The following is a 144,179-nucleotide window of genomic DNA, read 5'->3' as shown; positions in this document are numbered from 1 at the left end:
AGAGGAGCCATGTAGCAAAGTGACAAAAACACTGGAAGTTATTGTACTTTGTGTCCTACTACATAGTTGTCTTCTGATATGTTTTTCAGATCCTGAACAGCAAGCAAAAATGCCCAGTGTGTGTGCATCACCTGTGTAAAGCTGCAAGAATCAATATTAGCTTTTGTTTATTGTGGCCCCTCCTTCTCACAGAGGTCTTTACACATTCATTTCCTGCTCTTTCATACATGGGTGGGAGGAGGGATTACAATTTCAGAGCAACATGGTGATGGCAGTGGTAACAGAATCCACTTGCATTAGTACAAGTCTGGAATCCCATAGCACGTCTATTTGAAAAGTGAATCCCGGTGAAGTGATCCCCTGAGTTCTGTCCTGTGGGCTGGACAATTCTAACCTTTATCTTCAAGAGCTACAATATCAGGGCTTCTGAGATATTCAAAGCCCTAAAGCTCTTGCCAACCCAGCAGATGTGAGGAAGAAATGACATTCTCTTGATATCTTCTTCCTTTCAACTGCTTTTTTTCTGACTGAAATCAATAGCAAGGAACTTGCCTTACACTTGCTCTAGGGCCAGCATAGATTACAGGATGATTTTGCTATGGGTCTAGTGACAGGAGACAGAGGCAACTGGAAGCCTCAATTAACTTTGGAGCAATTTTACAAGTTGTGTGTGGGGGGGTCTGCAGGAAGGGGGCTTGTGAAGTGATCTAGGTGGGTACCCCTCCTGATATTTTCTGTTGAGGTGCTCACCTTGCTCAGTCCTTCCTTTTGTTGTACAGATGCTGCCAAGGATTGTGCAGCCTGCTTTCAGATGCTGCTTGTGTTTAATATGCTCCTGCTTCTATATTTATAAACTAAGAAATATTATGAAGCTTCAGTTGGTCTGAAGTGCTCTGTCACTACAAAATAATAGACAGAAAATCTTGAATTACTAAGTTCAAGTGTAGCATCTGTTCTCATTGGTTTAATAGGATAAAGGTTGTTGTGTTGTTGTTTCTATAAAATAATACTGTAATATAAAGCAGGAAGAAACTTCACCAGGCAGAAATCACCCTCGGCGGTAACATTTGTAGATGCATCCACACGGTTGATATTAAATGTGATAGTGAATGCAATTACTCAATTAGCCCAATTGCCCAATTAGCCTACATATTTTTTTGGTACATAACAGATGATGGAAACTCTGAACGGCTTGAAATAGTTGGGAGTGAATATATAAATTCTTTATTATAAACGAAGTGGTTGGAGTTGCATCAGAGGTACAATCCTGTGAATAATAGCAACAGACGAATAGATTGACGTTCTTCTCTAAAACCAGATTTGTAATTGCCTTTAGGTACATACAGATACCAAAGTCCAAATAAAACACACCTTGTCGAGATAAAATGCACCCACAGGAATTTTTCCAGGGCTGGAGGGCAAACCCTGTAGTGGTACATTAGCATAATTCAAATGCATACCTGGAACCTCTGCAACATATTGCATCTGCCTGTGTACATTAAAATAATAAATAAATGTAGGATTTGGGATGGACCATCTTAGCAGAGCAAGCAGCATTAAACAACACCAAAGGTAATTTGTATATTCAACTCCTGAAAATTAGAATGGTTAATTGTAATTCCTCTTTAGGGAAGAAATGAGCTCCACACTTCTTATTCTGGGCAGATGAAACAGCCAGTGTTTATTGGAGAAATACATTTAAATAGGGAAGATAATGGGAATCTAAAGTCTAGCCAACAGATGGTAGAAACGATGGCTGCTCCCTCATTTCTCAGGAGCAAAGACAAGGTGTTTCTTCTGCCTTCTTCTATAGAGAATCAAGAGACAGATGTAAGAATGAAAGGAAATTATTTCAGCAATCGTCAGAACAGTGGTTTAGATAGGAAGATCAGCACAGGAGGTAAAGGACAGTGTGGTAGACCTGAGGAGGTCCTTCTGTTTATCTGCCCATCCTCATGCATCTTCTTCAGTGTAAAGTGAGCTAAGCCCAGTCACTTCCAACAGGTGATACTCTCCTCCCCCCCAAAAAAAACACGTTTGCCTTAAGCTGGTGTTTTTGTTTCAAGAGACAGTTCCTCCTGCTTTCATTTCTCACTGTTGCTATTATAGGGAGAAACGTGAGCATATTAATGGGATCCACACATCAGTTCCATATTTAGACTAGACCTGATGTTCTAAAACAAAGGAGAAGGGGGAGAGAAAGCAACCCAACTGGACCAGCATTCCTGCCTGTAGAGCAGTGGTCCCCAACCTTGGGCATCCAGATGTTATTGGACTACAGTTCCCAGAAGCCTTCACCACCACCTCTGCAGGCCAGGATTTCTGGGAGATGAAATCCAAGAACACCTGGAGGCCCAAGGTTGGAGACCAATGCTGTAGAGGAGTCTTCATCATCTGCTGGCTCACAGGCAGATATGTGAGAGACAGTGTTGCTGCTGTTGTCGGCTGCTAGCTCCCCCTGTGGGAGTTTGGCTCCAGCTTCCTACTATCCCACAGGACTGGGTCTGTGCATCTGGCACTCCCTCATCAACATCTGGCTCTAAGGGAGAAGGGGCCTACATAAGCAGAGCCTTTTCGGCAAAGGAGCGGCATTGGTGGGGTGTTGGTTGGTTGGTTGGTTTGGAGACAGAGAAATAAGGGTGAGGTCCATTCTTCTTGCTTAGAGGGATTCCTTTTTATTTGCCTGTTGCTGGCTGTTTGAGGTGGGAGGGACGTATCTTTCAAATAGGGAGGCCAATGAAGAGGAGCAGGGAGCTGCCATTGGCATTACTCTGGGTAAAGGGAGATACAGGGAGAGAAGACAAGAGAATCATTGTAGGAGAGGGGGAAGGAATCCTACTAACTTCCAAATTGTCTCCCAGTTCAGACAGCCTGGATAGCCATGGCAATAGTCCCCCTGGGTTAAAAATGCTGCTGCTGAATGCCAGGTCAGTAAAAGGGAAAACATCAGCCATCCAGGACCTGATCCTAGGTGGACATGCTGACCTGGCCTGTATTACAGAGACCTGGCTGGATGATGCCGGGGGAATTAGTCTCTCCCAGTTTTGCCCACCTGGATTCTCTGTGCAGCAACAGCAGCAGGCCAGACCAGGGGGGCAGGGAGGTGGAGTGGCAGGAATCTATCATGATTCCATCCCCCTCACCAGGTGCATTGTCCCACATTTTTCTGGGTTCGAGTGTGTATACTTAAAGGTGGGTGCCTGGGACAGGACAGGGATTCTGCTGCTGTGCCCTCCACCCTGCTGCTCAACAGTCTCCCTTCCTGAGCTGACTGAGTTTGTATTGGAGGTGATGTTGGAGTCCTCTAGGCTGATAGTACTGGGGGACCTCTTGCTGAGACCAACTTATTAGGAGCGGCTCAGGACTTCATGTCCTCTATGACAACCATGGGTCTGTCCCAAGTGGTTTCTGGCTGCACACATATAGCAGGGCACACCGTATTTCATTCTGGGAAGGATGATGAAGGATCTGAGTGTGGAGGAGCTCTCTGTAGCTCTGTTGTCATGGGCAGATCATTATCTGATAAGGTTTAGACTTATTGGAACTCTTAATCTCTGCAGGGGCGGAAGACCTATTAGAATGGTCCGCCCCACGGATCCAAGTGGTTTCTGGCGGCTCTTGAGGAGTTCCCTGTTGCCTTGGAAGGCGATTCTGTCGAAGCTCTGGCTGATCTCTGGAATGAGGAAATGGCCAGGGCATCCCCTTCCAAGAAGGAGAACCAGGCAAGCCCCATGGCTCACCAGGGAGCTGGCAGTGATGAAATGAGTAGGACAGAGACTAGAGAGAGAGTGGTGGAAAACTTAGAGTAAATCCAATCAAACACAGGCTAGGTTCCACTTGAATGCCTATTCTGTGGCAGTGGCTGCAGCAAAGGAAATGTTCTTTGCTGCTGCCATTGCATCCGAACAAAATTATCCAGTGGAGTTATTTCTAGTGGCGTACATGCCCCACCAAAAGAACAAAATATTGACCACTCCACAACCCATTGTGAGGAATTTGCACGAAACTTTGCAGATAAAGTCGATCGGATCTGCTCTGACTTGGATGCTGTAATTGATACAGATTCAGTGGATGTAACTTTGGCCCCTGTTTGTCCTCTTTTAATAAATACTTTTCAGTTGGTGCAGCCTGATGAGGAGGACAGGATTTTTGGAGAGGTAAATGCCACCACATGTGCGCTGGACCCTTGCCCTTCTTGGCTCATAAAAGCAGCCAGAGGAGGAATGGCCGATTGGGTACAGGGAGTGGTAAATGCCTCCTTGCAGCAGGGTAGGATCCCTGCTTACTTAAAGGAAGCAATAATGAGACTACTATTGAAGAAACCCTCCCTGGATCACAATGTACTGACAACTACCGCCCAGTCTCAAACATCCCTTTCCTGGGCAAGGTACTGGAGTGTGTGGTGGCTTCTCAGCTCCAGGGATTCCTGGAGGAAGGAGATTATCTAGACCCATTTTAACCTGGTTTCAGGCCTGGCTATGGGACAAAGACAGCTTTGGTTGCCTTGGTGGATGACCTATGCCAGGAAGTGGACAGGGGGAGTGTGTCCTTGTTGATTCTGCTGGACCTTTCAACAGCGTTCGATACCACCAGCCATGATATCCTCCTGGGCCATCTCTCTGGGATGGGACTTGAAGGCACTGTTTTAAGGGCTCTAGTCCTTCCTGGAGGGGAGAACTCAGATGGTGGTGCTGGGTGACTCCTGTTCAACGACGTGGCCATTGGCCTGTGGCATTTCTCAGGGTTCTGCTTTGTCACCCATGCTTTTTAATGCCTACATGAAACTGCAGGGAGAGGTTGTTCGGAGTTTTTGGGTTCGGTGTCACCACTATGTAGATGACACCCAACTCTATCTCTCCTTTCCACCTAATTCCAGGGAAGTTGTCTTGACTCTAAACCAGTGTTTGGCATCAGTAATGGGCCGGATGAGGGCAAACAAACTGAAACTTAATCCAGAAAATACAGAGGTGCTCCTGGTTAGTTGGAAGGCAGATGAGGGAATAGGGATACTACCTGTGCTGGATGGGGTTACATTCCCCCTGAGAATTCAGGTCCACAGTTTGGGCGTACTCCTGGATTCATCCCTAAGCTTGGATGCCCAGGTTTCAGCAGTGGCCAGGAGTGCATTTGCACAGCTAAAGCTGGTGTGCCAGCTGCGCCTGTTCCTTGAGATGTCAGATCTGCCTATAGTGACGCATGCCTTAGTTACATCCTGTTTAGATTACTGTAAGATGCCCTATGTGGGGCTGCCTTTGAAGATGGTTCGGAAACTTCATCTGGTTCAAAACTCTGCAGCCAGACGAGTGACTGGGGTCAGCTACAGGAGCATATAATGCACCTGTTACAAGAACTGCTCTGGCTACCAGTCCGTTTCCAGACTCAATTCAAAGTGCTGGTCATTACCTATAAAGCCCTATACAACGTATCTCCTTATTTGTGCCTTCTTGGCAATTAAGAGCAACAGAGGAGGCCCTCCTCTCGGTCCCATTGCCAGCACAAGCACAGCTGATGGGGACACGGGAGAGGGCCTTCTCGGTGGCAGCTCCCAGGCTATGGAACGCTCTCCCTCGGGAGATCAGGATGGCCCTTTCCCTTTTATCCTTCCGAAAAAAGCTAAAGACCCATCTCTTCAGGCAGGCTTTTAACAATTACAGCTGAATCCCTGAACCTCATTTCAGCAAATAATTTTAATCTTTTCCATGTTTCCATGTTTTAATCTTTTAATTTGATTTTAAATCATATATTGTTTAATTTGTCTTTTAATATTCAACTTACTGTGTTTTAATTGTGTGAATTTTAATGCTGTGAGCCATCTTGGGTCCCTTTGTTGGAAGAATGTGACATACAAACAACAACAACAACAACAACAGCAGCAGCAGCAGCAGTAGTAGTAGTAGTAGTAGTAGCAGCAGCAGCAGCAGCAGCAGCAATAGTAGTAGCAGTAGGTGGCGGCAGTATTTGACAATACTTGTCAAATAAGGTAGAGCAGGCTTGGTGAGCGACAGAAGCTGTACAGACCCAAGTCCTGAGATTAAGTGGTGTTGCTTCTTGGTGGATTTGCCTCTGTTATCTTCTGTCTTAAGTATTTACTTATCAGGTGTTTTTGGTTTACACTCAGTCTTTCCACCAAAATAGGTGTGCAAGGTATTAAATACAAGCCAAAATTAAATACAAGCCAAAAAGTATTATATTAGAATCAAATATGTCACAGCACTCCAACAGCAGATCAGCCACTCATGTCAGAGACCTGTCAGAATAGGAGGCATCTTAGCCTCCCTCAGGATAACATTCTAGAATCTTGGATCAGTCACCAAGAAGGCTCTTTTCCACATCCCATCAGGTGTATTTCCAAAAGTTGCTGAAATCAGGTTGCCACATCTCAAGCTTTGGCCCCAAGGCTCAGGTTTTCAATCTCATTCAGACCTTGGCCCTAAAAAATCTAAGAGAAGGGGATGCTCCTAACCTAGCAACCCTAGGTGGGCTTGAGAGAATGGACTTCCCTTTGATATCTTACAGCCACGCCTGTCTGGCAGAGCGAGGTCTTTTAGATAGCCTAAAGTATGTAGAGCTTTATAGAAAATAACCAGCACTTTGAGAGCAGAAACAGATCTATGAAAATCAAATCTTCAAGTAATTTGTTAATGGAACAAATATTTTCTAGAGGCCTAGGCTGTTGCATTATGTATATATAGAATCATAAATGTTGTTGTTTTGTGCATCAAGTTGCTTCTGACTTACTGTGACCCTATGAATGAGTGACCTCCAAAGTGTCTTGCACTCAGCAGCACTGTCCAGCTCTTGCAAACGCAAGGCAATGTCTCTCTATATTGAGTCAATCTATTGCATATTTGGCCTTATTTTCCTGTTGCCTTCAGCTTAAACCAGAATTATTGTCTTTTCCAACAACCCTTGTCTTCTCATCATTATTTATATCATGTACTGGAAAATAATTTTTTTGTATCCAAAGAACTACGGTAGCACTTTCACATGTCGGAATCTCAAACTCTTCTTAGTACTTCCTCAGATAGTGAAGTTACATAGTGTGATCATTTTATGAATAAAAAGTTTACAAAATAGATTGCAGAGGTCAGAGCATTACACCAAGTGCTCCAGAAACAGTGAAATATAAAAGTGAACACATACCTTTCCTTTAAAATGCTTAAAGAGCATTTTTAATGCAAATAATATTTTACAACTTTGCTCTCTCTTTCATTCTTTCAACAATACGATGAGCAAGACGTTTCAACACAAATATTTTGATGCAGAAATCCAAAGGTACCCACGTTGGTCATAAGAAAAATGCCAACATCCACATCAAAGTATTTTGATAAAGTCAACCAGGATGGGGAAAATAAATCTAGAGCAATAAAACACCTTTGCAGCTGAATTCTGATTGTAACTTGAGCATCATGAGACCTGTGAAAAAGTAACATTTCTAGATGAGAACTGTCAGAATTCCCTACTGATCTCCCATAAAGGATAAAGGATTATGGGAGCTCTAAAATTTTTTAGTTTTTCCAAGCTGTTTATTCAAATGCTTTGTGTATTGAAACCAAGAGTGAGTATTGTGGCACCTTTTGACCCCATGTGAAATCACTGGTTCTCTTCTTTGGTTAAACAGGTTACGTACTTGAAACTTCCTCAGGTAATCAAAGGAATAGATTGAAACTTGAACTCTCCCTCTCAAGGTATCAAAAGTGGAAGAACCTGAACGCCGCTTGCAAGTTAGGTAAACATGAACTGCTTATGAAGACTTCACCCCCCCATATGCAGATATATAATATATATTCAGAAAGATTCTGAATTGCTTAACGTGTGTACTAGGTATCCCAGCCTTAAAATAACTGAAATGGATGAGTAGGCTTCTTATACTATTTGTTTTGAAGATATTTTTGTTTTATACAAGGCAATGCATAGAAGCTAAGCCTTTAATTGCCTTGTTGGCTGAAATAACATTGCATGAACTGATACCTTTAATTTTCCTCAGCAAATTTACTTATGAAGTGTGTCAAAGGAACCGATACTTAATATTATACACCTCACCTGGGTGGGAAAAAGGCATGCAATTTTATCTCTGATAGCTGAGATAGCATATATACTATGCAAATATTGTCTACCTGACAGAAACTATGAAAATAAAGATAAACACAGCATCAATGAAACTAGTGCTTTCAAAAGACTGTAAAAAAGAAATATGAAATACAAGTCTTTCAAAAAATTAAAAACAAGCAAATTGAAGCAGTTGAAAGCTGCATGAAGCAAACTACATATTCATTTAAAGATTTTTTTAAATGAAAGTTAAGTTGCATGACTTGAGTGTACTGATTACACATCACTCCAGCTGCCAGACAACCTCATTTCACTCATCTTTACACTGCTGTTAAATGGCATAAAAACAGCAATCTCCCAACACCGTCTTTTGAAACAACTCTGGACTGGAGCCATTAAAAAGCTAATGAAAATACCTGGGCCAGTTTGTAAACTGAATGGAGGGACAACTTATCCCCCAACTTCAGGATCTAATCCTAAATTATCAATCAAAAATACCTTATATGTATTTCTCAGTGTCACCCTCATTCTTCAGAGGTCTCTTTCCCCTGCCCCATGTGTACTTGAGAAGTACCCCACTTATTGGCTTTCAAAATGGCAGCCACTAGATTATTTTTAAGATTACAAGAACCTCATTTTTAAAAGAAAACAATTGACTCTAACAACCATCGCACAATGCCATGGTCATGGTGCACCGATCATCATTGTTTCCACAGCATAGGAAGGATTAAATAATCCTCCACCAATTTAATTTCTTTTCTTTTCTTGATTGGTTTCCATTCAATATCACACCACACTTGTTTCATCAACATGTCCTCCACCTCCACTTCGCTGCAAATGAAACAATGTTATCAAGAACACCATCAATTTATTGTTCACCCTCATCTGTGAATATTTGAATATGGGTTTGAATCATTCATTGCCTCAATGAAAATATGTATTATGAATCGAAGCCATCTACTGTACCTTTTCTTACATAGTTTTAAAAAATAACTTTTTAAAATGAGATTTTTCTGTTTGGTATGGTTTGTGTGGCAGCCTCTAAGACACTGTAAAGAGATACTCTTTTTCCACAAAGAGAAATGATCATTTAGGGCTTTACTCTTATGCTGCTTTCTCTTGGCAAAATCAAGAGATATAAACGGTGGACAACCTTAATTTTGAATGAGAAGCATTCACATGCACTGCAGGCTAGCACAGTTATGCAACGAGTGACCCAAATTAAATGACTGGCATGTTATGCCCTCCCACATGATTGTCTCCTCTGGTTATACCTGTCGATTCTTCTCTAGAGAGACTCAATTGAGGTAAAGGGAGGGAAGGAAGAAGACAATTAATTTAAGGCAGAGCCAGCCCTACCATTGGGGAGAGTGAAGGGGCTACCTCTGGAAGCAGATTTGGGGCACTATGAAAAAGAAACAGATTGTTAACTATTTTTGTAGCCTCACTACCAGATATTGTGAAGTTTGTTTGTGGGATTTTCCTCTTTCCTGAGGGTGAAAAAAATTATCTGGCTATGCACCTTGATTTGATTATGATGAGATATATTTGCCTGTTCTGCCTCAGGCAGCAAAACCTTGGGTTTGGTACATGCCGGTTTAAAAACGGTGGTATTTCCTCCTCCCCAGTAAATCCTGAATCTTCATATAAAACAATTCTCTAAGTTCTAAGGAAGCACTTTGAAAACACTTTTGTTCAGAGGGGGCACACTGACATTACTTTTTAGATTATTCTGTTTTATTGAACTTGTCAAGGAATGTTTTCAGTGGTAAACAGAAGTGCAGCAGTGACCTCTGTTGATAACACAAAGTAATGAATTTCAGAACTAGCAGAATGTTCTTGGAGGATTTTTCAAGACAACAAAATAGCAGTAAGGACATTGATCTACGACTGTCAGTGAGCTTCCTTTTGCCTGGAATTGTGCTTGGCTCCCCAATTTTACTTGAAAAGCCTATAAAGCCCTGAATGATTTGGGACCTCAATACATGGCAGAACATCTACTCCCATCTAGAACTTCCTATCCCACTTGATCTTCACGGATGAGTCAACTGGAGGCACTGACACCAAGGGAGGCCCGAAGGGAACAAACAAGGAACTGGTCCTTTTCAGCGGTCGCACCCCATCTTTGGAATGACCTACCACTGGAAATCTGCCTGGTTCCTTCCTTAATGCCTTTTAAAAATTTTTTTTGCTCCAGCAGGTGTACCAGAATCAACCAGCTTAAGACCCTGTGAAAGTATCAGCCTTTTGCATTTATTGTCACCTCTTTGGTCCATTTTAAAACTGCATTTAATTTTTAATGGTTCATATGCTTTAAGTTAGTTTAATTTAAGTTAGTATAACCTGGAACATTCTTTTATCCTGTGTTTAAGTTTTATCGTGTTGTGAACCACCCAGAGTGACCACTGCTCAGATGGGTGGTATATAAAAAAAGATTAAATAAAAGAAAATAAATAAATAAATAATACAGATATGGTCTATACTAGGGATGCACATTACCTCCCCTGATCCCAAACTGGTGCCTTATCTACTTTGTGCCCTTTTGGAGACATTTGATCTGACCCTTGTTTGGGTCCATGACAGTTTTATTATAATTTAACATTTTGAGTTCTCAGTGAAAAAAAGCCAGTTTTTATAAACAGGAAAAAGTGAATGGTAAGGCTGGTTCATAGAATAATTTTTTGCAGGCAGAATAAAAGGCTTCTGGTCAGGGGAGAGGTAATTTGTAGAGCTGGGCACGTAGCTTATTTTTAATTTTTATTTTTCTCTTCATTTTTCCAGATGCCAGGAGAAAGTCCCAATATTACCAATGAGCAGAGTAGAAAGGCATCCACACTATGAGGGATTTTAAATGGGCAACGGACATGGTTCTCTTCAATTCCTTCTTTAACGGGCAATGCAGGGAACTTGCTCCTCCTACATTTTCCATCCTTTCTCTTTCACCCTGCCTGTCGTTCAGTCTGAAATTAGAGGCACCGAAGCCACAATATCCAGTGACATTTCAGCAGGAAAGGCAGGGAAAGTTAATTTCTAAAATAAAGAGCTTAGTCTCCTCCATTGCTACCATCTCAGTATTCTTTGAAGTTCTGTTTCCTCCCTCCACTTCTAGTGATGCCTGAATGCCAGATTTACACAAAGCATGGTATGTGTGTGCTGCTTTGCCTCATTAATGCCTCTGGGCTCTTTGCTACACCCCATGGTCACTGCAGGAATACACAAATTTCCCTGATTCACTTTGCATGTACATAGATTCCAAAGAGAAGATGTGCACCAGATTTGGAATTTATTCAGAAAATGAAATAGAGTAGAGATATTTCTACTCTATTTCTACTCTATTTCTACTCTATGGTGGCGCTGTGGGCTAAACCGCAGAAGCCTGTGCTGCAGGGTCAGAAGACCAAGCAGTCGTATGATTGAATCCACGCGACGGAGTGAGCGCCCGTTGTTTGTCCCAGCTCCCGCCAACCTAGCGGTTCGAAAGCATGCAAATACGAGTAGATAAATAGGTACCATCTCGGTGGGAAGGTAAACAGCGTTCCGTGTCTAAGTCGCACTGGCCATGTGACCACGGAAAGATTGTCTTCGGACAAACGCTGGCTCTATGGCTTGAAGAGCGGGATGAGCGCCGCCCTCTAGAGTCAGACACGACTGGACAAAAATTGTCAAGGGGAACCTTTACCTTTACCTTATTTCTGTTTCAGAACTGATCCAAATCAAATAAAGGATGCCTGAAGTGGCATGTGAATTAAACCATCTTACTTGGAAAATAAGAGTTCAACAGCACCAAGAAATTTAAAGCAAAAGTAGATTGACAGCTCAAGGGCCAATGAAAAGCCCAAGTCTCCTGGAAATAAATCCCCCTGTTCCCATCATCAGTGGCCATTTCACATCTTGGAAGGGCAAGGGAAGGATGGTACTTTGCTAGAGATATTTGTTAGTACCATTTTCATTTTCAGATTAATTTTTTAAAAAGTATTTTCTTTCCCTTGTGTGCAGTGCTGATTAAGAAACTGCCCACAGCTGGGCAGGAGGGAAAGTATTCAATTTGCTGATATCCCAAAGCAACTTCACGATACTAGAAATTCAAACTGGAAACAGCCTTGGTAGGTTTGACAACAGCAAGGTTTGATTAGAGGTCCTTTCCCAGCTGGAAATGGACCAAACCAGAGCGTTCCAACCTGCACCAAAAAAAAGTAGAAGCCGCTCACAGGGGCTGAGAAAAAGGTGTGGGTTAGGGGCACGGTGACCATCTCTGACCTGGCTGATCACCCTTTAAACCTCCCTTTACTTTCACTGAGCTTGCCTTACGCCTAAATCATAAAAGCTGAAGAGGTTTTTTAAATTGAAGGATAAAATTAGATCTTTAGTGAATTATCACAAGATTTAAACTGCACATAATGAAGTTTGAGGTTACATAAATTACAAGTGTCAACTTTCCCAAGCCAGAATCACCTCTCCGTTACAAAGTAAGTTATGTTATATAGTACAGGGGTGTACAGGGTTTCCCAAACCCCAGTTCACGGCCCAATAGAGGTCCGTGGCCCTGGCAGGACCAGGCTGTGGAGCAAGATCTACCGCGCCCCCCGCACACACTCTGCCCACCACCATGCATGCACGTGAATGCGCCCTGCCCCCATGAGCATGCCCCGCCTACTGGCAAGCATGCCCCTGTCACCCACGCATGCGTGCAAGCCCCCCGCTCCCAGCAAGCGCATGCCCCCCCCAGACCCCAACCCCAATCAGTCTGCGGTTGGGAAAATGTTGGAGGCCACTTTAGTCCACTCTGAAACCCAGCCTCCTTTTCTCTTGATACAATTTAACCCCCTTTTTGTTAACTCTCTGTCAACTCTCAAAAGAACTCCCCCTAAAACCTCCAGCTGTTGTGTTTATGTCTCCTGTTGGCTCCTGGAGATTGGTCCACCTTCTGACTTCTTTCAGCCAATCATGTTCTTTCTGTCACTACTGAGTAAAATGGGTGAGTGTTCTGTCACAGGCACTCCGGGGCTAAATTGGTCCACTCTAGTGATTGCATTGTGTGATCACTGGGGCGGGGGGGGGGAAGTGAACTAATTTGCTTCCACAACACACCAAACAGCAGGAAAAATGCCTGTCTGAAGGAGCTCTTATTTTTCATATGGCAGACTTACACACAGAGACCGTGCCTTTATTCCTTTGTTAAGTGTCAATGGGTTTTAAAAAAAATCATTGTATTTTCCTGAAGCTTTAGCTTGATCTGCAGGTTGTTACATTCTTCCTATTTATTTCCTTTCCAGCTTCTGAGGAATAAGGTCTGCATAATTTTGCAGATCAAGAAAAAAAAGACAAATACAAATGCATTATTGCCTACTTTTATTGTCTTTTAAAATATTAATTTTAATGACAATAAAACCCACATTTGAGTAGGCACTGATCCCCCCCCCCAAATCTCTGCTTTTCTTTTTGGGGAGTCTGGACAAAGGCATTAGCCTTGTGAAGGGTGTGTTCATCCATTTTATTTTCAGTCCTTTTATTTCATATTTCAATAGTTTTAGCAACGCCTGCCAAGACTTTGGATTAACAATTAGCCTGAAGAAAACACAAGGGTGTGGGCTCACCTCCCTCTTTTACCATCTCCACACAAGAATTGGAGGTTGTTCATGACTTTGTGTACCTTGGCTCAACCATCTCTGACACTCTCTCCCTAGATGTTGAGCTGGATAAACGCATTGGCCGAGCAGCTACCATGTTGTCTAGACTCACAAAGAGAGTATGTCTTAATAAGAAGCTGACGGCATATACCAAGATCCAGGTCTATAGAGCCTGTGTCCTGAGTACACTCCTGTACTGCAGTGAGTCCTGGACCCTTTGTGCACCGCAGGAGAGGAAGCTGAACACGTTCCATATGCGTTGTCTCCAACACATTTTTGGTATCACCTGGAAGGACAATGTTCCAAATAGAGTAGTCCTAGAACGAGCTGGAATTTTTAACATGTGTACATTACTGAAACAATGACGTCTACATTGGCTCGGGCATGTCATGAGAATGGCTGACGATTGGATTCCAAAAGATCTCCTGTATGGAGAATTAGTGCAGGGAAAGCACCCCAGAGGGAGACCACAGCTGTGATACAAGGATATCTACGAGTGGGATCTGAAGGCCTTAGGAATGGACCTCAACAGTGGGAAACTTTGACATCTGAATGTTCAGCCTGGAGGCAGGCAGTGCATCATGGCCTCTCCCAATTTGAAGAGACACTTATTCAGCAGGCCGAGGCAAAAGGCAGACCCAAACACAGCAAAATCAGGGAGCTGGACAGGGGACAGATTGTATTTGTCTTTAGTGTGGAAGGGATTGTCACTCTCAAATTGGCCTTCTCAGACACACTAGACGCTGTTCCAAGTCCTCTATTCAGAGCACATTACCATAATCTCTCAAGACTGAAGCATGCCTAATCTAAATCTATTTTATAAAAGGGCTTTTTTAAATATACAGAAGACGTGTATGAGCTTGAAAACTCTCTGCTGCAGCTTGTACTATGCATAAATAACAATTATGAACTGTCCAATCAATTCCAACTTATGGTGACCCATCTAGGGTTTTCCAGGTATCAAATACTCAGAAATTGTGTCCCAGTACCTTCTTGAGGTGATATTCTGGGACTGTGCAGCTTTCCCAAGGCTGCACAATTAACAGGACATGAACCTCATCAGCTGTATGTATGTTGGTGATCATAGTGGACCCTTCTCCTGGGAGATACAGTATGAATTTGAACGCTTGGCCCTTGCTTCATAGCCATGTGCTCCAACCCATTGTGTTATACCAATGAACAGCCAATGAACAACGTCATGTAACAAATATAGGCTACCCAAAACCTATAGTGATCTTCATCCTTCAAAAAGAGGGTGGAAATACATAATATCTAGACCATTGCAACAGTATTCTTCTTCAGAAGTAAACTCCACCAAATTTCTTTCTTTCTTTCTTTCTTTCTTTCTTTCTTTCTTTCTTTCTTTCTTTCTTTCTTTCTTTCTTTCTTTCTTTCTTTGGCTTCTATACCACCCATCTGATGGAAGGCCACTTTGGGTGGTTCACAACATTGAAAATGGCAATAACAATAGTAAAGTCAGCAACATAGCTAAACATTAAAATAAAAACAAAACTGACAGTACATTAAGTACAATATAAAATAATTATAAAATTGACAGCAATTAAAACAAGTTAGTGGTTAATAAGTTCAGTCTCCTCAGATGAAGTATTTCCAAAAGCCTGCTGAAACAGCAGAGTTTTAAAGAATTTCTTAGAAATTGCCCAGGGAGGCAGCCAGGTGGAACGTAATTCATTCTGAAGCTGAGGAGCCACTGCTGAGAAGGCACAGTTCTTTTTTTGCTCCCCTTTCAGGCCTCCCTCTGGGTTAGTGTCCTCAGTCATCCTGGCCTGAGATGTAAGAGTAGGATGGGCATGTCCTGGCTGGAAATAAGCTGTGAAGGAGCAGAGTGTGCAAGTGAGCCATTTGTAATAATAGAGGCCATAGAAGGAGGAGAAGAGGAGAAAAATGGGCTAGAACAAAAGGATGAAGGGGTGACAATTAAGAGAGAGGCGGGAGAAATAGAATCGAAGGAAAAGGCGGGAAAGATGGAAGTTTGTTTAGCAGAGGAGGTGAAAGGGGAAAAGTGGGCGGAGCAAGAAGTGACAGTTTGGGAGGAAGATATAAATGAGGAAGGGGTACGCTGGTTCAGTTCAGTGGTAGCAGATTACGAGAGAAAGAGGGCTGAAGCACGAAGGAAGGAGATCGAGAGGATAAGGACTCAAGGACTGATAAGCGACTTCCCTAACCTAAAGGTGGGAGGATTGCTGCTGGAGCCTACTCCAGGGGAGATGAGACCGATGTGATACATGACAAAGGAATGGACTGTGATAGTAGCGCCGCATAAGCTTGAGTTGCAGAGAGAAGCAGAGATAGCTCACAACTGGTTTTATGACAAGCCAGACGAAAGAGGGTGGATCAGACACGCATGTTGTGGGACGATCTCTGCCCTACGAAGTACTCCTCCCCCAAGACTGGACTATAAGGAATAGCATGCAGGGCTTCCCCGTTGAGTCTGTGGGACTGTGGCAAGAGTTTCAGTTCTTGCGGCTGTTGCCAGAGTTAAGTGTTTTCGGCCCCATAAGTAATGTGCTAGAGGAGATAAGTGTCAATAAAGACGAAGGTTTAAAAGTTATAAAAACGGCTCCATTGTTATTTCCTGCCAAAGGTGAAGGGTTGCCCAAAGAAATAGAAGAACCCAATCAAATAAGCATTCTGCCAGGTACTGAAATCTCAAACCGTTCAGGACTTTATAGCTTAAGACCAGCAACTTGAAACTGAAACAAAAATGTATTATCAACCAGCAGCCTGAATTGGAGATACATGTTATTTTTAACTCCCTTCACTACATGGGAGTGGCCATAATGTTCTGGATCTGTTGAAGTTTCTATATCTATCTCATGGGCAGCCCCATGTAAAGAGCATTACAGTAGTCTATTCTTGAGACTACTAGCACAGGTACAAACATGGTGAGGGGCCTGGTGTTAAGGAAGGGACACAACTGACTTTGCAATTCATTGCAATCTATATCCAAGTAAACACACACTGGGTTGCCAGAGCCAAAACTGACTATTTTGGCAGCTGGGGCAAGCAGCACAAAATGTGCCCCTAAATCAGCTTCCTGACAGGAAGTAAGTAACTTAACACCTTGCCTGATCTGGTTACAGTAACCCTCTGTTTAGATGATACCTCTTTTCTAAAGTCCTGGCCAGAAAATAGACCTGCCCTCTTCTGCCTGAATGGGGCTTGGTATTCCAACAATCTTTCCTCTGGCCCAGTGACTTGGTCTATTGGTCATGCAGCCTACTGAAAATTCAAAGTCTGTCCTGGAAGCCTGGTCTACTGCCATCTTTTCTTGGTGCAAATGAGGTGCAACCTCTAAATTTGTCACACTAGGGTGAGGCCTTGGTTGTCTCACCCCAGTTACAGCCCTCAAGGTTTCAGACTTCCAAGCTAGACATGTGTTATATTCTACATTTGAAAAGGGCTTATGCTGGATTTTAAAAGTTTTTTTTCCTTTTGTAAAAAGATGCAAATCAAGACACTGTGTTTGTGAAATAATTGAATAGGTGAGGTTAGAGAACTGTCTAAAAACATCTAGATCAAAACGATAATGGTGACACATCAAATTCTAATCCTTAACTATGCTTGGGGTTCATCTAATAGATACACCATTAAATTGAACAGAAACAACGAAGACTAACTCTGCATATGTACGGAGATCTGTCTACTGAACAAGCAGACACTGTTTTCCTCTTAAGCATACAGTACATGCTTCTGCATGAGGTATCAGTGTTTGTTCTAGTGAGGAACTTCACATTTAAGGTGGCTCACCAATTTTTTTGGTGTCACGTATGTGTTCACTGCTTTGACAGGGATTAAACATGCAGAGACACAGACACAGACACAGACACAGACACAGACACAGACACAGACACAGACACACACACACACACACACACACACACATCTAAAAGGAATGTCAGCGTATGGACCATTCCTTTCTTCTTTACCTTCACTTTTCATATGCTATACTGCCTGAAATCATTTTCTTTCTGACAAGTAACTAGTGGAGAAACTGGGGTAGGAAGGAATGATGTTGTGGTGGTGGATGCATGCAAAAAATGATAATTTCTGCACTTCTCCATGAAACTGTAGGATGAAGGACCCTGAGAAATGTACCAATTAAAACAATCCAAATCCCAAGGATATATAGCCAATAAAAACTATATATGGATAAAAAACACCACCATCCCCTCTTGAATACACCAGCTCTCACCTGATTTTGGAAAGGAAGGAGGTTTGGGCCCGATGAGAACTGTATTTGGATGGGAGACAACCAAGTAAGGCTACCGGGGAATTCTCATGTAGGACTGTGAAAAAATCCTTGGAATGCTCCTGCCACTCAGACTTAATAATAGTAACCTACACCTATTCATCTATTTCATATTTATTTTGTTCAGATGTCAACAAACACACACATACCCTATTTTTTATGTAGAAAAGCATATGTAGATAATTTCCCCTAAAGAGGAATAACTTAAAGATTTCTCAAAATCTCCACTTTTGTGCCTCAGGCTTGAGCTGCACTATGACACACTGAAATGAACATAGCCTGCCAGCCATGTTAGGGCTCAGTGGAAAAAATGACAAGCCTCATGTTTTTTTTACTGCTTCCCTGGGAGAGCAAAAAAACAGGATGGGGCAACTTGTCACATACCAGCCAGGCCAAAGAACACGATGGCTTGGAGGCTATATTTATTGAGATGGCTCGCAAATTGTGGAGACTGCTTCTGTTTATGTCACCATTAAGTGTGAAGTAAAATAAATATCACCCCGGTCAGGCCATTGCTTCTTCTGTGATTTATGAAAGAAATGTCCTAAATTTGCTCACAAAGCCTACTTTAGCCTTAGAAATCACCTGCTAGCTAAAAGCTGCTACTGAAGAAGACATACCTGAGATGTTACGTGCATGGATAGGGGTTCTCTGTTTAAGCAATTTGGAATTAGTGAAAGTTTCTACTTCAGATGCTCAGTACACATCACTTAAGAATTGCAGCACTGAGTGATATATAATGTCCAGCTATTTCAGGACTTTATCTCACTCAGCCTAGGAAAGATACAGACAGGGCTAGATGGAGAGAGTCATTCCTAAGGTTTACCCTGCTTTTTCCTAAGGTTTACCCCTCAGTTATATTTGAGAGGGGTAAGCACCAAGTGAAGCATGTAAAGAAGATGTAGAAAGCCCTAGTAACACCTGAAGGAAAATCGTGCTTCCTTTATCAAAGTACTGAGCAGTTTCTCTGGGGCACCAGCAAGCTGATAGTAGGAGGAGGTTAAATGCCAGGGAGGGTGTCAGCCATCTGGGTTGGGGACAGATAAGAGAGGCATAAGGAATTGTACAGACCCATGTACAGTGGTGCCTCGCTTAATGGGCACCCCGTTTAACGATGAAATCGCATACCGACGAACTTTTTGCGATCGCATTGCAATGTTTTAAATGGGGAAAGTCGCTTTGCGATGATCGGTACCCTGTTTCGCTTACCAATCATCGCAAAGCGATGATTTTTTAACAGCTGATTGGCAGTTCCAAAATAGCCGCTGGGTTAAAAAAATGGCTGCCCGCTGTTTTCTGGGATGGATTCCTCGCTTACCGGGCAGCGAAAATGGAGGATTTTCGCTTAAAGGTGGGTCTGCAGCCCATAGGAATGCATTGAAGGGGTTTCAATGCATTCCTATGGGCTTTTTAATATTGCATAGCGACAAAATCGCTTTGCAGCGATTTTCGCTGCACCAATTATCGTCGCTATGCGAGGCACCACTGTATTCTGTTTCAAAGATTATACACATATATTGGTGTATAGTTGCTCTCTAATCCTCAGCCATTGCAGACACTTAGAGGAACTGTCTTCTAGAAAATTCTGGGGAAAACTCATATTCCTAGTGGTTGTCATATGAAAAGAAGGTAGAAAATGTTAAAAAAAAAAGCAAGATCCCTGAACAAAGATCCCTGTACCTTGAGATTCAGTGTGTTATGTTGCTGGTAAGAACAGCTCCCCCAATTTAGAGGCTCAGCTAAGTATATTCATTGGGTCTTCCCATGCAGGGCATAGACTAGTTAGCTTTATTGTTTTTGTATGTGGTGGTGTTTATTTTACCTGTTTGTTTTCCTTACTTAATAGTTCCTATTTTTAAAAATTGGATTTATTGCACTTAATTGGCTTATTGATATAAAAGCATATTTCTTCTTTTGTAATTCAACTTTTTCTTTTTCCAGCTCGTAAATAAAATTTAAATCCACCACATGGTGTGTTTTCTAGTATGTGGCCGGGGAAAGGCTTGGTTGTGAAATCGGTATCTAAGAGCTCAGATTGGCTATGCTAAAAATTATTGTAATTTTGCAGTTTGGTTTTGATGTATCTTGCAGGGCTATTATTAGCTCCGAGAGGGAAAGAGTAGCTGGAATTGTGGGTCCCTGGTGGAGGGGCTACAACTGCTAGCTGGCTCTGGCTTCTGGGATGTTGCTGGATTTGACCAAGTCCCAAGGGGCATTCGGAAGTGCTCGTGCGAGTGCTTGCTCAGAAGTTTTCGTGGTGGCAGGCCACTGTGCAGTGCCTGTGGTCATCGCAAACAGATACTGGACATTTTAAGCTAACACATGTCTTGGCCATGGGCAAATGAAACTGATGGTAGGGTTAAGGATAATGCTAGCACAGCCAAAAACAAGTAATTTGGGTTTTCTACCCAGATTTGATTCTAGTTATAACAATATTTAAGCAAAGCAATATTATTTTCAAGCCCCTAATTATACAGCAGCGTCTTTCCTTCCTTTTTGAAAAAATTTTCACGATCTTTAATGTTGTACATAGCTAGCTGGCAATGCTTAGGCATCGCTGTGGCATCACCTTTAAAATAGCTATCAAGAGGAGCGTAACTCATTGCAAAACTTCAGAGGCCACAGAAAAAAAAATCAATAATGGAAGAAATGTTGCTTGAAACAAAGTAATTGGTTTAAAAGTACATCTTGGACTGGCTATATCTGATTGCACCATCTTATATGGTTACGTCAAAGGCAGTGAAGTAAACTTTAGTCGGGTTCATGCCACAGTGGGTGACATTGTTCAAGGATTGACCTGGAAGACGGAAGTGTTCCAGGTGACTGTGCTGTTGTGAGCCCTTTGTTTTTAGGATCAAATGTACAGCTGATTACTGTACATTTTAGGTAGTAGCTTCCTACAGAGTGTGAGGCATAAACAATTACCTAGTTGTTCAGGATTTGTTGAGGTGGGGAAAGGTTCTGAATGTGAACTGGAAAGCTCAGTCTGCTTTTTAAAATGTTCAGCAACCCTCTTTACTCTCTTGGTTCAGTGTTACAAGTAGAATATAATGGAACTTGTGAAATCAGTCTTGAAGCGTTTTGTAGGATAATAATTGGTGGAGAGGAAACGGCATGACAGTGCACAGGAAGACAATATTTCAGGATTGAAATGATCAATTATTCCTCACATCATTTTTAAGAAATGAGAATATGTTCATTTGGTTTGCTAGATTGAAGATCACCTCTCTTAGGAGGTGCATCTGAGTGGAAAACATATCAAGAGGAGCGGTCATACAAAAGTAACAATCCTGTTCACCACACACTCTTTCCTAATGACTGTATTCATCATAAAGGACAATTATGTAAGAACGCAAAAGGGGATATTTTTGTATATCAGGAAGCATAATTAATCCTCCAACCACAATAATTCCATATTTCCGTAGTTTTGCCAGAGAACAATACTGTACTTATCTGTATGCTATGAATGTTGTATTATTCCATTTAGACCATTTGTGTGAATAAGTGAGACCAGTTTAGCTATTCATAACAGTGCTAAGAGCCAAATATCTTTCAAGTAATTATATCCTTGAATTTTGATGCCAATAACCAATTAAAAGCTTTTGCTCTAAAATGTGAATTTGAAACTACATCGAGTTCTTGTAAGAGATGTTATCTAATATCATATTGTGCGAGCATTCATTTGCTGTGACTAAAGTGACTCAGTCTTTTGCCATTCATTTGCCTTCAAATGGTGGTGGTCCAGAAGGATATAATCATTATCCTTCCCTTCCTTCCTTTATGACTGCTTACACCATTACTCTAATCAGATATGCTCATGGCTTAAAAAAAAATCACTGCAGACATTTTGCTTCTGCTCTGCAAAGATGGCCACCAAGGAAAGTGTAGCTGTCAGTGGCTGCCAGTCATAGTAGCTACTCAATTCTTCCAAAAACCTCTAGTTAATGAATGTGAGATATTGTGCTTCTGTATCCACGATTCAAAATGCCAGGAAATGGCTTGATATTGCTGCACAATATCATGCCTGCACCGCCAGCAGGACAAAGGATGGCAAGCTTTACATAGCAAAGGACAGCCTGAATATTGACAACACAAATGGCAGCAGTCAATACGGTCTGCAAGACACCATGTTCTGCTTACTACAGTTCATGAAGTGACACCAAGCAAGGGGAAACCTTGGGAAGCTGATGCAGAATTACCCAGTGCTAGAGGATCCTACAGCATGAGCACAAGATCTATACTATGGTTGCTGTGAGTGGACAGAAGCAAGAATGGGGTCATACTCCCTCTGTGCCAAAATATTTTGAAGGACTGCTTTTCTACATAACAAATAGGATATGTGTGTGTTTGTTGACATCTGAACAAAATAAATATGAAATAGATGAATAGGTATTGGTTCCTATTATTAAGTCTGAGTGGCAGGAGAAATGTGTGTGTGTGTGTGTGTGTGTGTGTGTGTGTGTGTGTGTGTGTGTGTGTGTGTGTGTACACACACACACACACACACATTTCTCCACTGACCATCCATCCATCCATCCATCCATCCATCCATCCATCCATCCATCCATCCATCCATCCATTTATTTAAATTTTTACCTAGCCCATTTAGTGGCCAGGCCACTACACTGGATGTTTCACAATCAGGACATTACAAAACATAAAGTTCAGTAACAATATAAATTAAAACATTAAATAAAACTCTCCCAAAACTTAACTATATAAAGAAATTCTAAACTAAAATGAAAGATGGTGGCAAAACCATAACAAACAGTCCATAAACCATGGGTCATCAAAACAGTTACAGACACCAACATTAAGCAGGTATAGGACTGTTTCTTTAAGAGAAAAGTGAACACAAATTACCTTCATTGCTCCCCTCTGTCTCTTCCTACTTCTGATATCAGGCTGGTGAGGACCAAATAGGGTTGCTTAAGGTCCGTATGCCATTTGAATGGGAGGATCACACCAAATGGCATTCTGGAACTCCTACATATCTTATTTAGCCCAATCCAGCCCACTCCAAAAAGAGTGCATAGACAAACGCCATGGGATGGATGATGTTGAAGGCTCTGCTTGCTCAGGGGCATACACTGATAAGCCACAACATTAAAAAAAACCCTGCCTAATATTGTTTAGGTGCCCCTCGTGTTGCCAAGACAGCTCTGATGCATTGGGGCATGGACTCTACAAGACCTCTGAATATGTCCTGTGGTATCTGAAACCAAGTTATTAATAGTAGATCCTTTAAGTCCTGCAAGCTGCGAGGTGGAACTTGCATGGATCGGATTTGGTTCCAGAACATCCCGTAGATGCTCAATCAGATTAAATTTGGAGAATTGGGAAGTGAAGGCAATGCCTTGAACTCTTTGTCATGTTCCTCAAACCATTCCTGAACAATTTTTTGCAGTGTGGCAGGGTGCCTTATCCTGCTGAAACATGTCATTGCCATCAGGGAATGCCATTACCATGAAGGTGGTCTGCAACAGTCTTTAGGTAGGTGGTATGTGTCAGAGTGACATCCACATGAATATCAGGACTCAAGGTTTCCCAGCATAATATAGCCCAGAGCATAACATTGCCTCTGCTGGCCTGCTGGCCTCCCATCGTGCATCCTGCTGCCATCTCTTCCCCAGGTAAATGATGCACACACACATAGCCACCCACTTGATGGGTTTTAATGTTGTATCTATCAATTTTTTATTATTATTTTATTTTATTTTATTTATTTTATTTATATCCCACCTATCTAGTCAACTCAGGACTACTCTAGACTACTCTAGTCAAGATAATGTATCTATCACAGGGCTGGCCCTGATCTTGAAGCAGGGGGCATTGACTGCTTCATTCTTTTCTGCTGATTTTAATAAGCAAATTTCTCTAAGATGATTCTGTCCCAACAGCAGAAAAGATTCCAGTACCATGCCAATATCTTTCCCCTGGCAAAGACAGCTTGGGAGGACAATCTGAGACACAAAACTGGGGGAACAGGAACGATTATGTTTTCTTCTCTCCCCTTCAGTATCAGAGAAGACTGAAGCCTAGTCCTGATATAACTTCTGTGTTAAAAAGTTAAAGGTTCCCTTTGACATTTTTTAGTCCAGTCCTGTCTGACTCTAGGGGGCCGTGCTCATCTCGTTTTTCAAGCCGTAGAGCCAGCGCTTGTCCAAAGAGAGTTTTCCGTTGTCACATGGCCAGCGTGACTAGGGAACACCGTTTTACCTTCCCACCAAGATGGTACCTATTTATCTACTCGCATTTACGTGCTTTCGAACTGCTAGGTTGGTGAGGAGCTGGGACAAAATGACGGGAGCTCACTCCGTTGCGTGGATTCGATCTTACGACTGCTGGTCTTCTGACCCTGCAGCACAGGCTTCTGTGGTTTAAACATATAAACACACAAATAGGGGAAAGATGCACCCCCTGCATGTCCACTGTTCTGAATTTTTTTTAAAAAAAAGATGTTTAGAAATCAAGCGGCACTTTTAGAATATAAGTTATTATGCACCATAAAGTCACTTCCAGATGGTGGTGATCCCTGAATGGCTTTTGAGGTATGTCAAAGAGGTGTGTTAAGGAGTGGTTTACCATTTTCCCCTTCCTTCCAGGACATTCCATAGTTCAGCTGGGGATTTGAACTCAGCTCTCCAGGATCCTGGCTGAACACTCTATCCATGATGCCACACTGGCTCGCTATTTGACATAAGCTTAATTTTAATGCATTATTTCCACACTGTATCATAATATGACTTGATTTACCTAAATTTTCTAAAGGGACACTTCATAAAACTGCAGAAAAAGTATTGCATTTTATGCTATGTTGCTATGATATCGGACTTCAGTCGGTGTTGCAACATGGCATACAATATGACATTAAGAAAAGAATTTTGCTATTCAATTTTTAAATAGCTTTTGTTTAAATATTAAGCAGTGATGTAGTGTTGTTAGAATGCTAAAAGGCCATTAAACATTGCTCAAGTCCGTTCATTGTCTCTAATTTTGGATCTATATTGACAAATGATCTGTAAAGTCATTTTATAATATTACAGTAGTCCAAATGGGAAGCATCCAACAAATCCATTAATGCCACATGCTTTTGTCCTATTGGGAAATTGTGATGATTTTCCAATTATTCCTATAGCTAGGGTGGTGACTTGTCAGCATTTCCAGGAAGTAATCTCTTAGGTGAAATAGTCTGTTGCTTGGGATATTGATGTTACAGTCTTCATATCCACATATACAGTATATCAATTTCACCAGGTATCTCTGTGCGTCTCCACATGTCCTATGCTTTTCTCAGTGTATGAACAGATGTCGATTGACAGAGCCAAAATCCAGTATAATAGATTTATTAATTTAATACTGTATGTATCTTATCTTCCTCCTAAAACTGGGACTCAGTTTGGAATAGAGTTGCATTAAAGCACAAAAGTTAGTTAGGGCAGATTTTTTTTTTAAATGGGATGACTTTTCATTTGATTAGAGTCACAGGACTCCATATCCATGAAATGAAGGACTCAAGAGAGGCAACAAGACTTTGGAGATTGTGATGCAACCATCAAATTACACTGGTAAGAGAAGTATTAAGAGGGGAAAGATACGTGCAAATGTCAGGGATTCCTTTTGCTTCTGTAGCTTCTTCAACAATCTTCTTTCCACTGGGTTGGGCTACAAAGCAAAGCGAACAAATGAACCCCTGAAGAATTGTGGCACCATAAAGATTAGCAGTTTCATCCTAGTGGTTGCTTCCACAGATTGCAATTCACTGGTGCAGATACATCTGAGGAAGTGGGCTGTAATCCATAAAAGGTCACACCCAAATAAATGTGGTGCCATCACGCCTTAATTTTTTAACTTGTTTTTTTTGTGTAGACTGAAGCAGACTAACATCGCCATCTCCAGTTAAAAATGGGAGTGTCTGGTGTTTCTAGTCATTGCAAGAACGCTTTTTCTGTTTAAGATATTTTTTCTCCTGATAAGAAAAAGGCTCCGTGAATTTGTATCCTTCACACTGACAGGAAATGACTTATTCTTTACACTATACCCTTCACGATGTGAAATTTCTCAAATATGATATTATGTATATGTTCTAATAGTCAATGCCTTGGAGGATGAACTTTCCATTGTTGCCTACTAAAGATTGCATAACACCTAGCTGTGCCTTTTTATTTATCTTTGCAATGACTATTTGCCTGAGAGTGTCACAGTTTTTGTGTAGGTACTGGTCTGTGTGGGTGGGTTTTCTGTAGACCTTGTGTCCCAGTGACATACGCAAAACTGACCTCCTGTTGGGACACAAGGTCTACAGAAAACCCACCCACACAGATCAGTACCTACACAAAAACTCCAACCACCAAGCATGAGGAAACTCAATTTCTTAGCACCGAATTCAACCATCTGAATTGGGCCCTTCAGGTGAATGTCTATTCCAAGAATGAAATCAAAAGAGCCATTAAACCAAGAAAACAACACCAAACTGAAGAGGAAAAATAGCCATCCAGAAATAAAGTATTTCTACCATACATCAAAGGGGCCACATACTGCATGGGGAAACTTGAAAAAACACAACCTACAAACAGTATTCAGGCCCACCACAAAAATACTGTACAACAAATGTTACGGTGAGCAAAGGACAAAAGGGACCCCCTCATCACTGCAGGAGTATACCGGATACTTTGCAGTTGTGGACAGGTATATACTGGAACCACAAAACACAGCATTCACACCAGAATCAAAGAACATGAGAGACACTGCAGACTAAAACAATTGGAAAAAACAGCAGTAGCTGAACATGCCCTAGAACAAGCTGGACATGAAATTCTATTTCAAAATACTGAAGTAATGGACAACACCAGCAATCATTATGTTAGACTGCACAGGGAAGTCATTGAAATCCACAAACACCAGCAGAGCTTCAACAAAAAAGAAGAAAGTTTAAAACCTAACAAAGCCTGGTTCCCAACAGTGAAAAATACAGCCTGCAAAAGGTCAACGAACTCTACCCAGCCACAAGGACCAGGGATCACTGCACACAAACGACCAGCTAACGACACCCATCAATCACAGTGACAGATAATTTCTCCCCCTTATCACAACAATACCACCCACAACAAAACCATGCTGATCACCATAATCACCCAATTCCTGAAAAGGACTATCCAAGTATCTTACAAACTATCCAACAAACTGCAACAGAGCACAGAGTTCTGACTCCTGTCCTCTGAAGATGCCGGGCACAGAGACTGGCAAAATGTTAAGAAAAAAAATCTTAAGAACATGGCCAAACAGCCCGGAAAACCCATAACAACCATAGGATCCCGGACACGAAAGCCTTCGAGAATACAATCCAGGATTTATTTGCTTCTTATGAAACAAGTTAGTTCTAAGAAAGATGAGCATGCCTTTGAAAAAGAGTTAAATGTATTTCATTCATGATTGAGTAATTACAAGAACTCTCCAAACACCAGGGATTTGAGGGAAACCGTATCCAGAGAAAAGGATTCCTACCTAACACATGGGAGATTGAACCCCAAGTGCAATCTTTTTTAAGAGAATGTGGCACTCTCAGGCATACAGCACAGTTGATGCAGAGATAAATAAAAGGGCATTGCTATGTGTCGTGCAATTTTAGTTATTCCCAGTGGTGGTGTAGTGGATAGAGGCTAGCACTCTGAAGAGCAAGGTTTGAATTCCCACTTGGCCATGCAAACTCACTGGGGCAGTGGAACTGATAAAACCACTCCTTAAATACCTTGAAAGCCCTATTAGGGCTGTATGTAGGTTCAGAACACACACACACACACAAACCCCCTCCCCACACACAGAATACACACACACCACTTTTTTCAATACAAGTTAAGCACAACCACAACCAACCAATTCTGAACAATAAATTGTTTCCTCGGTCTAGAGGGTAGAAGGAGAAGGGGCATGACCTAACAATCATTACACACTTTAGGTTTCATTGATTGCAGTGGAAATAGATTATATGCATGCTGAACTTTGAAATAAACAGAAGTTAAATGTGCTGAAATCTGGATGGATTTAACTGGGTCTGCTTTTAGAATGTTTGTAGTATTCATTAACTCTTCCAGCAAGAGCACATATATATATATAGTGCAGTATGATTATTGCCTGGATATTCCAGATGGCATGGTGGGAAGAGCTGAGATAGATTGATATGGGCTTGCTTAGGGCTGCTCATAGTGGAGACAAAAATATGCATTAGAGATTTCCTGGTTTGTGCCTCAGTCTCTTTCTAGTTATGCTATGCTGACTAAAACAAATAGTAAGCTAAATAAATACTGTTGTTATTCAATATGCATTCAGTTTCAGTGTTGTGGAAGATATTGAAATGATGTGGACCTTGCCCAGAACAGTTGCAATCTACATTGACTATTCGAGGCCTCTGCCGGAGTTGTATGAGGTCAAGAGCTAATGAAGTGTGTGGATTGGAACTTCTGAATGATTATGGATGTGAGGCTATGATGAGACTAGGACTGATCAAGAGAGGATCTGTAAAAGAGGAACAGAGTTGAGGCCTCCAAATGAACAAGGGAGGGGTGCCTAGGCTCCAGTAAATAAGGGGCTAGGCATTGGGACTGGACTATGACAAAATAATAGGACATGAGTCTGAGAGGAATGGCAGCTGGAAGAAGGGGTGAACTATAAAGAGAAATGAAGGAGATGTGGGCAGAGGCTTAGAGGAGGATTGATACCTTTGAAACCTTTGCATTCAAGTAATGAAACAATTGTACTTTAGGAGCTGCAATAATGCCTTGTGATGGTCTTTAACTATAATTTTATTTATTTATTTATTTATTTGATTTGATTTGTATCCCGCCCATCTGGTCTGTTCGACCACTCTGGGCGGCTTCCAATAAACGTATATACAATAAAAACCACAGAGATTTTACAAACAATCCATAACACATACAATAATAAAACAGATAATAAAGAAAGAAAGAATAAAAGAAAAATTAAGTATTGACAGGAGGGAAGGCCTGAATGTACATCCATGTTTTTAGTTGACTCTTAAAGGTGCCCAGTGTAGGGGCCACACGAATCGCCGGAGGAAGGTTATTCCAGAGGTGAGGAGCCACTGCCGAGAAGGCCCGATTTTGTGCCCCTTCCTTCTGGGCCTCCCTCGGCGTTAGGCTCCTCAGCCTCACTTCCTGACTCGTGTGGGTGATCCGGGTAGATCTTGGTGGGAGCAGGCGTTCCACCAAGTATCGAGGTCCTAAACCATTTAGGGTTTTATAGGTAAGCATTAACATTTTGAAGTCAATGTGGAAACTGATGGGCAGCCAGTGCAGCATGGCCAGAGTAGGAGAAATATGTTGGTTTTTTCTCACTCCAGTAAGGAGTCTGGCCTCTGCATTCTGCACTACCTGAAGTTTCGACGTCAGCTTCAAAGGCAGCCCCACATAGAGTGCGTTACAGTGATCTAATCTTGAGATTACGAGCGCATGTACTAAGATAGTGAGCGCCCCCATGTCGAGGTAGGATCGCAGCCAGGCAATCTGCCAAAGGTGGAAAAAGGCAGTGCGGACTACCTGCGTTTCCATGGTGAGCGTCGGGTCCAGGTGTACCCCCAGGCTGCGAACCCCATTTTTCACGGCCAGGGCCACCCCCCCGAAACATGAGAGAGTCTCCCAAGCCACCATCCACAGGCCACCCACCCTCAGAACTTCCGTCTTGTCCGGAAGTTCTATGAAATAATGAAGAGTCTTGTGGCCCCTTGAAAATTAACATATTTTATTTGGCTTCGGCATATGCATTTGTGAACTGCAGCCCAATTCATCAGCTTCCTGTACTTTGCTAGAAAGCACTAGGAGAACTCTGTTCTGCTATGAAATCAGGTGCGCTAACCTAAATCTCTTGCTTTCCTTGGGATGAGTGAGCACAGCTGTTATTATTCAGCAGTGGAGGAAACATTAATATGGGGAAAATGGGGTTTGAATATGATCAGCACACTTCCCAGTTATTTTAAGTCTTCCATGTGTTCAAAGACAGATTCTGTCTTGTCTGATAACCCTTGAAGGATGACCAAAGACACTTTGCTGCTTGAGGGGAAAAACCAAGGTGGTGTTCCTTTCCCATTACATGCATGTATCCCCTCACATCAGATAATCTTCTACCATAGTTGAAGGAAGCAGACTACCTTAGGAGGAAAAGATTGGGATACCACTTCAGCAACAGGGCTTCTGGCTCTGCAACCCTGCTTCTTATGGACATTCCTTACCTTCCTGCAACTTCTTTTCTCAAGTGCTTTCCACCCCAAAGAGTTCATTTCTGATATTGTGCTTCAGAAAAAAAAATTTGGTGGCACAGATTTTGGTGAGGTGGGCGGGCTAGTCTGTCTGCTCCCTTTCATTCTAGAATATGGGATCTTTGCCCTCTTTTATATGTAGCTGAGGTTTACACATATCCCTGCCACTATCAGGTCTGGTTTTTAAGAGATGAAGCATGTGCAGGGTAAAGAGCAGAGAGCAAGGTTTTACACATGGACAAGGATGGTCCTACCATTAGGCAGAGTGAAGAAGCTAACCCGGAGAGCTGATCTTATGTGCCATGAATGAACCGCTAGTGATTAATGCTTTCATTTATTATTATATTGGGTTTTTTTTTCTACTACCCGAAAGGGAGCATGTATCAGAAACTTACTGTTTTGAACTACAATTATAGAATATCTCAGAGAGCATGGACATTGAGAGATTCTGAGAACTGTAGTCTCCAACATGTTGTTCTCAAAAGTAACTTTTCCTATGTCTCAAAGGAGAGAGGTATTTGTCAGATTTGGATTTGGTGGCTCAACTGATACCAAAATACCTTGATCAGCCTCGATTCTTTTGTATATTATCTTGGTGGGGTGATAGTGGTGGATTCACTTCTCAACTGTGCAGCAAAATTTTGGGGGGCAGCCCTATACAAAGGCATTCTTCTTTTGGAATAGTTTGCTAAACTAATGCTTTCTTTCCTGCTCCTAGTGAAAGCATTTGTATTTCAGCAAGAGTCCTATGCATGAGGCAAACTGAGAGAGAGGATATTTTAATTAATTAATTAATTAATTAGAATGGCTATTTATAAAGTTTACTACAGGTGTGTGTGTGTGTGTGTGTGTGTTTTAAAAAAGCTGCTGGGTGGGGGCATTTGGGTGCTCAAGATCTTTCTCTTCAGGCAGGCTTTCCCTTAGAGAGACTGGCAGTTTGAGCCGAGTTTATAAACGGATTGTTGTGCCTTTTTGCTTTTAAATGTGTTTTTAGTACTGATTGTACTTACCATTTTTAATATAACATTTGTTTAATTCTTTGCTTAATATTTGTATACTTACTGTTTTTAGCTTAAATTTTTTTTAATGATGAAAGCCACCTTGGTTCCTATTTAAGGAGAAACGTGGGGTAAAATATTTAAAATAAATAGATAGAGTGCGTTTGTTAGGGCCCCCCTTCCCCCAGCATTTAAAAAGGAATCACTTCCATAGACAAATAGGACAGAGGCAAGGGTTCCTATAAAATGCAGTGTGGATTGTAGCATCATTACCGTAGCTTATCTTGGTATGTAATTCTTGCAGTGCATTCTACATTGTACATCAAGGTCTTGAATCCAAGCATTTAATATATGGGAATATTCCCATTCATCTGATCTGTTTAAAAAACAACAGTATTATGGTTTCAGATACACAACTTTAAGTTCTGATTTCCATGTGAAATGTATTGGGTCCCTTTGGGCCAGTCACTCTCTCCGAATCTGACCTACCTCACAGGATTGTTGTGATGACAAAAGTAGGGAAGAGGAAAGCCAGGTGCACCACCTAGAGGAAGAATATAGACTCAGCTACCGAACAAACAAATGAATGAATGCTGATCAAGCATGTGCTTGATTCAATTTGCCAGTTCTAAATAACAAACAAAAAAGGTACCCTGTGTGGTGTAGTGGATACAATGACAGACTAGGACTCTGGAGTTTGAATCCCCACTCAGCCATGGAAACTCACTAAGTGTGTGTGTGTGTGTGTGTGTGTAACTGGTAAAACCACTCCTTAAATACCTCACTTACCTTGAAAGCTGCTATGATTTGTATAACACTTTTGAGTATTCAAAGCACTTTATGTCTTATAGTTCTGGAGGACAGGTCAGTCATTAGAGGGAGGAGTTCTATGACATTTCATATTTTGTCTGCAGCCTATGTTTGAATTTATAGGTGGGTTTGGCCATGTTTATGAGTAATCTGGTGAGAAAGGCCAGATTACTCATAGATACTGTATGTTTAAAGTTGCTTGTGGGTTCAAGTATTGGTTGCAAAGAACATCTGAAATGTCATAGAACTCCTCCCCTTAGGCATTATTATTATGCTGACTTTGTGGATATGGGACTGAGTAGTGGTTTAATACCTCTCCTCAGTTAATTCACTACATTTAACATGAGGGGTTTCCTTATTTGCATCTCGGTCTTCAGGACAACACAGCAGCATTATATTATTTGTCTCAACCTGTGATTTGACTGTAAATTTTCTCTAAGCAATGAGGTTTATTTCTCCATGTGGAGTTTAGGATCACATTTCAAACACGCAAAGTTAACTAGGTACTTGATGGATATCATGCAGCCTTCTAGAAATAAATGTTCTATATCAGATTTTCTACCACCTAAAAATAAATTCAGAATGCATAAACTGCTTAATATATAAAGACATAATTCCATAAAGAGATTAGCCATGTTAACTCTGAAAACACTTTCTGTTCCTCCTATGGGGCATTGATATTTGTTCCTACAATGCTTCTTACTCATGGGAGAAAATCCAGGCCACAGGAAGCTCGAACTTCTAATTCCAGTGTCTAATTCTGCACCAGCCAAAAACGATGGGCATCTAGTCATCGCTATTATTGGAAGCAGAATTCTATTTATTCACAGAACCCCAGAGCTGGCAGAGCACAAGGCAAGAACACTACATGACAGTGACTAAGTCAAATACTGTAAATGCAAAGCTCCCAAGAGAGGTTTTTTGTTGTTGTTTTGAAAGGATTTATAGTGGACCATACAAAATGTCTAAAATACGATGCTGTGCTGTCTAGAAGGAACTGACGAAGTGGGGAACCATGTAAAGTGCAGAGGTTTTTGTTTTTGTTTTTGTTTTTGAAAAAACGGAGCCAAGATCCTTGGGTGAAAGATAGAACCAGCCCTCTCGAGACCTTCACAGTAATCTGAAATATGTGTTTGTGTGTGCATTTATTTATTTATTTGTTTCACACCTGGGTCACACTAAGTTGGGAAACACTGTCCTGAAAGCTCCCCTTCCACTCAAAACCCCGCAGAAGACTTCTCTGTGCGGCGCCTGTAGAGAGCCTTTCCTGCCCTGGTGGGTTTCCCGGCCGCTTCCCTTGGCCCGGCCGAGGCGCGAGCGGCGATTGGGAAGCCGGCGCTTCCGACCGGTGGACGCGCTGGCGGCCGAGCGGGAGGCGCGCGTGTGTCTCATTGCGCTCCTGCCATGTGGGTGACCTTCCGTGAACTAGAGGCGGGCCCTTGTGGCACCTGTCCCGGCCGAGGGAGGGAAGGCGCGGGGCTGTCGCCGCCCGCCGGCCCGCCTCGCTCCCTCGCTTGGGAGATAACCTCTCTGTTCAGGCTGAGGAGAGCCGTCGAGGAGGCGAGAGCAGCCGGAGGTGCCCAGCCCGCGCGCCGCGCCCTGGGACTGTCCCGTGCGTGCAAGAGAGCCAGAAGCAGAGCGGGTGACAAAAGGAGCGGGAAAGGCACCTCCGGGCTAGCGGTGGCCGAGAGGGGAGCCGGTCAGCAGTGGACCAGGCGGACGACCCCCGCCCCCCCCGTCAGGGGAAAGAGGCGCGAAGCCGGCGCTTCAGCTGCCCTCCTTCCTTCTAGCCGCCGCTGACGTCTGTCTCCCCCTGCAGGCGGCGAGAGCAAGAGACCCCCCCCCCCCCGCCCGGCTCCCGCCGTCATGCCGGAGGAGAGCCGGGCAGACGTCCGCGCCCCTTCCTTCGCCAGCTGACTTTGGAGCAAAAAAAGTGACAGCTCCGCCGGGGCCCGATGGGCCCTCCTCGGCGTCCTCCGCCACGGCTCCCCGGGCTCGGCCCTTGGCCGCTGCTCCTCGCCTGGCTCCTGCAGCCTGGCCTCGCCTCCGCCCTCTCGGAGAACGTGCTGCCCGAGCCGGCCGCGATGATGGGCACCAGCCCCGGCCCCCGAGCGGTGACCCTCCCGACGCCCAACGGGACCCCTTTCGAGGAGACCCGCCTTCACGTTTTCACCTTGGATTACCCTCACGTGCAGATCCCGTTCGAGATCACCCTCTGGATCCTGCTGGCCTCTTTAGCCAAGATCGGTAAGTGGCGGATTGAAAAAAAGAAACGAAAGAGTTTTGACTTGAGTGACAAAAGGGGTGAGGCGAGGAAGTGGGACAGGTGGCTGCTTTTTCACAGGTGGGAGGGGAGGCAGTCTGCACATGGAGCTTTCTCACTTTACCACGCAGAAGTACTTTACTTAAAAAAAACAGCTTTGACATTCCCAAGTGATACATTTTTTTGTGCCCTCTCAAAGTAAGAGTGACGTTTGGCGAGTGAAATTTAGGGACAGTCAGTTTACTGCAACGCTTTTTCCATCTGGGAGGAAAATTCCACCTAAATCCAACCTGGGGTGGATGTTGAACCCCCCACAAAGCTGTTTGCAGCCAGCATTTGAACTCATGTTAAGAAACAAACCACGAAGTTTTAGGGTTCTCTCTAACACACACACACACACACACACACACACACACACACACACACAAATATCCATAAAATCGTGGTTGGCAGCCTGAGGAAGATGGATTACCATAGAAAGCTAGCTGTTTGTCTGATTTATTTTTAGCGGTCTAACAAATTTTTCACCTGCTCTTGCATTTATATTAAGGACCCCATGGCCTTTTTCTAATCCTTTCCAAGAAGTCAGTGGAAAAAACAATTTTGGAAACCCTACTCCCCTGATAAATATTTCTGTCTACAATTTGTTTTGCATAAAGTAATTGGGGCGGGTTCCTCCTATCACAAAGGAAAGCATCTAAGTAGTACTGCATCATTTGCTTTTGTGACCAGAGAAATGTCTGGCGATAATGATCAGGCGTTGGAGGATTCCTGCATAATAATAACTTTCTGGTTTGTAATCTGATGCCTTTGCTTCTTGCTCATAGGCTTTATCTTTATTTCTTTAGAAACAGAAGGATTGTCAAAAGAAGAGTTTGGTTCCTGGTCATTAGAGAATGCTTTATCACAGTTAGCTGAACTGAAAAAAAAAATCTGATAGGAAAAGAAATCTACATTTCTATATGCCCCATATTGCACATTTAGCAGAAATATTTAGGATCTTGTTTTTAAAAAAACATTATTATCTAGTTTTATTGCATACCTTTAGGCTGACCAGTTCTAGTGTAACTGTTCTGCTGTAACATCAGATAATGCAATGTATTTTCCCTTTGAAATGAATGAAACATAAAACTGCATAGCTTGCTTGCATCTCAAACACCTGTTGCCCTGAAAACCCCATACTTGGAAATTATCACTGAGTCCATGGTATAATCTGACGTATGCAATATTTGGTTCCCATTAACTGCTGGGTGTGCACGCATGACAGAGAGCATGAATGTACCTGGATGAGCCTTTTCTGGGTTGCCCATCACAAGCTGTGAAAAGGGTACTGAAGATAGTGCCTCCTCTCTCAGTTTTACAATTCTGTTGCCAAAATAGTTTCTATTTTATGACCCATTAGATCTGCTCCTTTATTATATGGCAACTGCTAGAACTGGTTTGTTGACATGGTTCAATATAACTGCCTGCAATCTCTTATTTTTTATCTTCCTTTGAGGCATGGCTGTAGAGACAGCCTTTTTGAACATCCGAACATCAATATTTGCTGCAAATCACCTTTTAGGACAGGCAAAGGGAAGTATTTTTCCTACTAATCAATAACATACAGAATTTGCTTTCACAAGATGTGATGGCCATTAATAACAGCAGGTTTTAAACTGGATTAATAATAATACTTTGGGTAAGTGGCGCAGTCCCAGAGCAACCCCAGAAGAAGGAAATGGTAAACCATTTCTGAGTATTCTCTACTTAGAAAACCCTAGAAAGGGTCACCAAAATTGCATGGGATTAGACAAATCTATAAAAATAAAGGTGCAACCCTACACACTCTTACCTAGGAGCAAATGTCATTGATTGCAATAGATTTTATATCTATATAAGCATGTCAATGATTGCAATGTGTATTTGTCATTGCTACTGTAAGGCTGTAAGAATTTAGGATTGCCTCCTTCTAGTCATGATGGCTTCCACCCTTCTGATCGAAAGCATTGTGCTGGGGACCATCACTGGTGGAGGGTTCCTGGGCTATACCCTGCTTGTGTTATGGGCTTCCCATAGGTATCTGTTTAGCTGTGGTGAGAAATAGGATGCTGCACTAGAAGGGATTTTGGCCTCACACAACAGAGTATCTAACAAGGAAATGCCAAGAGGATTTGATACTGAAATTTCTTGATCAATTTCCAGTGATTTAAAGCTATACTACTACTGCTGCTGCTGCTGCTGCTGCTGCTGCTAATTATTATAATTATAATTATAATTATAATTATAATTATAATTATAATTATTATAATTATTATTATTATTATTATTATTATTATTATTATTATTATTATTATTATTATTATTATTATTATTATTATTATTATTATTATTATTATTATTATTGCATTCTATACCAGAGCAGTGGGATGTGGTGGCGCTGCGGGTTAAACCACAGAAGCCTCTGTGCTGCAAGGTCAGAAGACCAGCAGTCATAAGATCGAATCCATGCAATGGAGTGAGCTCCCATCGCTTGTCCCAGCTCCTGCCAACCTAGCAGTTCGAAAGCATGTAAATGCGAGTAGATAAATAGGTGCCACCATGGTGGAAAGGTAACGGCATTCCATGTCTAGTTGTGCTGGCCACGTGACCTCAGAAACTGTCTACAGACAAACAATGGCTCTATGGCTTGGAAAAGGGAATGAGCACCACGCCCTAGAGTCAGACATGGCTAGACTAAATGTCAAGGGGAACCTTTACCTTTACCTATACCAGAGCACATTCCAGTAGTCAAAAACAGTTACAATACAACCATTATACATTAGTGTTTATTTCAGTGTTTAACATTTTCTTGATTAAATATTCTAAATAACAGTAGAAATTTTTCTACCCACTAACCGACCAGTACAAAAAGATATTAGGTTACTAGATTTCTCTCTTCATCAGAAAATTTGAAACAAAATTTGAAATTATGGCTTGGAAAACCTTGTCCTTACAATGTAGCTTTTAAATCTGGATCAATTTTGATCACTGTTACTCGGAAATGTGACTGAAATCCTGTTGCCTAGCACAGTAAATTACAACTAGAGTTGTGGAAATTACAGAAGAGTTGATTCATCAAATCTGCACTAATCTAATGGGCCTACTCTTGTTGTGACTCACTACACTAAGCTACAGGATTGCAACCAATATGTTCTAATTAGAGATGGAGGTATTCGTATAGGAATACTCCCATCTCTAGTTCTAATATACTATCTGTTCTTCATTTTATAGCTTACAGTGATGAGTGGTATGTCACAATGTTATACAGCATACAATGCATATACAGAATATGGATATATAGAATAGTTTCCTATAGGCAAATGGGCCCAACACAGGTGTATTTTATCCCCTTATGTGTTCACTCTGCACACAGAACATATCACATGGAAAGCCAAACTAGATTCGGATGAAGGTGAAGTGAAAGTGGATGCCAAAAATAAAAAATAAAAAATCAGTTATTTAAGATATGTAGATGACACCGACTTACTGGCAGAAAACAGCAATAACTTGAAATGACTTTTAGTGAAAGTGAAAGAAGAAAGTGCCAAAACAGGCACGTTGAACATTAAGAAGTAAAAAATAATGACTATAGAAGTACATAACGTTGTACAGCATTGACAATGAAGAAATTGAAATTATTAAGAGATTTTGTATACTTTGGTTGAATCATCAATCCAAACGGAGACTGCCGCTAAGAAATCAGAAACATACTGAGACTAGGAAGGGCACTGGAAAAGATAATCAAGAATAAAGCTATGTCACTGGAGACAGAGAGCAAGATCATCCACATTTCTGTATTTCCAATCCCCTTGTATAGGTGTGAAATCTGGACAGTTAAGAAAACTGACAGGGAAAAAAATGATACATTTGAAATGTGGTGCTGGAGAACAGCTTTGTGAATACCCCGGACTTCCAGAAAGAAAACCGAGTAGGTGCTACAGCAAATCAAGCCTGAACTATAGAGGCAAAGATGTTGAAGCTGAGGCTGTCCTACTTTGGGCACATCATGAGAAGGCAGGATTCTCTGGAAAAGACAATAATGTTGGGAAACACTAAAGGCAGCAGGAAAAGAGGAAGACCAAGCATGAGATGGATTGGCTTCCTAAAGGAAGCCATGTGCTTGAGTTTGCAAGAGCTGAGCAGAGCTGTTGAGGACAGGACATTTTGGAGATTGCTCATTCATGGGGTTGCCATGAGTCCAAAGTGAATTGACGGCAAATAACAACATACAATGAGTGGTACCATTATAGCATGCCACTCATTGCCTTAAGTGGCATGATTATGTATTCTAGTGATGAGTGGTATGCTATAATGGTACACTATACCAAGATAGCCTACCACTCATCACTATAAGCTATAAAAGTTCAAAAGAAGAACAATAAAAAAGGTCACACAGGACAATGATGCTTGTCTGCTTTCCATTATACCACATGGAAAGCATCTTTATGATTTTTATTCCCAGGGATCTAGAGAAGACAGCCATAAAATTATGGAGTTTGAGAGACATCACTCAGGCCAGTAAAAAAGAGTATGGATGAGTCATTTTATGATACATCCGAGAACACTGGAATTTATGCTTCTATTAGCTTGAACATAAGGATATTTTAGTATCTGGTACTCATTTTATAAATAATATGGGTAAAACTATTTGGGAGTGATGGTTGTTGTAGGTTTTTCGGGCTGTTTGGCTAAGTTCTTAAGGTTTTTCTTCCTAATGTTTCACCAGTCTCTGTGGCCGGCATCTTTAGAGGACAGGAGTCAGAACTCTGTCTGTGCTCTGTAGCTGGACATGAAATTCTATTTCAAAATACTGACGTAATGGACAACACCAGCAATCATTATGTTAGACTGCACAGGGAAGCCATTGAAATCCACAAGCACCAGCAGAGCTTAAACAAAAAAGAAGAAAGTTTAAAACTCAAGAAAAGCCTGGTTCCCAGCACTAAAAAATACAGCGTGCAAAAGGTCAACAAACTCTACCCAGCCACAAGGACCAGTGATCATTACACAAAAAAGACCAGCTAACGACCCCCATCCATCACAGTGACAGATCATCTCTCCCCCTTATCATAACAATACACCGACAACAAAAACACACTGATCACCATAATCACCCAATCTCCTGAAAAGGACTATCTAACTATCCAACAAACTATCCAACAAACTGCAACAGAGCACAGAGTTCTGACTCTTGTCCTCTGAAGATGCCGGCCACAGAGACTGGAGAAATATTAGGAAGAAAAACCTTAAGAACATAGCCAAAGAGCCTGGAAACCCCACAACAACCATCAGACACCAGCTGTGAAAGCCTTCCAGAATATATTTGGGAATGGTCCACTTTTTTATTTTTTGCTTTTGCATTAGGCTGAGTTTTCCCTTCATAAGGGTGTGTTAAACATTCATACAAGCTCAGTATGGGATACATTTGAACTTCTTGAAATGAGACCTTAACATCTGAGATGAAACATTTCAGGTCAGTGAAAGAAGAGAGATCCATTAAAAACCAAAAGAAAAACAAATGGTAGATTTAGGCAGCACACCAACACTACAGGAACTTTGCCATTGGGCGGTATACTGGCTAATAAATATTAGCTGCCTAATAAAGTGTCATTAGAACTATGGAGTAAGGTTGTGCTCCTTTCGATACTTACTTGGGAATAAAGTCCATTCAAAATTACAGGTTTTACTTCCAGATAAGCATGTCTAAGCATTTTTTATTGACCTTGGTTTTTCAGAGTTCAGAACATGATTCATGTCTTTGACTTAGCCTTCCTGGTTTTATTAGGACATGAACAATAATATTGATTGAGTGTTTCTGTATCTTTATTATTACTTTCATACAATTTTCAAATAATTTGGATTACAGTGGTGCCCCGCATAACAAGTGATTCGTTTAACGATGAATCCGCATGGCGATGTTTTTTGCGATCGCAAAAGAGATTGTATTGTGATGTTTCTAATGGTAAAATATCACTTTGTGATGATCGGTAAGCGTTTCACTTACCGTTTTCCGCATAGCGATGTTTTTTTAACAGCTGATCGGCGGTTCAAAAATGGCCACCAGGTAAAGAAAATGGCCACCCGCTGTGTTTTTGCGCCCTTTCCTCGCTTACTGGGCAGCGAAAATGGCGGCCGCATGGAGGATTTCCGCATAGGAACGCATTAAACGTGTTTTAATGCGTTCTTATGGACTTTTTTGCCCCGCATAGCGACGAATCCACATAGCGACGATTTTTTCGGAATGGATTATCATTGCTATGTGGGGCACCACTGTACAACAATTGCAAGTTTGTGTCATACGAACCATTGTCTTCTAATATCAAGTCCCTTGCTTCATGACCATGAAGGGATTAATACAGTGGTGATGGCTTTGTGGTTTCTGTATCCCTTTTCTTTTCCTGAAAACTATATGAGAAATAAAAATAGAAATGTGCATTTTGCACAGAGCAAGCAAAATCATACTGCGTTACTACTGACTGACTTGAATGAAGTAAAACTGAATACATCTCAGGGTGAGTTATGATACTTCCCACCTGAAAAAGATGGATAGTTCCCCTCTTTTCCCAGCAGATGGTGATTTTTCAATAAAAAACCCTGCAGTTAGGCTGCCATCCTCAGCTACATCCTTCATTAAAATAAGAATATGCCAGAATTCAGCATGACTCACACCTTTAGGTTAGGGGTGCACAACCTCCAAATGTCTGAGAGCTGCCCATAACCACCCTAGGGCCTTGAAGGGCCACCTCTTCTTCTGTATCCTACCCACATTTAAAAAATTAAAAATAAAAATGGGCCCTTTTGCTTACTGAAGAAGCCTCCTCACATCACCCAGTGCCCAAAATTTTGGGGTATGGAGGCAGGACATGGATAGCAGGCCTCCTCAAACATGGCAGAATTGCCTCCCATGCTTGCAGAGGGCGTGAGGATTTATCAACTCATTAAAAATGTCATGTTGCAGTGGTTTGGGCTGGGGTCCCATACTTGGGCCCCCAGGGTTGTGTGTGGCTCACAGATCATACTTTCCCCATCTCTCCTTTAGATTTTCCTTTGGTGTCCAGTCCAACAGGGTTATTCTGTTAATAGAACTGGCCCGGAAAAACAGGAAGAACTGATCTGCTCCCCCCCATACCCCCCAGTAGTTTCTGTGAGTCCTTAAATTTGCTCAAAGTGGCTGGTAGCCATCAAGAGCAGGTTTTTGGATGACTTAGAGGGCTGCAGGGGAAGATGAATAAAACCCTCTTGTGCTTCAATGTCCTTTGGGTGGCAGTTGTTTTGATAACCAGTTTGCCTTCTTTTATTGACCTCTTGCCCTGTTTTCATCTTTACTTAGGCACCTCATAATGTCAACCCCTCAATAAACTTTTTTTTTGGTTGTGTCAGGTTATCTTGCCTTGCCTTGCCTTGAGGAGACACTTCTCAATTGACGTTTAAAGCCTCCGAAGATTCCTTGCTTCCACACCAGATCAAGACAATAAGAACCATTTTGCCTCATCAGAGGTTCCGCAATTTGTGCAAATAGTCTCCACATGTCTTTCTCTTTGAAAAGCAGATTGTACACACAGAGGCAAAGCACAAGCATGGCCCAACTATTAAGAGAAACAAAACAAAATGGAGACAGATGGACCCCTCCAATATGTTAGAAGTTCAGGCAACAAAGCATCAGCCAGTACAGATTGTTAAAACATTATTTGTGTTATTTGCACAATTAGTTTTATTGGGTGCAAAAACAATTGCTTTTGTCTCTTCCTTTGTCAAGAAGCTTGGGGTGGCGGTGGCGGTGGCAATGAGGATAATAATTTTGCAGTTTCTGGTCTTCACATGTGAGGATAAGAGAAGCAAGGATTTACATCCCTGCTAAGCAGAAGTCTCTAATTCAGTGATATTCTGCTCTGTCTGTAGCAGGTTATCTATAGGTCACCCCAGTGGCTGCAGCACCATGGAAAGCTCCAAGTGTGTAACTTGAAGAGAAGCCTTATAATAAGTCCATCCTTGCATTGTACTTCTTCCAGTGTCTGAAAAACACAAAATCCTAAAGGGGCAAACCATGGCCCAAAGACCATCACTCTCTTTCTTCTGTCGCCTTGTGCCTGGCATGCTCCTTGCACAGTTGTGCAGGCCTGGTAGAGTGGCAAGCATTTAACTTCTCAGGTGAATCCTGCCCAGTAAAGGTTTCTGGGCTCAGATTTTTTCAGAGATACAAATTCATCAGCAGGAACTCTGACCAGTTTCTCAGCTTAGTGGTCTTGGTGTCAGCTAGCTCATCCTCCTTTGATTCTGACCCAGAGCCAGGAACCTTGCACAGCTGTCACCCAGACTCTCCCATATCAACAGGGTGCTTAAAATATAAGTTCAAATAGCAAGCAGGCTTCTGTGAACTGCAGCCTTACTAGGCCAGCCAAAAAGGCAGAAAAAAGTGAACAAGCTTTCAAGATGCTTGATTTCCTCATAAGGCAAATATGTAACAGAAGCAGACATGGTGGGGCGAAGGAAAGGAGAGAGAAGTTTGACCTTATGTCCTTGTTGTCTTCAGAGGTAACGGAGGGGGAAGGCTATGCAGGAAATCAAATGGGGGGCACATGGTATTAGAATTCACTCAGTAGCCTAATGGAGAGTCACAAAATGAGAAGAGCTTTGCCCTCCATCTTAGCTCTGAGTTCACTGTGAGGATGTCTGTCTCTGTGAGAGATCACAGTCTCTTTTCCTTTATAGTTGCAGGTGGAGAGGTATTCTCACAAATGCTTGCTTTCTGCATCCATTTCACACTGATCTAACAGACTTCCCAGTCCTTCAGAGCATCTTGGGAGGGGAAGCATAAAAGAGTGACAGGAAGAAAGGGGAAATCTATGGTATTATATATATATTATCTCGTTGTGTTTTAACCTATGTAAGCCACCCCGAGTAGACATTGTCTAGATGGGCGGGGTAAAAATCGAATAAATAAATAAAAAAAAATGTATATCACTTCTTGTTTTTCCACTGAAGGATACATGTTGTATGAGCAGAACTCTCCACAAGGGGATGTTTCTGGTAATTAGACAAAACTCTGGATGCCAAGTATAACATCTTGGCCAAGACTTTATATATATATATATATAAAACCCACAGGTATTGGTTAACTTTTTTCCCCCTGAAAATGAAAGTCTTTGCCTGATAAGAGAAGGGCAGCTTCCAAGGGCAGCACATTTCGAAGCCTGGGAAAGTCACTGAGAAGGTCCTCTCTTGTGTCCTCACCAAATGAGGATGGGAAGGTGGTGAGACACAGAGAAGCCAGCCTCCCAACAGAAGTTCTTGAAGGCTGAGGAGACTGGTATGGAATGATACAGTCCTTCATCCAAGCCTGGATCCAAGCTGGATAGGATTTTATAGGTCATAACTAACACTTTGAATTGGCCCTAGAAGCAGGTGGCAGCCAGTGAAGCTACTGTCACAGTGGGGTTACGTGATCTCTGTAACCAGCACCAGTCTGGTTGCAGTATTCTGAACCAGCTGATGTTTCTGAACACTCTTCAAAGCAGCCACACATGGAGCATATTGTCGTAATCCAAACAAGATGTAACTAAGAGATGTGCTTGTGTCATCATGGCCAGTTCAGACATCTCAAGGAATGCGCGCAGCTGGTGCGTCACCTTTAACTGTGCAAATGCGCTCCTGACCACCACAGAGAGCTGTACATCCAAACTCAGGGTTGAATCCAGGAGCACACCAAGCTGCAAAACTGTATCCAATACAGTCTGACCCCTCTTCTCTGATTTGCCTTTTGCAAAACTACCACAAAATTAATTAAAACTTGGATTTTTCAGTACAGTTTTGATCCAGCTGCTTCTCTAAGTTTATGTGTTATAATATGACAGAGAAATAGAAACCATACTAGACCAACCAAAAGCAAACAATGGAGCCTGAAAGCTTTGCAGATCACTGACCTCTTCATCAGGCAAGACGCTAACAAAAGTAAGCATGACGGGGAAAGAAAAAAAATCAGGAGAAGGCTCAATCATTATTCCTTGTAGTCTGCATGTTACACCGAAATGTCAAGGAGGAGGTAGGCTATGCAGAAAATCAAATGGGGTACATCTGGTCGAGGGCACATTTGGTGAGCAAATGCCAAACTGGTTATTACTTCTAAAACCCTAAGGAGATTGGGAGTATGACATTCAGTAGTCCATTGTGTTCTGTATGATCCTGCCCATCCAATGAGGTGAGCTAAGCAGGCTGTGCTGCATGTTCCATCCCTTTTGGAGGAATGGCTGCTGGGGTCATGAACTGGGCCTTGTTTATCATGGTACTCTAATCTGTGGAACTCCTTGTCTTAGGAAATCGGATCGATCTCATCCCTTATGCAGAGATGAAAAATATGTGGTCCTCCTTAGATTGCTGAACTTTAGCTCTCATCATCCATCAGTGGCTATAATGGAAGGAAAATGCGTAGCCATCCAGATGTCAGACTGCATCTCCCATTAGCTGTCATCATGGTTAAGCTGGCTAGGAGTGGTGTGAGTGGCAGACAGACAACACCTGGAGGGCCACAGGTTCCCTACCTCTGCCACATGGTCTTCTGCTACCAGACTGTAATAGTTATATTTTTTTAAACAAGGTTTATAGTTTGTCTGGCTTCTAAGTTCTGTTGGTAAGTGGTGTGTGTGTGTGTGTGTGTGTGTGTGTGTGTGTGTGAGAGAGAGAGAGAGAGAGAGAGAGATCGAGAGAGAGATCTGTTTTTCCCTCTTTGCTAACTAAACACTTTGATTTACTGTAGGATTGTTTATGATTTGTAGTGTTTTGTCTGTTGACCACCCCTTCAAGGTAAAAAAAGTGTGAGAATAAAAATAAATACTGTACATTTGTTTCCCCCTTTTTTGAACAAGCTAATGACTACCTTGTCTCTCTTTCTGCCTCCCCTTCTCTCTCTCCCTCTCTCCCCCCCCCCCTTTCTCTCTCTGTTCTTTATCAATTTTGAAGGTTTCCATCTGTATCACAAACTGCCACACATTGTTCCCGAGAGCTGCCTTCTCATTCTGGTTGGATTGATTCTAGGTGGCATTATCTTTGGAGTACAAGAAAAATCTCCACCGGTGATGAAGAGTGATGTTTTTTTCTTGTACCTTCTTCCCCCGATAGTTCTGGATGCCGGCTATTTTATGCCAACCCGCCTGTTCTTCGAGAATTTCGGTACAATTTTCTGGTATGCAGTGGTGGGCACTCTCTGGAATTCGTTTGGCATCGGCCTTTCACTCTTCGCCATATGCCAGATTGAAGTGTTTGGCCTGAGTGATATCACTCTACTGCAGAGCCTACTCTTTGGCAGCTTGATTTCAGCCGTGGATCCAGTGGCAGTGCTGGCTGTTTTTGAAAACATTCACGTCAATGAGCAGCTGTACATCTTAGTTTTTGGGGAATCACTCTTGAATGATGCTGTAACAGTGGTAAGTTTCCTTGAAAACAACTCTTTGTGATGTTGAACTCTTCATACTTCTCACCTTTCTTTCAGCAAGAAAACTGAGTAAAAGTACAAAGCAGAAATGCTATCATGCCTGAGAACAACCCTCCCATTTGGTTACAGTTGAAATGGCTGTAATGTATGCTAATAGTTTCATTATTGGATTATTTTTAGTGGTTTACACATTTGTTTGTTTAAAAAATAATCCTTTTCTCCAGGGAGCAGAACTGTCAGAGTGCAAGAGAGGGGTCTTTAGCCCTCGCTAATTAATATGATAAGCACAAAAGGTCTGTAGATCAAATAGATATTAAAACAGACATTTCAATTAGCAGTGTCTTGATGAGGATCTCTATCCACTTACAGGTACACTGAGATTTTCAGTTTATTTCATGCAACGCTCCTTGCAGTCCCTAGGTAGGATCAAAGTTTAATCATTAACTGGGTTGGCTTTAAAAGACCAGAGACTATACTTACCAATTCCCTGATTATGCATTTCCATGTCTGTAAATTGTGATCCCAGAGAGTTCTTTGACTTTGACCTTCTGTTAGTTTCCTCTTGGAAAACTGTTGTTGCATTAATGACTTCCTGTTACAATAGCTTTAATCGGCATTGTAATAAATAATGTGATACTCCAGCTGAGAGGCCCAGAAATCTTTTTATAATCCATTACATCCACCATGCATATCTATCCGCTAATCAATTTTAGCAGAATTTAAGGCATTTTAAAAAACTACAGTTTCCCCAAAAAGACCTAACCTGAAAATAAGCCCTAGTGTGATTTTTCAGGATCCTTGTAATATAAGCCCTACCCCCAAAATAAGCCCCAGTTAAGTGAAACTCCGCCCTCCACCATCATGCAGCAACCAGAAGAAAATGACATGACTGTATTTGAATAAATCTAGATTGTTGTACGTGAAAAAACATCCCCTGAAAATAAGCCCTAATGCATTTTTGGAGCAAAAATTAATATAAGACCCTATCTTATTTTTGAGGAAACATGGTACATTCTTTTAACTTTCATGCAGGCCTCTGTGGTGCTTCTCTCAAATAATGGCAAATACAAAACAAACAAGTTAGGATCTTTTTCTGAGCAAACCCCTCTAAGCCCACGACTTGGCAACATCTTTTAAAGAGGGTTCAGCAAAGGTTTTCTTTGGATGCTGTAGGATAGTGATTAAAAATGGACATTCTGGGAAGGAAGCTACTAACAATGGTTCCTATCCTTGGGTCCCCAAATGTTCTTGAACTAAAACTCCCAGAAGCCTTCACCACTAGTTCTGCTGGCCAGGATTTTTAGGACTTGCAGTCCAAGAACATCCGGAGATCCAAGGTTGGGAACCACTGCACCAGCAACTCTGATTATAGTACACATTAAAAGCATATGTGAATGAAATGAGGAGCTGGCAACCCCATCTCATTTTGCTACATTCGACTGCCATGTGTTTGATATGTACAAATAAGGCTCTATACATGTGTACTCATGCAAGAGATTAAAATTGTTCCACATCAGGATATACGCATTTGGCTACAGAGAATATATTGTGGTGATTCATTGGGTGCAAACAGAAAGTTCAAAGATAATTTAAGTCAGAAAAGTTTTTAACATCCCGTCCCGCACAAACCGCCCCCAAACCAAATAATAAAAAAGAGAAGACCAAACCAAACCAAACCAGCTATTGCAATAGTTCCTGCACTAGTAAAGAACCAATTGTAACGGCTGTCTGAGTTAGATATGGTTCACAAGACTGAATATCAACTAAATTTGACAGTAGGGTTTTTTCCTAGCATGTTTATCATATGTAAATTGCACCTGACTCCTCTAATCTCAAATGGCAAGGGTTAATATTTGTTTTAAAATTCATTACTGATAAAAAGAAAAGAGAAGAAAAAGACCAACACTGTTATGAATGGGTGGAGTATTCTGATATGAATGTCCATTGCAAATGACTTGACAAAGGTGTATTACTTCATGACATTAACAGGGAGGGCTCATGGACTAAGGATGGGATGTGTGTGTACCTCATTCCAAATTTCAAGAGGCTTCCAGCAAAGTAGAGAAGATGATGCTTATTAAGATACATAGTACATATCCATGTGCCATGTCAAGTTAGACATAATGTAGTCATCTGTCATTGTATCCCTGCATGCAGATGTCATATCTTCAGAGCTATGGGTACTTGTAAGAGGTCCACTATTGCCTATTAATCCAGGACTCATTATTGCCTCCATCTACTTCAGTGCAAAGATGACACACACACCCAGAATATGGAAAAGTTGTTTTTTCTGCTGGTGCATGTGGACTTTTTTAGACTGCAATTCCCAGAAGCCCTCATTTCAGCATGGCCTCCATCACCTCTTCTTCCTCCAATGGATATCTGTTAACACGGCTATTTTAAAAATATTTTTTATGTTTAATAAGAAGTTGTCTGGCCTTTATCATGTTTCAATATTTTATTTTATTGAAGGAATTTGCCATGATCTTGGCAATGTTTTGTGTTGCAGATTATTTTTCAAAAGCTTTTCAGCCTGTCATTTAAATGAATATAACATTTTGCTTCAATATAATCAACATCCTTTTGTGACCTACATTATTTCAGGCCAAAATATCTAAGTTCATAAGAAATACTTAGAAAGTAGCTGTCTTCATGATAACACGAGTCTTTCCGAAATAGAATTTCACTTAAAATCCTGAATTTCATTCACCAGATTGTGTATCTGATCTAAAAATATGCTGTCAGCTTTTACCCGTCAAGCTCTGGAGATTTGTAAAATATTTATAAGATGCATTATTATCATGCTAAGAACATAAGATGGGCTTATGCTAGATCTGACCATAGATCCATCTAATCCAGCATTCTATTTCCTGCAGCCACCAGATGCTTCCGGAATGTTCAGCATCAGAACATAAGGGCAGTTTGTCTTCCATACTGTTTCCCCTGGTGCTTAGAAGCAAACTACCTATTTATCTATCAGCATTTATTTAAAGTACTTATATATTGTTTTTGTGCTCACCATGACCATCAAAACCCGTGAACAATAAAATCCTGTAAAATTATGAGAACATAAAAACAATGAGAATGGCAAAACATAATTTTTTAAATGTCTAAAAGCCAAAAGCTTGCCAGTGTATAAAATTCAGTAGGGGCAGTGCTTGACTTCTTCTGGGAAGGAGAGTCACGGTTCGCACAATAGTTCAGGACTCCCTAGCATAGCGATGAGACTCAGTACCCAGACTTTAGATGACTTCCCTCAGTGGCTTCATGCAATTGTCGAAAACCATACAGAAGAAGAATGAATTCTGAGAAACCTCCTAATCTTATGGCTATAAGGGTAAACGGTAATACTGTAATTTCCTCACAACCACTTTCCAGTAGCGTTCACCCAGGAAGAATCAGAATCACAAGCTCCATGTTAGGCAAACGGTCCAGAAGAATACAATGACTGACGGTATCAAAAGCTTTGGGGAGATTAGGTTAGAATCAGCAGGGACATATTCCCCTGGTCCACCTCTTAGTATAAAAGATCCACAGAGGAGATCAAATTATATCTGCCCTCAGATTTGGGGGAAACTGTTCTTGAAAATTTTCAAGAAGAGCCCCCTATCCCCTATTCCATCCTAATTAGAAAAAAAGTGATTTAACTTTGCACTCTAAAGCACAGTATGACACCAGGCTCAGATCACTGTTGTCTGTGGTGCAAGACCCAACATCCAAATGCTTCTTTTCAGTGCTAGTAGCAGATGGTGCTTACAGCAAGATTATTTAGCAGTTGTTATGTGCTGCTGAACAACTTCTGATTTATAGGGACCCTATGATATAGTGACCTCCCAAAGGTCCTGTGATAACAGCCTTGCTCAGGTTTTGCAAATGGAAAGTTATTGCCTTCTTTATTGAGTCACTCTCTTTCATGTTAGGATTTCCTCTGTTCCTACTGCCTTCCGCCTTTTCTAGCATTTTCCTAACAAGGCGTGTCTTTTCATAGTTTGTCGACAGTTATCTCTCCAGTTTAGTCATTTTCACTTTTAGAGAAAGTTCAGATATAATTTGATATAACATCCATTATTTTTTAATGAGAGGTGCACACAAATTTCCTCTTATAATCTAATCTAAAGTGAGGCTGTCCAAGAAAAATGTGACTCCTTCATCCTGCTGGAAAAAAAACCTCAGCTAATGCTTAGATTTAATGGCTGACATTTGATAGGAAGAAGATATGCCACTGGAATGGAACAAGGAAGTGAGCAAGCTGCTTTTATGTGAGACAGGAATGCACTGTCGAGAATCCAGTTTCCGTCTCATGTGCAGAGATTTACCAGCCCATGTTAAACTGTTTCAAGGTTTTATGCCTACTCTTCCAGTTAAGCCTACTCCCCTCAAATTAAATCTATTTAATGAATTAGTTCTATTGCTGCAAACCTCCTTCCTTCCTTCCTTCCTTCCTTCCTTCCTTCCTTCCTTCCTTCCTTCCTTCCTTCCTTCCTTCCTTCCTTCCTTCCTTCCTTTTTTGCAGAATCCCAGATACCTCCTCCCTCCTGTTTCATGTCTGTTTTATACCGCATGGGGAACCCTAATGGACCTGGGCCAACGGCCAAGGCATTAAGCAGGAGTCCACCCATTCAGGAAGGACTAAAGCCACAGTAAGGCAGTGTCTCCATGTCCCATTTCAGAGAGGTGACCTAGAAAGTTCCTATGGTTGGTAGTACTGAAAGACACTGAGAGGTCCAGCAGGGCCAACAGGGACATACTGCCCCTTGAGCAGTCCCTGGTGTAGATCATCCACAAATATTACCAACGTCATCTAAATTCCATAACCAGGAGTAAAGCCAGAATGAAATTGAACTATATGAGTTGTCTCATCTGTGAAGTCACAGCATACTGTAAAACCTAACCCAAAAACAGAATATTGAAAACTGACCTGTAGTTATTCAGTATAGGGTGTACAAAAAAGTTCTTTACAGGAGATTATTGAGTGATCCATATTCTCCTCTTGTGGACTAGAACATAACAGGCCTTTGGCCGCTCAATACAACTCTGCTGGATGACTATATACACATGCAATTGTGGCAGAAAAGAAAGACCTTTTCACTACTACCACTGCCGCAGAGTAGGCCTTCCAATGGGCTCTATCCTGTGTTCAGTCAACCTGCTTCATGTTCCCCACCATGATCTTTCTAGCTTCTGTCCCACTCATTTCACCATGGCATGCTGCCTTGTCACAAAGGGGATTAGTTTGGCTCCACTGTCTATGAGGAGATGTTTAGGAGCAATTGTGTTCACTATCCTCCTCACTATGCCATTCAGAGGTTAACCACGACTTTAGCAAGGTTGCCTGGCAAGACAATGGGAATCTACACAAGGGCTGCAAGGAACCTATTCAGATTCATCCTTCTAGGGTGAACTGTCTTAATTAGTCCCCCACCCTTATGAATGCTCAAAGTTCCAGTCTAAACCCCACATGGTAGTGATCTGTCTATTCCCATGAAACTTACAGAATGCTCCTCCATACCCATATCACCCCTGTTTTGTCCAACCCCAAAACATCGGCCAAGAGTGTGCCCTTACATGAGTGGGATCAGATATTGCTTGGGACAGGATCATGGAGGGCATGAAGTCCTGAGTCACTCCAGACAAAGTAGAAGTTGAAGTCCTCCAATGTGACAAGCCTCTAGCATCACTCTTGTGATCAATCTGGCTAGCTCAGGAAGGGAGAATGTTGTGCAGCAGAGCGGTGGTACACCAGCAGGTTCTGTTTTCAGTCCGGGGCCTCCAGTTTCAGGTGTCAACACTCAAATCTGAGATGGGGGATCTGGTTAAGGGCTGGGGTGGAATCTCAACATGTCACTGTACTTTGCTTCTCCGCCACCCAGATATGGCCTACTGCTGCATCATAAAATTTTACCTTAATTAATAATCTCTTATTTCAGCTTAGTTGCTTGTTTAGCTAACTTGATAATTAATAGACAATTTCCACTAGGGCATATAATAGCAGTGCAAGAGGTCTACATGTAAGAACCAAAGACTACAATAACCTAACAAGTTACCAGCTACTAGACCAGAGGCATTTCTTATGTGAATTAAGGGGTCATTGGGGACAGGTGAACTTGCAAAAGATTAAACCCAGCTTTCAGTAAGGTGAATCACTGTTTCTCTCTTTCTCCTCCCTTGGCATTTATGTAGTGCTTCAGGGCATTCACAATTTACATACTTTGTATATTCTGTTGATCTGGGAATGCAGAGTTGGAAACAAGGCAGTCTAGTCTTTGCCACTGATCAAGGGCAACATCATGGCAAGAGAGATAACAGCCTAGAACTATGCTCAACAAAAGAAGGAGAATCTGCAGGGAGATTGCTTCCCTGCTGTCTGCCAGAGAGACCACCAATCTCCAGCTGTATGTAACCCTGGAAAACAGAGAGCAAATAGTATACACATTGTGGCCTCATCCATAGACCGAGGCCATAAGGGTTTGTGAATATTTTGTGTTGGACAGCCTCCATGTTTGTTGTAAGTAGCTTGGGGATCCTTTCCTTGAAAAGTGGGATATAAATCTTTGAAATGAGTACATAATTTAGGAAACTTTACAGCAACTCTATAAATAATGACATATCTTTAAGGTTGAGGGGGGGATTTAGCACTGAGACTAAAAGGGAGAGAGTAGTTCCCCTCTTGAATTTGTGACTGAGATTTCAGTCTACAACTTCTTGTTTCTAGGTGAACATGCAGGCCTCTACAGATTTATTCAGAAGGAGTTCACTGAGTTTGAATGGGTCATTCATTCACTCATTCATTCATTCATTCATTCATTCATTCACTTATTCATTCACTTATTCACTTATTTATTTATTCACTTATTTATTTATTTATTTATTTATTTATTTATTTATTTATTTATTTATTTATTTATTTATTTATTTATTTATTTATTTATTTATTTATTTCCCCCCTTTCTTCTTAAAAAGGACCCAAGGTGGTTTACAGCAATCAAAAGACAGTATTTAAGTTAGTAACAATGGATATACAATAAACCCTAAAAGGATCAATTAATATAGTTCCAAATAAACAGAAGCAACACCAAAACACATTCAATGCAGTAAGGTACAGCAATCCATTTAAAAAAAGAAAGAAACCCCACTTGGTAGCCATTCACTCAGGGAAAGCTTGCCTGAAGAGAAAGACCTTTGCCTGCTTGTGGAGGGATAGTAAAGGACATTCTCCCAGGTAAATGTTTTCGAGGTGCAGGCCTTAGTGATTTTTTAAGCTGATCCTTCAACAGAGGGGAATTTGGTACAGTATTTGAGAGAATGAGGAGTATATGTAAAGGTGGAGACATGAAACTGTAGGGAACAGATTTTAGGAATTATCTTAATAAATCAAACTGTGGTGGAGAATTCAGCAGTGTGAAAAGAAGCATTATCATATGTTTAAATAATCAGTTGTGAGCCAAAGCTTAAGGTATACAGAATGTAATTCACTGCCTGATCGCCTGTGGATGTGGATAATGGAATAGAACAAAGAAATTAGTGCATGGTGGATATAATTTCTAGACAATTATTGCTTACAGTTTCATTTGCTCAAAAGGGTCAAGAAATCAGCTAATGAACATCAAAAATGAGCTAACAAAAAGAAAGAGGTATTTTTTAATAAACAAATAAACTTGAGATATTGTGCAGCACATGTATATATCGAGGATGGATTTCATAGGTTTCCTACGCTTATAGGAGAGCACAGACTAGTTTTACTCAGAACATAATACTTCCTGAGTAGTAAATTCTCATATTTTCTGTTAGTGAAATACTATGATACTGTTGCAATTAAGTACATTTATTCCAGTGGAAAAGAATTAAAAGATATTTGTTAAGAAAGAAGCCAAATGCAAGATAAGAGTACTTAACTGTTGCTGGGATATGTGTTTTCTGTGTTTTGAAAACAATTGGCCAGAATCTTGTTGCTGATTCATATTTGCGTAAGTGAAATCACATAACTCACTATGGCAAATTACCACTAAATTACAAGGCAGTGTTTGTATTACTGGGCAGGCGCCTGTTGCATAATTAAGCATACATATTGTAGCATGACTGATGCCTCGTTGTTGTTGTTTAGTCATTAAGTCGTGTCCGACTCTTCATGACACCATGGACCAGAGCACGGCAGGCCCTCCTGTCTTACACTGCCTCCTGGAGTTGGGTCAAATTCATGTTGGTCGCTTCAATGACACTGTCCAACCATCTCGTCCTCTGTCGTCCCCTTCTCCTCTTGCCTTCACATTTTCCCAACATCAGGGTCATTTTCAGGGAGTCTTCTCTTCTCATGAGATGGCGAAAGTATTGGAGCCTCAGCTTCAGGATCTGTCCTTCCAGTGAGCACTCAGGGTTGATTTCCTTCAGAATGGATAGGTTTGTTCTCCTTGCAGTCCAGGGAGCTCTCAAGAGTCTCCTCCAGCACCAAAATGCTAAAGCATAAATTCTTCGGCAGCCAGCCTTCTTTATGGTCCAGCTCTCACTTCCATACATCGCTACAGGAAAAACCATAGCTTTGACACCGCTGACCTTTGTTGGCAAGGTGAGGTCTCTGCTTTTTAAGATGCTGTGTAAGTTTGTCATTGCTTTCCTCCCAAGAAGCAGGTATGTTTTAATTTCGTGGCTGCTGTCACCATCTGCAGTGATCATGGAGACCAAGAAAGTAAAATATGTCACTGCCTCCATTTCTTCCCCTTTTATTTGTCAGGAGGTAATGGGACCAGTGGCCATGATCTTAGTTTTTTTGATGTTGAGCTTCAGACCATGTTTTGCACACTCCTCTTTAATCCTCATTAAGAGGTTCTTTAATTCCTCCTCACTTTCTGCCATCAGAGTGCTATCATCTGCATATCTGAGGTTGTTGATATTTCTTCCGGCAATCTTAATTCTGGTTTGGGATTCATCCAGTCCTGCCTTTTGCATGATGTATTCTGCATATAAGTTAAATAAGCAGGGAGACAATATACAGCCTTGTCATACTCCTTTCCCAATTTTGAACTAATGAGTTGTTCCATATCCAGTTCTAACTGTTGCTTCCTGTCCCACATACAGATTTCTCAGGAGATAGATAAGGTGGTCAGGCACTCCCATTTCTTTAAGAACTTACCATAGTTTGTTGTGGTCCACACAGTCAAAGTCTTTTGCGTAGTCAATGAAGCAGAAGTAGATATTTTTCTGGAACTCTCTGGCTTTCTCCATAATCCAGCGCATGTTAGCAATTTGGTCTCTAGTTCCTCTTCCCCTTCGGAATCCAGCTTGTACTTCTGGGAGTTCTCGGTCCACATACTGCTGAAGCCTACCTTGGAGGATTTTGAGCATAACCTTGCTAGCGTGTGAAATGAGTGCAATTGTACGGTAGTTGGAGCATTCTTTGACACTGCCCTTCTTTGGGATTGGGATGTAGACTGATCTTTTCCAATCCTCCGGCCACTGCTGAGTTTTCCAAACTTGCTGACATATTGAGTGTAGCACCTTAACAGCGTCATCTTTCAAGATTTTAAATAGTTCAACTGGAATGCCATCACCTCCACTGGCCTTGTTGTTAGCCAGGCTTTCTAAGGCCCACTTGACCTCACACTCCTGTGAGACTCAAGGTCTGACTCAAGGTCAGCAACCACGCTATCTGGGTTGTCCTCTTTAGGTAGCAGTAATTAGTTCCACCGAGTTATGTGGTTTAACTTACGAATGCATAAATCACTGACTGGATTCTCGACTACTCTATAATTTCTTTCTAATTTATTCTGTTGTGTGCAATTATATATATATTAATATTATATAATTTATATTTCTAGGAAAAGTTACACTGTGATGATCTGAAGAGGATTCTAAAAATTTAACCTTTTCCCTTTACAGGTTCTCTACAACTTGTTCAAATCTTTTTGCCAGATGCATACAATTGAGGCCATTGATGTATTTGCTGGAATTGCTAATTTTTTTGTAGTTGGCACTGGTGGCGTTTTGATTGGAATCGTTCTGGGATTTGTAGCAGCTTTTACTACTCGTTATACCCATAAAATCCGAGTGATTGAGCCACTGTTTGTCTTCTTATACAGCTACCTGGCATACATAACAGCCGAAATGTTTCACCTCTCAGGCATTATGGCGTAAGTATCCATAAAGACCACACTGTGCTAAGAATACTAGGAATGAATTTGGAATGTGGACCTCTGCTTTTATTTCAAGCTGACCAGGATTTATCTGTGAGAAATGAATAAGCATAGATGCCAGTATTCAGTTCAGGTACTCTTGATGCACGTTAAAAAGGCAAAGTAGAAAATTTTAAAAGGTAAAGGAGAACTGTTAGATTTTCTTGTAATTTAGCTTATAGATTTTTGTGTATGTAACTGAAAGAAAGTAATTGCAGACTAGCTGTCTGAGTTAATATCTCCATTCCACATGGACATTGTATGTAATATATATGTTATATAGCAGCATATGTGCACAACAGAGTATATAGGAAAATTAATCACAAAAACTTGTCTTTTTGTTTACTTTCTTGTATCTTCAAACAACCTCACATAAATATGTTGGCTGAAATCCAGTAGTAAGTCACAACTAGAGTAGGCTCGTTGAACCAGTGGAACTTACATAGGTGTTGGCTCCCAAAATCTGTACCAGTTCAGTGGTATTCTCTAGTTGTGGCTTTTTACTGGGTTTCAGCTATTAGGTGATGCTAAGTAAGCTTACCCTCAAGACACCTTCCCTCTGTCTGCCCCAGAAGGATGAAAATGTATGTTCCTTTGTGAATTTTTAAAAAGATCACAATACATATATCAAATACTTTAGAAATTCCAAGACGGGGGGATAATATATAGGGTGGTCACTGCTTTGTTGTCCAAAACCAGGAAAGACATTTCCAAAACAAGGACATGGAGGATAAGGGACACTAGGCATTAGTACTGTAATTTAAGTGGAAATGCACTATTGTTCCCATATTGTACAAGACTGTGACTAGCATAGTATTTAATAACTCCTTGAAATGTCCTGTGCCTGGTAGTTTTGAAGCTTGCTGAAAATGAATATATGGAGAGAAAGAAAATTGACAAAGGTCACTGTAGTTTTGTGGAAAGATTCAGCTAAGGCAGCTATTAGTTATTCAGGGGAACGATCTGAATAGTGCTTTCCAAATGTCCACTCCTGAGACTGACCTCATATTAGAAGTTCATACAGAATTGCCATGCCATGTTCTCATTGTCATTCACCAGCAGTTATATCTCTGTGTGTAGTTTGTGTCTTTTCTTACAAAATGAACCCCCACAGCTTTTTTATGAGAAAGGCTGATTAAATACATTTATTTGTTTGTTTGTTTGTTTGTTTGTTTGTTTGTTTTTATTCTTTCTTTCTTTCTTTCTTTCTTTCTTTCTTTCTTTCTTTCTTTCTTTCTTTCTTTCTTTCTTTCTTTCTTTCTTTCTTTCTTTCTTTCTTTCTTTCTTTCTTTCTTTCTTTCTTTCTTTCTTTCTTTCTTTCTTTCTTATTGGATTTTTATCCCACCCTTCTATACAGGAGTTTACTCAGGGCGGCTCACAATATATTGTGCATAAACAACTTAAAAACAACAATTAAAATCTAGAATAATACTATAATCAAGATGGAATAAGCAGCAAAACCAAGAAAAGTAGAAGTCAAGTATTGGCGGGAGGGAAGGCTTGCCTACAGAGCCAAGTTTTTAATTGGTTCTTGAAAACACCCAGCGAGGGTGCCAGGCAAATCTCTGGCGGCAAGGTGTTCCAAAGTCGAGGGGCCACCACAGTGAAAGCCTGGTTTCTTGTTCTTTCTTTCCGGGCCTCTCTCGGCGTCAGGTCCCTCAGCTGTCTTTCCTGGCTATGTTGAGTGACTCGAGTAGATCTAGGTGGGAGAAGGAGTTCTGCCAAGTATTGAGGTCCTAAACCATTTAGGGTTTTGTATGTCACTATTAACACTTTGAAGCCAATGCGGAAATCAATGGGCAGCCAATGCAGAGCAGCCAGAATGGGAGAGATATGCTGGAATTTCTCATTCCTCTAAGTATTATTATTATTTATTATTTATTTAATTTATATCCCGCCTATCTGGCCCACCTGCCACAGTAATCTGGCAGCCGCATCAGTCTCAAAGGTAGCCCCATGTAGAGTGCATTACAGTGGTCTAATCTCGAGATCACAAGTGCATGGACCAGAGTGGTGAGGGCCCCACCATCAAGATAGGGACGCAGCTGGGCAATCCGCCACAGATGGTAATTGGTGGAGCGGACCACTGACGCCACCCGGGTTTCCATTATGAGCACCGGGTCCAGATATACTCTCAAGCTGTGAACCTCACTCTTTGCGGCGAGAGTCACCCACCCCCCAAAAAAGACAGGGAGTTTCCCAAGCCGCCAATGGAGGGGCCACCCACCCTCAGGACCTCCGTCTTGTCTGGGTTCATCCTCAACCCATTCTCCTGCATCCATTGCAGTACGGCCTCCAGGCAATGCTGAAGGGACAGAACGGCACCCACTGAAGTAGGTGAAAAGGAGATGTAGAGCTGCGTGTCATCAGCATACTGATGGCACAAAGCTCTACACCCTCTGATGACCCCACCCAATGGCCTCATATAGATATTAAACAGCATTGGGAAGATGATGGAGCTCTTTGGAATCCCACAATTGATTTACCAATCAAAGTCTCCAGTTTCCCTGTTCAGCCAGGAAATTTCACAGGGTTGTGGTGGTCTGGGTGTAGGTAGATAAGGTGGCTGCCTTTGTATCATTAAAAAAGGGGGGGGGCAGATCTTCAAGTGGCTGATATGTTGACATCCTACCCATGGGCATTTTGTAACCCCCCACCAAAGCATTGTACTCCCCATTTAAAAATATACCAAAAAAAGGTCAAAAAGATATATACCTGCTCCTGAAGGCCTCCAGGAGTGGTGGCTTTCATTTAGAGTTCTTGAGGGGTAAGGTCCTCTAAGATCCCCCACAAACTGAAAAATGAGAAATCCCTATCTGGACACTTTCTGTTTTGTTTTTCTTTGTTTTTCAAGTGGCATGTTTCACCCATTTCTGGGTCTGCTGTGCCCTGCAGTAGGGGCCGGAATTCACCTTCTGAGCCCGCTAATATTTTAATATTGTTTACAACTGTTCCAGAGGGATACATAATTACTAGCAGAAGAGTGTGCTACCAGCTATAGCAATGTTTGTGTGCCACAGCACAAGAGGTATATAATTCACTTCTGTTGACCCTTGCGCTACTGTATGATGCACCCATTGCTATATATTTCCTGTTCTTCTATTTTTGCTTATTGTATGTTTGTAACCTTGTTACACCATCCATTAAATATGACATAAGAGTCTCATATAAAATACTGGAATTCAGTTTGACTGTACCCAATGCAAAAAAGAGCTTCCAGTAACATAGCGAAACTAATGAAATAAAACGACTCAGTTGTAAAAACTAAAAATAAGCCTGCATAACTGAAAAAGTGGAAAATATAGTAACATTTTTGGAGTGCTTAATAGATCTTGGAGCAACTAATAATCCCGCAGTTGCCTTTTTGCTTCTAAGGAAGATGCCAATTTTGAATACGTACTTAATACACCTAATAAAGTGGGCTTTGGTTCATGAAAGCATGTGTCACAATAAATCTCTTAGTACAGATGTTGCTGCTAAATTCTTTGTTGTGCTTGTTAGCACAAGACTGTCACAGTGGAATATCTGACTTAGATACATCATGACCTCCTGAGCTATTAAGGGCAGGAATACTTTTCATTGATACACTGCCTTCTTTTCATTGATTTGCCGGAATAACTATTCATTAATGACAACATGCAGGGAAGTCTGTATAACAATAGAAGAACCACAATGTTTTGGCATCCTTAGCAGTTGCATATTTATTTTTCATGAGCATTTGTGGAGTACAATCCACCTCTTGAGAAAAATGAATATCCAGCTCTGCAGTTCTAAAATGACGACGACGGTGATTATAGAACACTAAATCAGATTTGGTAGTCTCACAGATGTCAAAAGAAAGACTTTTCCTTCCTTCCTTCCTTCCTTCCTTCCTTCCTTCCTTCCTTCCTTCCTTCCTTCCTTCCTTCCTTCCTTCCTTCCTTCCTTCCAATGATACATCTTTGAAAACTTCAGGGAATCAGATCCCACCCAACCCCCAGCCCTTGTGCTCTTTTCTGTTTCTTGATTTATTGATGTGAAATGGAACATCTGATGCTCAGATTCTTCACTTGACCGCAGAGGTACTAATCTATATTCTGGGCAGTATGCAAGGGCATGTTCATAAAAAATATTAACACCTACATAATATATTATTCCTATTTTGCTTGTTTTTAATGTGGACAGCCTTGCACACAGGCTGCTTAAATCTAGTTGAAATCAATAGAATTTACATCATTTAACAATGGGCAGAAATCCAACTAAAGCATAAGCAAATACACTTAAAAAAAACTTAAATAAAGCTTTATTTTCTAAAAAATAGTTAAAGAGTTGTTGAAACAGGAGCCCTCAACATTAATATTAAACCATCCCAATACTGCATATGTAACCATGATCAGGGGTGGTGAATAATTACTATTGCTTAACATTCCAAGACATAAGTTTAAGTGAACATTTATATAAAATGCAGAGCCGTTATTCTAGAAATGTTACTACAACCACTTTGAAATACTGGTTTAGCAAGAATACAAGTTAGCTTCAACTACTGTTAACAGTGGTACTCTTATATAACACTTATTTCTGAAAAAGTCCTATGTCCCACTAAAATATCTTAATTGCAGATCAGAATATGTTTATAACATTAATAAGCATTACAGTTTTTGGATGCTCATTTCACAAATGAGTGGGTTAAATGAAGTCCAGCCTCTTAGGCTGAGCATTCAAACATTATATTTTCTGTGCATACAGTATATGGCATGCTATAATCAGAACTAGGCTCAGTGCCAGATTACTGGGCTAAAGATTCATTCACCTGAAGATTACATGAAGGTTGATTTGTCTTTTGTTCAGTGTTGTGTCTGATAAATATTCTGACAGCACTATTATCTTACACGGGTCTCTCCTGACATTTGCTATGTGCAATTGTACTTAGGTCTCATTGGTATATAGCATTGCATCCAGGCTCAGTCATGCACAGAACAGCATCATTTAAATCAATAGGACAATTAAGCCTGGACCATCAGCCCATTAATTTCAGCAGAGGTACTCCAAGCATGACTGGGCTGGACAACCCATGGATGTTCCCTCTTATGGAAAGAAGAGGAGAAGACAATACAGTAGTGAACAGCTTCAAAGCTGTTTTCTTGAATGTTTTCTGTAATCAAGACCTGACTCTCTGGTGCTGACTTTTACTGAAAAATCCATCAGAATCAGTCAGAGTTGGAATGTTTTTACTTCTAAAAAGCTAGCATTTTGCTTGTGTTTACTTTTTAGGAGGACTTCTCGTTCAATTGCTTTTTAAAATCTATTTTATTCCAGGTTTTGCCACTCAGGAGAATAGTTAGCAGTTTAGAAGCACATTAAATTTATGCAAGAATTAGCTGTAGGTCAAAGAAACTTGATGACTGTATCTAGTGATCTAGTTTTTTTCCAGTCACCGGACAGAAACTGCCTTGTTTGTGCAGAATAACCTGTATTACTGGTAGGTTCAAGAGGAGATGCAGTTTTATATTCGCAGTGAACATTTTTCTTTTTCCTGGTTGAAGATGATTTTAGGTAAGTAAATGTGATTATTTCACACATTTTCACATTAACTCCACTGAAATCCATGCCTTGGATTCTTGGTTAGATAAATAGGCAGAGAACCAAACTGGCATTTCTTTGACATGTATTATTAAGGCTGCAAGCCAATAATTGGTTGCCTGGGAGTAAGCTTTACTGTGATGTGTGAGACTTACTTTTGGGTAGACATTTATAAGTACACAAACCTCACACATGGGGTTTGTAGTTACCACAGTAACCTCCCATTTTCCTGTCTCTCCCAAAGAAAAGATAACACAACAGCTAACCCTCCCACCTCCTATCTCTCCCAAGCGAAAAGATTTGGAGGAGACGGGATGGGTGTTTGCTGTATTAACTACAAACCTAAATTGTGAAGTTTGTGTTCACACTGTTGTGTAGGGATAGGAGATGCGGAAGGTTGTACTTAACATAGCTCACTGAGTAGTTACTTCACACAGAGGCTTCTATGACTCTGTGAGCCATTTTACAGATTAAGCGGGGATCCAGAGATCACTAGCCTCTTGTGCCACATCCAGACTTCAAATTGCAAATTGACCAAGGATATGATGTCTGTTTAGGGGCTGAGGGTGAAATAAATGACATCAGAGAAGCTTCCTGTGGCATTCCGCACCCGACTCTTTAAGAGGCTGTGTGATTCACCCATTAAGATTTTGATGTATACCTTCATTGATATAACTAAAATTATGACATAGTACATCTTCTCCACTTTTGTAAACATGTGTGGTATTAGTACACTTACTAGGAGTCGAGCTTGGCCATGATGGTTAGGGTATTCTGAGAGCTGTGGTCTGGGGGAAAAAAAAGTATTTTTTCCAAGCTCTGATTGGTAGTGCTGACAAAACAGACATCTGGAAGCCGACATTTTAGTCTGGTGTGAATCTGGCATTAGGAAAACATTTGATATGTCATGGAAAACATCTTAAAGTTCAAAACTGAAAAAGGAGGCAAGCATTACCACCCACGCAAGACATCTATTTACAGTTCATCTGAAGTAATGAAATGACATCTTGTGAAAAGTGAAATAATGACGCATCAGATTCCATAATGCTGAATAACTAAAATGGGGACACTTAATTATAGCAGCCACCTGGCATGCATGGTTATAGTGGTGATATGGAGTGTCCTTCCAGAATTACAGAAACAAATATGTTTCTTTAAAAAAAATTTAGTTTTTCCTATCTTCAAGCAAATAAAAATATATGTATTCCTACAACTGCACTTAATTATCAATGCACTGCAAACAAGTTGATTATTCCAATTTAAATAGCCATAGTTTGTCATACGCCATATAATGGACTTGATGTTTGGCAACATGGGAGAAAAAGTCTTGCCGTGGTAAAGGCAGATTTTAAAAATCTCATTGAAATCAGTACAGTTCCCTTACATGCAAGGTCCTGATCTCTGTGATCAATAGATCTCTCCCACACCTTGGAGTTCTGGAGTACCTCCTCCCTTATTTTGCCACTACAACGGCAAACTGTATGTCCAAAATCCTCTAAGGGGCGCAGTGTGCCATTTTATGTAACTTCCCGGGCTTGTTTTAAGACAGAAAATACTTCTTCTATAAAAAGAAATAGCCAACCAGTTATTTCCCTTTTCCAAAAGGGGAGAAGGCTTTCTTTGGCCTAAATGACCCAGGAGGGCCAGATTACATTTAAGTGGCAAAATGGGCATAGTCTCCCAGTTGGAAGTCAATATTTTTGCAGAGGTTGTGGGGACTGTGGGTTGCATGTTGTCCTTGGCCATCCTTTGCTCACGCCTGCTCCAGGATCATGGCATGTAAACTCTACCAAACACATGAAGAAACTGATATGAATAATGAATATGGCTTTCTTTCTTTTTGAATATGGTTTTCTTTCAGGATTACATCTTGTGCTATGACCATGAATAAATATGTGGAAGAGAATGTGTCTCAGAAGTCCTATACTACAATCAAATACTTCATGAAGATGCTGAGCAGTGTCAGTGAAACCCTTATCTTTATCTTCATGGGAGTATCTACAGTTGGAAAAAACCATGAGTGGAACTGGGCCTTTGTTTGTTTCACACTCCTGTTCTGTTTGATTTGGCGTGCACTGGGTAAGAGCCGTTTAAAACATTCTAGATTGCACTTTAACATACTTTTCAACTGAAATGCACTTCTGTTTGGTGAAACAAGGTCCTAGTCAAAGAAATAAGTAACTTCATGAGGGAAGTAGAAACTAGTTGTAAGACATGTTCTTAACACCCTTCAAAATGTATTGTAAACACATCATGGTGTGTGGATGTGTAGGCAACAGGATGTAAATTGACATATTCCATTGCCTACATATACAGATCCAGACAGGGCTGATTTACATCTGTATCCAACAAAAGTATAATATTGATGCCTGCTTAAAACACTGTGTTTGGTTTGGGAATTGATCCTTGAAGACTGGTGGAGAAAACATGAGTTTAAATGGGAGGTCTAGGTTCTACTCTCCACAGCGCTATAAAACGTACTAGTTTTTGAAGTGGTGCCTGGGTTAGTCTGTGCAAGCATATCAGACAAGAAGCAAAGCAAAACAAAAAGACAAACAAAAAAAATTAAAGAAGACAAAAATGTTGTGGCACCTTAAAGACTAATTGCTATATTTTACTGTGAGTGTTCATGGACACAGTCCGCTTCCTCAGAAACTTAGTTGGTGAGTGAGCCAGTCCCTCTTTCGTAGCCTGATCTTCCCAGGAAAACAGAAACACAGCCTTTGATCTATGAGAACAATCAGAAAACAAGGTTGGTTATTAAAATCATGTGCCATCCAGTCAATTTTGACTTATGGTGACCTTTTTCAGGGTTTTCCAGGTATAGAATATCTTGAAGTGGTTTCCCATTCCCTTCTTCCAGGTGTACCTTGGGATTGTGCAGCTTGCCCAAGACCACACAGGCTGGCTGTACTCACATAAGGCACAGTGAGGAATCAAACTCTCACCTTCAGGGTCCCCAGCCAGATACCTTAAAATACAATTAAAAAAACAAATACAATGCTCTAAAAATTGCCTTCAGGACCCACAGTTGATATAATTTCAATTAAAACCCTTCTGGAACAGGAAGGTTTTGACCTGGCGCCGAAACGTCATCAACGTTGGCGCCAGTCGAATCTGACTCGGGATACTGTTCCATAGTCTGGGGGCAGCTGCTGAAAAGGCCCTTTGCCTACAAGCCGTCCCTCTTACCTCCAGCCAGCTAACATCTTTAAGGTAAAGGTAAAGGTTCCCCTTGACAATTTTTGTCCAGTCGTGTTCGACTCTAGGGGGCGGTGCTCATCCCCGTTTCCAAGCCACAGAGCCAGCATTTTGTCCGAAGACAATCTTCCGTAGTCACATGGCCAGTGCGACTTAGACACGGAACACTGTTACCTTCCCACCGAAGTGGTCCCTATTTATCTACTTGCATTTGCATGCTTTCGAACCACTAGGTTGGCGGGAGCTGGGACAAGCGACGGGCGCTCACTGCGTCGTGTGGATTCGATCTTACGACTGCTTGGTCTTCTGACCCTGCAGCACAGGCCTCTGCGGTTTAGCCCGCAGCACCACCATGTCCCTAAACATCTTTATTAGGACACTAAAATATAAACATATCAGTTGCTCAGCTGAAGAGTCATGGAAGAACCATGAAGTAGTTATTACTTTCACTTGCCATCCAGGTTTCTTTTTCTACAGCTATTCAGGGTATAATGTTCTTTTGGATCTCATTATTTCTGTCTTGTGACTGGTGATGGGTAGCTGGGGTTTGTTTTTAAATGTTAGCTGCCCAGAGTAGTGCCTCAGCACTAGACGGGGAAAGTATAAATGCAGTGAATAAAATAAAACAAGGGTCCTAATATAAGCTCAAAGAAAGGAGGAGTGCAAGGAATTGAGGTTTAGAAGGAGGAAAGTAAAAGCAAGGGAATGGTTTATGATGGGGTGTATAAGAAATGGGATCTTCAGAAATGTATGCAGCTGTTTCCTTCCTCCAAAATTCAAAAGAGGGCCCAGGGAAGGAAAGAAGGGAGCAGTTAAATCATTCTTAGGATTTTTCACCTCTACTAAAGGAAGATTTTTTAGGATAATAATGTGATGTAAATTTAGCACTGATTTAAAATTTAATGTTAATATTTAAAATTGCCCCTTTTCAGTATGAACATAATATAATTAATTTTTTTTCAACTTAATATTTACAGTTAACGTAATGTGTCACCATTCTCCACTAACTTTCTGTCTGTTGAAATAAGAAATTTACTAGCAGGCTAGCACTATTAAAATAATAATGATAATTACATCAAGTAAATTGTGATTTATGGCAACCATTTCTAGGGTTTTCTAGACAGAGGAAATTCAGAAGTGCTCTATTATTCTGTTCTTTTGGGAGTGCCTTAGGATGGTGCAGCATGCCCAAAGCTACATAGGTTGATTCTACTCCTGGGTTTGAGACATCCAAGTTATATACTCACAAAGTGGGTTACCCAGGAAAGTGCCCTTTCACACTTGGCTTGGGAAACCCAATCTTCACCAAACTTGGAGGGATTGTAGAGGAAAGTCATGGGAATCTTCTCTGTAATTTTGGTGTCTCTAGATGCCTGTGGGGAACTTTCCTGGGGGGGGGGCTTTTTGTGGGTGCATAACGTGGACATCTGAAATCCGATCTTCACTAAACCTGTAGAGACTGTATAGAAGATTCAGAGGAAGCGTCTCTGCAATTATGGTGTATCTAAGTGCCTTGGAGGCTGTTTTATAGCCAAGAGTAACCAATTAATTAAAAATTGCTAAAATTTCATTGATTCGTGATTTGTCAGGCATTGGTTTGTACAAAAATGAATTAATGAATTAGTAATTTTTAAAATGAATTTGGTGATTCATTTTTAAATTCATGCCCATCTCTAGTAATATGAACCCTGAGGAATGTTCTGCTCAGATTTCTTTAATTTTCAGCAGACCTGGAATTTCTTCACATACTTTTTTCCTTCTTACCTTGGTAATTGGGAGCTTTGGATTAAGGAAAATCACCCACCAATCACAGTGAAAAGAAACTTTCAGCCCGTTTGTGGGGTGAGAATGAGAAACATATGGACAGAAATTCACAAAGGTGGCATTTCTTCCTCCCTAGTGTTTCTACTAATGTGTTGAAAAGACTGGGAAACTCAATCCTTTGTTCATATTTGTGACATTTTGGCTGGTCTTCATAAAAATATAGCTGAATTGTGGATTTTGTTTGTACCAACAGACCAAGATGTCTCCTTTTGGTTTTTAGATGAATGGTTGATTTGCTGGTAATGGTACAGGAACCCTTACTCTGCAAAAAGTAAACAGAGCTTACATAGGTTTTTTATAATATAATGCAAGATTTATTTATTATTTATTATTTATTAGATTTTTACCCCGCCCCTCTAGACAACATCTACTCGGGGCGGCTTACATAAATAAAAACAGATCAGAATAACATATAAAAAATGCAATTATAGCAATGAATTCAAACAACACATTTCCAAGATGGCATGACTCAAGAAGACGAAAAAAAAAATGGAAATCACTTAATTGACTGGAGGGAAGGCCTGGTTAAATAACCAAGTTTTCAACTGGTTATTTAACCAGGCCTGGTTAAATAACCAGTTGAAAATATTTGCTTCCAGGATAGAAGCAAATATTCACATTCATGTTTCTTTTTCTATTTGTGAAGAAGACAGTTATCACCAATGTAAAATGTATGTGTACTTGTTTGTTTTTTGTAGGAGTTTTCGTTTTGACTCAGATCATTAATGTGTTCCGGACAATTCCTATCACATTTAAGGATCAGTTTATTATTGCTTATGGAGGTCTACGAGGAGCCATATGTTTTTCACTTGTTTTCCTACTTCCTTCTGCTGTGTTCCCTAGAAAGAAGCTTTTCATTACTGCTGCAATTGTGGTTATATTCTTTACTGTCTTTATTCAGGTAAGAATTTTCCTGTTAATTTGTGTGTAAATAATTAGTGGTGTTTTTTTTGCACTGAAATTCTGTAAGTAGTTGTAGATGTGTCATGCTGAAGAGAAGTACATGGACTGATGCTGTTCGTTTAACAAAAGAGAGCAAAAAAATATATGGAAATAATGTCTTACGTTGTTATCTTATCTCTTGCACAATCACATCCTGCTCAAAGGTATTTTGTTTAATGGAGAAGATACATCACAAAAGGACTTCTATATAAATTGTATTCTGAACTAGTTAAGAAAGATATGTTTCTGCCTTCTCAAATCATTGTGTCTTCCTCTCAAACCATTCCCCTCCTTGATCAGTCTCTAAATCCAGTGACAAAATCACAATTTACTTCATTGTTAAGGCATGGATCCTTGATTTTCTCACTGATCATATACTCATTTTTTTCATATAAATCTTTCATTGATCATTGATCCATCCATTGCCTTTGCATTTTGTGTTCGGTATGTTGCCCTCTTGCTCTGCACAACATTGCAAAAATCCAGCAATTTCTTTTCTTCATTTCCGGATAAAACACTGTTTTTATGGTGGCCATTCAACTCCTGTGACTACCCTATAGTTTCTCCTATGGCTCCATGGACCTTTCTCCTCTATCCAGAACTTCATTGCTATAATATCACATACTTCCCCACAACTGAAGACAATGTGAAACCCTTTCTTGAATCCAGTGCCCGCATTGCTTTATAAAATAAACACTGTGTCTTTAAAGATCTCTACACCCTTCTGTTACCTACTGAATATTCATTAGTAAAACTAGAAGCTGAAAATAATGTGAAAATAGCATAGCAGAAAAGAACATTAAGGGCTGAACTAAATGTTCTTTTTTTTCCTGTTTCTGTTTCTTTTTTTCTGCACAGGGAATAACAATTCGCCCACTGGTGGAATTTCTTGATGTTAAAAGAGCAAATAAAAAGCAACCAGCTGTCAGTGAAGAAATTTATTGTCGGGTATGTTTGCAGTTTGTGTGCATCGTGTATCACTGGGAAATGAACAGAAGTGGTTTTGATAGTTTCACATATTTCCTTTTAATTGAAAATAACAGCAAAGCACAAGAAAGGGCTTTCCTGGTAGTGGCCCCATATCTTTGGAATTCTCTTACAATTCACTAATTTCCTGCTTCGAAGGTACATGCATTCCTGATCACCATTAAATTGTAAAGGAACTCATATGATTCAGAGCAGCTTTCTGTTGTGTTTTTCCTGTATGTTTCTTCATGAAGCTGATAAAATTTCTTTAGCAAAGGTACATTTGACAAGAATTACTTTAATAACATGAAAAAAGTACAGTATTGGAGAATCAGAGAAGTGCTGATAGAATATATGAATTTGCATAACAGGTACATTGCTTGTACAAGTACATTACTTGTGTCTAATACACAACACATTCTAACTAATTTACTACTAGGCACATTAGCAAGATCTATGAAACCGATATTTGGATAACCTGATCCTAAACTATTCAAAGCTTTAATATAAGGGCAATTTCTTGGCTATTTTACAAGTTTCACTGCCAAAACTTCCTGCTTTAGCAGCAAGGTTTCCCAGCTTCCTGTGAAAACAAAATCCCAGTCTTTTTCTTTCTGTCTGTCTCTCTTTCTTTCCCGTCCTTCCTTTCTGCCCCTTGTTCTTCACAGGAAGTTTCCAAATTCTGCACACTTTGATGCCTGCCCTGGTGAATCCAGTGCAGGGAAGATGCCATTTTGCAGAGGAAAATTGTTACAGTTAACAATCCTGCAGAGCTTGGTGCTTCTCCTGCCTGTCCTAGGTGACTCCTGTGCAGGAAAGGTGCCATTCTATGCTGTCGTAATAATCCTGTGAAGAATTATCCTGGAAGACAAAAAGACCACAAGATTTACAAGAAATCCCATGAGATTTCCTGAAAGATTCCTCAAAGGGAAAAAAAACAAATAAATTAATTCCTATGGAGAAACCTTGCTGCAGAGTTAAAAGGGTTTTTTCTCAGTTTCTAAGAATGAAAACTTGAGAGATTCGTGTCCCTTCCTTAAAACCACTTTTCCTGCACTTGGAATGTGTGCCTAAAATTATCCTAATAGTCGGTGTCAAGTGGCACAAAAACCAATATTTTTCATTCAGACTTTCTGGCCTCACTCAGCAGTTGATCCTCTGATCCTAGGCAGTCACAGCTGATTCCCCAGCTACAGCCTCTGGACTGTCTTCAAAGGCAGTCACACAATGTACATATTCCAGTAGACCAGTCTGCAAGTAACTGGTGCTTGGAAAGCAAGGCTAGGTCCACAGCTAGCATTCAAGCCTAAGCTTGTAGAAAGAGCCTTCTTGCCACTGAAGCTACCTGCATTTTTTAAAGCAGCACAGAATGCTTTATCGCCCCCTAGGCTGTGTACTAAGTGTTTCAAGCAGTGCTGCCTTATCCATGAGTGGTGTCACGTCCTAGTCCAGATGACCAATGTGCCAGGTCCCCAAACGTCCATTTTATCTGGATTAAGCTGCATGATGTTCTCCCTTATCCACCCCAGTATTGCATCCAGATATATGTTTGAGAGATCTGCTGTTCTCCTGAAATCATTAGCAGAAAAAAGAAGAAGTAGGGCTGTTTGTCATCTTCATATTGGTTTCTTTCTCCCAGTGGCTATAGATAGAACAGAATAAGGATAATCTGTGGACTGGGGGGGGGCATCACCACAGGCCACACCCCCTAAATCAGGTGACCTGGTTTCTTATTTTAAATAATGCTTCCAAAAGTTTCTACTCTCCTTTAAAAAAAGGAAAGTGTTGATAGTGGGGAACGACGTCTGGAGCTCTGTGATTAGGGGACACATGTGGTTGTGAACTACATTTTATCCACTTAATTATAGATGTTGAATAGCATAGAAAATAACTGAGAATACTGTGGCACACACGAGAGAGAAGCCATTCAGTGGGGCCTTATAATATATACACCATCCAAGAAGGACTGAAATCTCGGTAGTACTAAGTTTCCTAAACACAGATAAGCAGGCTATAAACACACCATAGGCAGCTGTAACAAGCACTGTTGAGTGAGCCAGCAGGAATATAAATGGCTGCATTTCCAGTATCTTGTTGTGCTACAAGTCTTGTGTAAGAGAGCCCAAGATTATGTCAGTGACTTCTGAGAGAGAAAAAATCGAGATGCCTAGTCCCCAGAGCTTTGAACCGACACGCCACAGTCTTGTGTTACCTGAGGCCAGGTTAGAACCCAGAGTAGAGTGGATCAATGCATTATTTTTGATCCCAAACTAGTTGGAGCTGAAAAGGCACCATTCTGAACACCTTTTTGAAAAGGGAAGGTAGTAAACTAAACTTCTTTAGCAAGGGTCACACAACTGCATCTTAAGGATACCAGGGACGCAACTTCCCTGAAGGAAGTATTCAGTGCCTCATAAATTCTGCCAGTTTGAGGAGATAACACATAATGATAGATTGTTTCCCACAGAGTGTACAATAGGACTCCATGAGCTATGTGGCCCAAGGGGCTATCGGTTCTACCTAGAGAGAACATGTGGCTCAGTAGGTTTCTCTATGAATGCATTAGGAATAGGCCCTGGAGCCAAAATTACTTGCATAACAGAAGAGAGGTAGGGATGTATATGGAGGTGTTCCTTTGAAAATTATGGCTAGTCCATTGCAATGTGAAGTAGTATTCCTGCGTTGAGCAGGGGGTTGGACTTGATGGCCTTGTAGGCCCCTTCCAACTTCACTTTTCTACGATACTATGTAGTAGCCAAGACGGGTTGTGATAGGAATGGGAAGAACTAGAAATACACTGAGACTTATGCCAGTCCCTTCCCCGTGCACACAGCTGTGTCACAGGATTGAATATAATACACTGAGAATTTATAGACCAGCTTGCAAATAAACTAGATCATGCTTACTTATATCAGTTGAAACTATTGTATAGTACTGTATGTCTCAAAGCCATATGAAAGGAGCAAACTGATGGGAAAACACGTCTAACAAATCTTTTTCTTCATTTCAGTTCTTTGATCATGTGAAGGCTGGGATTGAAGATGTGTGTGGACACTGGGGTCACAATTTTTGGAAAGATAAGTAAGTAATGCATGGAAGAACAAAGGGAGGAGTCCCATTAGATTCCTTATTTCAATACTGACATGCTGACGTTTGCCGATTCTACAAATTAATACAATGGAACATTCAAGTAATTTAAGCAGTTAGTTCTTTGTTTCCCAACTTTTCAATTCTCTTCCTCCTGCCTAGTCAAAGTATAAGGGTTCCAAACTTGACTTTAATTAGAGTCATATTCCAAAAATCAAAATATAAATGTATGCTAAACTTTGAAGAGCATCCAGCTGATGTTTAGTTCCATCACGAAGCCTTTCTAAATAATATTTAATTATTTTAAAAACTTATATGGAGGCAAATTGATGCTAGGAAGCCAGGAAAATGGAAGTCAGGGCTGATACTTGAACAGACATTTTCTGCGATTAGTAATGATGGTATGTCATGTCACAAACTGCACTTACTTGCACTTTGCCTTCATGCACCTGAAGATTTATTGTCTGCCAAGCACAAAGTCATCAAGTTCTGTGTGCCACTTCCCTTACTAGTAAAATCAACTTTATTGATTATCTCAGTGACTTCTGAGAGAGAAAAAAAAATCAAGTTGCCTTCCTCTCTCTATATGTGCCTAGTCTCCAGAACTTTGAACCAACACGCCACAGTCTTACATGTTTCAAGTACAGTGGACCCTCGACTTACAGACGGCTCGACTTACAGACTTTTCGAGTTACAGACTTCTCTGGCTGCAAAATTTAGATTCGACTTGCAGCCAGAGAATCGACTTACAGACCAGAAAAAAAACCAAAATGGAATAAAAATAGAATAAAAACCACTGGTTATGGGATTAATCGGTTTTCAGTGCATTGTAGGTCAATGGAGATTCGACTTACAGACTTTTCGACTTGCAGCCACCATTCCAATATGGATTAATTCCTTAAGTAGAGGGTCCACTGTACTGAGGGGGGTCATACCATTTCTTTTGTTATTGAACATAACGCCTGGCAAGGTACTTACCTTTATGGGTGTGTAACAAGCAGACATTTTATTCATTTATATTACTTACTACTTATTTAAGGGAATGTTGTCATTTGCTTTAGCTGTTCTAAAAGGACAGCATGGTGGGGATGTGCGTTTTGCTTGAAACTTAAATTAAAACAAGGTTTTAAAGCAATGCAGTGTGGATGTGAGGGTGATCTAGCTGCAACATCTGTCATCCCATTGGTTGCCTGGGTTGATTTGCTCACAAAGCCGTGTGCTTGGTAAAAGAGGACGGCCATCCCAAAGAGAAGGGGTGTACTGTTCTTTAGTCAAGGGTGTACAATAGCAATGCAGTGCTCTCAAGTCCGTCTAGGAAAAGTGGCTGTTATCTGGACACACGTCTTTGTGTGGCTTTGGAGCATTGCAACTCCCAGCTCTCAAACTGCATTGACACCCACACAGACCTTATATAAAAAAGTCCTGGTGTTTACATTGGAAAAGTCCTATGGTGACCCAACTGCAGTATCGTTTATTATATTGCTTCGTTTATAGTACCAAGGAAGGAAGCTAACAAGTCACCGGGTACAGTGTGCTGGTTCTCTTGCCATGCAAGGTTTCTGATTTAACAGCTAGTTGTTAAAACAGAGCTGCAACTGTTCAATTCAGAGGAGTAATTAAGAACTATGAACCATAAGAAGGGGGCAAAAGAGAAATATGAAAATTATTTACACACATCAATCCCCTCTTTTATTATAGTAAATTTTGGGCTACCTTTTCAAAGTTTCGTACTTTCTCATCTTCTCTCTGCTCATGTTTACAAAAACCTCTTGGTTTAGGAGAGACCAAGAGAAAGTGACTGTCCCAAAGACACCCAGTCTTCATAGTTAACCAAAGATTTGGATCTGCACCTCAGTGTTCCAGGCCTAACATTCTACCTAGTGTACCACATTGGCTGTGCCTCTTCAGAGATATTAGTTCTTTTCAAACTATGAGATGCAATCTGTACAGAAGAATCCTGTTGCTTTTGCTAATCTTTCTGTTGGCCTCTTTCTGCATGTTTTTCTTTTTCTCCCTCTTCAGGTGCTTTTTCCTAACTGTGCCTGTCTTAATACTGAAAAGGCATATACCTTGGGGGGGGGGGGCAGGTTGAACCAAGTAGCAACTGAGTTCCTCCCTCCCATGCTGCTCTAGATACACACTATGCTCACCCTCATTCTATTCTACCAGCATCCCTCTTTCTGAAAGCAGAGGCCCTTATCCGTGCACATCCTTCCCCCATCTTGAGGGAACAGCAAAGACGGAGGTCTTTACATTGTGCTTCTGCCTGCAGAAAGATAGCACGTGGGCTGCAATCCTTTCATACCCAACAAGGATGGGTGCTCTCATTGCTGCATTTGTGTTGTCGGATGCAATGCTTGAGCTTCTTCACCTGTCCTGCTAGGCCAAATGTAAGGATTTGTGTTTGGTATACAAAGCCTTAAACTGGTTTGGTTAGCACGATGGTTTAGGCGTCTGACTGAGGAGCCAGAGATTGGGAGTTCAGTTCCTCATTGTGCCTCCTGTGAGTAGAACCAGCCTGTGTGGCCTTGAAGCAAGATTGCACAGTCTCAGGGCACTCCCAGAAGAAGGGAATGGTGATCAACCTCTGAGTGCTCTCTATCTAGAAAAACTTTAGAAAGATGCATTCATTAATTTAGGCAATTGTAGATTTTTCACTGATTGTATGATTCCCTGTATCCAAATTACTCACAATATTAAAGAACAGATTCATGAACCTTGGAGTTCTCAGCTGTCCTCTAGTTTATAATTACAAATATGTATGGAAATCATATTCAAGACTGGAACTACTGCACACGAGGAAGACTGGTTTAAAACATCCCCTTCTGTCTACTGCCCTCCCAGTATTTATCTGATTTGTTGGGAGTTTAAACAAGGAAAGGAAAAAAGCCGTTCATGGGTCAGGAGAGAGAGAGAGGAGGTTATAACTGCCCCTCCTCACAAGTGTTGATCCCAATCCTGAATGAAGTTTCATGCTTGCTTTGAGCAATAAGGTATTATTCTATTATTCCAAGAGTAAATACTACATTTTCAGTACAATGTGTAGTTTAGCCCTGAGAGATTAGCGTTCCATAAGAAAAACAATAGACACTGAGCACGGAGTCCACTAGGCGGTTTCTTTTGCAAACACTGGAAGATCTTTTCCTTTTGAAATGAAACTATAGTATGGTACAGTATTACTTTGCCAGCAGCTAATGATGTAGTTGCAGAGAAACTTTTGCCAGTTTATTAACTGCCACTCAAAACTTCACCAAACAAATTAAAGAGTGCCTTTTATAAGAAGCCTGAGCTGAATTTGTGTGTATTTTTTTTTTGCTACAGATGACATGCATGTCTTAAAACTAGAGTAAAATGGTAAATGTGTCAAACTTCACATTTGTTTATCTCTTATATCTGTGGCAATTTTTACTGGATTGATTTGAGAACTATCTTACTAAAATACCTCATAAAGGAGATATATACTCTCATGATTATATTACATATAAAAGTCTCACCTGTGGAGCTATTTTATATGTAATATAATTTTTCAGGCAGAATGGGATGAGGAGAACTTGTTTTGTTTTGGGGATAACCTTATACTAAGGTAATTTACTTGCAGGATTAATTATTCCACCATTTTGTTTTGGCCTCTTACAGGTTTATAAAATTTGACAAGAAGTACCTGCGGAAACTTCTAATCAGGGAAAGTCAGCCCAAATCAAGTATTGTGGCCTTGTACAAGAAACTTGAGATAAAGCATGCTATAGAGATGGCAGAGAATGGGATGATCAGCACAGTGCCATCTCTAGCTTCTCTCAGGTAAGCCCGTAGAGGACAATAACACTTCCAGTTTTTATTCCGAGAGACTTAAATTTTGCGTGCAGAAATATCATTTGCCTTGACATTTGCATTCACTGGTTGTCTAGTAAAAGACAAAAGAGTGTGTACAGTATTTTCTGGATTTAAGACAGTACTCCAATGTTCCCTCTAAGTCGCATGGGTGCACAGTTACACAGTGCTGCAGCAGTGCTGTGCACCTGCAGCCAGTGTTGCCACCCATTTGGTTCTGGTCATGGCTGGATCCCTGCACATGGGGGGTGGGGGGTTTCCTGCCCAGCACTGACAGAAAATTAGAGGTAACGTTGCTTACAGCTAAGTCTTCCAGGGAGATTAACAATTTGCGAAAAAGGACAGCAGAATTATTATTATTTTTAAATTAAAATGAAAATGAGTTACTAGATAAGAAAAAAAAAACCCACAAATGATAATGCAACGCTGGAATACAATATTTGGGATAAAGCTGAATCCATCATAATACCAGCAGAGTGAAAATCCCTATTTATGCAACTGTGCTTGGTTACACTATTGCACATGCAGTTTTCCAAGCAGTTGCGTACATTGATGTGAGACTGATTGCATAATCTCTTGCATAGTTAATTGCATAAGACTATATTTCATATCACCCCTTGCACTAATTCTGAAAAAGATGCAACCACTAATTCAACAGGTCTTGTGTTGGCACAATTCCATCGTTATATACTATGGCTTAAATACTTAAAATGCCTGGGACAATAAGAGGAGCATTTGTTTGATGACAGGTATCAAGTGATCTGCTCTTGAGAGAATATTCCAAAATCGTGGTGTCAACACTAGAAATGGCTAGCTGCTACTTGTAACTTACTGTATCTTGGTAGCAATGAAAGTATCTGAGAAGGACTTCAGACAATGATCTCAGGAACATTTGGGCTCATTTAGAATTTAATTGTAAATTAATCAAGTATTACACTGTTTTATTTGGTACACTGCTTTATTTGGTGGATCCACTTTTTTTAATAAATGGAGGACTGACAGTAAAGGTAATTTAAAGGCTTTTATTATAGAGTGTCCCTATGAATAAAAAAAAGAATATATTGAATGCCTTTCAATCTAATAATAAACCAAAGTTTTTTGCTATCAGATAGTTTGGGGCTTTTTCCTGTGAGATAACTTGCAATTTACTGTATCTGCAGTTTTCTTGTCAATATGTTAATAATTTAAATATATATTTGCATATATGTTCCAGCTGATCTGGAATCTGTTGACAAACCTATAAAATAAGTTGAATCAAATCCTGCTGTGTTTGTATTTGAGAGAATCTTTAGCTCAACCTTAACCAGGAAAATTGAAGATCTCATTATTGTATTGTATCTACTTTCTTACATTTTAAGCTATTTGAAAACATGGATAGTACTTGTAGTTAGAACAAGCAGATCTTTTTACTATAGAAGTATTAGTAACTGATAGACTGGGGATACCATTCACCTTATTTTTTTTTCTTCTGGGAGAAAATTTAATTCATATCATTACAAGTTATTACAAATTTTGCTTTCTATTTTATTTTATCTTGCCACAGCGAACATCAGAAAGAAGAAAAGACAAAGCCTGTTTATCCTACCCAGGCAGATGATATAAGAGATATTTTAACAAAGAATCTCTACCAAATACGGCAGAGAGTAAGTAGAAAACAATATTAATGGAACACCCTGTTGTGAATGTATCAACTTCCTCAGCTGGTGATGTTTTCTCTCCCCTATTAAAAGCACTGGGATGCTATCATCAGCAAGCTTATTGGGAAGTAATTTCTATTAAAATCAGTAGGACTTGCCTCCAAGCAAATGTATTTAGGATTATTGTATAAGAAAGCTGATGAATAAATATAGTGAAGGCAAAGAAAAATGGCAAGCTGTACTTCTGTCTTTGCAGAAAGACTTAGAAGTAGTTTGCAAATTCTTCCCACTAGAACTGCTTTTTTTCCAAATACATGCCCCTTGACACTAAGCATAAATAGCTTTGAGTCTGAATAAACCCTGAATATTCAGGTAAAGTTCCCAATTATTTATTTTAAAAATCAGTAGACTAGTATTTATGACACATTTTTCTCATAGGGAGTAAAGTGGCTCAAAATAGTTCCTTACCTGTTTTTATTATATATACCTTCCAGGGTGGACCACAATATAAAGGGAGTGTTAAGGCCATTTCTCTTTATCAGTTCATCCTAACTGAAGTAACATTCTGTTGATGCAGGTGTAATGTAAAGTTACGCTGATATAAATGTTCTGGGTGTTACACCCAGCAACCAGGAATTTAGCTTTAAAATTGCACAGATGGTCACACGGCCTCAGCCTGACCGATTGCACAATTGTTTTAATTATTGTTATATTAACATATAGAAAGTGGTTATTCACTACTTTTATCTGGTACCTATGGGCAGTATTTTTTTAACTAGCTACTGTGAAATTTTTGGAATAAAAAGATCATCGCCTTTTTTGTCCATGGAGTCCTTGCCCCAAAAACTTGTATTTTATGCAAAAAGTTGCAATGTATGAAAAAAGGCAAAAAGTTGTAACAGAACCTTGCATTTTGTACAATCTACATATTTTTGCACAAAATACAACTTCCAGCAAACAATACAGGTTTTGTGTAGAAAATATTGCCATTTTCCTTCGCCCCCCCTTCCAAAGATGTGGAAAATGCAAAAATGTTCAACATCTTGTCGATCAGACAGAGAGCTTTTCAGGGGTTTCCGGTTCTACTTTGAAAATGAAATGAGCAAAAGTTTACATCTCTCAGAGCAATGTCTCCCCAATAGTCATTGGGGTGTACCACAGAACATAGGTATATTGTACACAACATTTTCAGAATAAGACTGTTCTTTTTGTTTTCCTATTTCAGACTCCATCATACAATAGGTATAGTTTAGCAGCAGATGCAAATGAAAAACAGGCTAAAGAAATTTTGATTCGTCGCCGACACAGCCTGAGGGAGAGCATCAGGAAGAGCAACAGCCTGTCAAGACCGGTACTCTTAATTTATAATGTATACTACTGAAGAGTTGACTAAATAATGCATTATGTTGTTGGAATAACATGGTGACGCCACAAAGTGGTTTTCAATGAATGGACTCTGTTTAGTTGGTAGCTATCTTATAGTTTTCATCAGCACATGGGCATGAATATGAATGAGTAAAAGTATGTTAGCTTTTGTGAGACCTTCACCTTGTGTGGCAGTTTAGCAGTGGTCACTGTTGTCTATAATAGTGGTGTATTCTTCTGCACGTGAGTTATGCGGTTTGTATAAACTATGCTAAATTGTGTGATGTCTCTCATTTGCACAATTCTGATTGGGTTATACTTCTTCAAAGACTGTTTCAACGAGTTCTGGGGAGAAGAACAAACATTTGTAAAGCACTGTAGCCTTAGTATTTGAGCACTGGCAATCTTCTGTTTTCCAAGATTTTACCAGCTATTGCCATCATTTCTCTTTCTGAAATGTGTCAGTGAAAAAGACAGACAGAGGAATGAGTGAGTGAGTGAGTGAGTGAGTGAATTCATTCATTCATTCATTCATTCATTCATTCATTCATGTGGATCTGGATGGGAAGAACATAGATTGGAAATAGATGAAATCTTAGGGAGGAAAGTTTGAGAACGAGATATCAGGCTTTGATGGAGATGGATGTATAAGAATAGAAAAGTTGTGGCAAGGAGGTAGGGTGCAGCAACTACAAGTCTGGACATTTCTGCAGGATGGAATTTTTAAGAATCTGAGATATCAGGAAAAACTAGGGAAAGGACAATCTGATGACATGGGATTCAGGTCGCTGCAAGTGCAGGGGGAACACCCAGAATGATCATATTGACCAGAATCCAATGGTGTATTTCTCTGAGCTATTCTCCTACACATGTAAATTATAAAACTGCTCTGGAAGGCTGGGTAACTTTTCGGAGCAGGTTTTCAGCACCAAAAAGAACTGCAAAGGCGAAGCAATGGAGAAGGAACTCGTATTGTAAGAATAGTGTTGGATTTGGCTTATTGAATGGAAATTGACATACTGTAAAAGTATACATCAAGGTCGACAGTGGTTAATGCAGTAGGGTACATGACCAGACATGTACTGGAAAGACTGATGGTGTAGAAGGAGGATACTTATGTAATTCCCCTTATACTCCATGTTACAGCAATAGCATACTGGCCATAGTATCTGTACTATGTGGTGGTGGAAGGAAGGTAGGGAGAAACCTAGGGTTGTTAAAGAGGGTAGGGCTGCCAATAGAAGTTTCGAGAAGAGCCAGGTTCAGTGCCTCAGAGGCATAGAGGATTCTGTGGTTGTCAATTGATCTGGAGCTCTTACCTTTTTTTCTTGGGTGAATCTAAAGAACATTCTCCCCACCCCACCATCCAACAGTGGACATTCTAAGAGTGGCATTTGTTATAAAATACTAGAGCTGTGAAAGTCACACTTCCTATAATTCTACGGTACTTTCTTTGGAGTAATCCATGGAGACAGAGCTAGGGCTCCTCTTGAACTGAGGTTTTAAAACATTTTAAAGAGGAAAGGCACAATTTGTATATGACTTCCTCTTTACAACTAATGTTATGTGTTTTTTTAAAAAGAATTGTTGGAATCTAGACCTAAATTCAGAATGTAATATGAAAAAGGTCCACTAATGCTCATCCTTCATGAATTTTACTTTGCTTCTTTCTGCAGGTGGCCACCAAAGCACCACGTTACCTGTCGCTACCTAAAAATACTAAACTTGCTGAGAAAGTTCGGAAAAGAAATCAGTCTTCTTTCAAAGGTAATGAATCAAAAGAAGAGTGAATTTTTCAGCCATTTTTACTGACCTGCTTGGGAAAGAAATGTCAGATAGGGGTATTGGGCTGTGTTCATACTTTCAAGAGAATTTCCCTCCCTCCATAGAAACCTTGACTCATTTATTTGACATTAATAAGCTAAGGATGTACAGTATATGTACATATGATTCTCTCAAGCAAGTCTATTTACATAGTTTGCTTGCGTTTATATATGCAGTCTTATATCTGCCATTTGTTTCGTTTATTTTATGAGGGGCTCCAAAGTTATTGTCTTAATTATGCCTCTTAAGTGCTTTGGTTCAAGAAAAAAAAATCTCTCTGTCTGTGGAACTTTGCATAGTCATAAGCTGGACAAAGGAAGTGAGCAGCAGTGAACATTACCTGTCCTTTCCTAACAGACAGAATGTTTCATTTTCATGACACAAAGAGGCATCTGACCTCTTTATATATGCAAATACCTTTCTATGAATGTAGCTGTTACTGCATACAATCCACATTGGAACACTCTTTTAATTTGGCCAATCAGAGACCAGGGGAGGGTAAACCACCATTCAGAAAACTGTGTATTATAATTGTGTGCCACCAAGTCTGACTTACTATACCGTTCTCAGAGTTTCCGAGGTGCAGAATTCCCCGAAATGTTTTACCAGTCCCTTCTTCTGAGGGTTCTCCGAGGCCCTGTAGCTTGCCCCAGATCACACAGGCTGGCTATTCTCCCTAGAGGAACAATAGCGAATTTAACTCCTGACCCCTGCCCCATAGCTGTAAGCACCAACTCAGTGAACTTATAGACAAGGATGGAAAAGAATTTTGCTGTGCCGATATATCAGTGAAGGTATATATTTACACCCCCCAGAGATGTTGTGCAAGACAAAGTGTACCCTCTGAAATCTGTACCACTTCCTCTGAAATCTGGTCACTGCAGTGCACTTTGGAGAAATATCATATCCATAAAGCCATGTGTACACTTAAAAATGCGAGTGACTAAAATATGTGCGTTTGGCATATATGAACAGAATGCTTCCAAGAATAGGAGAATGCATACAAATATGTATATATTAAAATTAGTAATTTTTTTCTAATGTGGAAAAAAAATCACATGAGTTATCCCTAAAGTCCCACAGCCTGATACAAAACAGAGAAAAAGACGAGTAGGATTTGAAAAAGCACAGTATAATTAGGCAGGGATGGTATTGTCAGATTAAGGAATATGGTACATGAACATCTTCCAAGAGCCCTATAGAACTTTATAGCTATTTAGGAAAAAAATCAGAAGCCTGTGTTCATCATAACTGTCATTTATCCCATTTACTGTAGAGTTAAGTCCAGAATGAATTCTGACAATCATTTCCAATAATATCAAAATTCATCTGGGTAGCAACATTTCAGTCTTTTCATAGTTGCTGTAATTCCATGCAACATCATCTCACCTCTAAAATACATAATTAAAAAATAAAAAGCATTATAGCTTTAAGTAATCTTTAGCCTTTAAGAATATCATTAATGACACACAGAAAAATATTCTAAGTGCTCACCCAGCCAAACCAGTTCAGATCTATGGATGAAATTCATGTTGCCCTTGTCTGCTGCCATTGTTGTTGCTACTGCTACATGAATGTTATTATCCATCGTTGTTGTGTTGCTATCTTGTATGTGTGTGGTGGGTTTTTTTTTTTGTATCTCTTACCTCCCTATATTTATATTTCTCCCAGATGTTTACATTTTTCCTTAAATTGTAAACATTGTCTTTTGCTGGACCTGTAACTACAGGGTCTTGGTTCACCAGGGGAAAATTGCTTTATAACTTCTGTTAATGCAGTTCCTGCAAATTGGAACCTTGCAAGCTGCCACCATGACAATAAACATTATAACTAACAGTTACAGAGCCAACAGATTACAATGAGTTGAAACTACAAGGGTCTAGTAAAATATAAGTAGAACAAATCACAGAATCTGAAAGACCATGGGCCTGTCACGTTTATGTTTTACATATTACAACATAATTATTTAAATATACTATCAATTCAGTCTTTCGTTTAATTTCACACTGAACTGTTAGCTATGAATGACATTCTTTTTCTAGAAACCTTTTTTTGTGGTTTATATACTTTCCTGCCAAACCTGGCTGGAGAGCTTATTGTTTTGCAGTAACATTTAGCAAACTGCTTTTCAAATCAGATTTTTAAAATACAGTGTACACTTTCAGGATTACAGTACGTTCTTCTACACACACCCTTAATTGTTTTAGCATTCTCTCTACGCAGTAGGGCCCCCATATCCATGGGATCAGTATCTGTGGTTTCACTTACCTGTGGTCTGATAATACTAAAAATATTAGAAGAAAAAAAATCCAGAAATATGTAATTTCACAAAGTAGTTACCAGAACTGACCACTAAAGGGAGACCATGCTATGCGTATAGGTAAAGGTTCCCCTTGACAATTTTTGTCCAGTCGTGTTCGACTCTAGGGGGCGGTGCTCATCCCCATTTCCAAGCCATAGAGCCAGCGTTTGTCCGAAGACAATCTTCCGTGATCTACTATTATCCATGATTTTTTGGCATCTGCTGGGGATGGAACTGATCCGCAGATATGGGGATCCTACTGTATAAAATCTCATATCTTGACAATTTCACATCTCTGATTGTAAATAATCGTCACAACTTATTATTAAAATCTTGAAAGAGATTAGCCATTCACACGGACCTACCAGCATTATCCATATATTTCTATGTATGAATGGGTCTCACAGTTCATAGCATTTCTCTGAGAACCTCAATACATGGCCCTTGCTGCTTCTCTCTCTCTCTCTCTCTCTCTCTCTCTCTCTCTCTCTCTCTCTCTCTGTCTTGCTCACTTGCTCACTCTAATGTTCAATTCTTCACCTTTCCTCCCTGGCCAAAACATGTTACTTCTACATCCTGAGGTGCATAGTATTCACCTTTCTCTTTCTTTCCCTCTTCCAGTTTAACTTCCAACGTATCTATTTAGGTCTTTCAGACCACCCTGCTTCCATTTTGGATATTTTTCTTCCCAATATATGAACATATTACATATCCTTCTCTTTCTCAGGGGGCCTTGCTGCACATTTAACCCTGTAGCTCAGACCTATCAGGTTGTGTGTATATTTTTCTGTTCAATTATAATAAAATTTGTACTGAATCATCCCAGTCTCCGACTCTGTCACTTCATTAGTAATTGCCGTCCTTGATCTTTGATCTTTCAGTCGAAGATTCCTGTCAGCTATTGGTTAAGTACAAGCACCTTGTTAGACATGTGTACTTGGGGACACTTGCTAACAGTATAATGTGCATCTGAATGATAACATGATAGCCCTTGAGGTGGAGGCTTCCTGTCTACGCAGACAAGTGATCAAAGCGGCAAGCAACAATGGTGGCTGCCTACTTTCTGTCTGGAAGGGGAGGGCAGAAAGAGGGTGTTGTGTTTCATAAAAGAGGGTGGGGCATGGGGTCCACCGGGTAGTATTTGGCTGTACTCCTCCCTCACAACCTGGAGCATGACCTAGAAGGGAATACAGTAAAGCCATCATTACCTGAGGGGCACACACCCATACTTTCAGTTCTGCTGTTGTACATTGTCTTAGTTAAAAACAACTGCAGAACCTGTTTGACCAGAGACAAGAGTGGGGGCATGCAATAAAGGCTCTGTTGCAACAGCATCAATTCTCTGGAAGAGTCTTTTGTTCTTCTGTGACGTTACAGAATGAGGCCCAAACCAAAAGAGCATTCAAGATTTTGAGCACTCCCAGTTATCTTTCTCTACTTTTTCCAGTTCGGCTGTAGGCTTCCATGCCATAAGCTGCTTTTCCAAGTCTTCAGACCAGTTTGCCAAGCCATTATAGAACTATTTGAGAACCACAAGCTCAACCCCCCCCCCATGGTAATGTGGAACTAGCTGCATGATTTTTTTGGACTACAGCCATAGATTCCTGATACTGCACATTTTCAGTACCGCTGCATTGTGTGTGGCTTGTCTTTTTCCAAAACTTTGCTTTAAGTAGGACATGTGTTGTAAGCATGCAGATGTTTGAAATTGTAAACATAGTGACTGTCATGTGAACATCAAGTTCAAACAAGTGGCAACCCAAGCTTCGATGCAGTTGCTATAGTGACTAGGGCACGGTAGCAATCGGAGACCTGTTCATGCCACTGTATCTATCTCAGTGTGCTAGATCTTGCTCTTTGTTACTTGCCTTTGTAAAAAGCTCTTTTGAGCTGAAAAGTGCTGAATAAGAGCTAAGTACAGCCATGACCTGCTCTACTACTTCAGGTTCCCTCTGGAATAGCAATACAATGATAGCATTGTGGTCATTTATCAGCCTGCCGCCATTTCATAAACCTTAAAATTCTTTTGCTCTTTATTTCGTATTTTAGCTCAAGTGCGGCCTGGTGTGATTCCCACCTCCCCCCCTACCAAAGTTGGTTCTCTCTCTCTCTCTCTCTTTTTTAAAGGAAACTAGCATTCAAGGCCCAAGCAGAGCTTTAAAAAATTCTTTCTTAGACTACAACTCCGAGAATCCTTCAGCTATCCTGGTTAGGGGATTCTGAGAGTTGTTATCCAAAACATCATGTTTCTATGCTACGCTTTCAAAATACGGTGTGGGTTTATAGTCACAAGGGGCCCACATGCTGCTGCTGCGGCTCATGATGATGTAAGGCACTAGAGAAACGTGGAATCCTCAGATGTTCTTGGAGAACAACTCCCAGAAATCCTGGCCAGCACAGCTAGTGGTGAAGGCTTCTGGGAATTGTAGTTTAAGGCTCAAAGTTGGGAACCACTGCTGTAAGTGAATGAGAGAAAGCATGGATTCCATAGTCCCAGAGAGCAGAATGCACCCCAGTGGGTTGGATGGCGAGAGGATGAATTTAAGAAAGACCACTCTGGAGGACCATTCATTGTTTTCTGCCCTGATTCAACCGCACAGTGGATGGATCTGCTTTTATTTCTCTGGTTCTTCTTATAACATATGTAGCACAAATGGTAACTTTACTCACAAACAGTGCTATAACAAAACAGTGGCAATTTTCCAGTGGCACAAGCAGTTCTGTGTAGGCAGCAGACATGATCCAAGAAAAATGTTGGCCATGCTCATGATGCAATTGTGGAAAAGTGCAGCTCAGGTTCTAGGATTAATTCTGTGAAGTCGGAAAACGAAACAAAACTCCCAAAAAAGACATGCTGCCATCTTGATTGTGGCTTGCGCCAATCCTTTCTAGGGTTTTCTAGGTATAAAATATTCAGAAATGGTTTATCATTCCCTTCTTCTGGGATGACCTGAGGCTGTGCGACCTGTCCAAGGCTACACAGGTTAGCTTTTCTTCTCGGAGCCCACAGTGGGGGAACTGAACACCTAACTCTTGGCTCTGCAGCCAGATGCTAACATAACCCACAAAACAGCTTTCTCCACTCTTTCCCCCCCCCCCCCTGCACTGACCCAGACTGTGGTGAGACACAGTATTCCTTTATGTCAGAAGGAATATGCATTTTTCACTGGGAAATGGGAATACAGTAATTGTATCGATTATAGCTCGCAGAAAAGTAAACATGCTGGCTGGGGGATTCTAGAGGTTGTCATTTATATATATTTGCAAATTCTAAATACCATTCCATGTGGGGTCACATATCAAATAAAATGTTAGTGTGCCAAAAAAGAGGAAAGGAAAGAGGAGAAGAAAGGAAAAAAAGAAAGAAAAAAACACGACATTCACAAGGGACATTATTATTATTATTTTACAACAGAAAGCCAACTGCAATAAAAGACACCCATGCGGGAAGCGAGGACACATATGCAGTCATGCGAGGGGGGGGAGAGAAAAAAAATGTGTGTTAGGCATTCTGAGATCTTTATCATCAATGTTTGTTTCATAATATATTGTCATGAGTTAAATATTCAGAACATTTATTAATGTGCAATTTTCTAAATTTACAGTAAGTGACAGCAGTGATTCTGAATCTGACCATACCACAGTGCTGAATTTAAAATCTGAAGCAGGAAGAATCTTGAGAGACCAGAAACTTCGGCAACAGCCGTGTAGAATCGAATGGAAGAATGAAACGGACGGGGAGGACAGAGAGCCAGTGAGTCGCCCTCTGGGAATCAGGGGCTTCAGGCAACCCCTGTTGCCTAGACCAGCGTTTGGCACCCTTAGTGAAGAAGAACCAGCAGAAGACGACAGGTCCACCAAGCCACTGCCACCACCTCGGTTAGCCCGACAAGCATCAAAAGCTGAAAAGCCTAGAGATAAATCTGACAATGAACCATATTAAAAACTACTAAACAGGGATGTTATGATTCGGCAACAGATGTAGTAGACTATAGAATGTAGCAGGGCAGCTGGATCTATTTGAAAGGATGGTCCTACCTATATTTATTAGAAGGAAGGAAAGCGTTATTTCAGAAATTATGTTCTTTTAATAAGTTAGGAGAGGGATTTCCCTTACCTGTTTTGGAGCCAAATAAAAAATTTATTTCACCATTTTTTTTTCAGATTTTCATAATGAAGGGAAGATTGATTAAGTATATATTGCATTTTAACATATGATGTATGCATTTGTCAATGGCAAGTTTTAAATATAAATTGCACTGAAAAAAATTTGCACTATACGCATTTTAAAAGCGCTTGCAAGGATTCATTCCCTGCCAGCAAGTGTGGACGAGGCACTGAAGGACAGCTACAGGTTGCAAGTGGTGGAATCGCATTAAAGAGGAAGCAGCTGCAATAAAGGACTGTGAACTGGCTTAACAATCACAGTCCTGTACATGTATGCTCAGAACTAAGGTCCCTTGAATTCAGCTAGGCTTAGTCCCAACTAAACATCCAAAGGACTGCAGCCTTTGTGAGAAATCCAGTGCTTAGCTGCAGCTGTGGTAGCCCCATTGGATCAAAGGGATTTACATTAGTGTTCAATTAACATCCCATTCATTCAATGGATCTGTGGTAGCTGGGATTAAAAATTGGATTTCACCCTTTGTCAGGTCTCCACAGTTCTCCCCAAGCCAAATGGAGTCCCCAGCTTTTCAGCTTGTTGCTAAGCTAGCTCTTTGGCTGTTTGTATTGCCACAGAAATAGTCTGAATCTTGGGTCTCTGCACTGGAAGAAAGATGAAATAAAAACAGAAACAGGGAAATGGAATGAATAAATAATAAAAACATGATTTTTGGAACCCATGCTCAGAAGTCAGGTAAAATCCATGGACATCATGTGACACCCAACTCTTAAAATGATGTACTGTTTCTTTGTATATGTTACAATCTTGACTGTATTATCTGGCACGGGTGATATGAAGGTTGCTTTTGAAGTCTAAATTCCAAACCTTTGTAAATATTATAAGAAAGCATTTGTTTCTGTCTAGGCATATTTTTTACAACAGGAGTCAAATGATATAGTAATTATTTATTTAATAAAAATATATTTGAACCACATTTTGGCCCTTACTGTGCAATAAAAATGATAATATTAATCAAAATTATCAGTTAAAAGCAGAACATGACTATCTTGGAAAAACAAAGCTAGAATGTTCACCCATCAACCACAGTGACAGATAATCTCTTCTTAGCACAACAATACATCCACAACAAGACACACTAATCACCCATCTACAGAAAAAGACAAAAGCCTATCTCACAGCCATAAATACTGCACTCCCAAGCCAACTACACCAGAGCACAGAGTGCTGTCCTCTGAAGATGCCGGCCACAGAGACTGGCAAAACGTTAGGAAGAACAACCTTCAGAACACGGCCAAAGAGCCCGAAAAAACAACAACCATAAGCCTTCACGAATACTAGAATGTTCTACTCCTATACACTGTCACGATGGCTTCTAGCAGAGCATTTCTTCCTTTTGGATCTATCAGTCCCTTGAAAATGAAGAAACGTAAGGGTAAGCATATGTGTGTGCCTGTGTGTACATGAGCAAGTGTGTGCATTATGTGTAATTTAATTTCTTTGGAACCCTCCTGTCTTTTTAAACATCAATATGGCACTTTCAAACCAGCACAGCTATCAAGATATATTAAATATTGCCTCAGTGACTTGTTTTTATTCCAAAATGAGGTTGTGGCCTATTAAAAATGAACAAACTTAATGCTTAATAGATTCCATGCCCCCCCCCCCTTGAAAGTAGAATTAAAGGAGTTTCTTGATACACATAATAATCTAGCAGCCCACCAGAAAAGTACCAAATCTGGACTTCAGTTTTGATAAATTCCGATTTTGACTAACATCTGTCTGAACAGTTGTAATATCTTTAATAGATTTGTACTCTCTGCCATTGCTGCTTATGGAAATGTTTCACTTATTCTTTTTTTTTTTTGGTGAGCATCAGAGTAAGGCTCCTGATGCTTTGAAAGAAAGGAAACAACATCTAGCCTCTAGTGCCCTCTGTTGGAAACAAAGCCGAGTAACATTTGATCCATACAACAAGTACAGGTTGCTCAGCAGTTTATAGGAAGACATCCGTAACGGCCCCTGAGCCTTTATGAGGTATCTATATAATGAACATATTTCAGGAGGACAAGCTCTACTGTTCCAACGTTTTAATCTGTATTGCTTATTTTTCCATCTCCATCTTCCTGTTTATAAAGCCTGACACATGGTTACTCAATCACTTCCAATAAACTATGGACCTTCACTCAGCTGTTGATTGAATGTGTTGTCTGGCAGTGGTCCGTTTCAATTGTGCTTGGTTTCTTCCCAACACACCAGTGAAAGTATCCAGTGAAAGTATCCTTGGCTTACATCTTTTGGGAAGGACCAGAGTAAAGAATAGGAGCTGCTTACAGCCAGCCAAAGTGATAAATGAACAAGAGCGAAGCTCTATCATTTGCCTAGCTGGTGGAAACGATCAGAGCAGTGCACCAGCATACTCCTCCTGCATGGTTAAGACAGGGTTCCCATAGACCCCTGGATTGTGGTTATTGCGTGAATGCATGAAATATTGGGTAGCTCTTTTCTCTTGGAATTACCACAAACATTTGCTGCACTGCCATAACTCTGTTTGGTGACTGATGTATTCTACAGGAAATGTACTGAAGGGCGTGAATGAGTGTGCAAGAGAAAACCAAAAATGATACATTTTTCTTGATTGGGTAGAAAACAAAACTGTAGAAGTGAGTTGCAATTTAGTATCTTTTTATGTGTCATCTCATACTGTGTTTCCCCAAAAATAAGACAGGGTCTTATATTAATTTTTGCTCCAAAAATGCATTAGGGCTTATTTTCACTGGATGTTTTATTTTACAGTTATGTCATCTTCTGGTTGCTGCACAGTGCTGGAGGGTGGGGTTTCACTTAACTGGGGCTTACTTTTGGGGTAGGGCTTATATTGCAATCATCCTGAAAAATCATTCTAGGGCTTATTTTCAGGTTAGGTCTTATTTTCGGGGAAACAGAGTAGATATGTGTCTCTATTAAAAACCCAACTACATTTTCAGCTAATCGTGTTCAAATGACTAGAATATGCAGTTACAACTACTGTAGTGATGTTTGTATTAGAAATGGTTGAAACACACGTCTCCCTTTGCTTTAGAGAATGAGGCATTATGATACAATCATAAGCCAACTTAAATTTGTTTGGATCATAATGGCTTGTTATGAGATCAGCAGCACTGGGGATGTGCAAGAGAAAGAAAAATTCATTTTCATTTAATTTTGCTCTTTTCCAGGTGGCTTGCCTTCCATTTTGGGAGTCCAACAGGCTCCATACGTTTCAGTAAAAACCCTATAAAAACCCAAATTCCTCAATTTTGCTATTCCCATTCTAGTTTCTGGTGCTAAAGCCAATTAAGCCCCAAGAGGAGAAGAACATGAGCAAGTGTCAAGGGTTGGTAACGACAGAAGAAAGGGGGAAAAGAGATCAGGACTGGCAATGGCATCAGTTGACAGGGAAGGAGGCGGGCAAGTGATGGAGAGGAAGGGGGAAGGACAGGGAAGATCACATTTTTACTGAAATATGAAAACATAAGAAATCTGTAACATCCAGTACCTGTTCTTCTGGAGTAGATCTTAATGGATTCAAAGGGCTCCCTTATGAGAAGCCACAGAAGAGCCTGAAAACGGGGGGGGGGGGGGGGGGGAGGACAAATTTCAGGATTTAATTATTTGGAATGCTCCAAATATCTCATCTCTAATCAGTACTCCATCAGCAGATGCCTACACTCAGCTTCCCCAAAGTTATTTGGATGCATAGGGAAGCTTGATTACTTTCACTGTAAGAAATTTAGTTACATTCCTATCCATTCTTTCCTCCAAAAAGCTCAAAGCTGCCTGCACAGCTCTCCTACTTCTCACTTTATTCTGCCAACTCTTTCAGGCCACTCTGGCTGAGATTGATGGGGTCAAAGTCACCTTGTCAGTTCTGAGGCTTGATGGATTTAAGTTTAGAAGATTTCGTTCAGTCTCTTCTGTAGGTTCAGACTTCCGTGCTGAATCTTTTCTCCAAAACTGCTGTAGGTTTCAGAATTAGCACAGGCTTTGCCTTATGTGATCGTGGAAGGGCAGTTGCACAAGTTTCCTCCTCACTGGGCTACTGTTTGTACAACCAGTCACACACTGATTGTGATCAGGCACATGAGTGATTTTACAAAGGGCATCCCGCAGAAGGGGGAACCCAATAGGCATATGCCCTTATTTGTGTGGGTTTTCTCAAGAAGGTCCTCACCTTTGTCTTTAAATCTTCAAATCAAATTATTTTAGAACTGCAGAGCTGGAAGGGACCCTATGGGTCAACAAGTATAGACCCTGTCAGGCACAGTGGGAATCAAACATACAACATCCCAGTGCTGGGGAAAAAGTAGGAGATAAAAGTTTGAAATCACTAAAATATCTACAGCAGTTGGAAAGCAAACACAGTGTGAGTTCCTACCCGTTCAGTGGGTAAAGCAGGAGGCACTGCATCCACCCTTCCTGTTCCTAATGCACTCCCCACTTCCAGAGTTATGAAGTAAAGCCATTGCCATTACTGAAGCCTGCTGCTGATACCCTAATCCTCCTCAAGCTAAATTTTGCAAAAGGGCAGAAGAGTCACGGGGAAGGTTGGGAGATGGCTGTCTTGCACAGGCGATGACAGATGCTAGCTTAGTGCAGCTGGAAGTATATTGCCTATAAATATTAATGAGCAGGAAATCACAAAACAGAAACAATAACTTTGGGTCATTAACACTGAACACAACCAATTAGTGTTGATACCAGCATTTTCTGGTATTGCTACTTGGTAGACCTTTCAGCTGTGGATTCTGAAACTTTCTGTTGTTTTCAACAGCATTGCAAGCTGACTGGAATCCAATCCCTCGAGAGGTTTTGCACTTGCTATCTTGGGCATGTATGTAAATTTTTTCCTTGCCTGTTTCCACAGCAATGTTCAAACTGTGTAAGACAGTTTTGATTTTTGAAGATAATATGTATATACTGTATGCCTTTTGCTTAGAACAGGGGTCTCCACATTTTTCAGTGGGAGGGCCACATCATATATGCTCCACATTTTTAGGGCTGAAGGAAGGTGCACGCACGCACATATGAGTGCACTCCTGCTCGCCTGCAGGGCTGGATAAAAAGGCAAGGCAGGCCATATGTGGCCTGTGGGCCGTAGTTTGGAGACCCCTGGCTTAGAACAATGATTATGCAAATGACCAGAAGTAGGTAAGCATTATTTTCCTTTTTATTCCCCATCAACCACATAGTGCAATGTGAAGAACTGTAACTTTGTACAGAACGGTTCAGAAATATTTCAAACTTCCTTAAAACAGAATATGACACATCCCTGAGATGACATTTTCATAAATTTTCCTTGTTCCCTATAGTCTATATATGTATATATAAAAATACACCTATAAGATTTACTCTTACTGAATTCCTCTTATGATGGGGGCTGGAGTACTCAAAAGAAAATCTGTAAATCAACATTTTGGGTGATGAGCCGTTCAATGCCACTTGTTGCAAACCACCTTGATTAGGGAACCATTTCCCTACCTACCACATTTTTTATTCAATCTGCCCACGGCCCCATCAAGGCATTCTGGCCTCCTGTGGGGCTGTAATCTAATGTTTGGTGGCAAACAGGTAAGCAGAACATTATGGTGCAAGAAGAGAGAACAGAACAGGTATGATTTGAGACAAGGCGGGGGGGGGGAGTTAAACATCTTTACTCCCCATTACTATCTCAAAATAAACTTTTAGGAATAGGATAGAGTTAGCTGCTTGCATGCATAAAATGTACCTTGGCTTCAAGAAGCTGAGCTTACTTGCAAGGAAGGGTGCTTATAACAGCAGCCATACGTTGCAGGCCTCTGAAGTCACTTGCTTCTATTTTGTCTGTCCGATAAATATAACACATCCACATTGCAGAATAGTTCTCGTGCATAACTTGTGGATCTCAGTGTAATCTAACAAGGACTGATGTTTTTTGTTGCTTGCCTCAGACTGGGAATTATCATGCACACAGAAAGCTCTAGGGTAAAATTAGGGGGCCATTTTCAAGGGCACAAGTTGAGCAGGTTTGGGCAAATGCTATTTTAACTAAACAGCCCCTATTAAATGTTGATCTGTTTCAGGTGGATTTGATTTAACAAAAGTTTCCATTTCAAGCAGATGATCCCTTGGCATGAGCGAAAACAGGAAGGCATAAAACCTAGGTACACACCTCTTCAAGGAGAGTTCAGTTCATGGTGTTTTTTTTAAAATGACGTTTTGGTGAATATATGCTGCTCTGAATGTTAATTTACATACAATGGGTCTATTTTCAGCTTCAGTGCACTCATATTAAACAAGGCCAAAGCTCCTTTAAAGAAAGCCCATGTTTCCTGCCTTTAAAAAAAGGAGATAGTACATTCCACCAGATCAGTTCCTATGGCAGTGGTTCCCACCCTTGGGTAACCCAGGTGTTCTTGGTCTGCAACTCCCAGAAACCCCGGCCAGCACATCCGGTGGTGAAGGCTTCTGGGAACTGCAGTCCATGATGACCTGGTTTACCCAAGGTTGGGAACCATTGCCTTAGGCCATCAAACTCCTCAAGAGCTGCCATGGAGGAAGCCGAATTACCTTCTGGATAGCAGTTGCAGTAAAAACCAGCTCCCCCGCTGTTTCTCTGTCACAGAGGACAGTCTTTCTTGAATTCAAGTATAAGGAACACTTATGAACCAAGAGAAAGCAGAAGAGAAAAACAAACTACACTCTGGTGACCCACTTTGTGGGCAGTGAAACGTCCTTTGAAAACAGCATTGCCATCTCTTCCTGCCCCTGGGCTTTGGCTTAGCAAACGCCGGTGTGGCTGGACCGCCAGTGACAGCAGCATTCTCTAGTGAGTATCATAGCCTAAAGGACATTCACAGTTAGTCTTTCCTCCACGCTTCAGGACAGCAGACAATGCAATGCAAGGACAACACTGACAGGACATTTGGAAACGGTATTGTAACCAAATGATACTCAGGCCAGTAACAGACCTGCATATTTGTCCAAAGGCTGCAGTGCTGGTCTGAACATTGTATGGAACCTGTTCCAGCAATAACCTGGCCCCTTCCTGAAGCCTCACAAAAAGTGATCTAAGTGGATTACCAAAGAGGCTGAATCACTGCAATGAAAGCTACTTGAAGCAGCAGATACTTGGAATCAGGATCTATTCAAGCTTCTTTTTTTAAAAAAGGATTTTCACCCCATTTAAAATTGTATTTGAAGACACAATGATGCAGCTTATTTGATAACCTTCCCTTTGCACTACAACTAGAAAAGTGCAACGTATGGCCAGCGTTGTTTTGCTGTTTGGCTGACGGGTCAAGGAAGGAAATCTTTCTCTTCAGCTTTTGTCTTTTTTTTCCCTTTAAAGGTCATTTCCCAAGTATTCTATAGATGGAACACAACCACTCTGAACACTTACCAACTTTGTTACAAGACCTTCATTTGTCCCAATTATGTTGCTTTTGTGTAAATAAGAGTATGGCAAACAATTCACTAGGTTCTCTTCAACTTTCTGCTCCTAAGGCCAGAATACTCTGATTTATTCAAGACCATTATGACCACAGCGATAAATCCCAGAAGGCTTCCCAGAACGGGGGGCCCACAGGGGCTGAACTCCTGGGCAATTCCTGAGAGAAGAGGTGAAATTATGCGGCCCACAGCTGAGACCGACTGACCGACACCTATGAGCATGCCACTGGCCTCATTCCCGCCCAGGGCTAGTTCAAGGTCAGTAATGCAAGTACGTCCAACGGTAGTTGAAAATGCTAAAGCTGTGGAAGACAAGATCACAATCCATACACTTGCTGATGAAGAATGTAACATCATAAACACACAAGTGACAACGCTTGACCGTAGTAAGATGGCATAGGTCTGGTGCTGGTACAGTCTTGTGATTGGTCCAAGCAGAAAGCCAGCAGCTACTCCGAGGGTGCTGCTGTAGCTTATGAGATAGCCTGTGAATTTAGGCTTAATCCCAAATCTCTCTTCAAGTGCCAAGACAAAATTGCTATGGTACAGCATGACTGCAATGGACATCAAAAGCCGTACCAGAAAAACATCCCACAGATCAGACCTTGCGATGCTGCTGAGCCTCTTCAGCACAGATAGAACCTGAGTCCAAGAGGACGCAGCGGGAGGACTGCCTTCCATAGCATCGTGAGGTAAAGAAATAAGCTCCAAGTTTTCTTCCTCCTCTGCTGAGAGAACATCTCTCACTTTGTTAGTGGCGGTCCATTCACTGCCGTAAATTTTTTTTTCACACCACAGCAGCATCCAAAAAAGACCTGTGAAGGAAATTGACAAAATCAATACACACTGAATATGGGCTATATGATTTTTAAGAAAAATCAAACATTTAACACTACGTATAATACTGTTAAAACAAAACTGGTGTGCAGCTAGTGCTTTGAACCAGTTCATACGACTCTCTGAAGGAGAACAACTAAGAATGTATTATCAAAACATTCTCTGTAACTAATAGTTTATATGCAATAGTAGTAATGAAACTGCACACGAAACTGACTGATGATATGTATGAATGCAAAGAATATATATACACGGTATATATAAACAAAAGTTTTGGAGGAGGGTGAAGTTGGATGAGGTCCTTCAAAGTCCTGGTGTGGGTTTGGTAGCTCCTGAATCTCTAGAAGTTGCCCACCCCTGGTTTAAATAGAAGACCAACCAAGAAAAGCCTTCTTTTCTCTTTCCTAAATTAGGTTGCTCAGATGGAGAAAGCAGGGAGAGGCCCAGTGGGGTATCTTAGCAGTACTGACATACACATATACATACGTGTGTAATCATATGGAAGATGCTTCCCTGTTTCTTTGCTGGCCAGAACTGAGGTCTGATGCAGGAAGATCATTTTTCTGTTCTGAGGAAGTACCTGTTTAAAAAGGAGCTGCCCACTGCTGCCACCAACCCTTGCACCTGTATGTCTACAGTGATTATACTGAATTTATTGCTTAACACTAATTTATTGCTTTGCATGAATAAGTTATAAAAGCTTGATGAAAGTCATACATTAGAAATCGCTTTTTGAAAAATTTAGGTTCAAAACATCCAACAACGTACCAGCGTTCAAGATGAAGAGGGATGCACAGATGAAGGCTGTCAGGAAAAAGCCACCTTCTAACTCAGTAAGGTAGCCCCCAACAATAGGTCCTAAAATGAAACCGGTACTGGAAGCTGCGTTGAAATGTCCTATTACCAGGAGGCGTTCATTCTCAGGAACCAAATCAGAGATTACAACCTTCGAAACAGAATGAGTATGTTTAAAAATACCTACAAAATAAAAGAGGTATTTAGAGTGGTTATGTACACTAAAATGAAATTAGCATTAAAAATAAGTATGTGGTCTTATGAATCTAATACCTTTTTTAGCCACCCATTTAAAAACTCTGTACAGTGGTGCTTCGCTTAACGATTGCCCCACATTATGATGAATCCGCTTTATGACAATCTTTTTGCAATCTCAATTACAATCGCAAAACGATGGTCTAAATGGGGGAATTTTGCTTTGCGATGAACGGTTCCCTGCTTCGGGAACCAATCCTTCGCAAAATGTTTTTAGAACAGCGGACTGGCGGTTTCAAAATGGCTGCTGGGTAATTAAATGGTTCCCCACTGTGTTTAGGGACGGATTCCTCGCTATACAGGCAGAGAAAATGGCCGCCGTATGGAGGATCTTCGCTGGATAGTGAGTTTTTACCCAATTGGAACGCATTGAACGGGTTTCAATGCATTTCAATGGGGGTTTTATTTTCGCTTTACGATATTTTTGTTAAACGGCGATTTTCCTGGAATGGATTATCGTCGTTAAGCAAGGCACCACTGTATATCATGTGCTATCAAGTCAGAACTTATAGCAACCCTAAGTAAGTGAGGTATTTAAGGAGCGGTTTAACCAGTGATCCTCTAGTGAGTTTCCATGGCTAAGGGGAATTCCAAGCCAAACCTCCTGAGTCTTACATAAACTCTGTTTTATGGATCACTTTATGTACAATACTATACTGGGTATCCCTGTTTTAAAACCATCCTAATAAAACTAATAAACTAAGCCTTTAAAAGCCGCTATGAAAATACATTGTGAAATGTCTGGAGTAAAATCATTTTGAAGTCACATGTAGTAATTTGCTTTTCGGGTCAGTGTGTGCATCCTCTTGGGAAAACTATTAATTTGTTTTTAAACTGTGTTTTATATGTGTGGAAGGGGATTTTCATTTGAGGCTTTGTCCTAAGCCCACTTGCCCTCGCTCTGGCTGCCTCCCAAAGCCACTTCCTGCTGCTGTCCTGTTTTTTTTTATTTGTTTTTTAAATCTTCCCAAGTGGAACAGCGATAGTCTGGCATGAATTGTAGTGGGGGAAAAACAGATGGGAATGCAAGCTTTCAGCTCTGATCTTGCACATTTATCTGGCCAGTTTGCGACGGAGGCATTCACATATGTCAAAACCATTAAAACACATCAATTTTACATCTGCATTAAAATAAAAGACCCTCTGCTGCCAGTAAAATACCACACTTCTGATTAAAAAAATATGATTCCTGGGCAAAAAAAATTCTATGCTTCCATATACATCATCTAGTTGCCTTTAAAAAAATCTATTGAAAACATGCTAAATCTGATTCAAATACTTTTTTTTACATGTGTGATCATGCTCTTAATGAAATATCCTCAAAATTATTGTATTGATAACAACATTCACAATTTAGCTACAGGGTTATTACTGTTACTTTTAAAGTTTCTATTTTTATTTTCTATTACTTATGTTGTAATCTGCCCAGAGTAGTGCCTTGACACTAATGGGATACAAACTGAACAAACAAATAATATTTTGGGTCCCATTAATTCTCATGGCAAAAATACACTTTAACTTTCTCATTGGAAAAGTGGATATTAAAAATGAGTGATGCATTCAGATCCTGCACAATATATTCAACTGTTTGGAATATTCTATTAGCAAGCTAAAGATTATCCAAACTTTTTCCTAAATAGATGATTGGTCACTTACCTACAATAATCCGAGCTATGGCAAATAAAAATATATTGGTGGACATACTAAGCACAAAGTAACCCAACGCGCTGAAGAGAATACAGACAAGTAAGCAATATGATCTTCCTACTATATCACTCCAAGATCCCTGTATAGGACAAAAACATTCAACAAGAAAATAAATAAATACAAACAATATACAAATACAAATCAACACATAAGTAAATCAATCAGTCAATCAAACCACTGACTAGCTAAACTATCATTTCATTAAAGAAGCATGACATTGAATATCACAGATACAATTACTAATAAAAGGCAGCTTTAAACAGTTATGTATTTACTCCATTCTTAAAAACTGAGAGGGAAGGAGCCTGGCAAACATCTGCTGAAAGTTTATTCCAAAGATGGGGGGGGGCACAACCAAGAAAGTTCTTTTAACACCTTTGACTGTGAAGAATGAGGGGGATGGGTAGCTGCTTAATAAGAGATGTTCCGACAGGTATTGAGGTCCTAAACTACCGTATTTTTCGCACTGTAAGACGCACTTTTCCCCCACAAAACAGGGCGGTGGAAAGTCTGTGCGTCTTATGGAGCGAAGAAAACAGATTATATTTTCCTGTTTCCTTCTCCTAAAAAATTGGTGCGTCTTATGGAAAGGTGCGTCTTATGGAGCGAAAAATACGGTATTTAAGGCTTTAGAGCCAAAGACAGCACTTTGAATTGAGTACGGAAACTGACAGGGAGCCAATGGAGATATGCCAAGACTGGAGATATATGGTCATATCTGTTTGTACCTGGGATCAGTCTGTTTTCCGCATTTTTTGACCTGCTAAAGTTTCCACACTAACCAAGAACATTTAGTCATGCTTAGAGAAGCTCCATTGAAATCAATGGGAGAACTTAATCATGACTAATATCTATCCTACAAGATTCAATGGGTCTCTATTTTAACTCTATGTTCAGATTTAACAAAAAACTTAGTTTCATTACATTGCTTACAAATTTTCAAAATGAAAATAGATTGCAATTTTTAAAAAATTAATACATTTATAATGTAACCCCTCTGACAACTACAGATTGCTTCTGAAGTTACCTAAACTGTGTGTTAATAATAAAAAGTGATCATGAGGGCAAGGTCACAGAGAATTTTGAAAAGAAGCTAGCAAATGGGAGATGCTATGTGGGTTTATACTGACATCAGCACTGATAACTACACAAGAGTCTAAATACGGATGTGACAACAACAGATAAAATGCATTGTCTGGCTGCACATTAGTTTCACTTGTGCAGATGTAAGATGTTGAAGCTGGAATTATGTAAGGTGTGTTTGATTGGAGGCTGGGTGAGTGGTGGCAAAGTGTCAGTTTGGGACCTGCCACTTGTACAAAGTCAAATTATATTCAAAATTAAGGAACCACATGACATTTACCTACTTAATCTCCATCAAAAACAATTAAAGAAATAAATCTAGCTTCTGAATGTAAGATATGGAAACAACAGTAATAGTTTAATTATTTTTCAAAGCAGAAATCAGTTCCTGCCCAGGTTCTACCTCCTCCCAGGCTTTTAGGGAAGAATCACCACTGGAGATGGCGGTATTCGTATTTGTATACGAATATCCCCACACAGGTGGCGTTAACGAGGGTCCAGCCCCATGGGGCCGGACGGTCCACTCACCCATCTGCCATGGATGCAGACCGCGCGATTCTACCAATGGATCCGCACTGCACGATCTGCTTGCCACTCCTGGCGGGAGCCCAAGCCTCACTGCAAGGTCGAAGAGTGGCGAGTGGATTGCGTGCTGCGGATCCATTGGTAGAATCGTGAGGTCTGCGTCCGCGGCAGATCAGTGAGTGGATTGTCCGGCCTCATGGGGCTGGACCCTCATTAACACCACCTGTGTGGGGATATTCATATACAGTGGTGCCTCGCTAGACAGTTACCCCGCATGACAATTTTTTCGCTAGACATTGACTTTTTGCGATTGCTATAGTGATTCGCAAAACAGTGATTCCTATGGGGGAATTTCGCTGGACAATGTTTGGTCCCTGCTTCGCAAACTGATTTTCACTAGACAACAATTTTGAGAGCTCCCTCCGCGCTCACAAAACAGGTGTTTTTGGGGCCTAAGCTTCGCAAGACAGTGATTTAAACATCTGATTGGTGGTGCACAAAGCGGCTTTCCTATGGCCGATCTTCGCTAGACAACGACGATTCTTCCCCATTGAAATGCATTAAACAGGTTTCAATGCATTCCAATGGGGAAATGCTTTTTGCTAGACAACGATTTCGCTAAACAGCGATTTCAGTGGAATGGATTATCATCGTCTAGTAAGGCACCACTGCACAAATACCCCCATCTCTAATAACCACTGTTGTCTCTTGATTGTACAGCCAGTACTTCTAGACTGAGATTCAACTGCCTCGTGCAAGTGCTGGTTGACTGCATTTTGCTTGTGCAAGGGATGGCAGAGGAGACCCAAAACTAGGCTCTTGGCCAACAAAATCCTTGCCAGGTTGTCATTCAGGGACCAAGTACTCTGAGGTATTGCAGCCCTGAGGTCACTCAGCCCAGGAGGGATTCTAGCAGGACCATCTGGTCCCTAGGCCTCATGCTTCATCACTCCTACAGCACAATGCATGGCAAAGCATTTCTGGAAATGGATGAATGTATTCAAAGATAGTTTGTAATACAGGGGTCATTTGTCTAGTGGCAATGAGGACAACACAAGTTCCCCTGAGTCTGTCTGGTACTTCACATGAAAGCTTTTCCTTTGCACATCCCACCACCAAACTATATCTTTAAGTTGATCACAGTGATTTTGTATAATTTGCATCACATATTTCTACCTTACTTACACAAACCTCACGTATCCTGACAGAAGCCTAAAGGACAAGCTTTGCTAAAAGACAGTGATTTGCTTTTGTAAGCTAAATACCAGAATAAGGTTTTGAAGAAGGTATTCCATATTTAAATACAAGATTCTTCATTACTGCATCACACTAGTAGAGCAAATTTAAAAAGGCCAGAAACTGTTCATAATCCAATAGAACTAACTTACCACTAATGTACTGGAAAATAGTTGTAGAATTCCATATAAAGACCCTGAAAACAAAGAAATGATTGGGGAGGGGGGGGGGAAACTATTAATAATCTTTCAGCAATATATGTTATACAGTGGGAAAACAGATTATCTTCTGACATGTTTACTTCACAGATTCTTCTCGATAAATAAATCCCTTAAAACTGAATCATAAGCGACAAAACCACTGTTTGTGAGGAACAAAGATAAAAGAAGCAGTGTAAATAATACTAAGTTTAGAAGTAAAATTAAGGGCAACAATGCATTTTGGAAAATATTGTAAAAACTACTGATATCATTAGGTGGTTTTGAAGGGGAGATGTAATGAGTGAACATTTACTTGCTAATTCAAAATGTTATTTCAGGGTGTTTGTGGGGAATTCAAAGCCATTTTGCTATTTTTAAGTGATTTTAAATTTAAAAAAAACCCTAAAAAGTAATGCATTGACAATCTGTTACTAATGAGCAACACTGCCCATTTCTTCTAAGAAAAGAAAAACAACTTATTGTTAAAAAGCCAGAATAATATATGAAAAAAAGAGAAGACAATTACAAACGGAACACAATTTGCGTCTTGCATCTTGCTACTCTTTCCGCAATTCAGCTAGGATACTCTGTCTTCCCAATTTTTGAAGACATTGCATGTGCATCTATTCATTTACAATTTCATATACTTGTACCTTTTTTTAAAGAAAGAAAACCACAATACATTTTTGAACAAATGAAAAACTTCCCCCTAGAAAATGGAGGCAGGAGGTGGTTCGTGATACCAACTGGCACTATAAACATGCAATTTACATGTAAACAAGCCTTCCCTTCCGGCTTTAGCTTGACCCTGAAGAGAAAATGGCTTATTTCACTAGACCATATGAATGTGTATCTAGCATGACTCCAATGATGTTATTTCTCTATAGATTCTTAAAGAGCAGAATTATACATATTTATGGGAGAGAGTTACTAACAATGATCCCTAAGAGCAGAAGACCAATATGCTTCATACTACCAAATATTAAAGGACAAATATAAAGGTTACTTATTCAATGTTCTGCCTACATTGTTAAAAATCAGAGAGTATAATACTTCAGACAGTAAACATGCTTTAAAATAGTAAAAAGTCATGTGGCTTCTTTAGGCTAGAATCCTGCTAGCAATGTATGCATGTATAAATTGTGCAAGTTACAAAATAGTCGCAAGTTGCAGTGGCAGACTGCTGCTAATTAACAGGGTGTCAGTTGTGTGATCAGTGTACAACCAAGAATACAACAGGCATCCCATTACTAAGAAACAATTCATTACTGTGACACATGCGATTTAACTGATGCACATATAAATTGCCAGTAGGGTTTGGGTTTAAAAATGTGACACAGCATAATTCAGCTAATGTTGGCCAAAGGGCAGCAGTCCCAACTCAAGCTCTTAAGTGACATCATCACAAGCTGGTTACTCTAGGGCAGGGGTCTCCAAACATTTCACATGGAGGGCCACACAATATATTTGCAATATTTTCGAGAACTGAAGGAATGTGCATGTATGCACGTATGCCCACCCGCACACCCACCTGGGAAAAGGCCAGGTGGGCCGGATGTGGCCCGCAGGCCGTACTTTGGAGACCCCTGCTCTAGGGTGTACTGGGAAGTTTACAGTTTTACAGTTCTAGAACCACAGGTAGTTTTGGTAACTTCAAACAGTGACTTCTGAGTTCACCTACAAGGGGCTCAAATTAAAGATAAGCTTACTGAAGCAGCGTACTATGCCTTGCTTTGAATGGTCCCCCAATTTTCAAGTCAAGATGATGTGCTTACCTACCACTCCTGCAACTGTTGGGCTCGCTCCTAAAGACTTGACGTGGAGGCTTAATAAGGGTACAATCATGCTGACACCAAAGAAATCCTCAAAAACAGAGAACAGAACATTTTTAGTAAGTTCAGACATATGACACAACCACAGTTAGGAAGAACTTGGAAATTTGCCTTTTTTGGACTGCAACTGCCAGAATCCTCAATCATAGACTAGATTTTTTGGGGCAGCTGTAGTCGGAAGAAGTAATGTTCAGAGTTCTCATTTTAAGAACACCTCCCCCCCCCCCATTGTACTACTATGGTCACAGTAACATAAAGTCATGTGCTACAGAAATCCTAGCAAGTTCAGGAAATAGGTGCATGTTCATAACACCAGGCAAGTGTAACTACATTTGCCTATGAAAGACCTTTAAGAAATATTTTTGGACTTGGTTGCCATTCTGAACTACTGAATGGAGCCTCAACATCTAATGTCTGTGGAAGGTCTTAGGAAAAGAGAAACATGCACTAATTGGGCACTAGCTCTTATCTAATACAGAGAGAACCCCACCGTCATTTCTCTGCCTTTTTTGAAACAATAGCTATACAGTCTTGCAAGCAAACAACAAATAAAATGAAGCCACAAAGGATTTTATTAGCTCTTGTTTGCAAGCCTATTCTAATAATGTGTACTTGCATTCAAGGAGCCCAGTTTCTTTCTCAGGCAGAGAATTCTATGGCTCTGCACACTCCCTTAATCCTTTTAATACAAAATTCTGTTGCTCACTTCAGTCTTAGTTGCCACAGACAACTGGTTGAAACTGCACTTGCTGTATAATGATGATGATAATGATAACAGTAGCTTTTGAACCGCAGAGCTGGAAGATCATCAAGTCTAGCCCCTCTCAAGGAGGAACATTGGGGAACTGAACTCCCAACCAACTGAACTCCCAACCTTCTGCAGCCAGAAAAATAAGCCACCGAGCTATCCAGCATCCTCTCCCCATCAAGGAAGAGGTGCAAAATAAAGGTTCTAGTTTGTGGCGCCCCAGCTAAAGCATTTTAGTAGGTGCTGGTAAACATATTTTGGATACAACAATGAGGAAGCAAAGTTATCTAAAATTACGCAAATAAGGAAGTTTTAGGAGAGTGAACATTGATGAATGGTACCCTTTCTCTGCCTGAGCTTTTAAAATAGTTAGTTAGATAGAGTAGATGATGGTAAACTCTTAGTGGTTCCCAACTTTGAAAAAAATGCTTTCAAAACAGCTTCATTGTTCTAGAAATAACTGTATCTTACAGCATTAACCTGAAATTTTCTCTACAAGAATTCAGTTTTTCTATATGAGGAGAATTTTCTTTATGGAGGCTCACATAAATAATTACTCCCCATAATACAAAGATTACTCTTTTGCTGCATTAAGACTGGTGGGAAGACTGAGCTGTGTGAGGAAAATTGGAACTTCTCATATTATGGTGATAGACGAGAATCAATTCAGACTAATATGTTATTGGAGGCTGAAATCCTGGATGGGGGAAATGAATTTGGGAAACAGAATTGAGGGGAAATTACCGTGTGACCTGGCTCAGTGGTTTAAGTATCTGGCCGTGCAGCCAGAGGTTGGGGGTTCGATTCCCCCACTGTGCCTCTTGCAAGTAGAGCTAGCTTGTGTGGCCTTGGGCAAGCTGCATAGTCTCAGAGCAACCCTAGTAGAAGGGAATGAGAAACCACTTCTCAGTATTCTCTACCTAGAAAATCCCAAAGTCAGAATTGACTTGATTATTATTAATAAATGGAAAATTAATGGGGGGGAAACAAACCAAGAGTAAACTGCCAGGAAAGGTGATGACTTGACACTCAGATTCCATGCTGCCTTTAGTCATTTCGTGGTACTGTGAAATCACTTTGCCTCCACCTGATCCAGCAGTTTCAAACAGCTGCATGCTTAGCAAGGAGAGGTGAGATGTACTGTCTCCAAACACAGAGGTTAATTAGTATGCCTAAAAGGAAACGCAGACTTCAGTGGGTACCTGATCCACAAGATGGACTACAGCAGTTGCAGCTTGGCCAGGGAAGTGTAGGCCTTGTTACAATCTCCAGTGTCTGAATACACTGCCAGTGGGGTCCTGGATGCCCTCCAGAGTGTAACTACTGTACTTGATTTCAGTGGCTAATTGTAGAAAATAGCCACTACCTTTGCATAATAAGGAAGAAAAAGCCTCATCCATAAACTGTATCCAAGCCCTCTAAAGTGTACAGTCCGTGTTTACAAGCATTTCTACGTCAGTATCTGGTTTTCGAAAGAGAATCGCAGCATCCCACTTCTGTGTCAATAAAAGCCTCTTTCCCTCCCCGAAATCGTCTCACGTGCTCCCACTTTTTCTCTCCTGCCGGGCTCAAATTTGCGACCCGGAATATGCTTTCCCCCCCTCCCTCAAATCGAATTCGTCCCGAGGGCAGGCAGCGTGCCTCTGAGCGCGTGCAGTGTGTAAATTCTCCGTACGGGGGTGCAAGTAACAGCGTCTCCGCCTCGCCCCTCTCCCCCCCTTTTGATTTTACAACGTGATCGGGATTCACTCCGGATTCCCGAGCAGGAGTAACCCTTCTGTCTCCCTTACGGGGCTACCGGGTCCTCCTCCTCCTCCTGCCCAGCCCCTTGCCGTCCTTGCCCAGCTCACCAGGAAGCCCACCGCATACAGACACAGGATGAGCCGGCGGGGCCGAGCAACCCCCCGGGCTGACAACGACGATGTCGCCGCCGCCGCCGCTTCAGGCCTTTCCATTCCTCCGGGAAGAAGAGGAGGAGGAGGAGGACGAAGCGGGGGCTGCGGGTCCCTGCTAGGACTCCCATTCTCCATGCGGGGCTCCAGGAAGCAACGACCAGGCGGAAGGGCGAAGAGGAGAGCAAAAAGGCACAACCCTCTTTACACCAAGGCCGGGCGGGGACCCAGCCTCCCTCAAGCGAAGCGACACCGGCTCCGCCTCTTGGAAGCGGAGTGAGAGGAAAGAGGAGGACCGGAGGGCGGGCGAGGGAAGGGCCGGACGCAGCGCAGGCGCACCGCCGGCTGGCCAAGAAGGTGGTGGGGCGAAGAGAAGGAAGCCCGTGTTGTGTTAAAAACAACACGGGGGAAATCAAGTGGCCCTGAAGGCGTTGCTGCACTGCAGCACCCATCATTTTTCTCCTCGGGCTGTTCTGGCAGGAAGGGGTGATGATGGGCGTTGGACCCCCAGCGCAACAGCGTCGTGCCCACGCCCGCTACTACAGGCATAAACTTATTTTCCAGTGGCATTTTCCGATTACTCTTTTGCAACAAGCATGTTGCTCGGCCTTAGGAAAGGCATTATGACCCTGTTAATACCCTTTGGGATGCTCGTTGAGCCAGATTTTTTTTTTTTTAAAGGGGGGAGTTGCAAAAATAATGCGACAAATTTAGTAATGAGAGAGAATAGGGTTTCTAAAGTTAAGCGCTGTGTATTTCTACTTAGAAGCAATCCCCATCGAGTTAACTTGGACTTGCTTTCAGGAGGATATGATGGAATTGGAGCCTGGATAAGAACTGAACGTTTTGCCTTAATACAAACGAAGGGCTTCGTTGCGGGAGCAGGGAAATAAGTTGTAATGCCATTGTCTTGGTGACAATAGCTGTGGAGAATTATTTATTTATGAGCACCATTAAAGGTTCCTAAAAACATTCAAATGGACTTGTCCACGAAAATTCACTTTTAAAATTGTTTTGTTTCTTTGGATTTTGCCTGACATTCAAGGAAATTGTAAGCAAAAGGTTATTTGAAAGGAGTGCGAAGGGGAAAGAGTTGTTAATACAGTAGTATCCACCAACAAGGTGGAAGCTGTTTTTGGTTTAGCATGTTTCCACAGAAAGGGTACCTAGATGGAAATTTATTTTTTTTTAAAATAGAAAAACATTGGAAAAGAAAAGGGTTTGAGGTAACAGCACTTTGGGTTGGTATTCTAGGCTAGAAGGATGTGGAGCAACACCTTGCTATTCTTACATGATACAAATGTACAATGAAACTGACACCATATTACCTTTGCAATATATTTCCTTATTAAAATGCATATGCAACATCATAATTTACAGCATTTTCCCCCCTGGTCACTTGGCTGAGTAACAGCTTATCTCCACAGGCTCCTTGAAGTGGGCTGGAGCTGGTTAAATAGAGTTGTGGAGAGGTTCACTGTGCCATTCGGTGCAAACCTCACATCCAAATGGTATATGCACCTCAAGTGATCCTATTTGGTCCAAGTCCTGTCAATTTGCCATATTGTGAATAGATTTAAGAATACAGCTATTTCAGATATTGTCAAATTAAACACAATATTAGGGCAGCACAGATATGCTGCATCACTTATATATACAGTATTTATAAGTGATGCAGTATATCTGTGCTGCCCTAATATATATACTGTAGAATGATGATAATGGATGGGAGACATGATGGTTTCTCCAAAAAGGGGGAAGGGAGTGTGAAATGGAGTGCTGGATTAGCTCCGTGGTTTTGGTATCTAGCTGCAGAGCAAGAAGTTGATTTTCCTCTTTGGCAGGACCTGGACTTGATGATCCATAGAGTCCCTTCCAGTTCTACAGTATTAAGAATTTGTATAGTTTTTTGGAAGACTTGTGCTGCAATGCTGGATAAATATTTCCCAGGGAATAAGACACAGTAAGCTCTGTAAAATGTACTTCTGAGGAGATGTGCGTAGTAATTGATGTTGCAAAATCTGACACATTTTCAATATTTCTTGGTATATCTGTAAGAAATAGGTTTCTACACAGACTGGTAATGAGTGGCTTGATTTTGGTGTTTTTTTTTTTAAATCAGCTCATTTGTACGTTAAAAACAGGAAACAGACTTTCTTGTCTCCTTTGTTTCCTTAAAAAAGCTGGATAAAAAAAATCAGCCTCTTTCCATACTTTAGAAGATACCAAATATTTTCAAAAGGTAATATAACAAACAGGTAGTCATGTTTGTCTTATGACAATTTATACCAGAAATAGTAATGACAAATAAAAACACCTTAGTCTTACAGATGCTATTTTCAAAATATTTCAAATATTTTAAAGTAATACTAATTTTCAAACATTGTTCTTATGTTCATTTTTTGAGAAAGACAAAAGACAGCTACTGAAATTTTATTGCAATAAATGGGACATATTCTTAGATTTCTAGATCATAAAAGAGGGAAGATCAAGACTTCCAAATAAGAAATTTATGGTAAAATGTAGCTGTGATTCATATTTCTTTCTGGTCTACAACTTTGATGATTAGGGCATTGAATAGCCATCTGAAATGCATTTTGTATAGTCTGAAGACAACTGTTTTAAAGTTTGCCCATTACTTGTGAGGAATATTTTGAAAAAGCATTCAAGAGCAGCAGGTTGTACGTGGCTGATGGAACTTAGTATTTAATATTTCTACTCTCTCACCTTTTAAAAAAAACAACACAAAGGATCTTCCATGTGCAAACCGCAGTCAATGAAATAGTACAGGTGAACATGAACAAAACATGTAGGTGTTACATTCTAATATATCAAGCTTGTGATTGCTCACTTTGCACAAACAAACAAACAAGGCAGTACTAAGAATAATTTACTCAGACAACCAAACAACATTGTTTAGTGGATGTTTCTTCCATAGTAACTGGGCATAAAATGGCATTGAGGCACTGAATATGTGGAATGATTCTTTTTCTTTCTTTCTTTCTTTCTTTCTTTCTTTCTTTCTTTCTTTCTTTCTTTCTTTCTTTCTTTCTTTCTTTCGATACATTTGGGCCAGTGACTTTTGTATTAACATTTTTTTTGAACTTTAGAAGATTTGTATCTATATCAGGATAATGAATAATTGTTTCCATAAGAGTGGAAACTCTACAGGGTATGATTTATTTCTTACAATGAAACATAAGGATTTAATTTCAGTTTAAGAGATGCCACTGTGAGATTTTCCTTTACGATTCATGAGGTGGATAGTGTAGATTTTCCTTTCACAGGCAATAGCTATGAAACAGCAACCTTTAAAAGGGAATTGCACAACTTAAAGAATGGAATTCTAGTTTTATTTTTATTCTTATTTTGTTTTAGAAATTGCAAAACTGTAGGCATGGTTGCCAGGAAGTGAATCATTGTGGACATGTGAGTTGAAAGAGATCCACCCATTCACACCAAGCTCTTTGTTCCAGACAATTTTCTAAAAGATCCAGATGCTCCCCAGAAACAGGTAGTATCACAGTTATCTCCCCAGTTGTTCCAACCCATTGAGGGTCCAGGACATGCTCTTATAAAAACACATCTGTTCATCTGCTGGATATCTCAATGGTTTGGAGGTGACTTCTGGGTCTAATTGACACTGGCAATATTTCCATTCATGCTCACCCACTGCTGAAATGTGTGATGAGGGGGTTCCCACATTGCTGCTTTCTGTGGCAGACAGAGGACAGTCCTCTGTTACAAAGAATGTCTAGTTAAGTCCAGATTAAAGTTAAAGATTCATAAGAAGCGAGGACAGGAGGTATGTTTCAAGTGTTGGCATCTAGATAGCAGGGTTGGTTTCAACCTCACCATTCTATGATCAGATGTATTGTATTTTTATTCAAATCATAGATTTGTTTGTTTGTTCAGTCGTTTAGTCGTGTCCGACTCTTCGTGACCCCATGGATCAGAGCACGCCAGGCCCTCCTATCCTCCACTGCCTCCCGGAGTTGTGTCAAATTCATGTTGGTTGCTTCAATGACACTGTCCAACCATCTCATCCTCGGTCTTCCCCTTCTCCTCTTGCCTTCACACTTTCCCAACATCAAAGTCTTTTCCAAGGAGTCTTCTCTTCTCATGAGATGGACAAAGTACTGGAGCCTCAGCTGCAGGATCTGTCCTTCCAATGAGCACTCGGGGTTGATTTCCTTTAGAATTGATAGGTTTGTTCTCTTTGCAGTCCAGGGAACTCTCAAGAGTCTCCTCCAGCACCACAATTCAAAGGCATCAATTCTTCGGCGGTCAGCTTTCTTTATGGTCCAGCTCTCACTTCCATACAACACTACAGGAAAAACCATAGCTTTCACTATTCGGACTTTTGTTGGCAAGGCGATGTCTCTGCTTTTTAAGATGCTGTCAAGGTTTGTCATTGTTTTCCTCCCAAGAAGCAGGCGTCTTTTAATTTCGGGGCTGCTGTCTTCATCTGCAGTGATCATGGAGCCCAAGAAAGTAAAATCTGTCACTGCCTCCATATCTTCCCCTTCTATTTCCCAGGAGGTGATGGGACCAGTGGCCATGATCATAGTTTTTTTGATGTTGAGTTTCAGACCGTTTTTTGCACTCTCGTCTTTCACCCTCATTACAAGGTTCTTTAGTTCCTCCTCACTTTCTGCCATCAGAGTGGTATCATCTGCATATCGGAGGTTGTTGATATTTCTTCCTGCAATCTTAATTCCAGTCCAGCCTTCCGCATGATGTATTCTGCATATAAGTTAAATAAGCAGGGTGACAGTATACAGTCTTGTCGTACTCCTTTCCCAATTTTGAACCAATCCGTTGTTCCATATCCAGTTCTAACTGTTGCTTCCTGTCCCACATATAGGTTTCTCAGGAGATGGATAAGGTGGTCAGGCATGCCCATTTCTTTTAGGACTTGCCATAGTTTGCTGTGGTCCACACAGTCAAAGGCTTTTGCATAGTCAATGAAACAGAAGTAGATGTTTTTCTGGAACTCTCTGGCTTTCTCCATAATCCAGCGCATGTTGGTAATTTGGTCTCGAGTTCCTCTGCCCCTTCGGAATCCCGCTTGTACTTCTGGGAGTTCTCGATCCACATACTGCTGAAGCCTACCTTGTATGATTTTGAGCATAACCTTGCTGGCGTGTGAGATGAGTGCAATTGTCCGGTAGTTGGAGCATTCTTTGGCACTGCCCTTCTTTGGTATTGGGATGTAGACTGATCTTTTCCAGTCCTCTGGCCACTGTTGAGTTGTCCAAACTTGTTGGCATATTGAATGTAGCACCTTAACAGCATCATCCTTTAAGATTTTAAATAGTTCAACTGGAATGCCATCACCTCCACTGGCCTTGTTGTTAGCCAGGCTTTCTAAGGCCCACTTGACCTCACTCTCCAGGATGTCTGGCTCTAGGTCAGCAACTATATTGTCTGGGTTGTCCGGGATATCCAAAACTTTCTGATATAATTCCTCTGTGTATTCTTGCCACCTTTTCTTGATGTCTTCTGCTTCTGTGAGGACCCTTCCATTTTTGTCTTTTATTATGTCCGTCTTTGCATAAAATTTTCCTCTGATATCTCCAATTTTCCTGAATAGATCTCTGGTTTTTCCTTTTCTGTTATTTTCCTCTATTTCTTTGCATTGTTCATTTAAGAAGGCCCTCTTGTCTCTCCTTGCTATTCTTTGGAAGTCTGCATTCAATTTTCTGTAACTTTCCCTATCTCCCCTGCATTTTGTTTCCCTTCTCTTTTCTGCTATTTGTAAGGCCTCGTTGGACAGCCACTTTGCTTTCTTGCATTTCCTTTTCTTTGGGATGGTTTTTGCTGCTGCCTCCTGTACAATGTTACGAGCCTCTATCCAAAGTTCTTCAGGCACTCTGTCCACCAAATCTAGTTCCTTAAATCTGTTCTTCACTTCTACTGTGTATTCGTAAGGGATTTGGTTTAGATTATACCTGAGTGGCCCAGTGGTTTTTCCTACTCTCTTCAGTTTAAGCTTGAATTTTGCTATGAGAAGCTGATGATCAGAGCCACAATCAGCTCCAGGTCTTGTTTTTGCTGACTGTATAGAGCTTCTCCATCTTTGGCTGCAGAGAATATAATCAATCTGATTTCGGTATGGCCCATCTGGTGATTTCCATGTGTAGAGTCGCCTCTTGTGTTGTTGGAAAAGAGTGTTTGTGATGACCAGCTTGTTCTCTTGACAAAACTGTATTAGCCTTTGCCCTGCTTCGTTTTGAATTCCAAGGCCAAGCTTACCTGTTGTTTCTTTTATCTCTTGACTCCCTACCTTAGCATTCCAGTCCCCTAGAATGAGAAGATAGTGTTTCATAAACTAATGTACAGTATTACAGAGACCTTCGGGTAGTGTGGGCGGCATATAAGTTAAATAAATAAACAAATAAATAAATAAATAAATAAATAAATAAATAAATAAATAAATAAATAAATAAATAAATAAATAAATAAATAAATAAATAAAGGTAAGTACATTTTACAGTAAACTTTTTCCTCTTTTGTTCTCTTTCTTGGGTGATGCCTCACATTGCATCTTTCAAATACTTCTTTTTGCTTTGTTGTGTTCGGATGATTAATAATTGGCTCCAAAGGCAGAAAAAAAACTCAGTGTTTAGTGTCCTGAAAAAGATTTGTAATGGTGTTCTTATCCTTGTGAATAAGCCAGTTTGGTCAGGGTTGATTAGATCGTTTATTTCTTTGTTTCATTTGGATGCCGCCTTTCCCCCCAATTAAGAGACCAAAGCGGCTCACAGTTATTAAAATACAAACCAACTAAAATCACAATAAATTATGATATTAAAAACTATTGAAATATATAACATTATTAAAACAATTAGTCAAAATTGTTGAACACACCCAAAAACACATTAAAGCAGCAACAACAACAACAATAATAATGTCTAGTAGATCAGATTAAAAGCTGTCCCAATAGTTGTTTAAACCCTGTCTAAAATAATGGTCTTCACCTGTCAGCAAACGAAGAGGGAGAGGTGTATTGTGAAGAGTGTGCAACTTTTTCCCTTCACGTATAATTCCTTCACTCAGCCTTCCAAAGGAAAAATGAGTTTAACCTTCCAATAACCAGTCACCAAAAATAAAATAAAATTTAAAAAAATCCAGCTGATTTGCAAAATAAGGAGTAAGGCAAGTCTAAACTAGGACAAGCTGGTCCTCTTTGTTCTTCCAGTGATGTGCTAAATGTATTTCCTAGTTTTGGCCTCAGTTGGTCAGTGAGGTTCCTTCCTGCCCCTCCTTTTCAAACTCGGTATGATAAACCTTCCATGTGGCTCACAATATTTATGGCTGTCAGCCTGGCTGTGTGCTTTGTATGTTTGTCTATGGCTGGGAGCAGGCACCCTGTGCCTGCTTATGAGAGGGAGAGACATCGATTAGAGGGTGTACCTGTCAAAACTCTTCCCCAGCACTGGATATTGAGATCTAACAGTGCTGAATAACAGGCGCACAGTAATTTCATCCCCCATCTGTGCCTGTTGATGCACCAAGTTGCAACTGCCTTTCAAGTGAATATCCAGCTAAGGGAAGGTCAGTTATTTTGGGCCAGCCCAGCCTGCTGAGGGAAATACCATAACGTTCTTCTATAGAGTCTCCTAAAATAGAAGCCCCTGCCTGTTTGTTAGGTTGCACGTTAATGGGACACAAATTAAGCCAAAGCACTAGCGGAAAAGCCCTTTGAGAAAGATGATAAAAATTACCCACGTCTTCAGAGACGAGTAGCAGAAGTTCCCCTACAGTGGTGTGATTTTTAAAATAACTTTTTCTGAAGAAAGCTATTCCCCTCCACCCAATATATATATTTATATATTGCAAATATATCATCATTTTTTAAAAACGCAAAACAAGCGATGAAATTGAGCATTGGGATATTTTTTGGTGGCTTCTTCGGAGCTCTTGGAATTTTATTCTTTTTGGTTGCCTTTGGAACAGACTATTGGCTGCTTGCAACGGAGGTTGGAAGGTGTTCAGAAGGTTTGAATGACACCATGGTTAGTATATGACATTGGTTAATTCTGTTGCTCTGAATGGCATCTTGCAGTTTATTTATTCCTTGTCTAGAAATATCACTTACGAATGAGGAACACTCATTTTGAAAGCGAACATCCTCTAAAACTCGTGTGCATGCTCGTGTGGCTCATTATTTGTGATTCTGACATTGGTTTGATATGTTCAGAAACAGCAGAGTTATTCTGGAACTATTTCAAGTTCCTTTATATACAGTGGTGCCTCGCTAGACAGTTACCCCGCATGACAGGTTTTTTTGCTAAACATTGACTTTTTGCGATTGCTATAGCGATTTGCAAAACAGTGATTCGTATGGGGGAATTTCGCTGGACAATGTTTGGTCCCTGATTCGCAAACCGATTTTCGCTAGATGACGATTTTGACAGCGTCTTCTGCGCTCGCAAAACAGGTGTTTTTGGGACCTAAGCTTCGCAAGACAGCAATTTAAACAGCTGATCGGCGGTTCGCAAAGTGGCTTTCCTATGGCCGATCTTTGCTAGACAGCAACGATTCTTCCCCATTGGAGTGCATTAAACAGGTTTCAATGCATTCCAATGGGGAAATGCTTTTCGCTAGACAATGATTTCGCTAAACAGCGATTTCAGTGGAACGGATTATCATTGTCTAGGGAGGCACCACTGTATATGTATATGAGTTTTTCTTTTTTCCCCCCCTTCAAAGCTCTGTACTTAAATACTGTGATTTGTTTATTGCCCACAGATGTCTAAACCTGCAGAGCAGGGAGCAATACATGTGTTCTTCATTGAATGATAACCTGTGTGTTTCTTTTGTGAAGGAAGAAAAAGTTATCTTCCACCATGAAGGTTTCTTCTGGAGATGCTGGTTTGATGGGAAGGTTGATGAGAATACTAGCACTATGTGGAAATTTTGGTATAGTAAGTATCTTCCTTTTACAAATGTTTAATTTTATTGATTATGCTTCCCTTGTTGTGATCAATTATATTCACTGAGGAAAATCTATTTGTAGAGGACTGCATCCAACATAACTCCAGTGGATGTTTGCTCACAGAAAAGGACTTTCTGTTCTTCTTCTTAATCCCCCATGTGCAACTTCTTCAGGTCTCTTCCAGAGGATCACTCAGCTCTCTGAAACATCTTTAGGGTTAGGGGTGTCACTGTTTAAGGAAAGGGGAATACATATGCTTTGCTGAAAACAGTTCAGCAGAAACTGTGCTGATGGCAGATTAACACTATTAGATGCAGTCAACAGAATCACCATATCTTGGAATTGTTGCATTACCGATATTCATTCAAATAATAGAAAGTACAGGAACATATTGGTTTCCAATTGTCTAAAGATGGACTCTTTTCTACTTGACTGTGCTTCTACGAACAGATGTTTGGTGTGCATGGGGTCCTCAGCACTGTGTGCAGAAAGGGGATGGCCACTAGTTCCATCTTCAGAAAACCTTCAACACAGCTGATGCAAACGCATTGTGCAAATCCTTGCACAAGACATCACACAAGGCCCTTCAACAGCTTTTACAGCACCTTGCATGCTCCTGCTTGTGTAGGAGGAGGCACAACACATGTAAACAAAATGGAGCGCTTTGCTTTCTCTGTCTCTTCAGTTGACATCAGGGACTAACAAAGTCTGGGGCCATTTTCACTCTTGATTGCCATTTTTCAGACTTGAAAAACGGTAATTTACAGGTCTGTGGAGTTTTTTTTTTTTTTGAATGGTCATTTCCATTTTTTTAAAAAAATTATGGCTAAAACAGTCCCCAGGGAAGCTGGAATATTATTTAAATTATCCTTGGAGCAGTGGTTTCCAACTTTTTTTGAGTTACCGCTTTTTATAATAGCCAAGTAACCTGCAACCCCCCCTTCAAAAGGCACTTTTAATGGGATAAAGAAGTCATTCCTTCTCAGAAAGTAGAGGCTTCTTTCTCCCCCAAAGGGCTTGTTTCTCATACATACACATGCACACTAACTTTAATATCCAGCTCTGAAAGGTCATGGAAGAAATTTTTGAACAAGGGCTACAACACATATAAAGTGACTGGCAGCCCCTCCAGGAAATAGGTATGACTTTCTGATTTTCTCTTCCCCTCAAATTTCCTCCAGTTATGAGGGGTGTTATGGGGGATGATGGGAGGGCAGGGCCTGCATACAGCATATCGGCCACCCTTTGCCCAGCTGGATTTAAAATATACAACTGCAAGTAGAAACATCCTGTGCCGTCATTGTTGCTGTTGTGGAACATGTAGTTTTTCTGAATATATCAGTAATAATGCTAATGAGAACCAAATGGTATACGGAACTTATCAGCTGCTTGTTGCACTTGCGGGATTCCAGGATGGTACTCAGGCACTTCATAAAAATAAACAGAAGTTACTGAATTTTGGTGTAAATGAAAGATTATAATTTAACACATGTCATTTTCCAGCTAACCAATCACCGTCTAAAAACTGCACCCATGCCTATCTCTCTCCGTTTCCACTCTTCCGAGATGAGCACAACTCAACTGCCTATGATTCTGCCATTAGTAAGTATTTTCTTGTTCACTGGTGCGTGGGAAGGGTTTATCAGTGTAATGACTTGCTGGTTGGCTATTGTTGGGAACAAAATCCTAAACGAGTTGGATGATGATCTGTTCCATTCATGCTTCTTAGTTTTTCAGCAAAAGAATATAACACTTCTAGCACAATTTTATGTACTTTTATTGAGATGTAAGTCCCACTGATTTCACTTGGCCTTACTCTAGAGTAGAGATGGGCACAAACTGCTTCATGTTGGGTCATCCTAAGTTGTCATGTTCCCTTCTCCCACCCACCCCGGCTGGCTCCCCCACTCACAAGCTGGCATGCACTGCTTGGTTCCTTCCTTGTTGTGCAATCTTACAATCCTGGCAGGAGCATGGACTTCCCTTCTGTGCCTCCTCCAGCAGCTGGCCACTCAAAGGCAGCACTTCAGGAATCCTTCCCTCTTCTTTGTCTGAGTGGGCAACTGCTGGAGGAGGCAGAGAAGGGAAGTTCATGCCTCTGCCAGGACTGGAAGATTGTGTGAAGAAGAGGGAACTGAGCAGCACATGCCAACTTGTGAGTGGGGGAACCAGCTGGACGTGGGTGGGAGAAGAGAACGCATGACAGCTGGGGTGCCACATCAGTGACTTAGGGTGATCTGGCACAAAGTGATTCATGTCCATCTCTCCTTCAGAGTAATTGAGCAGAGGACTACATTATTGAAGTTCAAGTTGTCATTATTGCATGGGGGAGACATGTAGTCTTCAGGACTACCTGTCCCTCCCTTGCCCTAATATTTTGGACTACAACCCTCACTATCCTGATTATTAACTGGGCTAGGCCTGATGGAAACTGGAGTCCATCAACTTGTGGAGGCCACAGGTCCTTCAACCCTGCTATACATAGACTGGGCATCCAGCACAGCATAAAACTCCAGTTCCGAACTGTATGGGTAGAAACTCATGTAAGAATGGTTATATTATCAGATACAAAGTTCATTTGGTTCTGCAATGTGAGCACAAACATGCAACCTTATATTTAAGTAAGTCAGTTTCAAACAGCGATGCTGAAAAAAAGGGCCAAAGACCATTTCTTCTGAACTGATGAATTTTGGCCTCAAAGAAGTATAGAAGCCAAGATGTTTGAAAAATTTATATTCAAAATACTTTTTACAAATTTCAGTGAGTATAACTTACCATTGCCAATATTTGATCTTCTCAAATCAGTGCCATCATCATGTGTAAGTTGTGTAAATTTTTTCATTTTCAAATTTGTGTAAGTAAATTCTTTATCCACTTTGTCTTCCACAAGCATTCCTTTTTCATGGAACTAACCCATTTTGTCCTGATGTAAGCACCCTTACATTTGTTATGTTTTTGATTGATGTGAATTGGAGTACTAGGCTCTTTTAGATTCATTAATTTTCCTTATTGATTAGTGCAGCTTCAAATTGACATACATTTCTTTTAACAAATATTTTTTTGGGTACAAATAAATCTGTTTTGAGTATAGTCATGTGATATCCTTATATTTCCCACAATAAAATAGGTCCATGTAGTTATATCTTTCCTTAAATTTAAATGAATGTATTTTTGTGATGAAATAATGGTAAATTACATACAGCATTGGAGATTTCCTCCGGTATCATCAACATTTGCCATCAAGTCAGTTCTGACTTATAGTAGCCCTTTTCAAGGTTTTCTAGGTAGGGAATACTCAGAAAAGGGCTTCCCATTCCCTTCTTCTGAGGGCACCCTGGGACTGTGCAGCTTGCCCAAGGCCACACAGGCTGGCTCTTCTGGAACGCACAGTGGGGAATCAAACTCCCAACCAGATATCTTGACTCATGGAGCTATCCACCCAGCTTTCTGGAAAATCCTGAAAAGGATCTCCATAAGTTGGAATTGACCTGATGGCACACAATTACTCTTCCCAGGATATAGTTCAGCTTTATATGGAGCCTTTAGTAATTTAATAAATTTTGATTACATTATCTGTGATCGTAAAAAAAACACCTTTCATAATAATGTGATACATAATGTTTGGCTGTATTCCTCTTCTGTTTTTACATCAGGAGCCTATGTTTTTGTGTGTTTAACCACAATAACTGATACTAAATAGTCCTGCTACTCTAACAGGAGAAGTGTTGCGAGAGATATTATTGCTGACTACCACAGCGCCCTAAAGTTGTGCCCCTCCTCCTGGGAGTACTAAGCGCCATTGAACTCTGTGAGCATTGGTTCTGTGCAAACATCTATAGGACTGTGCTGTTCATGATACCTGGAAAGAAGCCCCATCTCAGAAATGCCTGTCTTTATGTGGTCCAATTTCATGGCCAATTGTGGTGTTGAATATAGAGAGCAATGTGATTAAACAATAGCCATATTTAAAGTTTTGTTTTAATGTGAAATATTAATGTTCCCCATGGACTACTGGCAATATGGAATCTCCTTTTGGGCACCAGGGTGAAAAACTTTCCCAGCAAAGAGATCATGAACTAATCACAATAGGTAAATAATTGACTAGAAATATTTGCCCGTGGCAACTTGTGAATCTCATTGTGCGTCCCGAGCAACTCATTTCCCTGTCCTACACCTTCTGTGTAATTCAAGGGGTATGTGGTAGCATATCGGTCAGACCTGATTGCAATGTGCATGCTGTGCAAATAGTATATGTTCTAAGTCAAAAGCACATTCCATTTCCCAATGTACTTGTCCACTGATGGGAACTTAGCTTTCCATTTTGTTTTAGAGTATTTCCCTCTGCATTCCTTGATTGGAGCCTGTGATTTTATGGAAATGTCCTTTTCACAGCTGGGCATGAAACGAAGGGCAAGATCCAGTGGTGTATTTCCGCTAGATCCCATTGCTGCCATGAGAACTGGCAGTTCTCTCTCCTCCCTGCACCATCCTGGTGCATCCTAGAAACCAGATTCAAATGGCTTGGACACTCACTGGAACACATTTTGGGTGCCACCAAGAGCTGCTACAAAAGGGTGAAGGGGAAGAAAGTCCTGGTCTCACTGGCGCTGGATACTGAAATTCGTAATTAGGTATTGAAGCAATTCACTGTTGACTAAGCATTGAATATTTTATAGCCTACTCCTATATATTTACTCCTTGAGTGAAATCCCTGTGAATCCAAAGAGGTTTATTCTTAAGAAGATCTGACTAAATGCAATCTGAATCTGACTAAAAGGTCTATAGACATAAAAAATATCCCCAAAAATTACATTTATTCTAATAGGAGCAGGTCTGTTGTAAATCTTCTTGGTTGTAACTGCCCATTCAAGACCAAGCCATTCCCAAACACTTAGCATAACAGTGGAGATCACAGACAGCAATATTTATTTATTTATTGCATTTATAACCCGCCTATCTAGTCTAACGACCACTCATGTTAGGACAGCAATATGTTACTGTTGGAAAACCCGTTCCCCACTCCCCAGGTTTCTGTAAGAATTTCAACAATGCACGGAGGAAATAAGGGAATCTTAGTGGAGGTGCAGATGATTTAAATTTCTGGCTGCAGAGCCAGAGGTTTGAAGTCCGATTCTCCTGTGTGCTTCCTTGACAAGGGCTGGACTCGTTGATGCCTAGGAGCCCCTTGCAGCTCTGCAGTTCTAAGATGGTGACGACGATTACAACAACAACTATTATTATGGGATCTTCCCCACTATTTCAAAAAGTCTTTGCACTTTGACTTGCATCATTTACTCCACCACTCCACTGGCTGCGTGCTGAGAAGATTATGCAAAGTTCAGGGTTCTTGCCTTTTTTAAAACAATGACCAGAGCCTGCCAACACTTTCTAAGAAGACTAAGTAATCTTTGGAGCTGCACCTACTCCTTCAGATTCTGTGATGTGCACCAAGGAGCAATCTGTTATTCCAAGGGCGGGTGAGACCTGCTGTGGCAGAATTCAGATTTGTGGCCTGTCCATCTCCCTCCTGTACTCTTGTACTGTTCCCGGCACCCTAGTATTTTTAGCTTTATGCAACTTTGCCAAAGCATGTGCTGTGACATGATGAAGAAGAATGTTGTAGACCTAAGTTATGGAAAGTATTTTGTTATCCTGTTGCAACAGCCCAGGCTCCTCAGGCTTGAAATGCAGAGCACTAGTTAAATTACTATGCTACTTCCTTATACTGCTATACTTTGGAACTGTCTTGAATATAAATATTGCAAACAGATCTTTACATGCAGTGAGATGATTTATATATAACATTTAGGCATTGTATCTAAGCTCTTGTCTATACGATCTTGTGAAGATAAGTGAGGCATAGCTTTATTTCCACATCCACATGCATGCAATATAGAACATAATTCTGGGCACCAGTTATTAATTTAACTGGATTTATACCTTCTAATCTGAGAGAGAATATCAATATTTTATTTTACTTTCCCCCTCTCTGTTTCTCATAATTCCTGTTCCCCAAAAAGGTAGCATGAGTGGAAATGCATTGCTCCTTGAAGCAAGCTCTGCCTGTGGGAATTCTCACCGTCTGTAAGAGTTGTTGTTGTTGTTGTTGTTGTTACTCAAAAATATGAGGTAGAGTCAATCAAGATCATAAAAACATTGACTGGCATGATATAACAGATACAAGTTTTAACCAAAAACCTAAGTATCTGTTAAATATTGACACACTATTATGCTGTTCCTAATACAGTATTGTTATTTTTTGTAGCTCTGATGTTGTTGTTGTTGGCCACTTTAGTTGGAAGTTACTTTCTTTTCTTTTCTTTGTATTTCAAAAAGTAGCGTTTCTCAGCTTTGGTAAACCTCCAAGCAAAGCTCTGTCAGCCCTGCAGAGCCCTACAGCTTTCAGTAGATCCCAGAGGTAGATGCTGTTTATGAAAGACTAGTAGGAAAAATAGCCTGGTAGCTGCCTCTCTGCACCTTTCTTTCTTTCTTTCTTTCTTTCTTTCTTTCTTTCTTTCTTTCTTTCTTTCTTTCTTTCTTTCTTTCTTTCTTTCTTTCTTTCTTTCTTTCTTTCTTTCTTTCTTTCTTTCTTTCTTTCTTTCTTTCTCTCTCTCTTTCTTTCTTTCTTTCTTTCTTTCTTTCTTTCTTTCTTTCTTTCTTTCTTTCTTTCTTTCTTTCTTTCTTTCTTTCTTTCTTTCTTTATTTATTTATTTATTTATTTATTTATTTATTTATTTATTTATCCCGCCTATCTGGTCATTGCGACCACTCTGTTTTTAAAGGCCTCTGATGCGGAAATTTCAGATGGTCCAGAATGCGGCAGCCAGGCTACTTAGTGGGGTGAGAAAACACCAACACATCTCCCCCACTCTGGCTGCTTTGCACTGGTTGCCCATCCGTTTCCGCGTCGACTTCAAAGTCCTAATGATCACTTATAAAGCCCTAAACGGTTTGGGACCTCAATATTTGGCAGATCGTCTTCTCCCACCCAGATCTACCTGGATCACCCGTCATAGCCAGCAGCGACGGCTGAGGGGTCTGAGGCCGAGAGAGGCTCAGAAGGAAAAAACTAGAAACCGGGCCTTCTTGGTGGTGGCCCCTCGGCTGTGGAACGCCCTCCCAAAAGAAATTCGGCTGGCACCCTCGCTGGGTGCTTTTAAAAGGCAGTTAAAAACTTGGCTATTTAGGCAGGCCTTCCCTCCAGTCAGCTAAGTCTTTTTAAATTTCTTCTTTCCTCATCCTATCCCATCTTGGTAATCCTTTCTTAAATTAAATGTTTTTAACTAATATAGTAATTGTATTTTTTATGATATTTTATATTGATATATTTTATGTTGTAAGCCGCCCCGAGTAGACATGGTCTAGAGGGGCGGGGTATAAATTTAACAAACAAACAAACAAACAGTCCCACCACCAATATAGAATGTGGTTGATGGATATGATAGGCAAGGCCTTACCAACATGGAGGCTGTGGAACAAGAGAGGCATGGGGAGACCAGACTGGGCTTGTATGAACTTGGGCATCATTTGGTAATATGTGTAGAAAAGACATATCCCATCAGAGGTTGGAAATTTTACTTTGGATTACAATCTGACATGTTGCTTCAGATAACATGTCCAACAATTTTTGAAACAGGATTTCAGCCAATACATTTTGAAGTGCATTAGAGGAGCACAAAGAGTGTGAGCAGGTGACCTGTGTTGCTTATGCAGTTGGCTGCCCAGGTTCTAATAAGTGATGGCAACTTCAAAGCCACTGGTCCCTCTTCTGATGATTCTTTATTTTTAAATCAATGTTGGGCTGGAGAGCTCTTCAGACAGAGGGTACCTTCAAAAGACTGCCCATTGGCAGCCGGTCAAATGGAGGTCTGTATTCTATAAAGCAGGGCAATGTACAGTACAAAGAAGTTGCTTGTTGTTTGGGCTGGAGGAGTCCATTTCCACTGAAATGTTGCATATTGAGCTACTTGAGATGTCCACTAGTCACTATGGTTGCTTCATATGATGTATGTGTGACGTGACCCTCTTTCCTGTGTGCCCCCAGGTTGTTTCACTAACCCAAAGAACATGAGCTATGCTCCCTTTCACGCTGCCACTAGTTGGTCCTTACCAACACAATTTACTCAGAAAGATTTAGGTCCATTCGCTGAGTTACCTTCAATGTAAAACAGGTTTATTGATCATAGTTCATTTGAATAAATTGTTAAAAGACGTTAAGCCATTCATTGGCTTCTTATTAACTTTATTTAACTTTCTGTAGCGTCCTCACTCTCAACTACCACCTTTAGCTCTCCACAGCCTCACCCCTCCCTTCTAGTTTTACTCTGGCTCCGCCTCCCAACAACTCACATTGGTGCAGGCTAATACCTTTACACATATGGGAAGGCAGGGTGTTAGCTACAGTATGGACCTTCCTTTTTGAATTATTTTCAAACTCAGGGAAAACAGTTAACGACTGAGACATAATTAATGTTCCTCCTTTTAAAAACGTATAAAATGAATTTATATCTCAGAGTATGGTCTTTGAGAAGTATCTCTGAAAATAGATGTGTAATTAGCCAGTTAAATTATTATTATGAACATTTATGTTGGGGGGGGGCACCATATGTCACAAAACTCCCAGCCCATTTATCACCAGCTGCTTCCATTAATTCAGCACTGCTTGCCCTTGGCTCAATGAGATTCTGTCATTCTGCATTTTGATTTGAATAACATACAAAGAACTTGCGTGAATGGCTTCATCGATACGCAAATTTGACGTGCTCTTGCAGTGCACTGTATTGCAGTGTTGAGAAAGACTGTTGTTGCAGTTGTGTTCTAAAGCATATCCAAATGAACTTTGTGAAATGCATAAGTTTTATCAAAGCACTCCTTTTTATTTTTAAGGAAAAAGAATTCTGAATACTTATTTTGGCTCTGCTCTAAGGTTTTCTTGCTCTTTTTTTTTCCTGCTTCGGTGAAATCAGTTGAAACTAGTGAAGCCGTATAATTATCTAGAAGAATCTTGGCTACAATTCAGCACAAGATTTTTATGATCAATTTCTATTGACCAAGTAAATGAACTTATTAACCACAAACATGCTCTGCAGATACCAAGCAACAGGGTTTTGTAGCACTCTAACACACATCATTATATTCCAAGATTATCTGATAAGGTTTGGCGTTCAAGCCTAATGAAAGACATATGGTGTTTCAGATTACTGTTACACAGGAAACTGTTTTGGAATCAGTGTTCAGCTTGCTAATGAGAAGAGTTGGTGGGGGAGCATCTCTAAGATTGTCTTTGCACTCTAAGAATGGTTTTCAAACAAGAACCCTGTCTGTATCTTCTCCCTCTCCCTTTGGTCACTTCTAGTTTATCGTGGCTTCTGGTCAATCACCATGCTACTAGGTGTGGTCACAGTGGTCCTTGCTAGCTTCTTCATCATTTGTGCTGCTCCCTTTGGAAGCCATGTGCTGTACAAAACAGGAGGAGGCTTTTTCATCACTGCTGGTAAGTGGTCTGTTGAATTCAAACTCAGTTGTTTGTTGTTGTTTAGTCATTAAGTTGTGCCCAACTCTTTGTGACCCCATGGACCAGAGCACGCCAGGCCCTCCTGTCTTTCACTGCCTCCCAGAGTTTGGTTAAAATTCATGTTGGTAGCTTCAATGACACTGTCCAGCCATCTCGTCCTCGGTCGTCCCCTTCTCCTCTTGCCTTCACACTTTCCCAACATCAAGGTCTTTTCCAGGGAGTCTTCTCTTCTCATGAGATGCCCAAAGTATTGGAGCCTCAGCTTCAGGATCTGTCCTTCCAGTGAGCACTCAGGGTTGATTTGCTTTAGAATGGATAGGTTTGTTCTCCTTGCAGTCCAGGGGACTCTCAAGAGCCTCCTCCAGCACCTCCTCCTCAGTTGCCCCCTCTTTTTTTTTTTTTTTTTTGGCAGACTTATCTCCTTCATAATAAACATTTTGGCCACTATCTTTTTTCTTTTGGCGGGGGTGAGGGAAGGTTGAGCTTAACTTGCAAAACAAAACAATCAAACCAAACCAACCAAAAGGAAACCCCCAAACAAATCCACAATATACTGGGAACATTTTCTGCACGAAAAGATAAATGAAATAAATAGATTCTGGCGGAAATATGTTGATGTCACAAAAAGTAATCCATGTGGCAGTATATCCGGGCAATCTACGCCGGGCAATTTGATAGTGGATTCACAGCATAATTATTGCACAACACACTTGCAGAAGCATTTCTTGTGTACAGTGGTGCCTCGCTTGATGATGTTAATTCCTTCCAGCGAAATTGCTGTAGAGTGAAAACATCGTCAAACGAAACAAAACAAAACAAAAAAACCATTGAAACGCATTAAAACCCGGTTAATGCATTCCAATGGGCTGAATACCTGCTCATCCACTGAAGATCCTCCATACGGCGGCCATTTTTGGTGCCTGTATAGCGAGGAATCCGTCCTAGAAAACAGCGGGGGGCCATTTTGAAAGCTGGTGGCCATTTTGAAACACGAAGATCAGCTGTTTGCTGATCGCCGTAAAGCGAAAAATCGGTTCCCGAAACAGGGAACCGAACAACGTGAAGCGAAATTCCCCCATTTAAAACATCGTCAAGTCGGAATGGAATTATAGAGACTCGAATAAGGCTTTCAAGATAAATGAGATATTTAAGGAGTGCCTTTACTGGTGCCACACCCCTAGTGAATTTCCTTGGCAGAGCATGGATTCGAACCCTAGTCTCCCTCTTTTATCTAGCTTGCTTCTTATATGTACTCTGTGGCTTAAATTCTGTTGCTCAGAGTAGTAAGTCGCACTAGAGCAGGCCCATCGAATCAATGGGAATTGAGTCAAATCATTCATATGTTACATTGATTCTAATGGATCTCTTTTAGAGTTGAATACAATGCTAGTGTAGAGTAGGCCTTTTTGAACCAATGGAACTTACGGAGGAGTTGACTCACCAAATCCCCAGTGATTCAGTGGACCTATTCTACTTGCAGCTTACCGTGCTAAGCAATAGGATTTCAGTCAATGCATATAAACGTGTAGCCTAACTATTGTGCACCATGTTTCTGAAGAAGTGGATGTATCTAGAGATATTTCTTGACTTTTGTAACTACTGTAATTCTAGTGGTAATTTCTATGTCAGTAGCCATTTCATTCTGGAGGAGTGAAAAGAAAGTCTCCACCCTAGGATTAGTACCCTAAAATGATCATTCCCCAGGGTGATTCTAGGAGTTGTAGTAGTCCATGAAAGTCATTTTTCCAAGCATGATCTGGGAGTAAATCCCCTTGAGAGAGGTTTCCTTCTCAATGGGCATGCATGGCTAGTGTAGTACAAGGCATGAAAAGTAGAGATGGAGTGGACAGCAGTAAAACATGAACTGGATGCGGCTGCTTTTATGGGGACTATGTGAGAGATCTGCCATCTTAGATTTCTGTTCCTTATTTACGAGTTCTGTGGCATCACCCATCCACTTGTGGAACACTTTGGTTTTTGCTCTTAGTCATTATCATTACAGGGACAGCTGTGTGAGAGCCCCCCCCTTTTTTTGGTTGCTCAGTTCATGCTAAAAGGATGCCCTTGATTTCCTGCCAGCTTTTCCTCCAATATCTTACATTAAAGATTTCAGCAACTGAACTTGTTTTGTTATTATTGTACATATTTTTTTTCTAAAAGCCATTGAAACACACTATGGTGGCAGGAAAGTCTGGGAGGTAAATATGTGAACAAAGCCACTACTTTACAAATTGGCATCATTCTAAATTTACTAGCAGCATCAGCCTGAGGCTGTTGTCAGCCTGCTCAACACCTGTTGACTTCACGTCTGTATCAGATGCGAGAGCCTTTGTGCCATAAACAGCCATTTATTGCTGGCAAGTGAAAGGCCCTGCTTTGTGGGAAGAAACAGTGAGGCCAGAAAATTGCTCTTGAATTCACAGTCCTTTTTTTAAAAAAGAGGGGCTTGTGTTCTTCCCCCTCCCTCCTCTGTAATAAGCAGAAGAGTATGAGAGAAACAGATTCAAACAGAATAAAGCGTTAATGACAGAAAAAAAAACTGACCTCAGAGAAGCCCGTGTCTTATCTCCTTGCACAGTGCTGTGTATCAAACATGGGTCTACTTTAAAAATAAAATAGGAAAAGCATGGGGAGCGGAGGAGAACGAGGGGATGAGGGCTTCTTCATTCTAATCTCCCTCAGACACATATTTCACGTTTTAGAAATAATTTCCTCCAGTCGTTTGTGATTCATTGCATCTTTTAGAAAATTCTGTATTACAGAACAACAGACATTGGTGCCCCAAGGAAAGGGTCTAACAAGCTGAAAATGAAGGAATACGCAGCAGTTTGAAATGTGTCTAAAATGCATGCTTCTTGAAGTTAATTGTAGAGATGAGGTTATTCTCAGCCAGTGGGTTTGAAAATGTTGGTTCAGGCCACTCTTGACAGTTGTTTGTCAGCATAAGAAACTGGTTTCCTCAGAACAGAGGCATTCTGTTTGGTTCCTTCTTTGCTTCCCTCCTGGCTTCCGTCTTTCACCTTTTTTTGGAGTGGGGGGGGGTGTCAAGCCACTCGTGTTTGTTGATAAAATCAGATAAGAACAATTACATTTAAAACAAAACCAAGGTATGGTGTCTCTGTTTAGAGTGTAAGGATAGCTATAGAAATATATTAGAAATAAACGATTTGTGACTGGTGGGTGAGCAACAGCAAGAAATACAGGAGTGCATGTACATAGTGATTTAGAGTTTTTGAAGAATTTCTTATATATTATTTTAGTTATCAGTACAACAATCCTGTAAGCAAAGCTCATGACCAGGACAGAGGAGTGCCCCCCTTTGTGAGGGTGAGAGTGAGGTTCTCTCCTTCCCCAGCCTTTAGGAGTGATTATCCTAAATCCACAAGTCAGTTCAAGGCAGAAAGGAAATTTACCAGCCTGCAGCATTCTACAATTGTAGAATGAAGACAGGGTGTGAATTTAAATTATGTCCATTATTTTTGAGTGGATTGTATGCATTAAAAGCACATGTGATGGACTTCTGGAGTCAACTGAACTTACTTAGTCCACTGCCACCGATCCACCTCCTGACCACCTACCTCACTTGTTGGGCATTCAAGGGGGCTTGCACCTGTTGAGTTTTCCCCATTGAGATAGAGCTGAGATTCACCCAGGAGTTCTGAGCCTATGTGAAGGGACACAGTGTATGGCTCTTTATTATGGCTTCCTAGCTTGCCGCCAGCAGGGTGTGTGGCTGGTGGTCTGTGGGAGCCAGCTGGTGCTCTAAAGTCTGGCAAAGGTCAGCTAGTCTCTCAGGAGTTCTCCCAGCTGCTTTCATGATGAAGATCAATGGAGCTGTATATTGTCACTCGATTTTTATGTTCCCTCTTTCTTTTCAGGCATCTTGTTCACGCTGGTGATTGTGCTGTATGTCATCTGGGTCCAGGCAGTGGCCGATCTCGAGAACTACGTGGTTATGAAGAAAATAGACTGTCCAGATTTTTCCCTCTATGTTCGCTATGGCTGGTCTTTTATGTTGGCTCCAGTGGGAATATTTTTTGCTATGTTTTCAGGAATGCTGTTTCTCCTGGTAGGGCGTACAATTTACCTGCATTCTGATTAGCTGTGTGTTTAAGCAGGTTGACATTGTGATGAAGCTTTGCTGGAAAGCAGTTTTTATACATCGATTACCCCTCCTAAAGTTGAGCATTTACTGGCCCCATTCTAGATCTGCTGAGGCAACTAGTGCAATCGTGAATGTGTCTACTCAGAAGTAAGCCCATGGTTGAATTCTGTGGGGCTTGTTTACAGGTGAGCCTCTATAGGATTGCAGCCTCAGTTTATACCTTCTTGCCATGAAGGCCATGGTGGTCCCTCTTAAGGCAGCCATCTAATCCTTTTAGATTGCTTCATACGTTTGTAAATTGCATAGATCCCATTAAAAATATGGAAATTTACATCTCCATGTTAGATATGCAAAGAAAAATATGCCATAATTAATGGAAGGATTAAATTTGGGCCAAGGGCCAATTTTACAATTACGAGCTTAAAGGAAGGAGCATTTGTAATGAAGTCATGCATCTTCTACAGATACATTGTGCTCTAAAAGCAAGGAATGGGTGTTACAAGTGGTGGTCATGGGAGATAATTCCCTACCATACTTGTTTGCATCATGCTTCTGCCAGACCACAACTATCACTATACATCCATGGCAGACCGTTCAGGAAGCAGTACTTCTCTTGTTCTGGCAGTGCCTACTTCTCTCAACATGGGACTAGATTTCCTGCCTACATGTCCTATTCAAGGATAAATGATCTGAGGTTGAATTTATTTATTTAATCTATTTAAAATATATTTTTTTACCCTGCCTTGCTTCTCAAAAGGACCCAAGGTGGAACTCCCTGTTACAGAGAACGTGTCATTAGAAGAAGGAAATACTTAAGTGCTGGTTATGCATGATGATCACAATCAGACCTTTTTTTCCCACCTTCTGTAATTTGCAATTTAGCTTGCTTTGCTTGGTTGTGGTCATCAGGATGAGAGCACAAGCTTCATTTGCAAGTATGATTACTCAGATATGGAGGTCTGCTGGAATAATCCCTCCTGAACACTTAACAGATTTCAGCTTCTAAGGACATGCTGTCTTTAAGGTATGCTTTGGCCCCGAGTATAGTAAGCATGCAAGGACCTCATCACCCTCTACACAGGTTGAATATGACTTTCTCAAGGGAGAGTGTCCTCTCCTTTTTTTGGGAACATTTCTGAATCATTGGGGCTGAATCATGCAGTTCCAAATTGCGTGGAGACCCTACACAGACAGAGGAAGCTCTCCCTTTGTCCACTTCTAGAGCAGTGTTTCCCAACTTTGGGTCCTCAGATGTTCTTGCGCTAGAGACCTTTACCACCAGCCATGCTGGCCAGGATTTCTGGGAGTTGTTGTCCAAGAACATCTGGAGACCCAAGGTTGGAAACCACTTATCTAGAGGGTGATGAAGTTAGTTGGGCTCATACGTTTACTCAGATTCCTAGCACATGCCTAGGACTAGATTCTTTACAAGAGGAGAGAGAGACACTTGCCAGTGCTTAAATAAGAGAAGCCGTGGCCAGTAGATGAAAAACTATTAAAGAGTGGCAGTAGTTATGGTATCTGGCTAGGAACATGACAAAGGGAGGCTAAATCAATGCTGCTAGGGAATTTCCATGCATAATCACCTGTACTGCTTCTCAAAGCCCTTTGTAACTACAATTCCCAGAATCTTGCATCCAGCGTGCCACTGCCCATGCAGGCTGAGGCTTTTGGGAAGCTGTAGTAAAAAAAAAAAAGTAGTTTTTTTCCCAAGCTGAGCTGCTTTCTGAAAGGAGAAACCTGTTTTTGTCTTCCTTGGGGTAATCTAGGCAAGAACATGCTTCATTATTTGTGTTCCTCCATTCAAAGTGTATACCGTTGTGAGTAAGATGCTTGTACAGGGCAAACAGAGCATCTCTGTGCTCTTCCTGTTTTCAGATTCTGTGTTAGCTTTAATTTGAGCAAATCTTTCAGTTCTTAAATGTAGCAGACAGTTGTCTTCGTCCTGCTTTAGTCCACATAGCAATGCAGAAGGTGACAGTCGAAAGGAACAGTGCTTTGATGCTGCTCTCTGTGTAACAACAGTTCATATGCTTCCATGAGGTCCAAATCAGAATCAGTCAGTGCAAGAGAACTGGGGAAGTTTATGGGTCATTTTTTGTTCTTTTTTCTGCCATGGCAGATGTTGTCTGCTCTAAAAGCATTGCATGGTTTTTTTAATTGTTGGAGTTATTGGTTATTTATTAATTTTTTAATTTCCCCCTGCATTTTATGCTCAGTTGGCCAAGACATCAGGGCTACTGTCCACCCATTATCCAATGAGTTACGTATTTTTCTGATGTGTTTTATTATATATATTTAAAATAATAAGCACCAGCATGTGTGGTAGGAACCCATTCCTGAGTCCCCTTTGGGCATCCCTGATTGATTTATTTTCTTACCCTAGGCCCAACAGCAGATGATGAGGTCTAGCCCTGCTCTTAATTACCTGCCGTTTCCTTGTCCTAGGAGTATTCTGGAGCACTGTGGGCTAGTTAAAGGCTGCCTAGGCCTTTAAAGGCTCCTCCAGTGCTCCATGGAACGCACCCCCCAAAGATAGATAATTCTGTCTGGGGCCGTTGATGGAAGAAGGGGTCCAGCGGAGACCACTTTCTCCAAGGGCATGTAAAACCTGGAGCCATCCCCACTTCTGCGTCCACTGGCACCTTGCCTTGCTCCCGTCTGGTTCCTTTGATTCTGCAGTTACCCAGTTTCTTATAATATTGATTTGGAGAAGGATATCTCATAAGTTTAGTGGGAAACTTGATCAGCAGCCTACTGATCCATCGATAGGTCCTAGCCAGTGGTAAAAGATGCTGTCTTAGGGAAACCTGTCTTGAGAATCAACCTTCATCTTCCTCACTTTAATTCAAACCATTCTTTGGATTTCCTCCCTTCTGGCTATTTTTATTATAGTTTCTCTCTTTTTAAAATTATGACTTCCTTGTATCTGAATGTGTAAAGATAACATTACCCAATCCAGGAATTTTGTGCAGCTCCCAGTGTTCACTTTCCAAATGTCCACACCACTGAAATGATGAGGAAGTCCACACGTGCGGGAATTATACTTATGCAGTTCGGAGCAAAACACAGATTGGGGTGATTATTTGTTGCATGGTCTATCAGCCAGAAGAAAGTGATTAACAGCTCCAAGTATGCCAAATCTACATCCTGAAAATATGGGCAGATTGCAAAGATAAAATTCTTATCTCAAGGTTTGCCAGCAATATATGATAATTGGATTTCTTACATTATATCGCTATATATTTGACATATGTTTTCTATGAAAAATGCCTGTATATGTTCTCTTTTTTTAAAATAAAAAGTTAATTAAGAAAATATTTGTATGAAGGAATAGTTTTTCTCCCCCTTTCCAAACAGCAAACCTGCATTTCATTATTTGAGGACCGCTGTGGCACTTTGCTACTTATTTGAAAAACTATTTTATGATGTTTTAAAATTTATGCCCCAACTTTCCTGCATCCTCATATACCTTGAGGTGGCTTATAGCAGATTGCTAGACCATCTTTCTTTCAGCTGTTGACTGCTTCTAGATCTGCTTAATTCTCTACATTTGCTGCCTCATATAACTTCAGAATATATTCTGGAACATTACATGTAAGAAATGTAGCCGTGATGTGTTGAGTTTCTTCTTGTGAGCTCTGCTTCATTCCACGGTTCTTATAAATTTGGAAGCCAAGAAAGAAGCAGCAAAATAAGAGTTGTAAAAAGTCAGGCTAACCATCACATCTTGTAATTGAGAAGGGACCAGAACTTTCCCATAGTACTTATTTAATTCTCCATTACTGAGATTAGTGTTTTTTTATTTTCATAGGGGCATTTGACAGTGGCAAGAACGGAATAATGTGGAAATAATGTTAGAGCAACATTACACATTCTTTTTGGGGCAGTGGTGGAACCAAACGAAAAATTAGCAAACCTGCCAAGCAGAGCTGTATAAATGGTTTGTTGGATCTGCATTCAAGGCATAAAGTATATTTAAAATACACATTTCTTTAAAATCATTGTGCTAACCGGTTAATTCAGAAAAAAAGGTGTGGCTATTTTAAAGAGGCGTATAATGTATTAAGACTAATTGTTTTCTCATATCAGGGCATGTCCTCTTTAATTCCATTCCCATGCTAGAATACTCAAATTTTAAAAATATGCTATTTCTATTATCCTCCCCAATAATCTTTGCATGTATCCATATAAAATACAGTAGAACCCCTGTATCTGTAGGGCAATCAGTTCAAAGCCCCCCCCCTCCATGGATACTGAAAAGCACAGATTATAGCTAACACAATACAGTGGGGTCTTGACTTAAGAACGGCTTGAGTTAAGAACATTTTGACTTAAGAACCACTCTCGTAGGAAAATATTGACTTGACTTAAGTACTTAGATTTGAGTTACGAACTGAAAAAAACCCACGTGGGAGGCAGGGAAAGTGCAAAATGTGAACTTTCAGTTAACTGTTGGCCAGTGAAAAGGGTGCCTGTCTGCTTCCTCACTCCTCCCAGCGTTTAGAGAGTGGATTGGGAGACAGTCTTCAGACTGCCTGGTACTGCCTGGACTGTATTTTCCCTGCCTTCCCTGAACCTTTCTTGACCTAAGAAAAAAAGAAACAAAATATCCCCCTCTAGTGGTCGAAGGCGGAATAGCAGCTTTCCATTAGTTTCTATGGACGGAAAAGAGCAGATACGGATCAAATGGTTCTCAATGCATTCCAATGGGAAATGCAGATTTGACCTGAGAACTTTTTGACTTGAGAACTGCCTTCCAATACGGATTAAGTTCGCAAGTCCAGACCCCACTGTCAGTTGGATCCAGGACTCCCCTGGGGCCTCTATGAGCAAGAGCCAAGTAGAAATCTTCTCTTTTTCCTCAATGTGCTGAAGACAATTCCCCTCTCCTACACAATTTCTCTCCTTCTCTCTCTCTCATACACAATCTCAATGGATCTGCAGGTTTTCTTCTTTGAAGAAAAGAATGCATTTCCTTGTTTGCCTGAGAATGTCGAAGAAGGGGCTGGCTGGAAGGCAAGAAGGACAAGAAGTGAGAATCCTCTCCCAAGTGGCAGCTTGGCTTAGATTAGCACCCTTTTCTCCAGCCTTGTCAGCCAACCCAGCTCTGAGATTTGCAACCGCGCTGCTCTCGAACATAGAGGAAGTTGTCTCAAGGTGCTAGAAGACTAGGCAAAATGACAGCAACCTACCTGTAGTGTCTCATTCTGTCTAGTAGCCAGTTCTCATAACTATGTACATCTTGAAAATCTCTACTGTATTTCTAGTTTTTTCCCCCTGGCATATTTTAAATGTCTGTCTTTTCAGACCTTGTATAAGTGAATCAGCAGATTCTGATCCCACGGATAAGATGGCCTTACTGTATATCAGATGTCGTATGAAACTGTGCATGATGTTATTTGCATGCACAGGGAAGCTTAGCAATACACATTAATATACTTAATGATTTCTGTATATGGGCATTCATCCAGATTTGACTTGCATCCTCCTCCTAAGAGAAGAAAAAAGAAATAACTTTTTTTGGGGGGAGGGGTGGAACCAAATGAAAAATTTGAATGCTGCCAAGCAGACCTGTATAAATGTTTTATTGGATCTGCATTCTAGGCATAAAGTATACTTAAAATATCAAGACGGTAGCCCTAAGTTAAGGATCATATATGACTTTATTTACATAGCTGACCACAAATAATCATGGGATGTCTAGTGGCATGAACCCTAACAAGTCCTACACATCGTGGTTGCTGTGGATTTGCTTGTAGAAAACTTTGTCAATATCTCCATAATTCTATGAAAAGACCTTGTATGTTATGTTGCCACTGTTTTCTATTGGATGTGTCCAAAGTCACTAGGAGGACCAATGCTGGTAAGCAAGTGCAGAGGGATCAGCTTAGAAAGTATGCTAAAAAACAAATTTGTTGTGTAACGTATTAAAAAGCCCTTCCAGTTTCATCCTTGTTAATGTCACAAATGTTTTAAGTGACTCGGTATGTTATTAACTTTTATTCTACTTTTTAAAAATGGGTTCAATAAGAAAATGCATAAAACTTGGAAAATGCTGCTTGCAATGGTTTTTAACAGTACCTTTTAAAAATGAATTAGAAAACACCGCTTGTTACATACTACAAAGTCATGTGAAGGAGTGGGCTGCAGCCCTCCCAAAAAACATGTTCCAAATAAAATGTATTAATTATTAAGATATCGTAAGACTCTGTTGGTTCTGCTGTAACAGATTATAACAGAGCTCCCAACCCTGACTCCAGGAAATTTACCCAAAATTCCCACACATAGGATAAAATGTTGTTGCTTAGTATAATAAGTTGTAACTAGAGCAGGTCCATTGAATCAGTGGGGATTTGATGAGTCTATTTTTTAATATTTATTAATAACAAACAATAATCAACACATACCTAAAGTATCATACAATTACATTAATATGGTAGAAAAAGAAATAGAACTATACATACAGTGTATCACAGGAGTACATCCCCTCATGTTTCATAAATATTTTAGCATATCTTTTTATGTGACCATAGTGAAGAAATGACACTTGTCTACAATGTAAAGCAGTGAGTATACAGCTTGTATAACAGTGTACGAGTAAATGTGCTGTCCTCTCAAAATAAAACAACACACGGCCATTAATGTCTAAACCACAAAGAGGTAAGGTTCCAGTGACAGTCTCTCCCTTAACACACTATGTGCCTGCCTGCACTCACCTGCCTGCTCACCTGCCCATCCTCCTGAAAAAAAAACCTGCCTACTTGCCTGCCAGCCTGTAAACCTGCCCCTCAGTCAGAACTCCAGCTGCCGATTCCAGTCGCCTCGGGCCAAGTTCAAAGCAAGTCGTATCTACCTCCCTGCCTGCTGGATCAAGTCAGACCAGCAGGCCAAGAACTGTTGAACTCCTGCCTGCCTGCCTGCCGACTGGGTTATGTAGTCCCGGTGGGCTGTTCCACCTTCTGCCTGCCTGCTGGGTTATATAGTCCTGCCAGGTTGTTTGTTCCACCTTCTGCCTTCCTGCCTGCCTGCTGGGTTATGTAGTCCTGGCAGGCTGTTTATTCCACCTTCTGCCTGCCTGCCTGCTGGGTTACATAGTCCTGGCGGGCTAAGTTTATTCCACCTTCTGCCTCCCTGACTGGCAGGAGAGAAGTCCTGCCTGGCACGGGTTAAACCAGATCAGCTCTGCAATCTGAAAATCAGGCGATATGGTGATGGGGTGATGCATAGACAGCCTTTGGTTGGTGCAGACCCAGGCCTCTGGGCATCCAAGCCTAAACCCTCTTTTGGCACACCCAGAGCTTGTCCCAGCACCCCTGGACGTGACTAGAGCACCAGGCAATCCTCTCTTGGCACATACAAAGCCTGTCCCCATCCCCAAATGTGGCAAGAGGGCCAGCCAGGTCTCTTGACAGTTGGCACACCCAAAGCCAGTCCTGGCATCCCGAATGTGCCAAGAGGGCCAGCCTGTCTCAGCCCCCCAAAACTTCCAAGGGCTATCTTTATCATATCCAGGCGATCTCAGCAGCCAAGTTGCAATCCCCCCCCAGCTTTCTAGTTCTAAACGAGCATCTTTGTATGTTTGAAGGTTGTCAGCAAGTCTAGTTAGACGTTGGCGGTGAGTGACAGATGAGTTTCCTTGGGCTTCATTCCAATTATTTATGCATGTTCATTCCGGCCTCCTAGCTTTCTCTACTGCTCCAGAAGACTGGCAGAAGCTGGGTGAAAAGCAACGGGACACAGGTCACCCCATTGTGTGGATTCAAACTGCAGTTACTGATCTTCTGATGGACACGCCCAGTGGCTCAGCAGTTTAACCCACATTGCCACAGTCTATGTTGCAGCTAGGTGCAACCTGTGCAGGCGTTTCTCCCCACCTCACTGGGCATCAGTTCCGGGCTCCTTGGTCCATGTTGGCCCCAAGTCCTGCATCCGTCTCCAGCTGCCTTGGGCTTGCCTGCTGCTGATTCTGTGCCAAGAATTGGGCCAAGGACCTTCGAAATCTTGACTGCTGGGTTGGGTGAAGTTGCCTCATTGGGCCAAGTTCTTTCTTTCCGGCCTGCCTGCCTCCCTGCTTATTCAAAGGGCTACATTAGTACTCCAAAGTTCACTTGGGCTTCATTCCTAATTCCTGGCTGTTCATTCCAGCTTCCTATTACCTCAGGTAGGCAGAACCTGGAACAAGCTACGGGAGCTCAGCTCACCCCGTTGTATGGATTTGATCTTCCACTCGAGAAGCCCAGTGGCCCCACTGTTACATTAGTAGCACCACCCTATTCATCTATTGTTGCTGTTGGTGTGCAACCTCAGTTGCCTCCTGGGGGCAAATTGAACTACCTTTGTGCTGAAGATGACAAGAGTCTCCTTTTGCTTCCTTCATTTTGCCTCTGCCTTTTCCTCTGCCCCCCCCCCCCCAGTCTGTCCGGGCATCCCTGTGCCAAGAGAGCCAGGCTCTGCCCTACCCAATGCCTGTCCAGCCACCCCATGCCAACACAGTGCTCCATAGTCCACTCAGGCTCCTGCCTGAGTAGGTTGGCAGACCTTCCGATCAACAAGCCTAGTAGCTCAGCAGCAGTTTAACTCAGTAGGTAGGCAGAAGCAAGGACAAGGAACAAGAGCTCAGGTCACCACATTGCATGGATTCGAACTGCTGATCTTCCACTCGAGAAGCTCAGTGGCCACCCCGATTAGCAGCCGTTAGTAGCACCTTGCAGTCGGACCCTGTTCTCCTGCTGTTGCTGCTGCTTTGACAACCTGAGTTGCCTCCTGGGGACAAAATTAAGTAATGTTGCAGGCAAATGTGATATTGCAAAAGAAGAAGACCAGAGTCTCCTGTGGCTGCCCTTTGCCTCAGTGCCCCGATGGGGCCAAAACCCTGCTTTCCGGTTGGGAACTTCCTCACTTCCTGATGGGGCAAAAAGTCAACGACGTTGCTGGCCATTTGAACAATTTCCTTATCCTGCAGCTCCTTCCACTTGGGCTACATTCCGAAAGGTCTGTCTGCTCTGCCCCCCCCCCAAAGTCTGTCCAGGTGTCATCCCGTTGCCCCATCGCCTGGCTTCAGATGGCAGAGCTCGTGTGGTTTTCAACCCATGCCAAGGGGGCTGACCTGTCTAAGCCCCCCCAAACCTCCAAGGGCTGTCTTTATCATGTCCGGGCAGTCTCAGCAGCCAAGTTGCAAGCAATCCCCAGCTTTCTAGTTCTAAATAAGTGTCTTTGTCGCCCCATCGCCCGGCTTCAGATTGCAGAGCTGATCTGTTTCCGAAAGCCCCACGGCCCCATGGATTAACTGCTGTTAATACCACTGACCCTGTTCATCAGATGGTGCTGCTGGTGCTGTTGGAAGTTGCAAGCGACCTCAACTCAGTTACTTCCTGGAGGCAAAAATCTTTCTTTCGCAGGCAAATCTGAGGTTGCTGAAGAAGACCAGAGTCTGCTCTGCTGCCTGTTGCCTCAGTGCCCTGATGGGGCCCCAAAGCCTGATTTCCAGCTGCCAACTACCTCAGCGCCTGATGTGGCCAAAAAAGCCTGCTTTCCTGCTACCTTTTCCCTCAGTGCCTGATGGGGCCGAAACAACACCATCGCACGGCTTCAGACTCAGAGCTGATCATCTAGTTTTCCAAAGCTGTCCTCCTTGCTTCCCCGTGCCAAGAGGGCTGGGCCGACCCAAACCCTTTCTGATAGTCAAAAACAGCATATTTGACTAAATAATTAATTCTTTCTGGAGGATTGTGTTTCATATGCCACCTTGATGGCAAACATTCAGGAGGTGTAGAAATGCGTCTGAGGAAGCTTTTCTACAAATTTGGTGTCTCTAGGTCATCGGGGGCCAGTGTTATAGCCATTTAAAATGCAGATGAATCAATAGATTGATTTGTCAATCCGTTGAAGAATATTCGTATATTCGTATTCGTTGATTCATTAACCTTGATGAATAAAGATCAAAATGAATTGCCATTTTTTATTCGTCCCCACCTCTAATTCTTACTAACCATATTCAACAAGGCTAACTTTGAAGTCCTTTGTACATCCTTGCCCAGTATGTCTCTTATCTCTTAAAAAATTTGTGAGCACTCTTTTTTCCTCTTTTTGCCAGACTACCACATAGGTAAGTATGTCCCCTTTTCTTTTTTACATCTCCAGCACAAAGATAATACTGTTTCATTTATCAAATTTATTTTCACAGGTGTTAAGTACCATCTCCATGCAACTTTATAGCAATATTCTTTAACCGTTATTGACTTATTTTTCATTATCCTCTTATTCCACATTCCATTCCATTCTTCCCCCTTAACTCAGGAAATGAAAGGGCCTACTCAGGTTGCAATCTACTACACTAAGCAACACAATTTCAGCCATAGCGTTGCTTATGAAATAGAAGTTAGGTACACCCTTGGTACCTCACCAAAAGTAACTAGTTATCAGTAACTTCGTTACTTGTTATTTTTATCTCTGGGTCCCTCTGATTCACTCTATTTCTTTTTACATTGATATCTTGCCTTATATCAATTGACTCTCCCATTCAACTCTTGACTTGATCCAAATTTGCTAAACTTCAGCTGAGAAGCTATACCTCCTTCTTTTAGACTTAAAACCACCAGTAGGATGACTATCAATAGCTTGGTATTTAAAAGGGTGTCATAAAAAAGGCAACAAATAAAACCGCAAGACCCAGGTTGAATCAACTCCTGGATAAATAAGAATATCTTAATCTGCTCTGCTTAGGGACATTCCAAAGTCAGGGTGCCATCTCTGAAAAAGCCCTGCTCGTTTGTTATTGCACAGCAAAATACAGAAGGAATTTGGAGCAGGGCTGCAGGAAAAGTTGGTAAGACACTGGACATATAGATATAGAGAAAGGTGCTCCTTCACATATTTGGTTCCTAAAAAGTATATACTATTATTACTAAAGACTGGAGTTGTTACTGCTTGTGAGGTATTATCTGCTTAAGTTCTGGTATGTCACTCTTTTTGCCAACTGAAATAAACTGCTTTAAGTACCTAGGGATTTATTGATTCATAAAGAATGGACACCCTGTAGACAAATCTGTAACAAGTTTGTTCAGTTTGTTAGCTCCTAGGTGCTCTTTAAGAGTTATTGCTGAGCATTTCATTAGGTTTCTGGTAATTTATTAAGGCACGAGTGAGAAAAGTAAGGGAATTATCTCATTATACAGGAAAAGCTAGAAAGTTACTTCCTCTCTCAGTTGGGCGTCTATTAATGGAGAAAGCCCTTTTAGTGCCCCAAGATACACCAGTAAACAGTTAATAGAAGAACTCCACATCTGAGCAGTCATCTGGAGATCATCCTGTGGCGCTTTGGTTCTTTCGAGAAGAAACAAAGATGCCTTACTTTTCTTTTGAATTCTACATATCTCTTGTAGTGTGATGGAATCTAAATACAGGAATTCATTTTCTTTGTTTTGTCTAAATCCAAAATGCAAATTATGCAACATCCTATCAATAAAACGGAGAGATTTTTTAAAAAATTTAAATAATGGCAACAAATTTTGTTTGTAGAATCTTGACTTGATACAAAACTCCTGTATTTTCCAGGTGCCAAAGAAAACAGAAGCCATCAGGCCCCGAGTGGCTCATGAACTAGGATGGAAGGACTCCTTACCCCAGTGTTTGGTGAGGAATCCTGTCCCAGTTGTGATCTGCCCTCATTTCTGGCAAAAGCCACGCCTTTGCTTCTCAGTGAAAATTAAAGTGGATAGTATGATTGCAAACTCTTTGACAGATAGGCTCTCACTCCGGCTTTTGTTGTCATCACAATCCAATTTAGTGAGCACAAGTCTTCATTCATTTATGGAGACTTTGTCCTATAGAGCAGTGGTTCTCAAACTTGGGCTCCCAGATGTTCCTGGACTGCAACTCCCAGAAATCCTGGCCAGCACATCAAGTTCTCAACCCCAGTTTGAGAACCACCACTATAGAGCAGACATGTGCTTTGTTCTTACTGAGAATAATGTATTTTGTAGCCAAAAACGGGCCAAGAAGCATGACATGGGGATGAAGCATTAAATCAGAGGCTCAACAGGCCACAGGGCTGCACTGATACAAAAAAAAAAAAAAAATGGTGAAACTGAGGCTTTCCTACTTTAGAGTACATCACGAGAAGGCAGGTTTCTCGGGGAAAGAAACTAATTCTGGGAAAGGTTGAAGGCAGCAGGAAAAGAGGAAGACCAAAGATAAGATGGATTGATTCCATAAAGGGAGCCATATCCTTTGAGTTTGCAAAGAGCTGAGCAGGGCTGTTGAAGACAGGATATGTTGGAAATCATTCATTCATAGGGTCTCCATAACTGGACAACACGTAACAACAACAAACCACTTAAACTGCTATAGCTCTGTTCCACAGAGTCCTTGGGCTCACAGTCTGTTAAGGTGCTCAAAACACTCTGCTTCTGAGCTCTGTTGCCATTCTCTAAGCTATAGCAGAGAGTTCTATGTGCCTCATTAAACTACCAATCCTGTATTTCTCTAGGACAGCGCCATAGCAGTCAACAAAATACTGAAGTGTTACAACTATGTAGTGTAGATGCATTCTTAGTTGATGATCCATAGGGTCTTTTCCAGCTCTGCAGTTCTAAGATGATGATGATGATTCTTCGTGGTGTCCATGTGATACTAAGGCCCTGGTCACATGAGGGAAATGTTTTTTAGTTCTTCCAGTACTTTCCATATCTCTTTTGTACTGAATCATGGTCATGTGGTTTATTTCCTGGGATGAACTTTTAGTGGTAATGATTGATCCCTCCTATTTGTATGTATGTATGTATGTATGTATGTATGTATGTATGTATGTATGTATGTATGTATGTATGTATGTATGTATGTATGTATGTATGTATGTATGTATGTATGTATGTATGTATAAATCAAGGGGCTAAATTGCCTCTTGAAGCAAGAGAGAAAATAAACTGGTACCATGGTATATATCAAGAACAATGTTCCCTCTAAAGTGTGTGACTGTGTGTGTGTTACTCCTCTCCACCCAGCTTTTCTTCTCCCCCATGTACCTACAGTGATCATTTCCAGCCTCTTTTGTTCCAGTCACAATGGAACCCTGTACGGGTGGTGATGGTGGATTCACGAGCATGGCAGGGCAGACTCACACACGGGGGGGGGGGAGAGCTCCACCAAGCAGGGCTGAAAATTAGAGGGAATGTTGATCAGGAAGGGGTTTCTGTTTAGGAAAGCGTCCTCTGTTGCACTAACTCCTCCTCCAGCATTGTACATAATAGACATGGGATATCTGTGGAGCAGTACTGGTGATCTCACACCCCCCCCCATCGGATTACATTGGCATACCAACGGTTCAATGTATCATTCCATAGCATTTTTTAAAAAAGTTGTTTACTTGCCAGTAATGTAATGGTGGTGGCCCCTCCAGTGACATATTTTAACCAACATATTATTGTATTGGGAACAATTAAAAAAAAAGTTTGCTGCAGTAATAGCAGCCACCTTTCTGACTTTGATTTTGAAAAGAAGTGGGGCAGTGTGTGCCCACTTGTCATCCCAGTAAGGAATATACAACAAAGGTGCAAAATACCACCACCCTTGGCAATGGGGAAATGTTCCACGGTTACACCACTGGCCGGGAAAATGTCTCAATCTGGTCTGTGTCGTGTGGCCGGGGGGGGGGGGAAGCAACAAACTGGGGAGCAACTACAGAACATTCCTTGTTTTCAAGGAAGCAAAGGTGGACTCTTTAGAAACGTAGGAAGCCACCAGCTCAGACTCTTTTGTCCATTTAAGTTGGTACTGTTCGACTCTGATTGACAGCAGCTTTCTGGGGTCTCAGGTGGAGATGTCATATCACCCGATCCTTTCAACTGGGGATGCCAGAGATTAACCCAGGAACTTCCTGCATGCAAAGCATGTGCTCTTCCACCGTACTGTGGAAAATTGTGTCTTAACAGGTGAGGACTTGAACCATAACTCCAGAATGGGGTGCAGAGGGATTTCTGAATTGAAATTCAAGCTGTTTAAGAAGAAGTACAAGAAAGATGAAACTTAGCAGACTTAATGGCAAAAATTTACTTTCTCCCTCGGTGTGCTTCGACGTTCTATAGTAGTGTTGCTTTGAAACAGATCGCTCAGTCTCTGCATGGTCTATGTGGCAGCTATTTTTAAGCTCAGATCACATTACCCTCTTGCAGCATTTGGCCCCAGTGTCTTGACTAGTATGTGACTGATCTAAACATAAACCATTGCTAGGGGTTTTGTTCTCTGGAATTAAATTTGATGGCATGATTCCTATGATCTTTTCTCGTGTGTGTGTGTGTGTGTGTGTGTGTGTGTGTGTGTGTGTGTGATTGAAACAGTGTTTTGCTAGCACCACAGGGGGAAATCCAGTAAGGTTGTCAGTCAGATATAGTGAATTATCAGACACATTAGCTTTTCCTTCCTCTTACATTTGCTTAAGAGCTTATAAACCACAGAGGATAAAAAAAAGTGCTAAACAGAATGAAATGACCTGTCAAGGGTATTTGTGAATGACTTAACAGAATTCTGGCAGTTTCTAAACACACTGGCTTGAATCTCTTCGTTTACATCATTTGTATGCATGGGGATCTTTGGGCTATTAGTTACATGGATGAATATTTTTAGTACAAAGGTTTTTTTTTAAAAGCATAAAGCGAGAATTATAAAAAAATTCTATACATCTGTGATTTGGTCATATTAGAAATATACATTTGGAATATGATGTCCCCATGATTTTTATTCCAAACATCTCTACATGAATAATGTGCAGAAAAAGGCAACATAAATGTTCAAGGACTAGAACATTCCCCTTCAAAGGAAATCTAAGACCCTAGAATTATAACTTCCAGAATCCAAAAGTCATTTGCCATGTTTTCTGATAGATTTCATGAGTTCCGATTTCTTTAGAAAATGACATCTCCAGCTTTGCTTAGAAAATAAATTATGAATAAAATATTGTAGAAAGCAGAAAGAAGTTATAAAAACATTTTATTTCATACCATATTAAGACACAGTGAGATTGTTTGTCAGTTGGTTGGGGATGGACCAGGAATGTCTTCACAAAATGTTTAATTGATAGAATTCACAGTAGTACCAAGAAAAATCTACAACATGAATCTTAGAGCCTGGCTACACAGAAAAAAACACACTGGGAAATACTACAGGTTTGAGGCAGGATAATTCATAGTTTTTCTCTGTTGAACAGATGACACAACAGGAAATGTGAATAGCCTGGAGTCCCACCACCCCAATCCACCGTTTTTATTCCCCACCAGAGATCCTTCTACTTTTAAAAAGTTACATCCTTTCACATGGATTTAAAGAGTCTGATCACTTTGAACTGATGCAGAAAAGAAAGATCAACAAAGTGTACACGCACACACAGACACACAAAGCATTCCTTTGGCAAAGCATCTTCCACCTTACTGTACGTATGTGCACAGGCAGACACATACACATAGAAGCAGCACCAGCACTCACCTCTCTCTGCAAAGCCTTTCTCCCAAGACATATCTCCCTTTTTAAACAGTCTTTCCTTGTTCCTGTTTGTTTGTTTGTTTGTTTATGTTTTACAGCGTAACAAGCTCTACTGGCCAGGAAGAAAAGATGAGGAAATGAGTGATTAAGGAAGGAAAACCTTCTTAAGGCAGTTCCTTTGAACTGTGCCATCTACAAGAACTTCAAATTGAAGGGCAGTTAGAAGGCTTCTTGTCTCCTCTCCTTGTGTGGCCGCTTATACCAAAGATAATTGAATGTCCTGGTGTGCTTTCACAGTGAGAGAATGCAAGTTAGTGTCAGGATCTCACCCACATCACCCTGGTAGCTGCAGGATCAGGGCCGGCCTGACCCAGGAAAGGCCTGGTGTTTGCAGGCTCAGGCCCTGGCCTGTGTAGTAGCTGCTGGACCACTCATGAGGCTCACCTGGAAACCTGGAGGGAAGGCCTATTTAAGGAGTGGTTCTCCCTCCTGGAACTTGCCTCAGCAACAAAGGTCTTTGGTTGTGCCGTGCCTTGGTGCTCTGCAGTCCCTGTGTTCCAGTGCCCCTGCCCCTCTCTGCATCTGGACTCCAGTGTCCCTGCACCTGTTCCTGCCTTGGTCCCTGCTTGCTTCTGTTGGTCTCCTGCATCTCAGTGCCTAGTTCTAGCTCCTGGTCCTGCAACCGGGTTCCCAGCCTGGTGCTCCTGCCTCCATTTGGTCATGGTCAGCTGTGCAGTGAGTGTCTTTGGACTTGATACTCTGTGTGACAGACTGGGTCCTGGTGCCCTTGTCCATGGTGAGAGGCTGCCTGTGATATCTTGGACTGTGACAGTTAAATTGCATTTCCCTCACTGTGTAACTGCTAGCAGTAGTGCTTGCAAGTTCTACGCTTCACCCTGCAGTTATGCAAAAGGATCAGCTATGAACCTCACTGCTCCTGCATTTTATGGGGTCAGTGGGCAACTTCTCCATGCCTGTAGCCATCAACTGCACACAGTCTGGTTCAG

At 41.0% G+C, this 144,179-nt stretch overlaps 3 protein-coding genes across 6 annotated transcripts; 2 read left to right on the top strand and 1 right to left on the bottom strand.

The window, feature by feature from the left end:
* The first annotated feature begins 33,477 nt into the window (after positions 1 to 33,477).
* Positions 33,478 to 87,529, top strand: SLC9A2 (solute carrier family 9 member A2). Its single transcript, XM_020783979.3, has 12 exons — positions 33,478 to 34,272; positions 45,263 to 45,726; positions 55,605 to 55,855; positions 63,318 to 63,535; positions 67,180 to 67,382; positions 68,282 to 68,371; positions 71,400 to 71,470; positions 75,113 to 75,274; positions 76,848 to 76,947; positions 78,167 to 78,292; positions 79,983 to 80,073; positions 86,038 to 87,529. The coding sequence occupies exons 1-12, from the start codon at positions 33,981 to 33,983 to the stop codon at positions 86,373 to 86,375; spliced, it is 2,406 nt and encodes an 801-aa protein (XP_020639638.3). The 5' UTR covers positions 33,478 to 33,980; the 3' UTR covers positions 86,376 to 87,529.
* A 4,217-nt stretch (positions 87,530 to 91,746) lies between these two features.
* Positions 91,747 to 105,392, bottom strand: SLC67A2 (solute carrier family 67 member 2). 3 transcript variants are annotated; one of them, XM_072994518.2, is made up of 7 exons: positions 105,094 to 105,206; positions 104,236 to 104,415; positions 102,439 to 102,526; positions 100,616 to 100,659; positions 97,569 to 97,698; positions 95,631 to 95,840; positions 91,747 to 94,840 (listed from the first exon to the last, which is right to left on the bottom strand). In XM_072994518.2, exons 2-7 carry the CDS (start codon positions 104,356 to 104,358, stop codon positions 94,050 to 94,052), a joined length of 1,386 nt encoding a protein of 461 aa, XP_072850619.2. In that variant the 5' UTR covers positions 104,359 to 104,415; positions 105,094 to 105,206; the 3' UTR covers positions 91,747 to 94,049. The 3 variants fall into 3 exon arrangements, with proteins under 3 accessions (XP_072850619.2, XP_020639708.3, XP_078246367.1); XM_020784049.3 differs by lacking the exon at positions 104,236 to 104,415 and having other exon boundaries at positions 105,094 to 105,392; XM_078390241.1 differs by lacking the exons at positions 104,236 to 104,415; positions 105,094 to 105,206 and adding an exon at positions 104,446 to 104,990.
* On the top strand, positions 105,383 to 131,016 carry TMEM182 (transmembrane protein 182). 2 transcript variants are annotated; one of them, XM_078390242.1, is made up of 5 exons: positions 105,383 to 108,649; positions 113,969 to 114,068; positions 115,583 to 115,681; positions 123,435 to 123,572; positions 127,472 to 131,016. In XM_078390242.1, the coding sequence occupies exons 2-5, from the start codon at positions 114,050 to 114,052 to the stop codon at positions 127,693 to 127,695; spliced, it is 480 nt and encodes a 159-aa protein (XP_078246368.1). In that variant the 5' UTR covers positions 105,383 to 108,649; positions 113,969 to 114,049; the 3' UTR covers positions 127,696 to 131,016. The 2 variants fall into 2 exon arrangements, with proteins under 2 accessions (XP_078246368.1, XP_072850620.2); XM_072994519.2 differs by lacking the exon at positions 105,383 to 108,649 and adding an exon at positions 112,652 to 113,156.
* Positions 131,017 to 144,179: the final 13,163 nt, after the last annotated feature.

The sequence above is a fragment of the Pogona vitticeps genome, chromosome 3, assembly GCF_051106095.1.
Source record: "Pogona vitticeps strain Pit_001003342236 chromosome 3, PviZW2.1, whole genome shotgun sequence".
Taxonomy (NCBI): Eukaryota; Metazoa; Chordata; class Lepidosauria; order Squamata; family Agamidae; genus Pogona; species Pogona vitticeps.
The sequence above is the reverse complement of the archived record's forward strand: the minus strand, read 5'-3'. Positions and strand labels throughout refer to the sequence as shown.

Coding starts and splice junctions, on each gene's coding strand:
- SLC9A2 (XM_020783979.3), top strand. CDS start 33,981: ATGGGCCCTCCTCGGCGTCCTCCGCCACGGCTCCCCGGGCTCGGCCCT. Junction 45,727..55,604: donor TGAATGATGCTGTAACAGTG/GTAAGTTTCCTT, acceptor TTCCCTTTACAG/GTTCTCTACAACTTGTTCAA. Junction 68,372..71,399: donor GTGAAGAAATTTATTGTCGG/GTATGTTTGCAG, acceptor TCTTCATTTCAG/TTCTTTGATCATGTGAAGGC.
- SLC67A2 (XM_020784049.3), bottom strand. CDS start 105,273: ATGGAGAATGGGAGTCCTAGCAGGGACCCGCAGCCCCCGCTTCGTCCT. Junction 97,699..100,615: donor TATTTTCCAGTACATTAGTG/GTAAGTTAGTTC, acceptor TGTCCTATACAG/GGATCTTGGAGTGATATAGT. Junction 94,841..95,630: donor CCTCTTCATCTTGAACGCTG/GTACGTTGTTGG, acceptor TTTCCTTCACAG/GTCTTTTTTGGATGCTGCTG.
- TMEM182 (XM_072994519.2), top strand. CDS start 113,016: ATGAAATTGAGCATTGGGATATTTTTTGGTGGCTTCTTCGGAGCTCTT. Junction 113,157..113,968: donor AAGGTTTGAATGACACCATG/GTTAGTATATGA, acceptor TCTTTTGTGAAG/GAAGAAAAAGTTATCTTCCA. Junction 114,069..115,582: donor TATGTGGAAATTTTGGTATA/GTAAGTATCTTC, acceptor GTCATTTTCCAG/CTAACCAATCACCGTCTAAA.